The following is a 144,179-nucleotide window of genomic DNA, read 5'->3' as shown; positions in this document are numbered from 1 at the left end:
AATCATAATGTAAGGATTCCCCAGGTGGAATATTTTAAAATAAGCTTGAGAGGTATTCACATATAATATTTGTACAGTGTCATTACACATAATACTTGAATGGAGATCTCTCTCATTTTTTCCTGAAATCCAGAGGCCCCCTTTTCTGTCCTTGGCTTGATGTTGCCTCAAAGGGCCCATCTCTAGACCTGATTGTGTATGAATTTGAATTTATATTTATATTTGTATTTTAAATCTCTTTATAGGCTCTCCTGTTTATGGAAACATGCTTGATGAGTGGATTATAAGTTGATTCAGTCATGTCTGACTCTTCAGGTCCCCTTTTTGGGGGTCATTCTTGCTGTTTCCTTCAGCTCATTTTATAGATGAGGAATTTGAGGTAAACAGTTAAGTGATTTGCCCCAGTTCACCCAGCTAGTGTCTGAGGCAGGATTTGAACTTATGAAAATAAGTCTTCTTGATTCCAAGTGCTCTATCCATGTACCATCCAGTTGCCCTGCTTGAGGGGGTTTCAATGTGCCTTCATTGAGTTTGTGTCTTTAAGAGTGGAATCACTCCCTACTCTCAAAGTTCAATCTGGGCAGAGGGGAGTCACAAGTTTTCAATGACCCCCAAAGGGATGTGATCTGGGGAGAGCTATGTTCACTCCTAGTTTGAGCTCTGCCTGTTTCTGATCCAGGTTTGGGTTTGTTTCCTTGTATATAGTTGAGTTTGATAAATTGCTACTGGATTCAGCCAGATGAGACATTCTGCAGATTTGGAGTGACTGAATTTTTGGCCTGGGACTTCTGCCCTGGTTATTCCAGGATAGGCTTACATTTTGAGCCATAGTCTAGAACCAAGTTCTTGTTATGCTTTCTGAGATCAGAGCCATACTGCTGCAGTTCCAGAACTTGGTTCTTGCTCAGTACACAGCTAGGGCCCATGCTCTTGGCCATTCCTCTTCATCCTGGAGAATTGGAAGGTAGACAATAGAGCTTTCAGATGTTACCCATTCTAGCAACTAGAGCTACTTCTAGGATCCTCTGGGGTCACTTTCTGCTGTCTTGGTCCTCTTTCTGTTCTTGAGCACTGGGATACTCCCCATTGCTGTGGGTTCCTGTCTAGACTGCAACCCCAGGGTCTGTAGACTCTCTACTTGTCTCCCCAGGCTGCCCTGGGCTGGAAGAACAATTCATTATGACTGTTTCTTGGCTTTTCTCTTCAAAATTTGGGTTGGTGCATTTTCTAGGTCATTGGCAAGAGTTGTACTGGGAGACTAAAATACTTCTTCTTGCTCTGCAGTCTTTACTCTGTTTAATAGAGGAAATGGTCTACCTCTTTAAGAGATGTGGGAACTTTGAGACAATTCTTTATCAGGCAAGTGAAGGAAAATGAACACTTCCTTCTGGTTACTGCTTACTAAGTCTTGGGAATGGGGAGTGGGGGGAGGCTTCTGAATGCCACTGAGGAAAGTGAAGAGGATCTAGTGCCTAGAGATTGGGTATCCTGATGGATTCTGCCTGCCTTTCTCCCCATGAGTGTCTAGTTATTCCAGCTTCAAGCTCTTCTAGAAGACCAGCCAAAATCCCAGAAATCCAAGTTCAAACATGTGATCAACTTATGTACTCTGAAATAAGGATCTTTTGAATCTCCTATCTCTATACAGTGATTACAACATAGTACTTCATTATCAATTTCATAAATGTCAGCATAAATATTTCTATATATAAAAAGAAGAAAAATATTGTGTATAAAACCATGACTTTATCAAGTAGCTTTTTAAAAAATACATATTAAAAATTTAAAAATATAATACTGTCCTGCTTATACATGTTCCCCATCAGGCAATAAATATTTTTTAAGCATTATGCTAAATGTTGAGGAAATAAAGCACAATAAAAGACAGTTCTTACTCTCAAGGAGCTCATAGTTTAAAGGGAGATACAACATGTTAAAAAACTATGTACAAACATGATCTAGACAGGGAAATTGGGGATGATCAACAGAGGGAAGGAACTAGAATTAAGGGGAATCAGGAAAACTTTCCTATAGAAGGCAGGGGTTTAATTGGGGATTTAAAGGAAATCAAGGAAATCAGAAGGCAGAGAAAAGAGAGTATCTAGAGTTAGAAGATGGATTATTTTGTGTCAACAATGAGGCCAGTTAGTATCACTGGATCAAAAAGAACATGGGAGTGAGTAAGGTGTAAGAAGATTGGAAAAGTAAGGAAGTGGGGGGATAAGTTATTAAGGACTTTGAATTTTAGACAGAGGATATTATAGTTGATCCTAGGGGAAATAGGGTACTATATATTTTATTTTAAAATTATATTTATTTGTTTATTTAAAGAACAGAGATTTTTTCATTCTTTTTTTTTTTAGTTCTAAATTTTCTCCCTCCCCTATTCCTTCCTTAATCCAATGGGAAGACAATTAAAAACCTATCACAAATATGTGTAATCATACAAAATAAATATCTTCATTAGCCATGTTTAAAAAAAGAAAGATATGCTTTAATTTGTCTGGAGTTCATCAGTTCTCTTTCTAGAGGTAGATAGCATAATTTATCATAAATTCTTTGGAATTATCATGGATCATTTTGATAATCAGAATTATTGCATTGATTATCTTTATTGTTATTATTGTGTAGATTATTCTCCTGGATCTGCTCTTTTCATTAGTTCATACAATTCTTCCCAGGTTTTTCTGAAGCCATCCCCTTCATCATTTCTTTTAGAACAATAGTATTCAATCTCATTAATATACATAACTTGTTTAGTCATTTCCAGATTAATAGGCATTCCTTCACTTTCTGATTCTTTGCTACCACAAAAAGGGTTGCTATAAATATTTTTGTGCAGAAGATCTTTCTCCATTTTCTTTCATCTCTTTGGGATATAGACCTAGTAGTACTTTAGCTGTATTAAAGGATAAGCAGAGTTTTGTAGCTTTTTGGGCACTGGCTATCCAGAATGGTTATAGCTCCGCCAACAGTGCACTAATGTATCTATCTTCCCTCCAGATAAATTCCCTCCAGAATATATCATTTTCCTTTTCTGTCATCTTTTGTTTTGTTCAGTTGTTCAGTCATGTCTAACTTTTTGTGACCCTACTGATCACACTAGAAGGCAAACCAGTCTTTCACTATTTCCCATTGTCTGTCCAAGTTCATGTTTATTGCTTTCATGACATTATCCATCCATCTTATCCTCTGCCATCCCCTTTTCCTTTTGCTTTCAATCTTTCTCAACTTCATGATCTTCTACAAGAAGTCCTGCCTTCTCATTATGTGGATAAAGTATTTAAGCTTCAGTATTTGTTTGGTTCTTGTCCTTCATTATCAAAGAAGACTAAAATAACATCACTATGTTTGAGACAAATTACAGTGTGTCCAACTGTGGATGATCAGGCCAAAACAAACTCAGAATGCTCTACCATAGGTCAGGCACAAATAGTCCATGGGAACACCTGCGGTGGGTACTCTGAACCTACAAATGTCATGTTTCCTTTGAGCTGCTTCAATTCTGCCTTCCTCACAGAATGTAGCACCTTCACTGATAAGGACACACCATGCTGGGCAATCCTGTGCCAGCGTCTCCTATGCTGTACAATCAATTCCAAAGTTCTTTAATGAGACCTTCAGGGTGTCTCAGTATCGTTTCTTCTGACCTTCTTGCGAGCACTTGCCCTGTGTGAGTTCTCCATAAACTGGTCTTCTTGGCAAACTTATGACTGGCATTCTAACAACATGTCCAGCCCATCATAGTTGCACCCTCTGTAGTAATATTGGAATGCTGGGTAGTTTAGCTCAAGAAAGGACCTCATTGTCTAGTATCTTCTGCCAGGTGATCTTCAGAATCTTCCTAAGAAGTGATTCAGTTTCCTGACATAGGATGGTAGATTGTCCAGGTTTCACAAGCATATAGCAATGAGGTCAGCACAATGGCTCTGGAGACCTTCAGTTTGGTAGTCAGTCTAATAATACCTCTTTTCTCTCATGCTTTTTTTTTTTTGGAGCTTCCCAAATACCAAGCTAGCTTTGGCAATGCATGTGCCGACCCCATTGTCAATGTGTACCTCCTTGGAAAGGACAATGCCAAGCTATGTGAACTTGTTCACAGGACTCAAAACTTCTCCAGCTGCTGTAACTGATGGTTCTGCATATGAATGGTGTGGTTGGTGCTGGCTGATGGAGCACCTGTGTTTTCTTGATGTGGTTAGACTAAAATAGCACAAACAGCAGAGAACTGATCCATACTTTGTTGCATCTCAGTTTTAGAGGCTGCATTGAGTGCACAATCATCTGCAAATAAGATCATGCACCAAACTCCCTCCACTTTGGTCTTGGCATGTAGCCTTTTCAAATTGAAGAATTTGCCATCAGTGCAGTAGCTGACTTTGATTCTGTGTTCATTCTCAGTGAAGGCATTTGATGACATGGCTGAAAACATCAAGCTAAAAAGTATGGGAGCCAGGACAGATCCTTGTTTTACTCCATTGATGACTGGAAAATCTCATGAGCATCATCCACTATCCAGAACCCGGGAAAGCATGCAGTCATGAAAGTGGTGTTCAATACTGATGATCTTCTCTGGGCAGTCAAATTTTGACATAACTTTCCAAAAATCCTCACAACTGATGGTATCAAAGACCTTGGTCAGATCTACAATTGTATACAGAGCTCTGTTCTATTCCTGGTATTTTTCCTGGAGTTGTTGGGCAGCAAACACCATATCTACTGTTCATCTACCTTTTCTGAAGCTACACTGGCTCTCAGGGAGGTGACCATTTTCCAGGTGAAGGATCAACCTATTGAGAAGGACTCTGGCAAAAATCTTACCAGCAATGACTAAAAGAGAAATACCCCTGTGATTGTCATAGGACTTATAGAGATGGACAATTAATATCTTTAAGTATTGACAGATTTTTTGATCTCCTTGCTGTCCAAGGGACTCTCAAAAGTCTTCTCTAACACCATAATTCAAAAGTATCAATTCTGAGCTTGGTTTTCCTTATAGTCCAACTCTCACAGTCATATATTGCTACTGGAAAAACCAAAGATTTGACTATATGAACCTTTGTCAGAAGAGATGTCTCTGATTTTTTAGTATGCTATCTAGAAATGCTTTCACTTTCCTTCCAAGGAGCAATTATCTTTTAATTTCATGGTTGCAGCTGTTCCCTGAAGTGATGTCTGAGCCCAAGAAGATAAAATCTGACACTGTTTCCATTTCTTCTCCCTCTATTTTCCTGGAAGAGATGGGACTAGTTGCCAAGATCTTAGTTGGTTTTTTTTTTTGATGTTAAGCTTCTAGTCAGCTTTTACACTCTTCTTTTTCACCCTCATCAAGAGGCTTCTTAATTCTTTACTTTTTGATGACAGATATGTCATCAAAGTGGTGTTATCTGTGTATCAAATGTTGTTAATATTTCTCCTAGAGACCTTAATTCCAACTTTTGATCGGTCTAGTCTGGGATTTTACATGACATACTCTACATACAAGTTATTATTGTTTGTCCTTTGTTCTGAAAAAAAAAACACCTATGCCATCAGGGAGGTGTTGCCATGACATATAAATGAATCGGATGTAAGTGAGGAAGGACTGTGCAAAGTCACCAGCCTCACTTTAACTTCTGGAGTTATCTAGGCACAGTGGCCACATATACATCAAGATAATTAGAGATGATCCTTGATGTAGTGGGAGACCAAAAAGTTAAATAAATAAGGTGATACTATATGGCCTTGCCCTACTCCTTTTCCAATCAGTTGTTCCACATTTGATCCTAACTATTGCATCTTGGATCACATAAGATTCCTCAGGAGACAAATAAGATGATCTGGTACTTCTATTTTCTTGAGGATTTGCCACATTTTGTTGTGATCCATTCACATTAAAGTGGAGTCATTGAAGCAGAAGTAGATGCTTTCTAGACCTCTCTTGCTTCCTCCATTATTCAGTGAATGTTTGAATTTGGTCTCCAGCTTCTCCCTCTCTTCAAAAACTAGCCTGCTCTTCTGGTAATTCCTGGTTCACATATTGCTGAAGCCTAGTTTGCAGAATCATTTTTTTTAATTTACATTTTTATTTATTTATGCATTACTAAAATAGTCTTGTTGTAAGAGTAAACATAATCCCCCCTCCCCCCCAGAAAAATTTAAAAACCTCATGAGAAATAAAGTGAAAGAAAGAGGAAAAAAATGTGCTTCCGTCTGTGTTCCAATACCATCAGCTTTGTTTCTGGGGAGGATCACATTCTTTATCACTAGTCTATCAGAGAAGTTGCTTCCAGATTTTTTTCCACAGTTGCTGTTGCTGATAGTAATTCCCTCCAACTTTTCCTCACCACTACCATTTATTATATTTTCTCTCTCCTTTCACTCTGTTCCTCTTCAAAAGTGTGCTATGGGGCAGCCGAGTGGCACAGTGGACAGAGCACCAGTCCTGGGGCCAAGAGGCCCCAAGCTCACATCCCACCCCAGAAACCCAGGAACCACCCAGCTCCTTGGTCCTGGACATGCCATCCAATCCTACCACCTTGCAAAAAAAGTAAAAAAAAGAAAATGTGTTGTATCTGACTATTCTCTTTCATGATCTTCTGTCTCCTCTATCACCTGCATTCCCCCCCCCACCCCCGTCCCCTTTCTCCCATTCCCTTTCTCTCCTTTTTCCTCTAGATTTCTATACCCTATTAAGAATGTGTTGTTTCCTCTCTGAGCTATTACCCATGAGAATGAAGGCTCTCTCCTTCCCCCTCACCTTCCCCCCTTCCATACCATTGCAAAAGCTATTTCTTGACTCTTTTACATATATCTTAGTCTATTCTACCTCTCCTTTCTCTTTCTCCCAAACATTTCCTTTTCACCCATTGACTCCATTTTAAAAATATATCTTCAAATTCAGCTCCCTCCTGTGCCTTCTCTATAAAAGTTCCTTTTAACTGCTCTAATAAATGAGAAGATTCATATGAGTATTATCAGTATCATCTTCCCAAGCAGGACTATACATATTTCATCATCATTAAATCCCTCATAATTTACCCTTCTCGTCCACTTTCTCTATGCTTCACCTGGGTCCTGCCTGTACTTGAAGATCAAATTTTCTATTCATCTCTGGCCGTTTCAACAAGAACATTTGAAATTCCCCTGTTTCACTGAAAGTCCATCTTTTCCCCCTGGAGGAGGATGTTCAGTTTTGCTGGTAGTTGATTCTCAGTTGCATTACAAGTTCTTTAGCCTTCTGGATATTATATTCCAAACCCGATGAGCTCTTAATATGGATGCTGCTGTCTCCTGTATAATCCTGACTGTAGCTCCATGATATTTGAATTGTTTCCTTCTGGCTGCTTATAATATAGTAGTTTGCAGAATCTTAGGCAGAACCTTGCTAGTGTGTTACATGAGCTCAATTGTTCAGTAATTTGAACAATATGGCATTGTCCTTCTTTAGGATTGGAATGAAAACTGATCTTTTCTAATCCAGTGGCTATTGTTGAATTTTCCCCTTTGCTTGCTTATTGAATGCAGTACTTTTTAACAGCCTCATTTTTTTAGGATTTTAAATAGCTCAGCTGTAATTCCATCACCTCTAGTAATCTTATTGTTAGTAATTTGTTTTAAAGACCCACTTGACTTCATATGTTAGGATATAGGACTCAAAGTCAGTAATCATCATTGTGATTATTGGTGATGTTAAGATCTTTCTTGTATAGTTCTGTATATTCTTCCTACCTCTTCTTAATCTCTTTTACTTCTGTTAAATGCTTACCACTTTTGTCTTTTATCATGTCCATTTAGGATGAAAATTTCCCTTAGTAGCACTAATTTTTTTATTTTTTTTAGGTTTTTGCAAGGCAAATGGGGTTAAGTGGCTTGCCCAAGGCCACACAGCTGGGTAATTATTAAGTGTCTGAAGTCGGATTTGAACTCAGGTACTCCTGATTCCAAGGCCGGTGCTCTATCCACTGCGCACAGTAGCACTAATTTGCTTGAAGAAACCTCTTGTCTTTCCCATTCTATTGTTTTCTCCTATTTCTTGCATTGCTCATTAAGAAAATCTTCTCTCTTTGCTAATCTGCATTCAATTGGGTATATCTTTCCCTTTTGCTTTCTTTTTCCCCTCAGTTATTTGTAAAGCCTCATCAGACTGTCTTATTCTTCTTTGTCTTTGAAATATTTTTTGATGCTGCTTCCTATATATCTGTCATCTAAGGCAACTCAACAGTTGGGAGGTTGTATCTCCAAGTTGTTTTTAATTTTCATTTGTTTGATTATTAGTGATTTTTTTTTTAGCATTTTTGCTCATATAGGTCCTTTCCCTCTCTTCTTGTGTTTCTCTGAGTACCTCTGGGCACAAAAAGTTTAGTCACTTTTGGAGCACGGTTCTAAATTGTTTTTCCAAAATAACTGGACTAGTTCATTCTTCTACTAGCAATGCATCACTGTGCCTCTTTTCCTGCAGCCCATCCAACTACTGTTATTTTCCATTGACAGTCTTTGCCAATTGGATGGGATAAGGTAGAATTTCAGAGTTGTTTTAATTTGGAGTCACCTTATTATTTGAAATATTTTTTCATATGGTTGGTGATAGCTTGTATAACAGGGGACTGACCAGTAACGGTTTAGTCTTAAAACATACATAGAGATCTTTGCAGAACCTTCTGGCACTTTAGGGACCCTGCTTCCAGAAATTTGGGATGTCATGGAATGAAGGTACCTAACTCTCCATTTCAGAACATGTAACACTCTGTAACTGTTTCCTATTCCTTTACTATGTGGTAAAGAAAACGCCTTTTGGTTGACTGCTGAGGCTGAATTGAGTATGCTTATAAAAGACACTGATTGGTCATACTGGTTCTCTTTTTCCTAATAGCAATCTAAGACCCTCTGTGGGGAGGAGAGAGGAGAGAAAGGTTTTAGACTCTTTCCATCTGAGCTTCTATGTGGTCTATGAAAGCATAGCTGTTTTTCTGTCTCTGGTATAGGTGGTGCCATGGAGAGAGCACTGTGGTCTTAGAATCAGGAGCGTCAGAGTTTGAATCCAGCCTCAGACACTTAGCTCCTATTAGCTGTATGACACTGGTCTAGTCACATAACTTTGCCTCACATCTAGGGCCATCTCCAATTGTCCTGATTCATATCTGGCCACTGGACCCAGATAGCTATGGAGGAGACAGTGAGGCTGGTGATTTAGTACAGCATCCACTCACTCAAATCTAATTCACTTGCTTGTCATAGCATCATCTCCCTGATGTGGTCTTCTTTGAGAATGAAGGAAAAAATTATTAATTCCTTCCTGGTCTCAGGAAAAGGAAAATTGTCGAAAATTGCAATATTGTGAGTTTGTGGTTATGATCATTAATGTTGTTAATTTTTTCATATATCATATTCCTTTGTCCCTTATCCTATCTCTTCCACCCTATCTCCTTTCAAAGAAGAACAAAGAAACAGAATCTGATCAACACTAGTGATCTTGTTGAAATGTATTGTTTCTACTTCTCTTCCTTTCCTTTCCTTTCTTTTTTTTTTTTTTTGATTTTTGCAAGGCTGTGGGGTTAAGTGACTTTCCCAAGGTCACACAGCTAGTATCAAGTGTCTTCCTTTTTTTTTTATTTTTGCAAGGTAATGGGATTAAGTGACTTGCCCGAAGTCATACAACTAAGCAATTATTAAGTGTCTGAGACCAGATTTGACCATTTAGCTGCCCTTTCCTTTCCTTTCTTAACAAAGACTGATTTCTTTCTTATACTTTCCCTTCTTTTAATCCTTCCTATATGATTTACCTTCTAAGGCTAAAGTTTGTCTATGACTATTCTCATCCTGTCTCTACCTTCTTAAACTCCTTTACTTGTCCCTGACTGTTTCATTGTTGACTTTAATATGGCTGTAAACCAATCTCTTTTTGTGTTCATATATATGTTAAATGCTCCTTTTATCTAAAAAGAGGACCAGATAGAGCATAAAAAAAAATGAAGATATATAAAGTAAACTCTTCAATCTGATCCAGGACTGATGACTAAATGCCTAAAGGTGCTAGGGGGAAAGTCAATGCAGGAAAACCCACTCAAGAGCTGCTACAAATAAATCTGACCTATGGGTACTCTAAACAATGACAAGGGGTGTGGGGGTGTGGGAAGGATGTTAGAAGTCATCACAAGCTCTTATGTTCTTTTAAGTATACTTATTCTAATAGCAGTTAACCAGCACAATTTCAGTCTTATCCTGTCAGAACTGAAGTAGGAGACAGAGTCATTATTTGTACATAGAGATAGGATCTGGTTATACATTCTTCAGAACACTGAGAATCACAGGAAAAGATAGGGCAATCTGGTGCCTGGTATGCTAGAGGCATTTGCAGGAAGCTTGAGACCACCATCAGTGCAATGTCCATCTGAGATTCCTGGGGACTAATAATGAGTCACGCTATCCATCTCCTAATGGAGAGATAATGGACTTCCTGCAAAGTGAGACATACAGTTGAAAATTTTTTAATTTAATATTTTATTTTTCCCTAACTACATGTGAAAACAATTTTCAATGTTCATTTTTAAAATTGAGTTCCAAATTCTCTCTCTCCCTTCCCCCCTCATTGAGAAGGCAAACCAATTTAATATAGGTTATACATGTATAATCATGCAAAATATGGTTCCACATAAGTCATGTTGTAAAAGAAAGCATAGACCAAAATAAATACCAAATTAAAAAAAGTATTCTTTGATCTGCATTCAGATTCCAACACTCTGGGAATGGAGAACATTTTTCATAATAAGTCCTTCAGAGTTGTCTTGAATCATTGTATGCTTAGAATAACTGAGTCATTTATGGTTGATCATTTTACAGTATTATGGTTATCATGTACAATGTTTTCCTAGTTCTACTCATTTCATTGTATCAGTTCATGTAAGTCTCTCCAGGGTTTTTTTGAGAGTATCTAGCTCATCCTTTCTTATATCACAATAGTATTCCACCATAATCGTATATTAAAAATTGTTCAGACATTTCCCCAATTGACATCCCCTAAATTTCCAATTCTTTGCCACAAGAAAAGAACTGTTATAAATATTTGGGCATGATTCCAAATTATTCTTTATGATGCTTGAATCAGCTCACAACCCACCAGTGATGCATTAGTGAAACATAACAGCTTTGGTCATGGTGTATGTGGATGAATTTGTTTTGCTTGACATATATTTACCACAGTTTTTCTTTTTCAACGAGGGGAGAAAATAAAAATGCTTGTTAATTGAAAAAATTAACAAGAAGAGGCAAAAAAATAGCTTGAAGAAATGAAACATGAGATAAAATATGAAATTAAAATTGAAATAGCAGCTCTGGAGGAAAAGTTGGAGGGAGAACAAATACTTTAGAAGGTAGAAGATGGAAGGTAAAAAAGTCTCACCTTTAAGCTGACCCCTTGTAAAATGTAACGAAGTAAACAGAATTCAACGATTTCATAAGACAACAAGAAATATCACAACTGTGTCTAAAAATTAAAAAAAAAATAGAAAAAAAACATAATCAGTTTCCTTGAAAATATGCAATAACAACTACAAAGTTGGATTAGATATTGCAAAATAAAACCATTCAGATCTATTAGAACCTAAGGGGAAAATGAAAATAGAAAGAATATCCCAATCATAACCTAAAAGAAATTCCAAACTAAAAACACTCAAGACTGTTAGAGCTGGGGCAGTGGCATAGTGGATACAACACCAGCCCTGGAGTCAAGGGGTACCTGAGTTCAAATCTGGCCTCAGACACTTAAGAATTGCCTAGCCGTGTGACCTTGGGCAAGTCACTTAACCCCATTGCCTTGCCAAAAAAAAATAAAGTTCCTTAAATGCAGATGCACCTATGTGATCCCCCTAGTTAATCAAATCCAATAAATACTAGTATAAAATAAAAGTTCTTCTGTTCACTTTTAAAGTTCTAAACAGCTTGGTCCCAAACTATTATTTCATTCTACTATATTCCTCCTGAGGTCTTTGATTCAGCCAAACTGGCCTCATCCAGGACACACTATCTCCCATCCTTATGCCTATGTGATCATCCCACATGTCTCTTACTCTTACTCATAAAATCCCTTTCCTCCTTTAAGTGAAGCTCAGATACCATCTTTTTCAAAAAATTTATTTTCCCAATTACATGCAGCAGTGGTCTTCAATATTCATCCATTTGCAAGTTTGAGTTCCACATTTTTCTACCTCCTTCCCTTCCCTCCCCCTCCCCCAGGAGGCAAACAATCTGATAAAAGCTGTACATGAAGATACATAGTCTTCTTGAAACCTTTCTCTATCAGCTTGACTGCTAGTGCCCTCCCTCCTATAACACCTTGTATTTAACTTCTTTGTGTGGGTTGTATATATGTATATGTGGAAGTATTTATTAACTTTTTTTATTTATGCTTTATCTATATATGTATGTACCCAAGAGAGCAAAAAGAGAATATTTACATCAGTTTGTAAACTGATCTGATCTTGAATTTACAACTAGATAGGAAATGTCTATCATAAGTAGATAAAGTTAATAAAGTTGAGCCAGAATTTTTTTTAAGACCTTAAGCAGTTGGAATTCTCAGCTAAACTCCAAAAAGCTTCCACTAAATACCTGATCTGCCATCTCAGGCAAAATGGTGGCTGTGTTAAAATCATATTATGTTCTTGTCTCCCTGACCACTCCTTCCCCCACTTCAGTCCCCTGCACTTCTGGTCAGTATAGTAATTATCTAAATAGTATAAAGCCCCCCCCCTTAAATGTAAGTTTGTACAAATAAACAAAAATCAAAGGAGCAAAATTTATAAATGTATCATATATTAACCAAAAATCACATCCTGGTAATACGTACAAAATCAGGGAAAGACATTTAGACTCTGTTATTGAGGTCTCTTGGTCCTATGATATGTAAATCTCATATAAGTTCTAGACATCAACAGTAATACCAATGAACTCCAAAAGGTGCTTATAATTTTCAGATAATGTGGACATGTTAAACTTAATTTTACTGACAACTTAAGGTGGTCAAGTTGAGTTGGTCTATTTCTCAAAAAATTATAAAAATAAGACCCCAAACTCATTCCTAGCATTCTTCCATCTCTATTGGGTTCAAGCTGGCTAGAGTTCTCAACACTAATCTGTGGTTAGGTATGATATTCTCTGCCTCTCTCTCTCTCTCTCTCTCTTTCTATCCTCTTACTGCTTGACTTCCTTCTGTTCCCATCCCCTGTTCCCATGCTGTCAGCTTCTGTACAACTTTCTCTACTTGTCTCTGTTCTGCTATTTGCCCCCCCCCCCCACCCTCTGTGCCTGATTAAAATGTGATTGTCATCCCATTTCCCACTGTCAGTTGTGGTCTTTCATAATGAATACCTAAAGAACCAAGCGTGCCTGCCCCCATTTCATAATTTCATAAATTAATTAATTCAGTAGCTATACTAAGATTCTCATAACAAAGTGAAACATTATGTACATTAGAACATAAGCTCATTGTAAGGATTGTTTCATTCTCTGTACTTTTTTCTCTAGCACCATGGAACAGTTTCTAGCAAATAGTAAGCACGTGGTAAATAGCTGCTGATTGTTTTATTGATATGCTGTTGAGTTAGTGTGGTGTGGTGACAAGAGAGCTGGCCACAAAATTGGAAAGACATGGTTCAGATTCTACTGTTGACACCTTCTAGATGTATGACCATAAGCAAGATACTTGTTCTAAGAGTTAGTTTCCCCATATGTTGGATAATCATATCATATCTGTAGTGCCTACATCCCAGTATGACTTTTAGATTTTCATGAGCTATTGTATTTGTTTATTCTTTATTCTTTATTTTTTTACTATTTTGAATTTGGCAAATGTCAAAAAATATGAACAATGCCTAATATATAAAAAAGAAGAAAAAAGAGAACTAAAGCTGTGTGTTATCCTCTGAATCTCTTTCTATTGGCCAGAATAACTCAACTCTGACACTAGAGGGCTTTGAAATCTTTCTCTGGAGGTTCCTCATGAAGTTCACCATAGGATGTGACATCAGTTATGAATGTGTCACTGACTCTTTGCAAGGCTCAATAATGGGTAGAAAGTTCAACTTGACTTGCTCCTTATTGGGTGTGTCATTTCAACTGGACAGGTCAGTCCACTTTTGGGCCAGGCCAAGCATTCAGCCAACAAGTATTATCAAGTGCTCAGGGTGTTCAAGGTACGGGCTAAGTGTAAGAAAGAAAACTAGACCTTGACCTCAAGGAGCTCACAATCTCAGTCATTTGGCTATTGAGCTGGTTCTTCAATGAGCTTGGCTGCCACTGGGCTTGACTGGACAGGTCACTTGGTCACTGGGCAAGGTAGCTCCTGCTGGAATGGTCTAGGTAGGTTGTTCTGCCTCTGGGCAGCTGATGCCAGACAGAAATGAGCAGGTCACTTGGGGACTAAACTGTACTTAGGTGGGCTTCTTCTTAAGGCACGAGATCTTTGCTGGACGGATTGATCTAGGCTGACTCTCAAATTGGCAGCTTCAGCTTGAGTCTTCCACTGCCTATGTGATGGATATTGCTGTGCTCTTTTCAGCTGAAGTGTTACGTTTTCTGCTAAAATACTTTTGTACCTTTTTTAGCCAGGGCAGTGACAACTGGCCTAGAATTGGGGTTGAGAATTGCCTCGTTTTTAAACTCAAATTCTCTTCTGTTCTCCTTTGTTGATGAATGAGTGAAGGAAAAATAAATCAAATGGACTAGTTAATTAGATCTTTGCCACTTCTACCTATCTAATCACCTTTCTGTCCTTCTGATATGTAGATACTGTCAGTCCAAAGCCTCAGAATAGTATTGGAGCAGGCCTTAACATACATATATACCTCAAAGCATAGAGGGATAGAGAGCTCACCTTGGATTTAGGCAGATCTGGATTTAAATCAAGCCTATGTTAATGGTCAGGACTATACACATTAAAGAGCAGCTGGGTAGTGAAGAGGATAGAATTCCAGGTTTGGAGTCTGGAAGATCTTAATACAAATCCAGTCTCAGATGCTTAGGAGCTGAGTTAACTCTGTTTGCTTCAGTTTCCTTATATGTAAAATGAGCTGGAGAAGGAGATAGCAAGAAAATCCCAATATGGGACCACAAAGAGTCAGACACAACTACAAGATCTGAACAATATTAACACAATATACAATAAAAGGGAGGAAACAAGTCTGAGGGAGTGGCCAGGTTATTAAGAGGAAAATTCCTAGACTTCTGTGTGTTTAGAATTTCACAAGGAAGTCCCTAGCTTATAGAGCAGAAAACCTGTGGGAATTGGGAGATGCTTTTAAAGTAGTCTCCATTCCTCTTAGACTGCTACAAATGGTTCTCTATTCCATCCTTTTCACTGGGGATGTGCTATTTGGTAGTTCCCCAAGACCTACAAAACCAGGTCACCCAGGAAGACTGATACATCTCCAAACCCGAGGATTCTCCCACACCAAATGGACTGTACCAGCCATCAGCCACTGTTGAGAGCATTCTCTTCATAGGGACCAGAACTGGCTCAGGGTTAACTGACCCTGGACCCAGAAGGAACACCAGCAACAAGAATCTTTCCTTTGTAGTCAACAATGTATCTTTAGGAAGTAAATACAACTATTTTTGTATGCTCTCAAAGTAGAACTGCCTCAGTGCTTTGCACCATCCCAAAATCTGGACTGAAGGCAGCTTCTTGAGTTGCAAAAACACACCTCATGATCATTTTTTTATTGATATGATATTTTATTTTATTTTTTGAATTACATGTTATAAAAGTTTTTCAACATTCATCTACTTACATATTTAAAAGTTACACAATTTTCTTCCTTTCCTTCCCCCTCAGCATATAATAGTGGATGTTGTATATGTATATTTATGTATAACATATTTACATATTAGTCATTTTGTGAATGAGAAATTAAGATTAAGAGAAAAGGAAGAAAATCATGGGATAAGAAGGAAAAATATAAGAGAAAATTTTAAAAAAGTGAACTTAGTATCCATTAAGATTTTGTGGGCCTTCTTTTCCATCCAGATGTGGATGGCATTGTCCATAACAGTCTCCCAGAGTTGTTCCAGCTCTCTGCTGAAAGGAGCTGCATCCATCCTAGTTGATCAACTTACAATGTTGTTCTTGATGTGTACAATGTTCTCTTGGGTCTACTCCCTTCTATCAGTTCATGTAATTCTTTCCATGCTTTTCTAGAGTTCGACCATTCATATATAGAATAACAGTACTCCAAAACATTCATATACCATATACCATAATTTGTTCAGCCATTCCCAAATTGATGGGCATCTCCTCAATTTCCAATTATTTGTCACTACAAAAAAAAAAGCTGCTACAAGTATTTTGGAACATGTGGGACTTTTACCAATTTTTATGATTTCTTCTGGATATAGACCTAGTATTGGTATTTCTAGGTCAAAGAGTATAATCAGTTTTATTGCTCTTTGGACATAGTTCCATATTACTCTCCAGAAAGGATGGATTAATTCACAACTCTACCAACAGTGCATGAATGTCCTGATCCTCCCACAACCTCTCTAACATTAATTGTTTTTTGTCATCTTAGTCAATCTGGTAGGTGTGAGATGATACTTTATAGTTGTTTTAATTTGCATTTCTTTAATCAGTAATGATTTGGAGTATATTTTCATATGATTATATATAGGTCTAATTTCTTTGTTTGAAAACTGCCTGTTCATATTCTTTGACCATTTATCAGTTGGGGATTGACTTGTAACCTTATAAATTTAATTCAATTCTCTATATATTTTAGAAATGAAACCTTTATCAGAACTCCTAGCTGTGAAAATTATTTCCTATACACTACATGATCTTTAACACATATTGACTATATGACTATGCACAAGTCTCTTAACCTCTCTGCCCCAGGCAGCTCCCTGACCCTGCAAATTGCAAGGAAAGTTATGATTAATCTGGTTCGGTAAGTCAATAAACATTCCTTAAGCAGCCAGGTACTGAAAGAAGTCCTGGGGATACCAAAAAAAAAAAAAGGCAAAAAACAGTCCTTGCCTTCAAGAAACTCACAATCAAATGGGGAAGAAAATATACAAATAACTAAGTACAAATAGGGTAAATTGAAGATAAACTATAGATGGAAGATATGAAAGGCTTCATATATATATATATATATATATATATATGTATATATATATATATATATATATATGCCAGGGAAGTTATTAGACAGAGATGAGGAGGAGGAGAATTCCAGGCACTGGAACACACTCAGTTGAGAGATGGAGTGTCTTATGAGAGAACAGCAAGGAAATCAGTGTCACTGGCCTGTAATTTGGAGGAATTTGGAGGAAAGAGAATGTAAGCAATAAGAAGACTGAAAAGGTAGAATGGGAGTCAGATAATTAACAGCTTTAAAAACCCAACAGAATATTATATTTGATCCATTAAGTTGGATAATATGGAGCCACTGGAATTGATGGAATTGGGGTGGGGTGGTCAGATATGGTCATACTACTACTATAGACAGATTACATAAAGCAGAGTGGAGGATGGACTGGAGTGGAGAGATACTTGAGGCAGGGAAACCAATCAGGTTCCTGCAGTAATCTAGGCATGAGGTAATGAGGGCATTTACTAAAGTTCAACAGTTGTAAAAGGGAGTGATATATGAGAAAAAGTGAAGAGTCAAGGATGACATGCAGGTTATGTGACTGAGCGCCTAGGGAAGTTAGGAAGAGGGATTGATATAAGATTCCATTTTAGACATATTGAGTTTAAGACGTCTATGGAATATCTAGATGGAGATGTTCAAGAGGAAATAAGAAATGTATGACTGGAGGTCAGGAGAAATATTGGAAATGAACAAGTAGATATGAAGGTAATTTTCACAGAAATGATTTCACATTGGCATTGATGAGAACTGAAATAGTAGGGAGAAGAAAAGAGGTTCAAAGACAGAACCCATTAAGATGCCCACAGTTAGAGGACATGACTTGGATAGAGACCCAGCTGATCTTCAGGAGACAGGGAAGAATCAGTTAGACAATTAGGAGCAGAACTGGAAGAGAGAAGTATCAGGAAAACTTAGAGAAAAGAAGACATTAAGAATATCAAGAAGAAGGTGATTGACAATGTCAAAGACAGAGAAGTCAAGAAGGATAAGGACTGATAAGAATAAAGTCACTGAATTTGTAAATTAAGAGATCAGTAATAATTTGGAAAGAGCAGTTACAGTTGAGTGATGAGGTGGAAATCAGATTGTAGAGGGTTTAAATGTGAATGAGGAGAGAGAAGGTAGAAGGAACTTGTGTAGAAAGTCAAAAAAGGGAGGAGAGACAACAGCTAATGAAAATGGATCATTGATGGAAGAAGTTCCTCTGGAAATTCTCTACAACAATATAATATAGCTCTAGTTAATTAAAAACATTACATATAGGTATATGTACACATACACATTCATCTACACATGCTTCTCTTATAACCTATTTCACTTGAATGTATTACTACTATAACAAGGGGTGTCTAGGTGGCATAGTGGACAGAGCACGGGCTCTGGAGTCAGGAGTATCTGAGTTTAAATCCGGCCTCAGACACTAATTACCTAGCTGTGTGGCCTTGGGCAAGCCACTTAACCCCATTGCCTTGCAAAAAAAATTTTTTTAAAAAGACTATAACAATCAATTCAAAACCATTTTAAATACTTCAATATATAATAAGAAGAAAGATCACATTTAGATCTATCAACTCTAACTCCTAACATCTTTTCTCTGGAAATAGAGCCCTACCATTCAACTTTCTTAGCATGTCAGTCAAAATAGCTCAAGAATCCTTTTTACTCTATCTTTTCCAAAGAATAAGATTTAAACTCAATTTCTCAGGAAAGATTTCTCAGACTTTTCTCTTTGAACTTAGTTTCTTTCTAGCCATGACAATGAACAGTTTCAATAAAATAACAAAATAACTGCTTCTTTCCTAAGATTCCCTCTTAAAGATGGAGTCATGGTATTTGTCATCTCTATGGGAATGACTATTGGAACATATATATGCATATGCATATACATGTATATATAGATAGATTATACTACACAGTGGTCTATATATTACTTGGGGCAAGGGAAGGGGAAACCCTCTTCTAAGGGCTTTCTACAAATATTATCTCATTTAATCTCCACAATAACCCTTCAAGATCTTATTCCCATTTTACAGTTCAGGGACTTGCCCAAGGATATACAGTGAGAAAGTGCCTGAGGCTGGATTTGAACTAAGATCTTTCTGAGTGCAGACACAGAGCTTGACATACTCCAGCTGCCTCAGCTAGCAATAATTTTGATATGATTTCTTTTGGGGTTCAATGCATCTATATTTCTACTGAAAGTAGGCTGACTTAATATTTCACCTTGACTAGATAAGACTGGATTGAACTGATTTCTTCACATTTAGTTAGATCTCTGTCAGTTGTATGCTGATATAACGTAGCTACATATTTTACTGCTCTCCTTTATTGCTTTTAATTCTGTGGTTTTTAAAGAATGGATATGATTTCTAGTAAATACAGAAAAGTAGTAGCGCACAGAGATATTTCAGTGGCTAATGTTATGAATATATCAATATTTCTTTTTTTAAATTAAATTTATTTATTTATTTTGAATTTTACAATTTTTCCCCTAATCTCACTTTCCCCCCCCGAAGGCAATCTGTTAGTCTTTACATTTTTTCCATGCTATACATTGACCAAATTGAATATGTTGAGAGAGGAATTATATCCTTTTTTTTTTGTTGTTGAGGAATTATATCCTTAATGAAAAAAATAAAGTATAGGAGATAGCAAAATTATAATAAGATAACATTTTTTTAAAATTAAAAGTAATAGTTTTTGGTCTTTCTTCAAGCTCCAAAATTCTTTCTCTGGATACAGATAGTATTCTTCATCACAGATACCCCAGAATTGTGCCTGATTGTTGCACTGATGGAATGAGCAAGTCCATTAAGGTTAATCATCACCTCCTTGTTGCTGTTAGGGTATACAATGTTCTTCTGGTTCTGCTCATCTCACTCAGCATCATTTCATGCAGATCCTTCCAGGCTTCTCTGAATTCCCATCCCTCCTGGTTTCTAATAGAACAATAGTGTTCCATCACATACACATGCCACAGTTTATTAAGCCATTACCCAATTGATGGACATTCACTCATTTTCCAATTCTTTGCCACCACAAACAGGGTTGCTGGGGATATTTTTGTACAAGTGTACATAAGATATTTCAAGGATGATTTAAGACCACAGTGAATACAAATTAGTTACACCAAAGCTCAAAGGAAGTTTTTTTTAGGTTTGTTTTTTTTTGCAAGACAAACGGGGTTAAGTGGCTTGCCCAAGGCCACACAGCTAGGTAATTATTAAGTGTCTGAGGTTGGATTTGAACCCAGGTACTCCTGACTCCAGGGCCAGTAATTTATCCACTACGTCACCTAGCTGCTCCAGGAAGTTTTTTTGAAAATGAAAACATCAAGAACAAACTGTTACTTTAAAATAGCTTAATAAGACCTTAGAAAATAAGCAAAGGCTTGAGAAGGTCCTGACACCTTAATGTAGTTTTCTTAAAGATGGAAGAACATTGAGAAGATAAGTTTTTTAATTAGCTGCTAGACATTGCTAAGAAGAAAAGTGTTTTGTGTGGGCAAGACAAGAACTAAGACAAGAGTCTTGATTGGAAAATGGCAATTTTTCCTTCTGAAACTCACTTTTTAATTTAAATCTACATCAAAATTATTTTCAGAAGAAATCAAAGTGAATCTCTAAGTTCTAGGAATCTTTGATGGATTGTGAGACATCTGCTCCCAAAGGGTTTATTTCCAGTGGGTATGAAATTCCTGTCCTCATTGAAGGAATGAAGAAATCTGATAAATATATTTATTCAATGAGAAGCAAAATTGTCCCAGAATTATGTAAATTCCATCTTCTAATAGAGATGAAATACTGCAACTAAACCTTGCACAATGCCACATGTCATGACAAGTTAAGAATTTTATTCAAGAGAGAGAGAGAGATAAATAAATATTCTTCAGTGGCTTGAGAACTCTCTTGATTGAAGCCCTGTAGAAAAACTATGCAGTATAATAAAGGCTAGAATTAGAAAAAATGAACTGCTTATCAAAACAAGTGATATTTGGTTTAATGATGAAAAACCAAAGGATATGTTTCAGGATCTTCTGAGCTCAATGCTGAATCATTTAAAAAAAGTGATTGCCACCCCTAGTACATTGTTGGTAGAATTGTGAAATGGTACAAATATTTTGGAAAGCAATTTGGAATTATATAAAGTGACTAAACTGTCCACACATTGTGAACCAGAGACTCCATTATATTCTAAGGAAGTCGTCGATAACAGGAAAGTCCTTATATATTCCAAAATTTTTGTGACAATTAACAATTGTAAACAAAGTATGTGGGCCATCAACTGAGGAATTACTAAATACATTGAGATATAATAAAGTAATAGAATATTTACTATACTTTAAAAAATGATGGATGTGATGAACATAGAGGTCTATATACTTTCTCATATTGTTGAAATTGTGCACAGTCACATTCAACTCTATAACCCTTTATGGAATTTTCTTGGCAAGACTACTAGAGTGATTTGCCATTTCCTTCTTCAACAGATTAAGACAGACAGAAGTTTTATATATACATATCCAGGGTCATATACCTAGTGAGTGTCTGAGATCAGATTTGTACTTCTAAACTCCAAGCTTAGCATTCTATTTACTGAACCACCTAGCTGCCTCATCTTCAACAATATTACAGTACAATTTATTAGTAAGCATTTATTTAATCAATGCTTTTTCATTCATTCATTCACTCATTCATTCAGGATGAGTCAGGAGATGGCTCTGAAAAGCAAGACTATGTGAGTGAATTCTATTGGTTCACATGTATTGGGTGTGTGAGTGTTTTCATCTTGGAAATGAAACAGACACTACAAATCATAGATTGCTTTTTTTTTTAATTGCCTAGACTTAAGAAATTGCTTGAGAAAATGTTAATTATGCAACTTAAACTTAACATTATATTCTATGTACATTTTCCACCCAGGTAATCAGTTGTTTAAACATTTACCAGCATACTCTTGCTCCCCACGACACTATGTGTTTTTGTGTGAATATCTCCTAGGATTATGGGATTATTACTTTTGAGTTAATTTTATCTTTTGGATGACTACTAAAAGTAGATGCCCCAGGATTATTTTAAGTACATGGCCTCATAAAACACTTTGAATAAATAATAATAATAATAATAAATAAAATAAAATAAAAATAAATAAAAAATAAAATAAAAATACTTTGATTCTCTGTTAGTGGGGGACCCAACATATGAATTCAAATTGGGGGAAAATATCCTAGAGAGGACAGTACATATGAATGTGTATGCTGAGTGGTACAATTTACAAAATGCTAGAATTGGAATAAGGATGATCTAAGTTCAAATCCTCCTATGTTATATTGTGTGAACAGAAACAAGTCAACTTTTCTCAGCCTCATTTTCTTATGGAGATAATAATAGAAGCTATTTCTCAGAGTTGCTGAATTTATATTAAGTACTTTTCAACATGAAAGCACTATATGTGCTTTGGATCTCTGAATGGGGTTGGACCTCTGGGTGTGGATGAGATGGGAGAGGAACTCTATTCATGTGTTATTTGAGTTGTTGGGATGTGTCAACACACATATTTGTTTTGGGGTTTCTTCAGATCTCTTCTATCTGTAATTGGTCACATTTTACCAGGCTGGGAATTCCCCTGGTCATTTGTCTGTTTGCTTCCATTCTTTTTCAAAATTGTGTAAGTCTGGGGGAAGTTGGAGGAAGGAGAAGGAGACATTATTTTATAAAAATGAGTATTAAAGGAGAATATAAAATTCATGTTAAATTTTGTTAAAGCATAACTTCTTGTTGTTCTTTCTCTACTCAAATGATGTTGGGTGATGGAGGGTGAGGTAGGGACAAGGCCTAGTTAGGATGAGCCAATATACTTGGTCAAAGTACTCTTTTCCTGACAACTTTTTTTAGAAGATCCAGGATTCCTTGTGCCTCCCACTTACTTAATCATTCTAGGGGCAAGGACTATACTCTCCTAGGATTAAGTTATGCTTTAGGTTTTATTTGTTCTGCTCAGGTCTTGGACCCTTATATGTTAATTAGGTTAATTGATTTAATGATGTATAGAGTAATTATATGACTTTACATCATGGAGAATTGTGGGCTTAGGCAAGGAGCCCCCATACATACTCTAGGGTCCTCTTTGGCATGGGGGGACTTACAGGAGCTAATATTAAGGTGGGTGGGTAGCTCTTTGGATTTAATAAACTTTCCAAGCTTCCTATTATTCTTGATTTGGGTGTGTGTGTCCCCATAACTGGGGATGTGTGTGTGTGTGTGTGTGTGTGTGTGTGTGTGTGTGTATGTGTGTGTATGTGTGTAAAATCTTTGTTGATATTTGTAAGGGGTTTTCCCTGGCCATGCCCATATTGTTTAACACAGAGGGATCCTGCATCTTGTGATTTCCTATCACATTAGTGGAGGGTAGCCTCATTTGCTGAGTTGTGTAACCCACACAGGCTACATCTTTAAAACTGGACAGTCTGAGACAGTTTCTCTCTTTCCTGAGACCCACAGCACAGATATCATGAAAGAGTAGTGGCATACTATCTCCTGCCTTCCTCCTTTAGACCTCATGCCAGTGGTGTTTGTCTTATTTTGTTCAGAGTTTGAGCTATGGTAACCTTGGAGCCAGAATTGTCAGCTTACAGCCAGCCAGCCTGGTAGGAAAGCCCAGAGAATTCAGAGTGCCTGGGAATCCCTGGGACTTGGGCCAAAGTGGGGGTTTGGATTTAGGACTGTGATCTATTTGAACTAAGTTAAAGTATAAACTTAATATCCTTCTCTACCAGAGGCAGCTAGTTGGTGGTGTAGTCAATAGAGTGTTAAACTTGTAGTCTGAGAGACTTGAGTTCAAATTTGATCTTAAACATTACTGGCTGTGCCAAGTCATTTAATCTCCATTTGATTCAGTTTCCTAACTGAAAATGGGGATAATAACCATACCCTTCATCAGTCAGAGTAGGTCAGGGTAATCCAGGGTTACATTTATATTTAGCAAAATGAGTGCTTATTATCTTCATGGTTATAGTTTTTTGCTTCATTGATTCAAGTCCTCAAGTTGTAGAACTTGTCTGTCTTGGGGATCAGGATTTGGTGAAAATGAAGATGGGTTTGCTAGGAGGAAAGATAATGGGTTTGCTAGGAAAGAAAAAATTGAAGCATTCCTACTGTAAATTTAATTTGTATTATTCAGTGGAGAAAGAATTATGAACTATGTAGAATGAGTTAGGAATGGGTTCTGGGTCTGAAGGGGGGGGAGAGAGAGAGAGAGAGAGAGAGAGAGAGAATGTGAGTGTAAAAATTCTCTAGGATTCACTGCTTTTGGACCAACTACTATTGTAAATCTGGTCACTGAATTAAACAAAAGCAAAATTAAATGAGACCAAGCAGAAACAGACCAGGGAAGGGTTAGTTGATGGATTTTTGGTCAATTCAGTTAAAAGAAGGCTTGTTTTACAAATATTATGGAATTTGATCCTCATAACAGCCCTGGAAAATATGGTGATATTATTACTCTAATTTTACAAAAGGAAGAAACTGGGACAGACAGATAAGTGACAGCAAGTAAATGTCTGAAGACTACATTTGAATTCAGGTCTTTGGAACTCAAGGCCCAGTTTTTCTCTCCACTGCACCATCTAGTGGCCTGTGTGAGGAGCTCCATTCCCATTCTTGTTTGTTTTTTGTTCTTAAAGAGGACCATGGCATCAGGTAGATGAGGCTATGACAAGCAAGTGATTGGATTTAAATTAGGGAAGACTGGGCAAAGTCACCAGCCTCTTTTTCTCTTCCAGAGTCATCTGGTCCAGTAGTCAGATAAGGATCAGGGTAACTGAAGATGTCCCTGGATGCAGTGGGAGACCTTGGCTTTTTAAAGCTAAGGTCTTTAACAGATTTCTGAATAGGTCTCAGTTTGAGTGAGGCAATACCCATTCAGTGACTAGGTAAGACTAGGTAAGAAAGAAATTAAGCAAAGAGTGACCTCTTTTACCTAGTCCAAGGAAAAAAAAATCTGAGAAGGGGAGACCCACTGGATCTTTGGCCAAAATAGAAGCACAGCTTTTTTCTTCCTTCCTTTTTTTCCCCCTCTTTCTTATTTCTTCTTTTTCTTATATTTCTTTCCCTTCCTTCTATTCACTTAGGGTATCACATCCTTACTTGTGGATACTCTTCCCAAAAGGTTGTAAATTTTGATCTTGAAACCTTGCAAGATATCTTGGGTTAGATTTCTTTCTTAAGGACCATTACTTAAAACCAAATCACTCTGGTTCTCATTGATTGGTCAACAAGAGGTCCCAGTCAAAGCCCAATTTGTTTGGGCACTGATTAGCTCAGAATGAATGCAAATAGCATATAGCAATTGTTTCCATTCCCATTAGGGAGTGACCAACAGTGGGTATCAGAATCAGATCCTAATTTTAACCTGGTTGTTCCAAGAAATTAGAGCTATTAGAAATGAAATTTAAGCTGCTGGGGTTTGGAGTGAAGAAGATTTTCTCCAATGCTGGCTCTTTGGCATCCCCAAATATTAAGACTGAAGATAGATCCAATTATCACCTCAAGGATGCTCTGGTGAAGATGATGGTGGTGAATAGGAAGAGATTAGGAGGTAATCTGGGAAGGAAATAATATACTTGTAGAAGGAGGAGGCTAGATAAAGTCTTGGCAGGTTCATTTATGGGCAGTTGGTGATTTTTTTAAACCGAGGCTGAATAAATTGCGGGAATTGATGTAGAATTCCCTGTTGCAAAATCATTTTTTAAAAAAAAAATGCTAATTAGTTGGAATAGACAATTTAACTATCTATTCTGATAAATTCAAGGGGGAATCAGAAAAACTTAGTCTTCTAAAAAGGGGTTCCCTACCTGTCCTGTTACTACCTGGAAATAGGCTAAGGAGGGCTCTTGTTATCTGAGTTAGATTTAAATAATTAAATAATGCTGATCAGCTGGATATTCTCCAGTCCCTTAATGAACAACCTGTTTTAAAGCTTCAGAATTGGAAATCAGGGGCGGCTAGGTGGTACAGTGGATAGAGCACCAGCCCTGGAGTCAGGAGGACCTGAGTTCAAATTCGACACTTAATAATTACCTAGCTGTGTGGCCTTGGGCAAGCCATTGCCTTGCAAAAAAAAAGAATTGGAAATCAAAGGGATGTCTCTCGAATGGGGTATGGCTAAATAAGCTGGGTATATGATCATAATGGAATATTACTGTACTGTAAAAAATGGCAAGCAGGATGATTTCAGAAAAATCCAAAGAGGCTTACATGAACTGATGCATAGTGAAGTGAGCAGAACCAGTAGACTGCTATATACAATAATAGCAATAGTGTTCAATGAAGAACTAATGCATAATTTAGCTTTTCTCAGCATATAATGATCCAAGACAACCCCAAAGGACTAATGATAAAGTATACTAGCCACCTCCAGAGAAAGAATTGATATTGATTGAATATCGTCTGAAGCATGTTATTTTTTTACTTTCATTTTTTCCTTTTATTCAAGTCTTCTTGTATTGACTAATATGGAATTTTTTTACATAATTGCACATTATAACCTGCATCTGATTGCTTACTGTCTCAGGGAAGGGGTGAGGAGGGAGGATGGGGTAGAATTTGGAACTCAAAATTTTAAATAAAAATATTAATGATTTTTTTGGAAAAAATCTGCTTTGTTCTTGTAACCTTTAGGACTGCTGGACCTTTCCTGTTTACCCTGCAGCTGAAGCCTCCTTCCCACATGTATTGTGGACTCCTGAAGATCAAGGACTGTCTTTTATATTTGTATTCCCAGTTCTTGGCAAATGGGAGGAATAAGCACTAAATAATGCCTACCATGCTCCAGTTACTGTGCTTAGCACTTTTAAAAAAAAAACCTCTTTTTTTTTTCTTTTAGGTTTTTGCAAGGCAATGGGGTTAAGTGGTTTGCCCAAGGCCACACGTATCTGAGGCTGGATTTGAACTCAGGTACTCCTGACTCCAGGGCTGGTGCTCTATCTACTGTGCCACCTAGCCACCCCCTATTATCTTCATCTGTAAGATGAGGAAACAGACACAGAGATTAAGTAATTTGCCCAGGATCACACAACTAGTATCTGAGGCTGGATTTGAACTCAGGTCTTCCTAATTTCAAGTCCAGAAATATACTTGTATTTACACAGTACCTTCATCAGTCCCCTGTGCCTTTGGAGTTCCTCTGATTGAAGAGAACTTTACCCCTTTTCAGTCCACATCCATTAGATTGAAAACTCATTGAGACTTTGGTGCTCTATCTGCAATGTCACCAAGCTGCCTATTGCATAGCTTCATTAATGCTTTCTTGTTCATTCATTGAATCTGATGCTTACTGTATAGTAAATTCATAATAAAAATATTTTTTGGTTTGACACAACAAGATACAGAGACAGAGAAACAAAATGTAAATTAATATACTGTAGGACAACACTGTGTAATATCAGTGCTGAGGGGGAATTAAGTAATAATTAAGATAATAAAGTATAATATCTAACATACAATATAATAATATAATGATTAATTAAAATTAATTAAGAAGAGAGATATAGAAGCTAAGTCTGGGAAAACTATAAGGAGGGGAATTTTCCACAACAGATAATGTTAACATGTTGGTGGAAAAGGATAAGAAATGAAAAGGTAGGTTAGTATGCCCCTTCTTTCCCATGCAGAATAGGAAGAATCTGGATGTCTGAGCTGAGTGCATTTTCTTCCGTAGTCTAAAAATACTTTGAAAAGGGAAGACGAACACTCAAGAAAAGAGACAACGTGGCTATGGAAACAGCTGAGAAATATGAGACCAGAATTTCAGAAACTGGGATAACTCCAGTGACCCAGCTTTGGAAATTCCACACAATGACTGAGTCCTTGGAAGTAACAGCTTCTGATAAGGACCTGGAACACTTCCTAGCAGTCCTAGGGCAGGGTTGTGGGGGTGGTGGGAGAGGGACTGGCAAAAGCAGAGGGCAGGGATCCAAGACAAAGATTTGGAAGTCTGGGTGGGAAGGAGAGTGGGCAGCTTAGTCACTGAGTACATTGCTTTGGGCCTGGAGAGAGTGGGAGGTCCCAAGGAACTGAGATCTCTGATTTTCTCTTTTCACCCCCCCATGTCCCCCCCCCCCCCCATTTGACACAGAGGAATGACTGGATGACCCTGGAACAGGACATCTTATTCCCTGCCCCTTCATTTCTACTGCAGAAGTCTATATATGACTGGTGGTGTGCCGGATATACATTTCCCTAGGATAGATAGGAAAGAAGTTGCAACAATTGCCTGCCTCCCCCATACCTCCCTACTTCATATTAATCTGAAACCTTCAAGTTGGCCAGGATTTCTCTGGGAAGGTTATTCCAGGTTTAAGGACTAGTAGATGAGTAAAAATGGGAGACAGGAATTCCATATGGGAGCCTATGGTTGTAGAGTTCTTTCCCCCCATCTTTTAGAGGCTGTTGGAAGGGTGGGATTAGAATGGTCTGGGGAAGCCTAGACCAGGAAAAGGCTGAGTTTCTCCAGTAATTAAATACCCAGTGGTTTCCATGGCAACAGAACCTTCCAAATTCTGACCAGAGTCAATAGGGAGAGGAAACATCCATCCAAAAGAAGAGAAGTCTCATTGGGTCCGAACCCAGGAACCCTATAACAATGTGGAGAAGTAGGAATATAGGTTACTGAAAGAAGGCTCAACTTTCTCCCTCCCTAGTTTGGGCGAGAGTGGCCTCTTAAGACCTGAGGCATTCTAGGCTGGGGCAATTTTTATCTGAAAGCATAGGGGCCTAGACAACCAATCAAAGTAAACAACCCAGCTCTGCCCTGCCCCCCACACCCTGCACCCATCAACACAAACACCTTTGTTTTCAGAAGAGAAAACTGAGTTGATACGACTGGAGGAGAAACAGCTAGAGATAAAGTCCAGGGAGAGACAAGGTCTGAGTAATGGGAAAGGGAGGGTGGGGTGAATTTCAAAAAGACTGATAAACAGAAGCACATTTACATACACTGGCAACCACCTGGTTGCAGGATCACAGGGTCTCTATTCTTGCTAGGCTGGTAGAGAACCCTTAAGGCACAGTTTTTCTGCCCAGTCTCCTTATTTATTTATCATTCATTCATTTGTTTACCTATTTAATTGTTTCCAGTTTCCTTTTTTCTATAGTTCACCATGACTTTTTTTTTTTTTGCAAGGCAAATGGGGTTAAGTGGCTTGCCCAAAGCCACGCAGTTAGGTAATTATTAAGTGTATGAGACCGCATTTGAACCCAGGTACTCCTGACTCCAGGGCCAGTGCTTTATCCACTGCGCCACCTAGCCGCCCCTACTATGACTTCTTGATAACTTTCAGAAAAAACAGAAATTAGACTTCCTTTTATCTAATGAGAATTGCCTATAAATCAGGAGCCCCCCTTTGTGCTCAGTAGAAGCTCTTAAGAATCTTGCTACTATCTAGAGGATCACTGACCTTGGCCTAATCTTATTTTCTGGGTTTTCAGCAAGTTTAGCAAGAATTCATTCCAAGGCCGGTTTTTTAAGATTGGGGAATGCCTTTAGATAAGGAGACAGAAAATGAACCTTCTTCTATATGGAGGAAAGGAAAGCCCCTCCTTGGGTTCATGATCCCGTCCTGCTAAAAAACAAAACCAAACCAAGTCCCAAAAGCCTTCTGAATTAAGTCCTCTATATTTTAACACATCATTCATTCTGTATTCTCTCAATACTTAACAAACTTAAAATAAGTTGAGTTCCTAAAAGTATATTTATATAGCAATTACCCTGAGTTTCAACATATTGTGAGGCTCTGTACTTCTAAAATTATATCCCATGAGTGCATTTTCCTTTTTTAAAAATCAAATTTTCCCTGATTTTTTGTATTTATATTGCCTAAGTTGTCAGTCAATACGCATGTATTAAACTCCTACTGCTACAGTGCTAAACTTTGTTTGCATTCCCCTTGTATCCCTCTTCTTCCCTCTCCCTCCCAAAGTCTTCCCTTAAAACAAAGAATTACACTTACCTTTACTAGCCAACAGACCCAGTGAACTCAAGGCAAAGGCATTGGTTGAGATGGTATCGTGAGGATGAGAGTACCAAGGCACTCCCACCATTACCTCCATATACCTGGAGGTGTGTCACCAATACATACAGTAAGAACAGGGGGCAAGGGGCCATGAACACCCCCACTGTACTAAAGAAGCACTCATTTGGGGAACCAATGAATTAGGCCAAGGTCATTCAAGCTTTTGGCACTGCCAGGGCTAGATGTCATTTCCCTTCTTGTGATGTCTTCAAACTGCTCTCCCTGGGCACAGGGTTTCACTGGGCAGGACCCTGAGCTGGACCCCCTTGGGCTGGTTAGTCTTACCAAGGGTTGGACCCTTTAGCTGTCTCCTGTTTTTTATGATGGGCAAAACCTTTGCTACTGGGCAAGATGGTGTGACATATTGGTGGGGAGAAAAACAGAAATTTTTCCCCTACTCATTTCTTGCTGAGAAGTAAAGAACTATTTTCCTCTTAAATATTGCATCCTTTTTTTATTAAGTATCTTTTCTGCTGCAAGGGGTCATACTCCTCATAATTATCTCCTGCCAGAACAGCCTCTTTAAATCTCAGGATTTTTAGTCTTAGGATTTTTTTTTACAGTTAACTCCACCCCCCACCCCCCCACCTCTGGCAGAGAACTTTTGTCTTTGTATCCCTTAGTATTAGTGTGAAAATAGTTGACATCTCTCTCCCATACCCCTCCAAAGAATTCTGGGACAACACTTGGAGAATCATTGCTTTAGAGAATGTCTTAAGGGAAACCAAGGAGCATGGGGTAACAAATTGTAAGTCCTTCACATTACTGAGTTAAAGGCCTCAATGTCTCTTTGTCCTTTACCATCTCCTTATTTTCTGTGATTTCGTCAGCTGCATTGGGGAAAAAATCAATTGATCAAGGATATCTTGATAAACTAACTTTAATTAGATATAATCTGTTTTTTTTGATATTAAAAATATAAATGAAGAGTTAGGTTCCCAGGTCAGGTCACAAATTTCCTTTTTTGTTATTGTTGTTCAGTCAAGTTCAACTCTTTGTGACCCCATTTGTGGTTTTTCTAGACAAAGATACCGAGTGGTTTGCCATTTTCTTCATCTGCACATTTTACAGATGAGGAAACTGAGGTAGACAGGGTTAAGTGATTTGTCCAGGGTCACCCAGCTAGTAAGTGAACTCTGAGTTCAAATCTGTTCTCAGATACCTACTAGCTATGTCAAGAAGACCCCAGGCCCTGAGCTCTGACCGATGTTCCACCCATCTGTCCTAAGCAATAAGATAGCTAATTGGCTAGAGTCTTATTGTTGTTGTTCGTCCAAGTATAAACTAATGATATTTAAGTGAGGCAGAGCTATACAAAGGCATCAGCCTCACTTCTCTAGTCATTATACATTAAGAAAACTGGCGATGGTCTAAGATGCAGTGGGAGACTTTGACTTTTTTAAGCTAAAGTCTTTCCCAGATCTCAATTTACACTCATTCTGTAGTTAAAGGCTAGGTAAGAAATAACCAAGAAATCAGGAAAATTGTGAATCAAATATTTTCTTTGATTCACAATTGCTATACTTTCTAGGCAAGATTTTTGACCTCTCAATGTTCCACTCACTTGAGACTTAGAAGGTATTTTATTACATGCATTGTTGGACTCAGATTGGTTGCATGACTTTCTCCTTCCTCTTTTTCCTTTTTACAATTTGATGACAACAGATGTTCACTGGACAGGAAAGGAAAGGAAGAAAGGAATATACTCTAAACTAAAAGTAATAAAAATATTTTACAACAATTTTCTCAAAAAGGATGTTAAGTTTTAAGACAGTTATTTGTCTCTATTTGTAGAGTTTTCTTTCTTGGATCCCTTTATACCAGTGAAATCTTAAGTCAGGTTCCAAAAAAAATTCCATATTGTAGAGTTATAGCCTCAATAGTACTATTTTAGCTGGACCAACAATACTATTACATTGTTCAATTACATTGTGAGTTAAATGGGCTTTTAAAGAATCTTTTATAAGCTACCATTTATAATAAATATTTTACATAAATTAAAATATGAGAACCCCGAGGGAAAGAGCCTGAACTAGAAAAAAAATTCTGGATTTGGAATCAGAGAATTGGGTTTGAATTCCAGCTTTGCCACTTGTGTGTAACTATTTCTCTTTAATAATAATCCAGAATATGGACCTCAGGAAGACCAGGGTTCAAGTCCTGTTTCAGATACTGACTAGTTGTGTGCCCTTGGTCAAATCACTTAACTTTTCTTCCACCTTTCAATTTATCATCCTATTTGGGTGATTGTATTTGGAGTTGCTATTAATTTGTACAGTTATTCACCAGTTATTCATTGTGACTGTTTCTCTTGAGACTGAGACAGAAGATGGATGTCTGTCCAAACAGTGAGATATTTAGAAAAAAAAAGATTCTGAAATTTTGGTGATATGCATATCATACCTTAAACTATTTTTTTAAACTCAGAGACTTAGCACAGAAATGAGTCAATAAGCAGTGTGGAGGGGGCAGAGCAAATTTTTATTCATGCATAAGCTTTGGCACTGCCACAACTGATTGACTATTATTTTCTCATGTTTGAGAACTTTTGGCACCACTCAGATACTACTATCCCAAACAGCTACACAAATATTTATTAAATGCCTACAAGTGCAGAGAGAACATGTGTGGGGTGTTGAGTTTGGGGAAAACAATACAAATCCAATATGTATTGCAAAAATGATCTGGGGGAAACATAGGAGAATTGCAAGCCAAGTACTTTGTAAGGTCTGGAGAGGATGGAATTTGGGAGAAGCTGGGTTATCTTGAGTTTCCTTAGGAAGTCTTCATGGATGAGATGGCATTTGAACTAGACCCTAGATGATAGGATAGGATTTGTGGAGGCAAAGGTGGGAAGGGGTCTAGACATCTGGGAATGGGAATGATGAGGAAAGGTATAGAAGGCAGAAAAGCATGGGTTGTGTATGGGGGACAGAAAGCAGTTCAATTTGTTCAAAAACTACTTTGAAACAGTCATTTGTGAAAGCAACTCACTGTTAAATCATTGTGAGACAAATAATGTATATTTTGATTTATGTTTAAAAAAAAACTTTTCCCAGACTGAAAGTCCTTAAAAAAGCTCACTTAACCCACAATTTGATTAAACTATATAGTACTGTTAGGTCAGTTAAAATAGTACTATTGAGGCAGTGGATCGGGTGTTGACTTAGAGTCAGGAAGAAATGAATTCAAATTTGACCCCAGACTGTATAAACCTGAACAAATAACTCTCCCAGCCTCAATTCCTCAACTATAAAATGAGAGTAAAAATAGTTCCTACCTCCCAGTGTTGTGAGAATCAAATGAGATAATATTTATAAAGTTCAGTATCTGGAATATTTCAGATACTCAGTAAATCTTTTCTTCCATCTTTGTTATCCTGGGCAAGTCACTTAACTTCTGATCCTCTCAACTTCCTTAACTGTAAAATGGGAATAATTGTAACAACGATTTCACAGGACTGTGAAAATCAAATGAGATAATATTTGTCAAGAACTTTAGTGCAGTGATTGATACATTGGGTATAATAAATGCTTGTTTCCTTTCTTCACATTACAAAAAAGGAGATGTGGCAACTATCTCCAAAGATAAATGCTAGAACAGTGTGGATAAGAAAGAATATGATAATAATATCTGAAACTTAAGTCTAGAATGAACTAAGACTTTAAATAAAATGCTAAAGATTACAAATAACACATCTTAGTAGCTCATCTCTCTCTTTTTAGGGAGTGAGCATAGCATAATGGATGGAGAGTTTGTTTAAGAAATGGAAAGCCTGGGTTCAAGTCCTGCTTTTAACTTCATGTCTATATTATCCAAGACAACTCAGTGAATTTCTCAATGTCCTAGGAAAGTTCTATAAAATGACCAACCGGGATGTCAGAGGACTGTGCTCCCCATCTTCTGATAGAGATGCAATGATTAAGACAGAATAATTGCTATATTTTCCTTCAAGCTGTTTCTGGGATTGATCGGCCGGTTCCAGTTCAGTACAAATGCAGGTCTCTGGCCACTCCTGGTCTGAGCCACATCTAATTAGAATATCACCAAACTCATCTCAACCCAAGCCCTCCAGCAGCTAGGATTGCAACTCAAACCAAAGGTGACCTAGAAACATAGACTTCTCTTTGAGTCACCCAACTCCTCAGGGATACAAATAATCCAGGAAGGTCTAATGGGAATATAGCTGCCCAATTTTCCCCTTGAACTGTTCAGATAAGAATAATGAAACTGAATTCGGAGGATCTGTGTTCCAGTCTTAATTCTGCTCCTCCCCTCTGGGCAGATCATTTAACATCTCTGCCCTTCACTTTTCTTATCTATATAATGTGCATTTTGGACCACATGTCCTTCCAACTTTAAATCTTTGTACCTCATGATATGCAATTTTTTTAGTGGTCAGTTGGATAAAGTGAGAACAAAAAACAAGTATACAAAAACACATGCATAAACACACATACCGACATACATGTACACAATATACATTTCTACACCCATATACATATGCACACAGACACACATATACAGATAAATAACACACATACATATACAATATGACTAGACACATACATATATATACAAATTTACAGATACACACATAGACACATACACATGCATATATATCTCCATAAATATACACAGGTACACAGATATATCTTATCTATACACACACACACACACACATATACAGCTAGTGCCATTTTCTTAGACTATTACAATAACTTTTGAATTTGTCTGCCTACCTGAACTCTTCCTGTCTATTAATCTATTCTCCACTCAACTGCCAAAGTGATTTTCCTAAATCACAGATCTGATCATGTCACCCCCTGCTCAAAAAGCCCAAGGGAACACTTTATTAACTTTAGAATAAAATATAAAGCACTATATTTGCTATTTAAAGCCCTTCCTAGCCTGGCCCCCCTCTTACCTTTTTAGTTTCTTTACTCCCTCTCTTAACACCCTCCTCCACATATTCACTGATTCTGCCAACTGACTTTTTTACCTACTGTTTCTCCATCTCCTGACTTTGTACTGATTATCCTTGATGCTTAAAATGTTTTCATCCTCCTCAGTTTTCCACTTTACTTTATCTGGCTTTCTTCAAGACTCAGATCTTTTGGAAGAGTCCTTTCTCCTTTCCCTGTCCCCCCCTCAACCTTCTTTTCTGAGATTATCTCTCATTCATTCTGTTCTGTTCTCTCTTTTTTTTTTTTTTAGGTTTTTACAAGGCAATGGGGGTTAAGTGGCTTGCCCAAGGCCACACAGTCATTCATTCTGTATATAGTTTGTATATACCTAGTTATTTTCATATTTTTCATCTTCTTTAGAATGTGAGCTCCTTGAAGAGAAGAAATATTTTTGCCTTTCTTTGCAATCCCAGCTTTTAGTATAATACCTATGTTGATTGACTGACAGTGAGAATCATACTCCTCTCCTGGAGTATTTCATCTGTAAATTTTTTATCTTATACATGGACACATTACATTAGGTTATATTCAGTATAATATATATTATCTAATAATTATATCTAATATTTATACAAATTTAATCCAATTACCCAAAACATTATTCAATTTAATTACATAAAAGTAAAAGATAATAAAAATTTAGAAAAAAATTTTTCAGTCCCTAGCTTTCTGGTTAGTCAACCACTGTATCTGACCTTTAATTATACTTATCATTACAATGTTCTCAATGAGCCTTGAGGGGTACTGTTTGCAGCTCATAAATAAATTATCACCCATATCAGTCCCTGTCAAAGTCCAATCTCCTTGCCCTGAAACTGCCCCTTTTGCAAACTGGAAGGTCTGCCCCACTAACAGACTTTCCCAACAACTAGAAGAACAGGTTAATGGAAAATTAGAACTAATAAGAAAACTAACACATCTTCCCGACAATCAGGAGACTGGGCTAATGAAAGATTAGAGCTAATAAGAAAGTAGTCGGCTTGGGGTTGAGGAGGGAGAAGAAGGGAACAATCAATCATAGCTCCAGGAGCCAGGGTTAATGGGAGTCATTGTGGTGAGGTGAAGTTGGTAATCCTACTAGCTAAGAAATAAGAGAATTTGGACAATCTGGGAGCTGTAGCTACTGTATAGCCAAATTGCCCAGAAACTCTATTTCTTTCTTTCCTGAGGACCTTATAACCCTGGGTCTACAAAATTAGGGGAAGTAGTAAGAAGCAGAGAACTCCAGTGATGTTCAGACTGAAGCTATATTATATTCCTTTTCTCTCAGAAATCACTTTTTTTCCCTACTCCCTCTTCCTATTGAGCATCACTAACCCAACTAGCACTGGAGCTTCTGAATTCTGAGCCATTTTTTACTATCGCCTACACTTGAAATGCAATGTAACAGGCCTTTCAGCATCACCATGGAAACAGGTGCCTCTGTATCCATCTCAGACCCAAACTGTAAGTGCCAAGGAAGAGAACCTGAACTTCTGGTTGAGGCTTGGGAGAGGAAGAAAGGTTCAAAGAAATTACAGCATCTTAATAGATGGGTTTAGTTACAAAGGAGATAAGGTACTCACATGTTATCCAGTGTCCAGGAGAGATGGGGAGAAGTCGTCCAGGGTCCCATTTCCATATTCCTTTTATAATGGAATATGGGGGCAGTCCAAACAGATCAAATACTTCAGAAAATGGTTTAGTCCATCTCCCCCACAAGCTAATTTAGTCCATCTAATTCGGTCATTCAGTCAAGAAGCTCTTGGTAAGCTCCACTATGTGAGGTACTGTACCAAGTGCTTGGGAATATAAGAAAAAAATGGTCCCTGCTCCCAAGTAGTTTAATTTACCATTACTAAAAACTTACTGAGTGGTTTCTATGCAAAAACAGAAATTCAAGTACTGAGAACACCCCTGCCTTAAAAGAATCTATATTCTAGTCGTAAAGGCAACAAATACACACATACAAAAGAGTAATGATAAATGATACTGGCTAAAATGGTACTGTGCAGGTAAATGGTACTGTGCAGGAATCCAGAGGAAGGGGAAATTCCTATAGGCTGGTGTAATCAAAGACGGTAATATGACGGGCATTGAGCTGACCCTAGAAAGGAGGACTGGGTTAAAGAAGCAGTAAGGGCATTCCAAGGAAGGGAAATAATGAGGAAAAAGTGTATCCATGGCAGGTTCAGAGGATCTATAGTTTTCCTAAAGAGATATAGTCCAGGATAAATCTAGAGAGTTAAATTGAGGCCTGATAGGGTGGCCAAGACATTTAAACTTTATTTTGTAGTCAAGGGAGAGGAACCAAACTGAAAGGGGAGAAGGAGAGAAAGGGAGAAGGGAAGCAGATAATATGCACAAAAATCAGTAGCATTTTAGGGACCTGAATTTATCAGTATATTTTTTTTGGAGGGGAGTATCAGGGATCCCAATAAGAAGGATAATTTAATATGTCAAATAGTCCAGGCAAATGGAATGAGGGCTCAGACTATGACTGGAAAAGAAGGGAGAGATTTGAGAGAGGTTAGGTAAGAAAAATTGATGAAACTTGATGTTTGATTTGTTAACCAAAAAAAAAAAAAAAGGGAAGGGAAGAGAGGATAGAGGGAAGATGTGCCATGTCCTCTTAGATGGGGGAAGAAAAGGAGTACACCAACACAGAGCCTGGGAAGGGTTAGGTAGAAGGAGCCTCCAAAGAAAGAGAATGAGTACCGAGAAAAACCCTATTGTGGAGTCAGCGGACCTTATCTTAGTATCAATTATAGTTGCAGGTGCAAGTTTATGCAGAAGTAGCAAATAAGCTCAACAAAGAAAGGTAATATCAAATAAGATTAAAGGTCAGGAGGCCTGGATGAGTATATAGGTATATACCTTTGTCTCCTAAAGACAATTATTTTAGTTGAGTGGCATTACTGTAGAATCCTAGTATGTATTTCTGGCATGTTCCTGGTACACAATTATTACCTTGCTTTTTGCCAGTAAGGAATTGTCCCTTTAGGGCAGTTGACTTTTTCATAGTTGAACATTTGATGCCATTTCATAGTTGAACAGTAGAAGTAGAAAAGAACTTTTATTTATTTTTTAATAAAAACTGTTGTAATCTATGCAAAATTTCTTAGTTTTTAGATGGGCTATGAGTAGAAAAATAAGTTGTGGCATAAATGTAGAGGCTTAAATCACCTTTTAAATGATGTAAGATAATCTCTTTGGAATGTTGCTAGTTTGATGATTGAGAGGAGACAAAGAAAGTAACTACTAAAATGATAAAATGTGAGTATTAAAAAACACAGTTGCAAGTTATGAGGCAAAGATTACTTAATTGAACTCTGAATATTACAGAATGACTAGATCTTGTAACTGTTTTAAGATTTAAAAGAATAAACACACAAAACATCATAATACAACTATTTCAAAATTATGGGCTAATAAACAAGAACTATTGATTTCATAGGGAAGATTTTATGAGTTTTAAACTCATAAGAAAAAGTTGAATTATGGAATGCCAGGAGGTTCTGATTTAAAATCATCAAAAGTGAAAAGGTACAGAAATTTGGCTGGAGTAGAGAACAGGGGACTAAAGAATCAGCAGGGGGTTGTAAAAAGTCAACTTTTTTGAACTTTCTGAAGAAGCAGCTGCAAAAGTCAACTGAGAGAAGACTTCAGCTGTAAGGTTTTTGATTTATTGAAGAGAATGGAGATTACTGGTCTAGAACAGGTGTGTCCAACCCATAGCCCTCAGTCTGCATAAGACACTCAAAGCCTTTTCTTGTGGCAGTTACATTTTATTACTATACTCATTGCCCTGGATTTTTGTTGGGCATTGTGGTCCAGAAGAACTAAAAAAGACTGGACACCATGTGTGTCAAGGGTCACCTATAATATTTAATATTTATTTATGACTATAATGTAACCTATATTACTGATGAGTTTAATAATAAAATGTAATAATGTAATAAAGTATAATAGAAATAATGAGTATAATAATAAAATATTTACTTTATAAATAAAATAAGAACATATTTTTAGAAAGATTTTATTTATTTTTGAGTTTTACAATTTTTCCCCCAGTCTTACTTCCCTCCCCCCACCCCAACAGAAGGCATTCTGTTAGTCTTTACATTGTTTCCATGGTATACATAGATCTCAGTTGAATGTGATGAGAGAGAAATCATATACTTCAGGAAGAAAAATAAAGTATAAGAGACAGCAAAATTACATAATAAGATAATGGTATTTTTTTTCCCCCCTAAATCAAAGGTCTTTGGTCTTTGTTCAACCCCACAATTCTTTCTCTGGATACAGATGGTATTCTCCATTGCAGATAGCCCAAAATTGTCCCTGGTTGTTGCATTGATGGAATGAACAAGTCCATCAAGGTTGATCATCACCCCAATCTTGCTGTTAGGGTGTACAATGTTTTTCTGGTTCTGCTCATCTTGCTCAGCATCAAGAACATGTCATTTTTAAATGTGAATACTGAACCTGCTTTTTCAATATAAGAGCATCTATACTTGTTTTTGGGGGTTTTTTTTAAACTTTTTTTTTTGCAAGGCAAATGGGGTTAAGTGGCTTGCCCAAGGCCATACAGCTAGGTAATTATCAAGTGTCTGAGACCGGATTTGAACCCAGGTACTCCTGAGTCCAGGGCCGGTGCTTGATCCACTGCATCACCTAGCTGCCCTTATACTTGGTTTGACAGAGGTGTCCCAGTGTGAAGAATATTTTCAAGATGTTCATCTGAAATTTTTGCATATTTTTTCACTGTTTATATTGCTTTGTTCAGACAGTGTTTCAAAGGGGCGGCTAGGTGGCACTGGCCCTGCAGTCAGGAGTAACTGGGTTCACATCTCAGATACTTGATAATTACCTAGCTGTGTGGCCTTGGGCAAGCCACTTAACCCCACTTGCCTTGCAAAAACCTAAAAAAAAACAAAACAAAACAGACAGTGTTTCAAAGTGAATAAAATTATTGCTCTTAATCTGGGATTGCCACAATTTCAGTTTAATTTCCAATTCAGTCCCTGTTTGAACCATATCATTTGGAGATGCTTGTTCAATTCATTTAAATGAGTGATATCCACTAAAAAGGCTAAATCAACCAACCAATGCTCATTTTCAAATTGAGGTGCAGGTTTTCCTTTTAAGCTTCAGTGGTCTGTGAAACCACACGTTAGTCATGTGAAAAAGTCAAACTGTGTTAGTTAAGGGTTAAACTGGTCAGTGACATTGCAGTGTTAGCCCATATGCTTATCCATTTCTTCATTTTCTAGTTATGGGACCAGGACCACATGAATGGACTTTGAGGGCCAGGTAGATTCTCAGGCTGAGTGTTGGACACACCTTAGTATTACCTAGAATTTGAGCAAGAGATTTTACACTCTCTCCTCCCTCCCCCCAGTACCTGTTGCCCTCTTTGGTTTGGAATGGAAAGCAAAAAGAAGAAAAGCCGACTGGGGATGGGGTAGATGTTATTCGTTTTTACTAAGACTTTTCTGAATAGGAAGACATTCTTAGATCTAATTGGATGATGAAAAACTGTTTTAGAAGAAACTACTATCTAAATTAAGAGTAAAATATTTTCCTAGTGCCTTTTAAAGGGTGATTGCAAATGAAAATTTGCTCATAAATGTTTTAATTTGAGATTATCAGAGTAGTGGAGTTTCCCAGTTGAAGAAGCAGTGAAGATCAGATGTAAGGGAGTAGTTAGCAGAGAAGCAAATTGTATAGATGTTCCTAAAAGGGATGAATGATGTCTAAGCCTGCAATCGGGAGTTGTGAGTTACCCATTGCACATGGATATTCCTTACTTGTGGGTTATACTACTTTAAGCTTCTTTAAGTAGATGTCCACTCCCCTCCACAGATAATGAATGCATTGGTGGTGGTGAGGTTTGCCCCAGGTTTATGTGTGGATTGTAATATTACAATAAAATATATTTATTAATCCTATGTTTGCTTTAATATATAAGAACCTTTGATGCTATGATTATTTCTTTTGTTTTATTGATGAGTAAATAATTACATTTATTTAATATATAAAAGTATCATCCTTATGACTGGGTTTGTGTAAACGAAGGTTTCTTCTCAATTAACTCTGTGAACAGTCCAGTGGTAAAAGCTCTGGACTAGAATCTAACATTGGCCTTGGTAGAACTTTGAGTTTCACACAAATTTCCAGAAATAGGGAACAGCATTGACTGAGTTTTTTTTATGAAAAGAACTCAGCTCCTTCATGTATAACCCATTAAATAATCCCTATTTTAAAAAATAGCTGCTAAGAAATGAAGAAGAAGGTTTCAGAAAGACCTGGGAAGACTTGTATGAACTGATGCAAAGAGAAATGAACAGAACCAGAAGAGCAATGTACCCAGTAACAGCAATATTGTAAAGATAATCATTTGTGAAAGACAGTAATCAACACAATGACCCCAAAATGCTAATGGAGAGCTAATAAACTCAGAAGGCACTTTGTTTCTTTTTTCTAATTAATTTATTATTTAATTAGTAAATGTAAATATAATTTTCAACATTCATTTTTGTAACAGTTTCTCCCCCACCCTAGGGTGTCAAGTAATCTGATATAGGTTACACATGTACAATCATGTTATACATATTTCCATATTAGTCATGCTGTGATAGAAAAATCAAAACAAAAGGGAAAAGCCACCTGAAGGATAAAACAAAAAAATGTTTAAAATGAAAAATAGTATGCTTGGATTTGCATTCAGATTCCATAGTTCTGTCTCTAGATGGGGATGGCATTTTCTGTAACATGTCTTTCAGATTTGTCCTTAATCACTGTATTGCTGAGAAGAGTTAAATTGATCATAGCTGATCATTGCACTGTTAAAATGCACAATGTTCTGGTTCTGCTCACTTCACTAAACATCAGTTCATGTAAGTCCAAATGTTTCCCGAAATCAATCGTTCATTATTTCTTTTTTTTCCTTTTATTTAATATTTATTTATTTTCATTTTGTACAATGTTTTTATACATTAATAAAATATTCTTGTGTAAGAGTAAACAAAATACTCCCTCCCCCCAAAAAATATAGACTCACTTGAGCGATAAAGTAAAGGGGAGAGAAAAAATTAAAATTAAAATAAAAAAATAATAGTAATAATTGTAGGTATGGCCAGGTGGCGCAGTGGACAGAGCACCAGCCCTGGAGCCAGGAGCACCCAAGCCCATATCTGGCCCTGTACACCCAACAATCACCCAGCTGTGTGACATGCAAGCCACCCCAACCCCACTGCCCTGCATAAACCAAAAAAAAGAAAAAAAAGACCTAAAATAAAATAAAATAGTAATGATGGTAGGGGCCTGGGTGGCAGACAGAGCACTGGCCCTTGAGCCAGGAGCACCTGGGTCTGAATCTGGCCTCAGACACCCCAGGATCACCCTGCTATTCAGCCCCAGGCAGGCCACCCATTTGCCCTGCACCCCCCCCCCAATAACAACAACAACAACAACAACAATAATAATAATAAAAATATGCTTCAGTTTGTGTTCCAACCCCACCAACTCTGTTGTGGGTGGATCACATTCTTTATGATAAGTCCATCACAAAAGTTACTTCCATATTTTTCCACCATTGCCATTGCTGATTGCAACTCCCTCCTTTTGTATTTCTCCACTACCATGTAGTATATTTTCTCTCTCCTTTCACTCTGACTCTGCTATAGGGTAGCTCAGTGGTGCAGCAGGTAGATCCCTGGCCCTGGGGCTAAGAGACCCTGAGTCCCCATACCACTCCTTAGGCCTAGAATCCACCTGGCCGTATGGTCCCGGACAGACCATCCAATCCCAGCCCCTTGCAAGAAGTAAAAAAGAAAGTGCATTGTATCTGACCACTCTCCCCCCATGGTCCATCCTCTCCTCCTTCATTCACATCCCCACCCCTTCCTCCTGTCCCTCCCTTCTTATTCCAGATGCCTATGCCCCATTGAGTATATATGTTGTTTCCTCTCCTAGCCACCTCTGATGAAAGCGAAGATTCCCTCATTTCCCCCCTTGCCTTCCCCCCTTCCATATCATTGCAAAAGCTCATTGTAATAAAGAAAAATCTTATTATATGAAATATTTTGGCCTATTCCCCCTCTCCATTTTCTTTCTCCCACTACATTTCCCTTTTTTCTATTGACTCCATTTTTACACCATATTTTATCTTCAAATTTAGCTTTCTCCTGTGCTTCAACTATAAAAGCTCCTTCTACCTGCTCTGTTAACTGAGAAGGTTCATATGAGTATTATCAGTATCATTTTTCTATTCAGGAATACATGCAGTTCATCATCATTAAGTCCCTCATATTTTTCCCTTCTCCTCCAATCTCTATGCTTCACCTGAGTCCTATATTTGAGTATCAAACCTTCTGTTCAGCTCTGGCCATTCCAGCAGCAACATTTGAAATTCCCCTGGTTCATTGAAAGTCCATCTTTTTCCCCTGGAAGAGGACATTCAGTTTTGCTGGGTAGTTGATTCTCGGTTGCATTATAAGCTCCTTTGCCTTCTGGTATATTATATTCCAAGCCCTACGAGCTTTTAATGTAGTTGCTGCTAAGTCCTGTGAGATGCTGATTGCAGCTCCACGATATTTGAATTGTGTCCTTCTGGCTGCTTGTAATATTTTCCCTTTGACCTGAGAGTTCTGGAACTTGGCTATAATATTCCTGGGGGTTGGTTTTTTGGGATCTCTTTCTCGGTGGGGGGATCGGTGGATTCTCTCCATTTCTATTTTGCCCTCTGCTTCTAGGATATCAGGGCAATTTACCTGTAGTAATTCTTTGAAAATGATGTCAAGGCTCTTTTCCTGATCATGACTTTCAGCTATTCCAATAATTTTTAAATTATCTTTCCTAAATCTGTTTTTCATATCAGTTGTTTTTTCAATGAGATGTTTCACATTTTCTACTAATGTTTCATTCTTTTGGTTTTGAAGTATTGAGTTCTGATTTCTCATGAATTCAGCAATCTTCCTGAGTTCTATTCTTTGCCTGAAGGATTTGTTTTCTTCAGAGAGCTTTCTTATCTCTTTTTCCATCTCCCAATTCTGCTTTTTAAAGCATTCTTCTCCTCAATAACTTTTTGAACTGTTTTATCCATTTGACCTAAGCTGGTTTTTAGCATGCTATTTTCTTCAGCATTTTTTTGGATTTCCTTGACAAAGCTATTGACTTCATTTTCATGTTTTTCCTGCATCTCTCTCCTTTCTTTTCCCAGTTTTTCTTCTAACTCCTTCATTTGATTTTCAAAGTCTTTTTTAAGCTCTGTCATAGCCTGAGCCCAATTTCTGTTTTTCTTGGAGTCTTTAGATGCAGGAGCTTGTGCTTCCTCATCTTCAGACTGAGTGTTTTGATCCTTCTTGGGCTCACAGGCAAACTGTTTCTCAATGGTGTTCCTCTTGTTTCTCTTCTTGCTCATTTTCACAGCCTTAGCCTGTTTTTGGGGTGCTTCCTGAGCTTTTGGGACACTCCCACAAGGGTCTCAGTGTGTGAGGCTCTGTCCTCCCTCCTGGTCTGTGAATGACCATATGTATCCCCCTCTGCCATGGGGCTGAGGTGGGGGAGGGACCTGCTGTTCTATGGTGGGGCCTAGACTGCGATCAGGATCTGAATGTGTTCAGATCCCCAGAGTCGTTTGCCAGGGGCAGAGCTCTGCAGTCTCTCACTTCACTCCCCTCCCTAGTTTCAATGGGCTTATGCCCTGGGGGCTCCTGCTTACAGGATCCACCTCCTTCTGTTTCCTGGATCTGGACTGCCTTGGCCATGCTGCTTGTTGTGTGCCCTGAGGGCTGGGCTTGATGTGCTCCCTCTGGCAGAGGTTCCCCCCTGCTGTTCCCCCAATTTGTGCTTGGTGCTCCCCGCATAGGTCAGGAAACTCCCCTGCTGCTGAGAGCCTCAGCTCCCAGCACCCTGGGGCTGCCTCTGAGAGGCTGAAGTTCTTTCGCTCTGGTGGGCCACCCCTCTGGCGGGCCGCCCCTCCAACCCTGGGGAGCAGAGCCTTTTTGTTCCTTTCCAGGTTACCTTGAGTAGGAGAACTGCCTCACTGGGTCCCTCTGTGGATTCTGTCTCTCAAAAATTTAGTTAGAGTCCTTAGTTTATAAGTTTTATGAGAGAGAGCCTAAGACAGGATCCTCTCTTGTCACCATATTGGCTCCCCCCCCCACTTCATTATTTCTTACAGAATAATAAAATTCCATTAAATTTATAAACCACAATTTGTAGTCAATCTGATAGGTGTGAAATAATGCCTCAGAGTTGTTTTAATTTGCATTTTGCTAATTAATAATGACTTAGAACTTCTTTTCATGACTATAAGCTAGCTTTAAAATCTTCATCTGAAAATTGCCTGTTTATATTCTTTGACCATTTGTCAATTGAGGAATGACTTGTATTCTTAAATTTTGACTCAGTTCTTTATAAATTTTAGAAATGAGGCCTTTATCAGACATACTGACTATAAAAATTGTTTCCCAGATTTTTGCTTTCCTTCTAAACTTGGTTGTATTGGTTTGGTTTGTTCGGAAACTTTTCAATGTAATGTAATCAAAATTATCCATTTTGTATTTCAGAATGCACTTTGAAGCATTGTTTCCTTTTTTCCTGAAACATGGCTGATGCAGAAATGTGTTTTACTTGAGCCTGTATTTGTAATGGCTTTTGTATTTCTTGCCTTCTCAAGGGATGGGGAAGGAAAATAATTTAAAATTGAAAATAAAATAAAATTGAATTTAAAAAGTTTAGCTGCTGAAGTAAGGAGGCCCAGAGAAAATATTAGAATGGGAAATAAAAGATCACCAGTGATCTCTATCTCTGCTTCTGCTCTTGGATTCTATTATAATATGGAACCAACATGGGGTAAAAAAGAATGAGAGAAAGAGAATTTGGCAGCAGGTTGAAGAATCCTGATTGCTACTTAGGAACCTGAGCAATATCCATGGCTATTACTGGGGTTCATTTATACATTTATACATTTACCCATACTGGGTCACATTAAATTACTATATTTGGGCAAGCCACCAGATGGTGCTCCAAGCCCTGAGCTACCAGTTTAAGTATATTCATATTTGGATTTGGTGAAAGCAAGTGGATTGATCAAGGAAAACCTTAACCAAATGAGTCTTCCCCATTCTACTTAATGATGTTATAGAATATGGAACTTTGTCAGAAAAGCATACAGGGGTAGGAGCATCCTCCAGGTGATTGTTGGGGGGACATTTTGTTGGGAAGGCAGAAAAACTTCAGATTTGAGGGTGGGGAGAGGGGTGCACTCAAGGAGTGCAAGGAGCCAACTCAAACTAATTGCTAAATTCAGTAGGAGTGTCTATATCTTGGAAATTGGTGGAAGTTACAAATCGGAACTTTATTGCTTTGTTGATTGTCTAGACTTGAGAAAGTGATGGAGAAAATGTCAATATGCAGATTAAAAGGTAAGACTGTAAAAAAAATGTAAAACATTTACTGATAGGGGTATTTTGTCTGTGTGTGAGGGGGTGGAAATCAAAGGACAGAATCTTGTGAAATAACTTCTGTCCATGTAATTCTATGACAGCTGTGGAAATAGCTCAGAGCTTTCTTTGGGCTCTTCCCTTTGGAACTCTTTGCTAGTACTTTTTTTCCCCCTTAGACTCTCTAGGGATATGGGGAGAAGCATTCTTCTCCCCTTCCCTCCCAAGTGACAATAATGGTTTATAGAACAAACACATAGGACTGGAAACAGATACTTACCAGGGTCAAACCTGTTCCTTAGCTGCCAAATTTTCTGTTTCACTCTCTGAAAAAAGTCAACAACTAATATTTCTGAGAAATTTTTGTTCTTGGCTTGAGAGTTTGATTGGTCTTGAGTTGACCACACTAAATGAGAGATTTCCAAAGATGTGTGCTTCTCTGGAAAGAAAAGCTCCACATTCTGGGGTTAAGAAAGCCATATCCAGGGTCGGCCAGAGATCTGGACTTTGTGAAATGTCCGGCAAATTTATCTTTTCTTCTAGGGGGGCATATAATGAAGTGCTATTGGAGAGGTTTCTTGTATCTATATTGTTTAATGCAAACCTGTAAGTCTTTTGTCCCTTAAGCACCATTTGTGATTGAGGACATAAACATTGCATAACAAATACCTTTTAAAAAAGATAATATAGTAGGTACACATTTTGAGAAGACCTAGATACAAGCCACACTTAAACTTAGTTTTAGAGATTTTCCTGGAGGTTTAAAAAAAGTACAAAAGCACATACAATTTTATTAATTAATTTCTTTTTAAAAGGTTTTTTGATATTTTTGTTGCTAAAAAACTAAATTTCTCTCAGTATTGCCTTCCTTCTTCTTCCAGAGTCAACCCATATAGCAAAGAATATTTTTTGAAACATTAATGCATTATTGGTGGAATTGTGAACTGGTTCTGTAGAGCAATGTGTAACCATGCCCAAAAGGTTATAAAACATTGCATGCCCTTTGACCACTAGTCAATGCCACTACTAGGTATATATCCCAAAACAGATGAGAAACAAAAAGGAAAAGGAACTACATCTATAAGGAAATTTGTGACAGCTCTTTTCTGATGTCAAGGAATTAGAAATTGAGGCTATGCCCATTATTTGAGGAATGGTTGAATAAATTGGAGTATTCAGAATGATGATCTGATATTTATAAGAAAGAGCAGGACGTTCTCAGGAAAAAAACTGGAAAGACTTAAATTAGCTGATACAAAGTGAAATGTACTGTTTACAAAGGACCAGAAATTTTGTAGAAAGATCAGCTATGAATGGCTTAGGTTTTTTCAGCAATACGATGACCAAAAGCTCTGAAGGACTTATGATTCTATCTACCCATAGAAAAAGAGTTGGTCATTTTTAGAATATAGATTGAAGCATACTTTTTAAACTCTATTTTTCTTGAGGTTTATTTTTTTTGGAGGGGGTCTATGTTTTCTTTCATAAAATGTCTATTATGGAAATGTTTTGCTTGACTACATGTATTGTATGCCTGCATGTCTATAACATATCATATCATATCACACATAACATAAAATTGTTTGCTTTCTCAATGGAAGAGTTGGGGAGAGGAAGAAGGCAAATCAATTTTTAACTTTTATAAATTAAAAATTTTAATTTAAAAATAAAAATTGTTTTTACATGTAACTGGGAAAAATAAAATATTAAATAAAAATATTTTTTAAAAATAAGGAATATTTTTTTAAAGAAAGAGTAAAAGGAGAAAAAATTAGCAAAATCAACTAATACATCAAAAAAATATGAGAGGTCAGGAGATGACACAGGTGACCTCTCAGATCTCTTCTTTAAGGTCTCAGTTGTCCTTTCCAATTCTCCAACATACAGTTGATGGTGAGATGGATAAAACACCAGATCTGGAGTCAGGAAGACCTGAGATACTTATTAGCTATGTGACCTTGGGCAAGTCACTTCTGCTTCAGTTTTCTCAATTGTAAATAGGGTTAATAATATCATCTACCTCCCTAGGATGTGAGAATCAAAGGAGAGAATATTTGCAAAAAGCATTTAGTTCAGTATGTGATAAATAACAGGATAAATGCTTATTCTATCCCTTTTTTTTGAACAAAATTTTATTGATCTTTTTTTTACCTTGTCAAATTTTCCTTTCCCAATATCCATCCTGTCTCCCAGAAAACCATCTTATGTAACAAATTATATTGAAAAAAAAGAAGAGAAAATTCAGCAAAATTGACCAAAACATTGAATAAGTCTGAAAATACTCAATGTTGTACACCTATGCATCTCCCACCTCCTCAAAAGGGGTGGGCCAAGAATGTCTTCTCAAATCCTTTCTTTAGGGCTATGCTTGCTCTTTTTATTTTTGAAGTATTCACTTTCAATTGTTTTTTGTTTTTTCTATTTAAATTGTGTGTATTATTTTCTTGGTTCTAATTTATTTATGTTTTATTAATTTATGTAATTCTTTTTCTTTTTAGGTTTTTGCAAGGCAAATGGGGTTAAGTGGCTTGCCCAAGGCCACACAGCTAGGTAATTATTAAATGTCTGAGACCGGATTTGAACCCAGGTACTCCTGACTCCAGGGCAGGTGCTTTATCCACTGCACAACCTAGCCGCCCCTAATTTATATAATTCTTTCCATGCTTCTTTATATTCAAGATTTTTGTTGTTTCACAATAGTATTCCATCATAACCATGTACCATAACATGTTCAGCCATTTCCCAATCAATGGACATCTATTCTTTGTCTTCAGTTCTTTGCTGTTAGAAAAGTGCTGTTATAAATATTTTGTTATATAGGGAAACTTCCTTCTTATCAATGACAAACTTGGAGTAAATGCTTAGTGGTAGAATCTCTGTGACAAAGGTTATGGAGATTTTAGTCACTTTATTTACTTAATTTCAGTTTCCCAAAACAGTTATACTGATTAACAGCCTAATCAATGCACTATTGTGCTTATCTTTCCACAACTCCTCCAAAATTGACTATTCCCTCCTTTTATCCTTTTATTTTTGTCAATTTGCTGAGTGTGAGGTAAAGCCTCAGAAATGTTGTGATTGCATTTTTTAATTATTGTTAATTTGGAGCTAATTTGGAGTTAATTCTTTCACGTGGCTGATAATAGTTTGCCATCTTTTGAGAACTGTTTGTGAACCTATGCCCAAAGGACTATAAAAGTATTCATAGTCTTTCACCCAGCAACCACTACTAGGTCTGTATCCCAATGAGACTGAAAAAAAAGAAAAGGACCTACCTGTACAAAAATAATTTTAGTAGATCTTTGTGGAGGCAAAGAATTGGAAAATGAGGGGGTACCCCTCAATTCAGGAATGACTGAACAAGTTGTGGTATATGATTGTAATGCAATACTATTGTGCTATATAAGAAATGATGAGCAGGATGCTTTCAGAAAAACCTGAGAAAATTTACATGAACTAATGCAAAGTGAAGTGACCAGAACCAGAACATTGGACACAACAACAGCAATATTGTACGATGGTCAATTGTAAATGGCTTAGTTATTCTTAGCAATTTCAAGGTCTTATGATGAAAAATACTATCTACTTCCAGAGGAAAGACCTGAAGGAATCTGAATGCAGATCAAAGTATACTATTTTTTACTTTCTTTCTTTTTTGTGGGTTTTTTGGTTTCTGTTTTCTTTCACAACATGACTAATATGAAAATATGTTTTGCATGACTGCATATGTATAAGCTATAATAAATTGCTTCCCATTTCAGAGACAGGAAAGAAGAGGGCAAGGAGAGAATTTGGAACTCAAAATTAAAAAAAAAAACCCAAATGTTAAACATTGATTTTACATGTAGTTGGAAAAAATTAAATATTAAGGACTTAAGAAAAGAGAAGTTCATATCCTTTGACTTAACTTTTGGAAAAATTTCCCTGGAATAACTCCAGAATGGAGAATGAGACAGCGAGAGACACTAAGCAGGTCTTTGTGATTCCATAGCAGAGGCCTTTCCTTTGATGAAATCCCTTGGATGCAAAGTATACATAGACAAGATTTGGTTGCTGTCTATGTGTTCCTAGTTTTTTTCTTTTTAGGGCTTCTCTAGGTTTCTAGCTGGTATGTAATTAATTCAATCACAATTTATAATTAACTTGGCTAATATTTACTCCTATCTCACAGAATCTTGATGTCATTTCCAAATTAAATGCAACCCCAGGAGGACTACCCATTCAAAAAGAGATTAAAGCACATTCATGAAAACAGACTTGAAAAAGAATATGCTACTAAAATTTACCTCACCTTGAAAAAAGCCACAGTGACTTGACTTAACTACTGGACTTTCAAATTCCCCACCCACTCAGTCTTTTGTGACCATTTTTCACAGATACATCTATTGAATTTGTCAAAGTAAATAAACTGAATCATTTCATGTTGCATTATAGGGGATTATGTCTATTAGAAATTTAATAATAATTTATTAATTTAAGCATGTATGATGGGGAATCATTGATTGACTTGAATTTCCCCCTCCCAAGAATCTCAATTAATAAGGAAATTCTGAAGGCTTATATAATCTCTCTATGTGACTCCTAAAGAATTTTATTTATTTATTTATTTTTTTGTTTTCATAAGGTAAATGGGGTTAGTGGCTTGCCCAAGGCCACACAGCTAGGCAATTATGAAGTGTCTGAGACCGGATTTGAACCCAGGTAATCCTAACTCCAGGGCCGGTGCTTTATCCACTATGCCACCTAGCTGCCCCTACTTCTAAAGAATTTTAAGTAGTTCTCTATAACAACATGTTTTATGTTAAAGTTGCAAGTCAAGAATAGAGTGTTTATCTAACAGAAAGGATAAGCAAATCAAAGATACATTTGTTATGTTAGATCGTGACAAATCAGTAACATATACCTTCAAGGCCTCCAGGATGAGATAATGGTTTGGTAAGTCACAGGAATCCAAACAATGAAAAAATTATTTGCATTGGAGGACTTTGTATCTGTAATATTATCATAATTTAGTATAATATAATAATATAGTGTATTCTATTAAATGCAATTAATCTTGAGTCTGTTGCTAGTGGCTTAAGTTTGTGGATTAGTTATTTAAACTTTGTAATGTGGAGACTGGTCCAATGAGGTCCTAGTTTGAGTGCACAGGAAAGGTACTTTCTGATGAGTTATGAACATACTCAATATTCCCTTCTTGGTTCCAATACAAAATGTAAACACTTGATAAGCCTGCTTCTGGTGCTAAGTGACTATGGTCTAGTGACTAGAGTCTTCTGATTAGCTGAGGGCTAGAACTGACGGGAAATGCAAAAAGTCCAAGATTGAATAGACACTTTCTTTCTTTTCTAGTGGTTTATGAATAAAGAAGATTGCTGTGGGAGGGTCAGTAGTTAGTGAATTGTATTTCCCACCTGGCCACATGGGTCGTTAAACATATGACATCTTTGTTTATCATGTTTCTTTTTTTCCTGGTCTCTGGGGAATGAATGGAAATACTCAAGTAATAGTTGACTCTAGGAGATTCATTAAAATCATCTGAGTTCCCACCATCAACAAGAATTTAGGATCTATTGGTAGCAGTACTGGTTGACAAGTAACCAAATCCACTGAGGGGCCAGTGCTGCAGTAGAGTGACCTGCTTGACCTAACCTAGTTGCTGATTGACCTGTCAGCAAAGTAGTGCATATCAGTACAGCTAATCAAGGGCGCATCATCCTCTTGTCCATCAACAATGTTATTTCCTGAAGTGAACTTTGTGATATTTCTTCAAAGAGGAAAAAAAGGACTCCTAAATCCAGAAATTGCTCTTTGACTTCAAGTATTTTCTATGTTTGTATGGTGCAACCTCTTCATGGATCTTATATGTTTGTGAGTATGTGATAGAGCATGCAGATGTACTTGTATCTGTGTCCTGAGATACATTTGGCTCAGAACAGAGGGATGTATGCTTTGGGATGAAGAAATAATTCATTTATTGGTCTTTTTATTCCAGTGATGGAAATACCATTGAAAGTATTGGCCATTGAGCTAACAAGAATGACCCTCTCAATATACTCTAAACTCATTGGAAAAAAAAGGTGATTACCCAAAGAACAAAGAGGAATACAGGAGGGAGAGTAGAGCCAGGGACAGTCACAAGCAAAACAAACTTTGAAAGGTACTTATATTCTCCAAATATGCAACAGGAGTTAGTAACACTTTTCTTTATACAAATTTGACACATTTGCAGCCATTTGGGACCATCAAAGTAATAAAATCTTTTTCTTATCAAGTCTAGTGTTTTGTATCTGTAATATTGCTAAAATATAGTATAATATAACATAAGTTGTATATTCTCTTAAATATAGGCAATTACTCTTGAGTCTGTTGCTAGTGGCTTAAGTTAGTGGACTACATAGCTACAGGACAGTATCTCTAGGAGCAAATGTGCTTTCTAGTTCCACTAATGGTATCCTCTACAATTTAATGTTACATTCCATTGCACATCTCCAACTTCTGCCATTGTCATTTCCTTTGATTTTCAACTTGCATCACTTCTCTTAGTTTTTTCACTGCCAATCATTTATAGATAATGAAAGCAAGGAAGATATTTAATAAATATGGCATTTCTGACTAGTGGAAGTTTAAAGTTCATAGCTATTGCTTTGCATATCACAAATAACTCATACCTTCTTCAGATATCTCTGTGGCATTTTGGATAAGGTATCCACATCCAAGGCCTATAGTGTATGCTGAAGGCTTATTTGGCCAGTGCTATTATGCTTCTCCAACAAGTAGCATCTAGTTAGTTGTCAGTACATACTTGCAGCTTTGTGCTATAAACATAGTCTTTGAACTTCTTAGTGATAGCTCAAGTTTACAGACAGGAAAATGGGTCTCACTGTTAAACAGACCTTGCTGATTAATACTGGTTGATCTCTGATGACAATCACTTCTTGGTATAGGACAGCTTCCAAATCTTCCAGATCATCATCATCATCATCATCATCATCATCATCATCATCATCATCATCATCATCCTAGAGAACAAAAGATTTTCTAGGGTCTTTCTAAACCAACCCAGGTGTGTAATATTGAAATATCATTAGTGATTCCATTTCCCCTTTATTCATCATTTTATGAACTGCTAAGTGGTACAAAAGATTAAGAAGTTGGTTCTGGAGTCAGGAGGATTCAGGAAGATACATCTTCCTGAGTTTACATCCAGCCTCAGACCTTTACTAGCTATGTGACCCTGGGCAAGTCGCTTAATCCTGCTTATCTCAGTTTCCTGATCTGTAAAATGAACTGGAGAAGGAAATGGCAAACTACTCCAGTAGTTTTCCAGCCAAGAAAACCCCAAATGGAGTGACAAAGAGTCAGAAACAACTTTAATGACTGAACAATAAAAACAATTTTGTAAAGTTAATCTCAAAGTCATCTCAGTTTGGTTAAGTCACAAGATTACTTCCAACAAGAGTCACCCAACAAAGAATGTCACAAAATGACCTTCTCTTCTCAGCATTTCCTGATTGTCTCTTATCCCTTCCAGTCAACCCTCACCCTCATTTCATTGTTTTTCATATCTCTTCCTCCAATAAGATACCAGGTGTCTTAATCCTTTCATTCTGTTTTTCATTCCTCCAAACTAAATATTATCTGAGTAATTCTGAGTTCTTGGCTACTGAGAATCCTGAAGCTAATATGTTATTCAACTGCATGCAGTGTTAAATAGCTTTGTCTGGATGATACTTGGTTTCATTATTTACTTGTAATAGGTGCATGGATAAAGGAGTTGATTAAGTCTTTGATGGCTTTTTCATATTTTTCCATCTCTCTATTTCCAAAAGGCTTTGTAAATTTTGATAGTTTTGTCTTTTTGGTTCTGAGTTCCTTCAATCAAATTACTACATGAGAATAATAATTGTATATAAATCCCAGAGTTGTGAAGATAAAATAAGATAATGTTTATAAAATGGCTTACATAGTAAAAGAATTATTATTATCATTACTACAAAAGAGTTCATTAGCTATCCTGGCAATAGCAGCATCATTTTTTAAATTCATTTTTATTTTTCTTTTCATTTCCAAATTCATTTCTTCTTTCTACCATTCTCCTACCCACTAAGAAGTCAAGAAACTACAATATCCATTATAAAGTCATGCAAGACATATTCCACATTAATCATGTTATAAAACATATTTTCCTATTAGTCATGTTCTTCCCCCCACCAAAAAAAAGAGAGAGAAAAAATGTAATTCAATCTGCAGTAAATTTATCAATTCTCCATCTGGAGGTGAATAGCATTTTTGTGCACTATGAGTCCTTTGTAATTATGGTGGAACTGAGAAATTGAGAAAATCACACAGACTGTATTTTGTAATTGACTTTATTATATAGCTCCCTTACATTTTATATTACTGCCTAGATCATAATTTTTTTTAACATTTTGTTTTCCAGTTATATACAATAGTAATATGTACACATCATTTTTTGCAAGGCTCTGAATTCTACAATTTTTCCCCCATCCTCCCTTCCCTCCCCGCGAAGGCTGTCTGACAATCTCTACATTGTTTCCATGCCATACATTGATGTAAATTGAATGTTATAAGAGTAAACATAAGAATAAACATAACCCCCCCCCCCAAGCAGATGAGAAACCCCAAGAATAGAGAGAGAGAAAAGAAAAAAAAATACTTTAGTCTGTGTTCAGATTTCAATGGCTCTGACTCCGGGGTGAGTTGCTTTCCCTATAAGTCCACCAGAGAAGTTGCTTCAATATTTTTCCTTCAGTTGCTATTACTAGCTGTACCTCCACTCTATTTCTCCCCACTCTCATTTATTCTATTCTCTCTCTCCTTTCATCCTGGCCCTGTCCAAAAGTGTGTTGCATTTGAATACCCTCTCCCACAATCTTTCTTCTCTTCTATCACCTATTCCCCTCTTCCCTCTCCCTGTTCCCCCTTATCCCATCCCTTTCCTCTCATTTTTCTCTAGATTTCTATTAGGTATGTATGTTATTTCCTCTCTGAGCCATTTCTGCTGAGAATAAAGGCTCACTCATTCCCCCTTGCCTCGCCCCCTCCCCTCCATTGAAAAAGCTTTTTTTTTGACTCATGTGAAATATCTTAGCTTCTTCTTCATGTCCTTTTCCTTCCTTCCAGTACTTTCTCCCATCACCTATTGATTCCATCCCTTTACCACATCATGCCATTACATTCTGCTCCTTACTATGTCCTGTGTATATATGCTCCTTCTAACAGCACTTATAAATGACAAACTTCATATGAGTTATCAATATCTTCTTCCTGTGCAGGCATACAAACAGTTCAACATCACGAAGTTCCTCATAGTTAGTTCCTCTCTTCCACTCCCTCTATGGTTCACCAGAGTGCTGTACTTGGAGATCAAACTTTCTGTTCAGCTCTGGTTGTCTCATTAGGAAAGTTTGAAAGTCCCCTGTTTCATTGAAAATCCATCTTTTCCCCTGAAAGAGGATGTTCAGTTTTGCTGGGTAGTTGATTCTTGGTTGTAAACCAAGATCTTTTGCCTTCTGGAATATCATATTCCAATCCCTATGAGCCCTTCATGTAGATGCTGCCAGATCCTGTGTAATCCTGATTATGGAGCCTCAGTAGTTGAATTGCCTGTTTCTGGCAGCTTTTAGAATTTTCTCTTTGACTTGGGAATTTTGGAATTTGGCTATAATATTCCTGGAAGTTTTTCTTTGGGGATCCCTTTCAGGGGGTGACTGGTGAATTCTCTCGATTTCTATTTTACCCTCAGCTTCTAGGATCTCAGTGCAATTTTGCTGTATTATTTGTTGAAAAATGAAGTCTAGGCTCTTCTCCTCCTGGTTGTGGCTTTCAGATAGTCCAATAATTTTTTAATTATTTCTTCTGGATTTGTTTTTGAGGTTGATTATTTTTCCAATGAGATATTTCACATTTTCTTCAAATTTTTGGCTTTTTTTGGAACAGTTTTACATCTTCCTGATTTCTTGCAAAGTCATCAGCTTCATTTAGTTCTATTTTGCATTTGAAGGAGTTATTTTCTTCAGAGAGCTTTTTTATCTCCTTTTCCAGCTGGCCAATTCTGCTTTTTAAGGCACTCTTCTCCCCATTTGCCTTTTGTTTTGCTTTTTCCATTAGGCCTAAAATGGTTTTTCACATATTATCTTCTTCAGTATGTTTTGTATATCCTTCACTAAGCTGCTGATTTGGTTTTCATGATTTTTCTGAAGTGCTCTCATTTCACCTCCACCTCCCTTAATTGTTTTTCAAAGTCTTTTTTGAGCTCATCCATAGATTGAGCCCATTTTCTATTTCTCTTGGAAGTTTTGGATAAGGAAGGTTTGATTTTGTCATCATCTGAGTATGTGTTTTGATCTTTCACGGGACTAAAGTAATTCTCTATGGTCAGATTCTTCTTTTTTTTCTGTTGTTTACTCATTTCCTCAGCCCAAGGCTAATTTACAGCACTTCCAAGGCTTGGGGTTGGTTTTTTTTTTGGAACACCCCAATGGGACCTTTATTCCTCCAAGGTCTTATGCTCTCTAGCCCGTGCTTTGATATGTAGATGGCCATAGCAATAACCTATGCCCTGGGGTATAAGGCAGGATCCAGCTATCTTAGTATGGTGGCCCAAACTGCAATATATGAGTGTAGACAAACAGCAGGGTTCTACCCCAGGGAGAGCAGAGAAATCTCTGCAGACTTCCCTTACTGTCTCTGGGAGTGCAGGCTGCTTTCTCCCAATTCTCGCTGCAGGTTCTGTGGCCCCTTCAAACTGTTGTGGGTGATCTCTGGGTTGTGTAGTGGCTTTTTTTCCCCAACCCCTTGTCCTGGTGAAGCACACCTTTCCTGCAGAACTTGTAAGTTAGCCTGGACTGGGAAAATGTATCACTCAGTCTTTCTGTGGGTTCTGCCCCTCCAAATTTTGGCTAGAGCCATCCTTTGTGTTTTGAGGGTTTGGGGGATCAGAGTTGTCAGGGAATGTTGCCTTCACACCACCATCTTGGTTCTGTCCCCTCAATTTTTTGTTTTTAAAGTTCAGAAGTTCATATATTCAGTTCACTCTTCCTCTCTAAGTTAAGTTTAAAAGTTCAGTTTTCTAATGATTTTAATTTTAAAAAAATCTGTTATACACTTAACTTGTCCTTGTATAATTAGAGGAAATTTACTATGTACCATGATCTCTTCTTATAGGTGGACTAAAATAATCAAAATTTCCTAGTGTCAAAATAGAAGGAAAGGTAGGTGCTAGCCCTGTATTCCTGAGTTAGAGTCAATCATAGGTATTCCCCACCTATGATGCTTCTGATTTACTTTATTTTTTTGGATATTCCTCCTTTTGTCCTTAAAAACGTTCTGTCATTCCTCTTTCGAGCTCTTAACTTGTTGAAGAAATTGAGACACTGTTTATGAGCAAATTTGCACTTTGCTAATAAATTGATTGTGTTCAGAACCTGTGCCTTTAGTTTCTAATGCCATAGAACATTGTATTAATGAGTTATTAAATCTTTTGTAATTGTCTTTACAACATTGCCATCACCATGTAAATTGTTCTCCTGGTTCTGCTCACTTCTCTGTGCATCAGTTCATATAGTTCCTCCTAGGTTTTCTTTATTTTTGTTTATTTATTTATTTATATTATTACAATAATCTTGTGAGAATAATCATAACCCCCCCCCCAAAAAAAAAGATGAGGAACTTCAAGAATAGTGAGAGAGAAAAAAGTGTGCTTCAGTTTGTGTTCAGATTCCAATGGCTCTGTCAATGGGATGAGTTGCCTTCCCCATCATAGCCACCAGAGAAATTGCTTCACTATTTTTCCCATAGTTGTTATCACTAGCTGTATTTCCCTCCATTCTATTCCTCCCCACTCTCATCTACTCCATTTTCTCTCTCCTTTCATCCTGTCCCTGTTCAGAAGTGTATTGTATCTTAGTACCCTCTCCCATGATCTTTCCTCTCTTCTATCACCTATTACCCTCTTCCCTACCCCTGTTTCCCCTTATCCCATCCTTTTCTCTTGTTTTTCCCTAGGGTAAGATTTCTATTAAATATGCATGTTATTTCCTCTCTGAGCCATTTCTGCTGCGAATAAAGGCTCACTCCTACCCTCTTGTCTCCCCCCTTTCCACTCCATTGTAAAAGCTTTTTTTTGACTCTTATGTGAAATATCTTAGCCTCTTCTTCCTCTCCTTTCTCTTCCGCCAAGTACTTTCCTTTATCACCCATTGACTCCATCTTATTACTATATTATACCATTATATTCAGCTCCTTTCTGTGTCTTGTCTACATAAGCTCCTTCTAACTGCCCTTATAAATGAGAAAGTTCATAGGAGTTATCATTCTTCCCATTCAGGAATGCAAGCAGTCTAACATCATTAAGTTTCTCATAATTAGTCCTTCTAGTCCACCCCTTCTATGGTTCAGCCAGAATCCTGTACTTGGAGATCAATCTTTCTCTTCAGCTCTGGTTCTTTCAATAGGAAAGTCTGAAAGTCCCCTATTTCACTGAAAGTTCATCTTGTTCTCTGAAAGAGGATGTTCAGTTTTGTTGGGTAGTTGATTCTCAGTTGTAAACCAAGATCTTTTGCCTTCCAAAATATCATATTCTAAGCTCTACGAGCCCTTAATGTAGATGCTGATAGATCCTGTGTAATCCTGACTATAGAGCCTTGGTAGCTGATTGCTTGTTCCTGGAAGTTTTTAGTATTTTCTCTTTGACTTGGGAGTTTTGGAATTTGGCTATAATAGTCCTGGGAGTTTTTCTTTTGGGATCTCTTTCAGGAGGTGATTGGGGAATTCCCTCAATTTCTATTTTACCCTCTGTGTCTAGGATTTCAGGTGGCCCTGGATAGCATCTAGGATTTCAGGTAGCTCTTTTCCTGATTGTGGTTTCAGGTAGCCCAACAATTTTTAAATTATCTCTTCTGGATCTGTTTTTGAAGTCAGTTGTCTTTCCAATGAGATATTTTCTTCTAATTTTGGGGTCTTTTGGTATAGTTATATTTCTTCCTGATTTCTCACAAAGTCATCAGCTTCCTTTAGTTCCATTCTACATTTGAAGGAGTTATTTTCTTCAGAGAGCTTTTTTATTTCCTTTTCCAGTGGGCCAATTCTGCTTTTTAAGGCATTCTTCTCCTCATTTGCCTTTTGTGTTGCTTTTCACATTTGGCCTAAACTTGTTTTTAATGTTATTGTCTTCAATTTTTTTCTGTATTTTTTTAACCAAGTTGCTTACTTGGTTTTCATGATTTTTCTGCAGTGCTCTTATTTCTCCTCCCAATTTTTCCTCTACCCCCCCTTAATTGCTTTTCTTTTCTTTTCTTTTTATGTTTATGCAAGGCAAGGGAGTTAAGTGGCTTGCCTAGAGCCACACAGCTAGGTAATTATTAAGTGTTTGAGGCTGGATTTGAACTCAGGTACTCCTGACTCCAGGGCAGATGCGCCACCTAGCCACCCAACTTAATTGCTTTTCAAAGTCTTTTTTTTGAACTCATCTATAACTTGAGCCCATTTTCTACTTCTCTTGGAGGTTTTGAATACAGAAGTTTCAATTTTGTCATCTGAGTATGTATTTTGATCCTCCATGGGACCAAGATAATTTTCTGTCATCATGTATTGTGATTTTAATGAGTTCAAATTCGTTCCTGTTAATGATGCTCTCATGCAGTTGAAAATGAAAGTATATTAATAATGCAAGGAATAGATTGCTTACAATAATATTCAATACAGCAAATAATATATATATATATATGTGAAAGGATTATTAATACTATAACAAAAGTAGAAGAGAAAGATAGAGAAAACATCACCAATTTGGGGTGGGGAGTCCCAAATGGGAAAGAAAACATCACCAATTCAGGGGAGAGTCCAGAATGGGAAAGCCCCAGGCAGAAGAAGAAGATGATAAAGAAAACATCACCTATTCGGGGGGAGCACCAACTCAAATCATCTTTGCTGGGGGATCCCGATGCAGCAGCATTCTTTGAGTCCCAAATGGGAAAGAGCCTCCGAGAGAAAAATCTTCTCCATGGGTGGGATTCCAATGAATGCTTGGAGTTTCAGGATATTTATTAGGGGAGAAAAATGAAAGCTTGTTGCCAAATTCAATTGGAAAGGATCCCAGAGTTTTTAATCATGAATGTAGGACATCAGTAAGTGTTATGACTTTAGGAAAACGTCATATGGGGCCACAAGACACAACATAATTAAGATCAGCAGTGTGAGAATAGCCAGTTCTTTTCAGTACTGTTTATGTTCCAAGGAATGGCTCGTTCCTGGGACTCTAAGAATGTGGCCAAATCACATAGGACATGTTCCGAGGGGTGATTTCATGAGCAGGGCACATTCTCATACAGGCTCGAGGTAACTTATTCATATAAGAATCTCATTTTCTTATTAATTTGGCCTTAAGTTCACAAGAAATGTATGAGGACGGGACTATGGGAGTAAACTGATTATAAATTTGTTTCATTTAATTTAAGAGTTACTTCATCCATTTGGTCAGGGGAAAAGTAAAAACAAATCATCACCCCCAACAGTGCTTCATCCACTTGGTCAGGAGAAAAGTAAAAATCATCAGTGTAGGAAAGAGATGTTAGTAAGACATCCAGAAAAAGGGAGTTTCTGTGAGACAGAGGCTAAATCAGTACTATTATTAGAGGTTAAACAAATGTATTGGGAAGATACTTCATATAACATTGAAAAGTTAGAAAGAGGATATACAGTTAAGTCACATAAGTTAGAGGAGTGTGAGAGAAGGCAGGACTCCATCTGCTGGGTCATCATCCCACACATAATACCATTGTTAGTAAAAGTACAATCCTGTAAAGTATGAGTTACATTGTCTTGATCTACATAGTTGCTATTTACATGTGGTAAAACAAAATAATCATGTAACACAAAAGGAATCACATGAAATTGACACACAATTTTCCATATATGAACTTGATAATATACTACAGTCCCACTACACCAAAGGGAAGTACATCGAGCTCTTTCAGGTTTGTTTTGCTTCCAATATTTCATCATATTTGGGAGCAGCATGTCACCTTTGAGCATTCTCTTTTTGTATTAAAGTACGTTTTGTAAAGAACATTTGGTCCATTTAAACAGGGTACTTATCTGGGTAGCCATCTGTATATTAGCTAGAATGCTATCATTAAAAACTTGTAAGAATTGGCCTTGGTATTTCAAAGTATGTTGGTGTGGCAGGATCGCTGTGGGCAACAAATTAGCATTAATTGTTAAAGCTTGAGATACATCCTGCCCAATACTGGGCAGTCTGCTGGCCAAGGTCTAAAGATCTATAGAATTTACTATACCCAAACCTGTTCCAGCTCTACCAAGTAGAGTGTCATACCAACCTCTTTTAAATCTATTACAGGGCAATAAAGGTGGGAAAGACACATTATAATGAAATACAATTTTATGTTGAGCGATAGATACATTTACTCAAGATTTAGGAACTCGTACTACTGGAGGAGGATGCTGATTAGGTGGAGTCTCCGGTAACAATGATATATATTGTATTCATGTAGTTCGGTTAACTATAGTGGAAGCATTAGAGCAGACTAAATATTGGTATCTATTTTCAGTAGTAACATTTATATTATAAGTAGAGTTGTCTATATTCCACTGTGTACAATTCTTAATTAATTCTTGTTCCATTGTTGATGGACAGCTTTCAATTAATCTGTTACAGCATGAGGCCAGGGATGCAAAGGGAAGAGGACTAATACAACATGAAATGTGAGCTAACGAAGAGATAGTAAAACTTAAGTTCACAGAAGAAGGCCCTGTCAGGATATAGGATGAAAGAGTCTGATAAAATGTAGCATTAGTGATAGTGCAATTAACAATGTTAAAAAAGTTGAATGCAGGGCAGGTGTAATTTCCCTGTTGTGTAGGGTCAATAGACGACCACCAATTCAATTGGATCTTGTCCCCGGAGAATCTCAACCGGGCTCCTGGAGTCCAAGTCCATACTGCAGCATAAAACCAGAAGCCTATAACACACTTAATTCCAAATGAACATTTGGGTGAGTGGAACATGATGCCAAGTGTCATCTCCTGAATAACAAACAATAGCTGTATTATTATTCTCTTGGGCTATTAATTCAGCTGGCCTAGGAGCATCTATAGGGTGTCTTTTTATCCATTGTCCAATGAGGTATGGTAATACAACCATCTGACATATCTTCTCCCTGGTCAAACAGGAGTAGGTTTCAGACACATGGGAATTATGCAAACAACTTTAATTTCTCCTCTATAATCATTATCTATTACTCCTCCCAGTACATGTACCTGTGCCTTATTGGCCAAGCTGGATCTAGAGAATTGCTGACCATAATATCCAGTAGGTAGTTTGACCCCAATACCAGTATTACATAATAATTGGCCTTGAGGTTTTATTTCCACATCTTGTACTACATAAAAATCATAGCCTGCGGACCCAAGTGAGGCCCTCCAAGGTTCCCTGGCATTATCATGAAATTTCCACCATTGTATGGTAGGAGTGTTAGATGCTTTCCTTATTTGTATTTTAGGAGTCATCATTCTGGACAATGGAGTACCTTCCCCATCAGCCAATGTTCTATTATTCAATTGCTTCAATTTTCCTTCTGTTTGTTTAAGGTTATTGTCTCCTAATTTCCTCAACTTTTCTTTCAATAGGCCATTCATTCTTTCAATAAGTCCAGCTGCCTGTGGATAATAAGGAATGTGATATATCCATTTGATATTATTTTATCCACAGTAAATATCAATTTCTTTTCCTTTAAAATGAGTCCTGTTGTCACTCTGGATTTGCATAGGCGTGCCATAATATAAGGAAATAATATCAGTAGTCTTACAAGTATTCTTTTGAGTTGCTTGTCTATATGGGCAAGCAATTAATATTCCTGAATAAGTGTCTACATAAGTACAAGCATATTGGAACCCTTCATTTAGGGGTAATGGGCCTATAGAATCAATCTGCCAAATTTGGGCAGGCAAAGTACCTCCTTCCTATTTCCCCAACAATAGTGTTGGGAAATTGATCTTTCTTTAAATAATTGGCATTGGGCAACTTGTCTTAACAATAAAAGGGGAATTGATATGCCCTGTGCAAGGGCCCACCTGTGAGAGACTTGGGGTCCTAGATGTCCCGCAGTTGCGTGGTTGCAATCTTTGCTAACTCATCTACATATGCATTGTACTCACGTTCCAGAGTGTTGATACTGGCATGGGCATCTACATGAAAGACTGAGACATTAGTACATTGGACCCAAATACATTTATCTTTCCACATTTCATAAACCCAAACTTGTTTCCCATAAAAATCCCAATTTTTTGCATGTCACATGGTCATCTAAGTGGTTAGGCCATTTGCCACTACCCAGGTGTCTGCAAAAAATATGACATTGTCTCCCCTTCTCCTGTTTCAATACTTGACATACAGCCATCAGTTTTGTCCACTGACTGCTTTCCTATTCTTTTTAAAATATTATTTGTTACAGCCTTCCAATACCTAATTTGTCCTTAATATCTAGCAGAGCCATCTGGTAAAGCAAGTGTTTTTCTTTTATTCAGGACTCAAGGCATCGTATCCTTGATTCCATTTGACTGGTGAAACTGCCTTCTGAGGGGGAGTGGTCAGTGGAGACTGCACTGAGGTTAATTCAGATACTTTCTCAGGCAGGGGAGAGATGCCAGATTCTCCTGGTTTACTTCTGTTCTGTATGTACCATTTCCATTTAATTATACTGGACTTCTGTGCATGTCCTATCTAATGAGAGATCAGAGTCTCCATTTATCCAGCTTATAATAGTTATTTCGGGCCTTAACAGAACTTTATGATTTAAAGGGAGCTGTTCAGGTTCTACTAATGTCCAATATGCAGCTAGCAATTGTTCAAAAGGAGTATAGTTCTCTCCCACAGGTAGCAGTCTAATATTAATTTTTTTTTTAAATTGCCCCAATCACTTTTAAAAACATATCTCCGGGGCAGCTAGGTGGCATAGTGGATAGAGCACTGGCCTTGGAGTAAGGAGTACTTGGGTTCAAATCCTGTCTCAGACAATTAATAATTACCTAGCTGTGTGGCCTTGGGCAAGCCACTTAACCCCATTTGCCTTGCAAAAACCTAAAAAAAACCCCATATCTCAATTTAGTACAAATCTGGGTTGCCCAATCCCAGAAGAAATTCCATAACTTATTAGTTGATTCATAGTTCTCTATGTTCTTTCCTACTTTACATTGATTTTACATCAATTCTTAAAACTTCCAAAACCAATATCTTATTTATACAAAGTCAAACTTTCTCATACCTTCATTCTACATGCTTTAGCTTCCATAAATTAAAAAAGATCCCAACCTTTTCTATGCCTCTTCATTTTTCTTTGCACCCCTTTCATTATTCTCTTCACAAGTCCTTAAATCCAGTATTCAGACTGCACAACTTGCATTTTCTCTTAACATACTATTTAAGCATATTTCAGACTTTATTCACCCCTGTAAGTCAATCAATTCTTTCTCCATTTGAACTTTCTCTTCCTCTTTCTTATCAAAAGCTAGACATACCTTCCAATACAGGGTTAAAAGAGCCCATCCCGTTCTGCAAATACCATTCATCTCCTTTCCCTTTGCTATGGAAATTTTACTTAAGCACTCAGTAAGTTGGGGAGGCTTTCCATCCCTAACATGGCTTCCCCAATCTTCACCTGAGCCTGTGTTTTGAACCCAAATTTTTGCTAAAGATGAAAAATGTGGGGGGGGGGTCCTCCCATCCTGGTACTTCAACAGTGACAGGGGTCTCTGTACTTTTCTTAAATAGAGGCATTTACACAAGGAATCCTGTTCGTGATGCCAATTAATGTATTGTGATTTTTAATGAGGTTCAGATTCATTCCTGTAAATGACGCTCTCTTGCAGTTGAAAATGAAAGTATTTTAATAATGCAAGGAATAGATTGCTGACAATAATATTCAATACAGCAAATAATATATATATATGATATGAGAAAGGATTATTAATACTATAACAAAAGTAGAAGAGAAAGATAGAGAAAACATCACCAATTCAAGGGGGGGGGGGAGTCCTGAATGGAAAAGAAAACATCACCAATTGGGGGAGAGCACTGAATGGGAAAGCCCCAGGCAGAAGAAGAAGATGATAAAGAAAACATCACCAATTCCGGGAGCAGCATCTCCAATCATCTTTGCTGGGGGATCCCAATTCAGCAGCAGTCTTTGAGTCCAGAATGGGAAAGAGCCCCAGGCAGAAAAATCTCCATGGGTGGGATTCCAATGAATGCTTGGAGTTCCAGGATATTTATTAGGGGAGAACAAAGAAGGCTTGTTGCCAAATTCAATTGGAAAGGATCCCAGAGTTTTTATCATGAGTGTAGGACATCAGAAAGTGTTATGACATTAGGAAAACGTCACATGGGACCACAAGACACAGCATAATTAAAGTCAGCACTGTGAGAATAGCCAGTTCTTTTCAGTACTGTTTATATTTCAAGGAATAGCTAGATCCTGGGACTCTAAGAATGCAGCCAAATCACATAGGACATGTTCCAGGGGGTGATTTCATGAGGAGGGCACATTCTCATACAGGCTCGAGGGAACTTATTCATTTAAGAATCTCATTTTCTTATTCAGGTCAGATTATTCTTTTTCTGTTGTTTGTTCATTTCCTCAAACTATGACTGATTTACTGCATTTCCAAAGCTCTGATTGAGAGGCTCTGACTGCTCTCTTGCCTGTGTTTAGGTCCTCCCCTCTGCCCTGTAGCTGTGAGGATGGAACCTTCTAGGCTGGGGTATTGTGGGGGCACAGACTGAATCCTGTATCTGAGTGTGGGCAAATAGCTGAGTCCTGCCCAGGGAAAGCAGAGAGACCTCTTTAGTCTCCCCCAAGTCTCTTATTATCTATTGACTGAGAGCTCTGGATGTAGGATGAGAGTGCTGCCAACTCTCACTGCAGGTTCTCACTGCAGGGTGGTTCTGAGGCTGGAGTTCCACTCTGGTGTGGCAGTTCTCCCACCACCCCTTCCAACTGTCCCTGGTGATCCCTGGGTCAAGAGGTCTGGAAACCACCCCCTCTTCCACGGACCCAGGCACCTGGCCAGGCTGTGTTTGGCTGTGTTTGGCTGTGGCTGTGGCTGTGGCTGCACTGTGGTTGCAGCTGTGGCTGTGCTGTGGATTTTTCCAACCCTGTTCCCGGTAGAACAGACCTTTCCTGTGGAACTTCTAAGTTGTCTTGGACTGGGAAATTGTATCACTCAGGCTTTCTTTGGGTTCCGCCCCCTCTAGATTTTGGATAGAGTCATAATTTGATGGCTTTTGGAATTTTGGGGGGAACAAGTTTCCAGGAATTCCTGCCTTCACACTACCATCTTGGCTCCCCTAGGTTTTATTAAAACCATGCCCTTCATCATTTCTAATAGAACAATAATATTCCAGCACAATCAATTACCACAGTTTGTTCAACTGATGGATATCTCTCAATTTCCAATCCTTTGCCACCACAAAAAAGGAAATGCTACAAATATTTTAGAATATGTAAGCTCTTTTCCTTTTTCTTTTATCTCTTTGGTATAAAGTAGTGATATTGCTTTGATATAACTTAGTTAAGGGTACAGACAGTTTCATAGCTTTTTCGGGCATAATTCCAAATTGCTCTCCTGTGTGGTTGAACTAGTTCATGACTCTACCAACAGTGCATTACTGTATCTATTTTCCATCCTCTCTAGCATTAATCTTTTTTTCTCTCTCTGTCACCTTGATGCAGTTTGGAAGGCCCAAGAGACTGATTCATTGGACCAACATGGAAGGGACCCTACTGGGTTATCCTTACCACCCCAATATTGGTCAAACTTGAATGATTCCAACAGAGAAAGAATTTCATAAAGACTCATGACTCAGGGTGGTAAGGGACAGGTAAGTTTTATTTCCCAGGTGCATGTGGGCTTTCTCATAATATATAAGTAGCTAGTGGGGGAAAAGCTAGGATTTATATATGAGTATAGGGGATGACCTATATGCTAGGAAAGGTATACAGTTGATACAGGCATAGTGAAGAGGATTATGTCAGAATATTCAGGGGTAACAAACATTCATTTTGGGAAACAAAGTGCTAACAGTTTATTGGCATGTTGGGCTTCAGCCTCTATTTCCCTGTCTTTGTGGGATGTTCCTGGTGGTGGCTGAGAGACAGAGTACACAGGTAACTTTATCAATTTGAGGTGTGGTATAAGGAAGGACTTTTCTCAGGACTGTTTCTCACAGAGAGGAGCAAGGAATATTACAAAAACTTTTTTTTTCCACAGAATAACAAAGCACAGAATTTAATTATTTGCTTTCTGGAAGCGTGTCCATGTCAACATCTCCTCCCCCCCACCCCCAGCAGTCTGGGGCCCAAATCCATTTGGGGTCATGGGCCTTATCTTAAGGAATCACTTCCTACTTTGAGGGGGCATAGAACCATCTCTGCCTGTAGGACCCTCTCAACAGGGAGTTGTGATGCACAAGTAGGCAAGCTGAGGCAGCCAGCGTCCATGGATACTCGATGTCTAGGAAGGTCTCCAGCTCTGGCCACTAGATGGAGATGTATAGCCTACAGCCTGGAAGGAGCCAAACTCAACAGGAAGATCCAACAAATATGGGCCAAATACTAACTAGAGAAAAAAAAAAAACCAATGAGCGCTAGTGGGGCAGAATCGGGGTCAGAAGAAAAAGAGCCAGAATGGGGTTTTAGCAAAGATGGCATCAGGGCATCAGTGGGGAACTACCATGGGGGTGCCAGTGACAAAGTTGGTCTTGGTCTTGGATACCATCACATCCGACCAACTTCCTCAGTCTGATTAGAGAGTTATCTTTTCACTACAGGAAAGCAAGTGAATCTGCCAAAACTCAAAGAGGAAACATTAGAAGCTGGGCTCCCATTCAAGAAAGGGAGAGAAGGATGGTCATCTTTTTTGACCCAAGGTGTCCACAAGAGGCACAGGTGTCTTCTTAAACAACAGCTTCAGGTCATCCAGCTAGAACCTGGAGCTCTCCAGAGAAGGTTCAACTTTTATTCTAGAGACATGATTCCAACTGGGAAGGCCTTCAAGTTTGACCAAGGTTGGGTTGGAAAGGATAACCCACTAGGGTTCCTAACATTTTGTGTCCAATTGATCAGTCCCTTGGGTCTTCCATGATTTTAAATATACCATATCCCCAGGACTTGCAGAGGATTTACCTCTGAACAGTGACTGAAGGCTTTGTGAGATGTTGACATGGAAATGTTAAGCAGAAAGCAGATAGTTAAATTCTATAACCTTTCTGTAGTAGACCTACATCAACTATGAACTATGCTGGTTTTGTAATTCTAAGGAAAAAAATGTTTTTGTACTATTCCTTGTTAATCTCTCTGAGAAAAGTCCTTCCTTATACCAGGCGTTGAATTTATAATAGCCATCTGTGTTCCCTTGTCTCTCAGCCACTGCTGGGAGGATCCCACAAAGACAGGGGAACAGAGTCAGGAGCCAAATATGCTGATAAATTGTAAGCTCTTTGTCTCCCAAAATGAGCTTTGTTACTCCTGAATACCCTGACATAATCCTCTTCATTATGCCCATGTCAACCCCCTACACCTTTCTCAACACATAGGCCATCCCCTACACCGCTTTATAAATCCTAGCTTCCTCCCTGCTAGCCACTTATCCTTTAGGGAGAAAACTTGCATACAACAACCTTGTACCTGTGAAATAAAACTTATCTGTTCTTTATCACTCTGAGTCGTGAGCTATTGTGAAATTCTTTCACTATTCAAACTCTGGTTCATCAAAGGTGGCCCAAACTGCTAATCTGGTGGGTATGAGGTGATATCACATAGTTGTTTTAATTTGTATTTCTCTAATTATTAGTAATTTAGAGAATTTTTATATAAAGACTATAGATGCTTTGATTTCTTTCTCTGAAAACTGTTTATATCCTTTGACTTTTTATCAATTAGAGAATTGTTCTTATTCTTATAAATTTGACTGAGTACCTCATGTATTTTGAGAAATGAGATCTTTATCAGAGAAACTGCTGACAAAAGTTTCCCAGTTGTTTATTTTTTCTTTTTCTTTTTTTTTTAAAAGGTTTTTACAAGGCAATGGGGTTAAGTGGCTTGCCCAAGGCCACACAGCTAGGCAATTATTAAGTGTCTGAGGTCACATTTGAACTCAGGTCCTCTTGCCTCCAGGGCCAGTGCTCTATTCACTGCACCACCTTGCCACATCTGTTTATTTTTTCTAATTTTAAAGCAGAATAATTCTTTTTTAAATTTTTTTTAATTAAAGATATTATTTGAGTTTTACAGTTTTCCCCCAATCTTACTTCCTTTCCCCCACCCACCCATGGAAAGCAATTTGTCAGTCTTTACTTTGTTTCCATGTTGTACATTGATCTAAATTGAGTGTGATGAGACTGAAATCATATCCTTAAGGAAGAGACAAAAAGTCTAAGAGATAACAAGATCAGACAACAAGATATCTGTTTTTTTTTCTCTCAATTAAAGGGAGTAGTCCTTGAATTTTGTTCAAACTCTACAGCTCTTTATCTGGATGCAGATGGCACAGCCCAAAATTGTTCCTGATTGTTGCACTAATAGAATGAGCAAGGCCTTCAAGGTTGAACATCACCCCCATGTTGCTGTTAGGGTATACAGTGCTTTTCTGGTTCTGCTCATCTGACTCAGCATCAGTTCATTCAAATAACCTCCAGGCTGCCCTGAATTCCCATCCATCCTGGTTTCTAAAAGAACAATAGTGTTCCATGACATACATATGACACAGTTTGCAAAGCCAATCCCCAGTTGAAGGACATTTACTTGATTTCCAATTATTTGCCACCACAAACAAGGCTGCTATATTTTTGTACAAGTGATGTTTTTACCCTTTTTCATCATCTCTTCAGGGTATAGACCCAGTAGTGGTATTGCTGGGTCAAAGGGTGTGCTTATTTTTTGGTGCCCTTTGGGCATAGTTCCAAATTTCTCTACAGAAAGGTTGGATGAGTTCACAGCTCCACCAACAGTGTAATAGTGTCCCAGATTTCCCACATCCCTTCCAACAATGATCATTATCCTTTCTGGTCATATTGGCCAGTCTGAGAGGTGTGAGGTGGTACCTCAGAGAAGCTTTAATTTCTATTTCTCTAATAATTAATGATTTAGAGCATTTTTTCATATGGCTATGGATTGTTTTGATCTCATTTGTAAATTGCATTCCCCATTTGTCAATTGGGGAATGGCTTTTTGTTACAAAACATGTTATAAAAACATGACTCAGTTCTCTGTATATTTTAGAAATGAGTCCTTTGTCAGAATCAATAGTTGTAAAGATTGTTTCCCAATTCACTACATTTCTTTTGATCTTGGTTCCAGTGGTTTTATCTGTGCAAAAGCCTTTTAATTTAATGTAATCGAAATCATCTAGTTTGTTTTTGGTGATGTTCTCCAACTCTTCCTTAGTCATAAACTGCTCCCCTTTCCATAGATCTGACAGGTAAACTAGTCCTTGATCTTCTAATTTTCTTATAGTATTGTTTTTTTTTATTTCTAAATCCTGTAACCAATTTGATCTTGTCTTGGTAAACGGTAAAGCAGAATAATTTTTAACAAATTTGTAAAAATAACCATAAAAATCCTGGAAAAGTTCTTAAGTTTCTAAGACTTTATGAACTTGGCCACTTTTGAAATACATCTACTTTCTCTGGTTTGGATTCACATCTTGTTGAGATAAATATGACCCATTTGTTTGACAGAAGCTCTAGAAAATTTGACAATTGTAAATTGATAGGTTCAGACCAGATCTTCCAACTGATCCAACACTTTCATCAGTCTCTCCTCATGTTCTTCCAATGTCTTCCAAAGACAGTAATGTCATAAACACCAATCCATTCAAGTAATTCATTTCCAATAATTTTATTATCCATTAGAAAATGGTAATCCCTGTCACGGGACCTTGGGGCAAGCATTCAAACTTATAAAATTCAGGGGTATAGATGAAAGTAATTCTCTCAGACATAGAACTCTGGTAGTATTCATTAAGCAAGTCTAAGACTGAAAACCACTGACTGTCATACTGTGCCATTGTCTTCTAGGATAATCTGCATCTTCAATCCATGACAACTGTGGTCCATTGTAATTTTTTGTTTCCAATCTGGTACCCTATATAAATTAGCAGCTTTTCATTTTTCTTTGTTAACATCATTGTGGCTGAAGCACAAGAACTTCAGGATTGTGTGATGATGCCAATATACAGCAATTCTTTGAGATAGGTTCTGAGGTCTTCCATCAATGATAAAGTAGTTTTCCTAATCCTCTACATGTTTGGGAATTGGTTACCTGGACCCTGCAGATTTCACTTGGAGCATATCCCATATCCTATATCCTGCTCATGCAATGAAAATGAGCCTATCCTTTTGCTTCAGCCTTAATCCATCCTTCCACTTTTCTGAGGAGTCACCAGAGTAAAAATGTCTCATGTACTTCAGAGACTGAAAAGCTAGTTCTCCTATAATGTATACTAGCACTTCTTTGTTTGTTTGTTTGTTTGTTTTTGCAAGGCAATGCAGTTAAGTGGCTTGCTCAAGGCCACACAGCTAGGTAATTATTAAGTGTCTGAGGTCGGATTTGAACTCAGGTACTCCTGACTCCAGGGCCGGTGCTCTATCCACTGCACCTCAGCATACACAGTCAAAGTGTTTGATTGAGTCCTACCCAGTTTCTTGCTTTTAAGTATCCTGTTAGAATTTTGAAAAGCCTGGAGTTGTTTCCAAAAGGTGCAAAAATTTCAGTGTTTGGAGAGCTTGGCTATACTAAAGACACAGTTTCCATTTACCTGTTGACATCAATAACTCCCTTAGGGAATCTCCAACTCATCCTGAGGTATTCCAGGTGTAAGCAATCTTTATCACTCAAGTCCAAATCCTGCCATAGGCTTCAAAGTATTTGTTAAATCCTGTCATAGGCTTTAAAGTATTTATCACAGATATCTCTCATAAGAAAAAAAGATTATAAAATGAGAGTAACTTGAAATTCACTACCCAGGACAGCATTGCAGCCTATATTTTCAATCATTACCATCATTTCAGTGCAGGGTTCTTAAGTCTGGGTGGAATACAATCATAATGAATTGACAGTAATGACTAACCAGAATGACCTTCTCTAGTCTGTCTCTACTTCTTGAATATGGAAAATAAAAGACGCAAATTTTTGTATAATATGTCACATTTTTTTTCTTCCATTAATTCAACATTCTCACCTCCCCCACTTCCTTTCCTATTTTGTCTTTTTCCATTAGATTGTAAGGGCAGACTGCCTTTTTTTGTATTTATATCTCTAGCACTTAACTCAGTGACTGGAACACAGGTATTTAATAAGTATGTATTGTATTGTATAGTACTATACTGTATTGTAACATGTGTAGAACTTTGAGATCAACAATAATAAAAAATGGTGGTTTTGTTCCTCATGTAACTTCCCTATGGAGGGAATCTTCATCCTCTTCTTTCCCTTAGTTCTATTTGCTATTTGTTCTCTCTCTCACCAGCTTTATGTCTTTGCCTCAGTTCTACACATTTAGGATAAATTTTGCCTCTGAGAGCCATGGTGATACTGAGTCCTTCATAGGAGATTGACCGATGTTCCTAAGTAGCTTTCCTACCTAGTTATTATTTGCAATAGCTGGCACATGACTAAATGTTTGAGGACTAAGTACAAAGACATCATTATTGTCCCATATTACTTGCTTTCTCAGGATCTGCTGGCACCCATACCTTAATCTCTGGGGGGTGTTGCCCCCCTTCAGTAGGAACTCAGCAGGAATTTCACCTTTGAATCTGCACAATATTTGTGATGGAATTAATGTATTCTTCTGTTGATTCATCCTCCTCAAAAATTTCAGATTATGTCTGTATGCATTCATATCAGCTGACTTCTGGCTGTGTACTAATGAGGTTAGTCATCCCAGTAAAGCTGACCTTGGATTCTTTTAATCTCATCACCTTTTCTGACTTGGAAGAATTCCAGGGTCTCAGTTGTCTGTCTAACCCAAACCCAAGTGTTCCAGTGCAATTCTTCTGAGGGAGATGGTTCCTATCCAGAGAAAATGGCAAAATTGGGTTTATACTATCTGCTCATGTTTGGTTTGGTTCAATTCTACTTACATTGGTTCAATGGTACTTCCAGACTTAATTGAGACATTCATTTTCCCTATAAAATGAACTTCTTTAATTGGAAGAACTCTTACTTTTTATGCAACCTTTCATCTTCAGAGAATGCACAACTATAAAATTCCCAGAATTTTATTATCAGGTCCTCCATGTTCAAAATTCTCAGGAAATATTAAAAAACCTTCCTGAGTTGTCATATCTGCCTTAATATTCATACAGTCTTCCAAGGCTTGCACATTTCTGCATAGTATTCTTAAATTTTCCTTATTTTTAAAGTCTGTTTCCATCCCTAGCATTAGATTTCTTTGTTTTTAGTTGAAAACATGTGACAGTATAACTCAACTGACTGAGTTCTCATATTTCTGAAATATGTGCCAATATCAATACCCAAATATTAATTAAAGCAATAAATATGAAGCAAATAATAGCAAATAGGATTAATATATTGGGGGTTTTTTTTTTTAGATTTTTTTAAGGCAAATGGGGTTAAGTGGCTTGCCCAAGGCCACACAGCTAGGTAATTATTAAGTGTCTGAAGCTGGATTTGAACTCAGGTACTCCTGACTCCAGGACCAGTGCTCTATCCTCTGTGCCACCTTGCCACTCAGGATTAAAATATTGTATTTATCAAAAGTTCAAAATAACATTCTTGAACTCAAATCAGGACAATAGCAGTAGTAACTTTTTCATCATCAACATATGGCAAATAATTATGCACATAGCAGACAGACAAAACTTGTTCACAAAAATTGTACATCAATAACATTCAGCAGGGGCAGCTAGGTGGTACAGTAGGGGCAGCTAGGTGGCAGAGTGGATAGAGCAATTGGCCCTGGAATTAGGAGGAACCTGAGCTCAAATCTAAACTCAAACACTTACTAATTACCTAGCTTTGTGACCTTGGGCGAGTCACTGAACCCCATTGCCTTACAAACTCCCCCCCAAAAAAATTACATTCAGCAATAGATCAGTCATAAAACAATAGTTTTATGCTAGCAATAGGTAGGGTATGTTATCAAACACCTCTGGATCAACTTCTTATATCAAATATTTTTTTTTAGGTTTTTGCAAGGCAAATGGGGTTAAATGGCTTGGCCAAGACCACACAGCTAGGTAATTATTAAGTGTCTGAGACGAGATTTGAACCCAGGTACTCCTGACTCCAGCGCTGGTGCTTTATCCACTGCCCCACCCAGCCGCCCCACTCTTATATCAAATATTAAAGAAATATTAAAATAATGTTTTCCTGAAACAATTACAGCAGTCAGCAAATCAAATTATATCTCTGAATTACTGAAATACTCTACTAGGCTATCAAAATTAGAAAGAGTTGAAAAAAAATTGAGGGTCAAATGTCTTCACCAAGAAAAAATAATTGCTAAGCTGTGGGACTGGGGGAGGGGATTTCTTCAAAATCACCCTTTACCCCATGCTCAGAAGAGCAAGACTAAAATTTTAAATGTTGGACAGGGGAAAAAAGGTTAAAAGTCAACTGCTTAGAACAAAGGACCATTTTAGATTGAATGCCTGGGGCTATTTGGATTGAAATTTCTACTGGGGCTTTCAAAATTAGTCAATGTAAAGTCTGAAATAAAGCCCAGTGTTACTTCAGAAATTCACATCCACAAAATTCCAAGGCTGTATGCATAGATACATTTACCAAACACAATACACAGATAATTAGCCAGAGAAGCAACTAGAGATAAATGAAAGAATGAAGGGAAAATGAAAGAAAATAAAGGAAAAAAGGGAAGTCCCAAGGACCAGCTCCCAGAGATCTGCCTGTGGAGGAGAATTATAGTTATATAAATGAGATCTAGAATCTAGAATATCCTGTTCCAAATCTCAAAGGAAATTGTGATTTCCACTGTTAAGCAGAACAAGTTGGGGGTTTGTGTCTCTATTCTCCTATCTCCAAGACTAATATTTGTATCTGTTCTACATCATATTTTTTTGTAGTCCTTTGAAAGTTCTTTTGGGATTCAGTATTCACTTTTTCTAGTTCCTCTGGGTAGGAAGTACTCCTGTCCCAGACTGCAAAAATAATAGTAGACTTTTTGGGGACAGCTTATATGTCTCCCACCAAATGCTTGATCCACAAAAGATAATCATGAATAATGAACAAACATAGTTATTCAAACATGCAGGAAAACAGAAATTGGGGAAATTCTATATATAAGGATAGAGGTAAGATAAAATCTCAGCTCAGTCAAGGAAAGAAAGATTTCACCAGAGATGTTTCCTCTTAATCTCTGAAGGTACAGGCACAGTGACATGTGGAATGGTGACTTTCCTACATACATGCAGCTCCAGGGAATCCCATTAAGCCATTCAAAATTCATACCTTTCCCAGACAGATTCTAGTCTCTTGCTTTCTCTCCTTCTCTCCTTCACTCTCTAGAGTCTCTCTGCCAATCGGTTTATCTCCCGCACATTTAGGAGACTACTCAAACCTGACTGGGGTTTGACTACGGTTTCATAAAAATCAATCTTTATCAGCCTCAGTTCTATGAGTTATGGATGAAACAGTAATTTAGAGATACATCTAGTGTCAAATTCTGAAAAAAGCCAGAGCCATGAGTTAAGGAATAAAGCATCTTTAATTGAGATGACAGGGTAGCAAATCTGCCACCCTACCCACCTAGAGTGGTGGAGTACTGAAAAAGACAATCTTATGAGGCTATGCATTTACAGAAAGAATGTGACTGGAAGATAGATAGAAGTAGAGAAGAGACAGGGGTGTGGACTTTTACACTGATGGGAGACCCTGAAGCCACAGGAATTTACCCCATCATGTCCCTCGATTTCCAGTGCCTGCATTTAAGAGACTGCTGAGAAGATGAGATCATTCCTTTTCAGCTGAGCTGAGATGTCATCTCACTCCTGTATCAGAGAACCCCTAAAACACATGTGGTCCAAATAAACTAAATTGTATGTCAATTACTATTTTTCCACTTCCTTTGGTATCCCTGATAATCTTTCAGTGTTATAAGTATTTTGTGATAGAGAAGCCAAGAATTGAAGATTAAGCTGTTAGCTTTCAAGTATAGGGTAGGACTATTCCCGTTCCTCTCCGCCCCCCCCCCCCCCCCCCCCCCCCCCCGGCCCCAATCCCTTGGAGTACCCAGGGAAAGTACATTATATTCTGAACAAAAGAAAATTGTAACCCCCTGAACTATAAATATTTTATGAGTAGTAAATATAATTCTAGCTCAACATCTCTCTTGAAGATAGGAGACTGAAGGAATAAAAACCTAGTCATGGTCATCCTCCTAGCCTCCAAAAATGGGGCATTCCTGTAACAGAAAACTATTTATATAATGATAGAAAATGTTAATACCAAATGTAAAATGGACAGCCACTCCTTTAAATGATCCTTGCAGTGTCAGAATTTCAGTAATATTCTTACATTCCTACTCTTAAGATATTTATTCTTAATTAAGTTGAGCTTGAACCACAGTCTACGGTCCCCCCACCTTGTGGAGAGCCCAGCTCAAACTGGATCTCAGCTTTTTGTGTCCTTGCCCTCTCCATTGGGATTTTTGTCATGAAGGGAAAAATAACCAGAATAAAGTGACTTTCCTTGCCCAAATTGCCAAAGGCCCCTGCGGTTTCATGACCAGGTCTGGCTACTTCATATTAGCTCTTCTCCATTTTCTCCTAGAGATATAAGAAGCTTTTTCCATGGGTCTTTGGGGTACAATAAATGTACATTTAGTACTGTAACTTCATTTTTTTCCCTCTACTTGTCTCTTTCTGGAATTCTTTCTTGATCAAACCAATGTAGTTTATAAATGTTTCATTAGTATTCTTTTTTCTTTCCTCCCCCTCCTTTTCTTTCTTTAGATCTCTGTTATTACCTCTCTAAAAAACCTGTAAAATTTTTTCTCCTCAAAATACAATTAAACTCCCTTCCTTGAGTATGGTCAAGCAAAACAGATATACACATTGGCTTTGTCAGAAAATGTGTGTCTCATTTTGAACATCAAGGCTGCCAAATGGTCAGGAATATGATTCATCATGATCTTCTGGAGCAGTGGCTGTTAATTGCATTGATTAGAATTCTTAAGTATTTCACAGTTGTTTTCCTTTATAATTGAAGCTATTGTGTAAATTATTTTCCTTGTTCTAAGGCCTCTCAGGTATCTCTAAATTCCACTCTTTCATAATTTTATAATGTGAAATGTTATTTCACTACATTGAAATTCCATAATTTGTCCAGCCATTCCCCAATTGATGAACACCCCCTTAATTTTCAGTTCTTTGCTACAACAAAAAAAGTACTACTACAAATACTTTTGTACATATGATACTTTTCCTCTTTCTTTGGCTTTTTAGGGTATAAGCATAGTAACATTACTGAATCAAAGGGAATGAAAAATTTAGTGACCTCTGGGAAACAGTTCCAAATTGTTTTCCAAAATGGTTGAATCATTTCACACCTCTCATAGCAGTGAATAGTGTACTTGTCCTTCCATAGTTCCTCCAAAAATTTCATTTTTCTTTGGCATCTTTGCAAATCTTTTGGATGAGGTTGAACTTCAGGGATGTTTTTATTGGCATTTCTCTTATTTTAAAATGAATTTATTTATATATGTGTTCCTGACTACCCTTAGATAGTCATCTCATATAACAAAGAATATTTTTTTAAAAATATTTTCCAAAAATAAAGAGGAAGAGAAAAAACAATCAGTGAAATTGATCGATACATTAAAAACGTCTGAATTTGTATACACACATATACTTATATATGTAAACAAATACACACACACATACATCTAAACATAAATGTATATTAAATGTTCTATACCTGTGGTCTTCCCACCTCTGCAAAGTATTGGTGGTAAGTGTCTTCTGTTTTGGAGTCATATTCTTTGTAATTTTGTAGCATTCACTTTCAATTGTTTTATGATTCTTTCCATTTATATTGTTGTACTGTATATATTGTTTTCTTGACAATGTTTATGTTCACTTTCACAGGTTCATATACATCTTTCTACACTTCTCTGTACTGAGGATAGTTATTATTTTTTTAAATTATAGTAACATTCCATTAAATCAATATGTAATAATTTGTTTATTTACTTTCCAATCAATGTTTCTAGTGCTTTGCACAAAGTGCTACTCTGAATATTTTTGTAATCATGGATCATTTCCCTCTTTCTTTATTCTTTTTGTAAGTTAAGCTTATAATGACAGCACTGAGTCAAAGAATATGAACAATTTAGTGACTTTTAGGGGATAGTTTTAAATTATTTTCCAGAATGGTTGAATGAATTTACACCTCTTCCAATAGAATGCATTAGAGTGCCTATCCTCCAATCCCCACAACAATGATCATCTTCCTTCTTTGGTCTCTTTATCTTATGGGTGTGAGTTGGAACTCAGAATTATTTTGATTTACATTTTTGTTAATGATTTGTAGCATTTAAAATATGATAACTTGCTTTTCTTCTTTTAAGAACTTCATGTTTATGGGAAATAGCTCTTGTTCTTATGTGTATTCTGTTCTCTATATTTCAGATATAGTCTTTCACTAGCCAAATTTGCTGCAAATATTTTGTCCCAATTCACTGTTTCCCTTCTAATTCTAAATGCATTGATTTTTTTTAGTTTAGTTTTTTTTTTTTTTTGCAAGGCAATGGGGTTAAGTGATTTGGCCAAGATCACACAGCTAGGTAATTATTAAGTGCATGAGGTTGAATTTGAACTCAGGTCCTCCTGACTCCAGGGCTGGTACTCTATCCACTGTGCTACCTGGCTTCCCCCTAAATGCATTGATTTAAAAAAAATTATCTAACTGAAATTGCCCATTTCACATGTGAGGAAATCATTTGTTTGGACAAAGAATAAGATAAGGGCCTAATTCAAGTTTGATGTTGGGAAGAAATGAGCAGAATTCACTAGTTAACAAAAGGAGGTTTACTTAATTATAGCATAGAAAAAATATTCAACGAAGATATTTCAATACTCAATTTGGGTAGATATTATCTCTTTTGTCAACATGTGGAAACAAAACCTAGTCAGTAGGGCAAGGTGTGGTTACTAGAGAGGGCTTGGGACATACCCTAAGTCTGAAGCTACTGGGGAATTTTATTGATGGAGGAACAAATTGATTTTGAATCAAGAAAGTCTAAGGTACAGCTTTGTTGTCTTTCAGGGAAAATCTAACCTAAGAAAGGAGGAATCCTGGTAGAGTGATCTTAGTACAACATAAAACTGGGCAAAGTAATTTCCAATAATTTTCTTTATTTTTCATTTCTTATGAGTTCTTCTGTTTTAATGATACAATTTAGTTTTCACCTCTTTTTTTAAAAAAATGGTTTAGCTAATGTATTATCTATTTTTTCTTTCTTCACAAAAAGCAGTTTCTAATATTAGTTACCAAATCAATGGTTATTTTCTGACTTTGTTCTTTGATATATACATAACCTACACACACAAAACATATAAATGCATTCATGATGAAAAGATAAAAGCTGAGTAGAAATTTTGGAATACAAATACAGAAGTGAAATGAAATGAAAGCTAGCAAGTAATTAAATTTGAGTAAATGAAAAGATCTAAAATAATGATGAAATGATTACATTCTAATGAGGGAAGAAGAGATTAATGTCCCTTTAGAATTACCCCTGTCTTTAAGGATCACAGAGGGAGTTGTTCAGTGATCTCAGGTTCTCCCTGACCCCATACATTTGGGGTATTTTTTTTGGTCAAGATGCTGGAATGTTTTGCCATTTCCTTTTCCAACTCATTTTACAAATGAGAAAATTGAGGCAAACAAGGTTAACTGACTTGCCAGAATCACACAGCTAGTAAAAATGTCTAAGGTCAAATTTGAACTCAGGAAGGTGAGTCTTCCATACAGAGAGAGTTAAGAAACATAAAAACCCATGGACTGGATGTGGTTTTGTTATATTTTACTGGTTATGAGAAGGGGGGGAAAGGAACTTCCTGAGGTAAACTCTCCTAGCCCAGTTCTCACCCTATTATGTTAAATAGTAAATCTGTTTCCCTTCTATTTTTCTCACTAATGTATTCCCCAAAATGCATTTAAAAAACGGGAACTGAATAGTTCATGAAAAGGCAAGGAGGCAGAATATCACCTTATTTTACCTTAGTCTTACCTGTGTATGTCCAACAATTTTTTTTGGGGGGTGGGAATCTCTGTACCTGTTAGAGATCACTGAAAAGGCCTCACAATATTGACTTTGGAGTTAAAGATAAATGTTAACAAGTAGTCAAATCTGAAAATATCAAATCTGTGAAAAATGAAGATTGACTCTGTAATGTCTTACTGTGTGTATAGATATGTGTATTTTTGTGTGTGTATTTTCTTCTAAGATCTAACCTAGCATTACAAACAGCCTAGTGGATATTTCAAAATATATATTATAGGTATAGGAAACTCAAATATTCAAACATGGACTCATTATTCACCCCAAATCTACTCCAATTTCAGTCAAGGGCACCATAATTTTTCCAGTTATTCAAGTGTGAAACCTTGGAGCTAACCTGACTCCTCATTTCTCTCACTTTATATATCTAGCAATTTGGCAAAGCTTGTCATTTCTATTTCCATGTCATCTCTCACATCCTTTCCTTTTGGCTTACTCACATAGCCCCCATCATAATTCAGCTTTTATCACCTGTCTCCTGGAGAATTGCAATATAACCTTCTAATGGGTCTCCTCATCCCTAGTTTTCCCTCCTTCAATATAGTTGCTAAAGAGATTTTTCTAAAATTTGGATCTTACTAATAGGGTTGGTGGAGTTGTGAACTGATCCAACCATTCTGGAGAACAATTTGGTATTATACCCAAAATGCAATCAAACTGTGCATACCCTTTAATTCAGCAATACTAATGCTAGGTCTGTATCCCAAAGAGAGCATAATAAAGCAAACAAGACCTATATGTACAAAAATATTTATAGCTGTTTTTTTTTTTGTAGTGGCAAAGAATTGGAATTTGAGGGGATGCCCTTTAACTGGGGAATGGCTGAACAAATTATGGTATATGAATTGTTCTGTAAGAAATCATGAGTCGGGGGGGGGTGGCTAGGTGGGGCAGTGGATAGAACACTGGCCCCAGAGTCAGGAGTACCTGACTTCAAATCTGACCTCAGACATTTAATAATTACTTAGCTGTGTGGCCTTGGACAACTGGCTTAACCTCATTGCCTTGCAAAATACCTTAAAAAATAAAAAAATAAAATTAAAGAAATCGCGAGTGGGTGAATGTCAGAAAAACATGGAAAGATTAGCAAGTACTGAAGCCAAATGAAGTGAGAAGAAGGAGAACACTGCACACATTATCAGCAACATTGTGTGATGATCAGCTATGATGAACTTAAATCCTCTCAATACTTCAGTTATTAGGGACAATTCTAAAAAACTTGTCATGAAAAAGGTTTTTCCATATTCAGAGGAAAAATCTATGGAATCTGAATGCAGACTAAAGCATACCATTTTCACTTTTTAAAACTTGTTTTATGTCTTTTTTTTTCTCATAATTTTTCCTCCTTTAGTTCTGACTAATATGGAAATATGTTAAACAGGATTGTACATATATAACCTACATCAGATCACTTGCTGTCATGGGAAGGGAGGAGGGAAGGGAAGATGGTAGGAAAATGTGGAATTCAAAAGCTCACAAAAAATGAATGTTGAAAACCATCTACATGTAATTGAAAAATAAAATAAAATTCAAAAAATAAATAAGGTATAGGTCTGTGACTCCCTTGCTCAAAAAACTTCATTGTTTACCCATTGTCCCTAGGCTCAAAACCCTTCTCAAATTGGGTCCCAACCTATTTTTTTTTTTTTAGGTTTTTGCAAGGCAAATGGGGTTAAGTGGCTTGCCCAAGGCCACACAGCTAGGTAATTATTAAGTGTCTGAGACTGGATTTGAACCCAAGTACTCCTGACTCCAGGGTCGGTGCTTTATCCACTGTGCACCCTAGCCACCCCCAACCTATTTTTTAAAAACCTTTTTATACATCACTTCCCATCTTGCACTCTAAAATCCAAACTAGTCTTCTTGTTACTTCTGTGGAAGATCTATTTTTTTTGTTTTATCATCTTTTTTTTTTTTTTTTTTGGTTTTTGCAAGACAATGGGGTTAAGTAACTTACCTAAGGTAGCACAGTTGGGCAATTATTAAATGTCTGAGACCTGATTTCAGCTTAGGTCCTCTTGCCTCCAGGATCAGTGTTCTATCCACTGGCACCACCCAACTGCCCCCTTCTTGTTATTTCTGAATCTAACATTCCATCTTCTGCCAATACTTCCCCCCCCATCCCTTATTTTCTTTAAAATTTTCTTTAAGAAACTTCTTCAAGGTTTGTTGTAATCATAGCTGCTAATGCCCGCTGCGTTATTACCACATGTAACAGGGTCAAAGGATATCTTTGGAGGTCACTCCTCAGTCTGCTACTTGACTTATTCCCATGCTTAACCTTATTAATCTAAATTCTAGAGAAATACAGAGTATGTTTAAATACTTAAATATATTTATTCAGTAAGTAGAAAAAACCCCTCCTTTCCCCAATAGGAATTTTATTTTCCTACATGGCAAAATCTCTTAATCTCCTTTACATAAATATTAAAATTGCAGAATATATAATATATTAACAAGTGAAATAAATAATAAATAATTGCTTGCAATATTTTGTCCATGAGAAAGATCAGTGTAGAAGATTTCTCTTCACTTCCACAAACACAATTTCACCATTCAGTTCACTTTGGGTAATGATTAAAGTTTCCTCAAAAATTCTCCTCATATTTCTCCTTGAGATAAGTGTATGTAGTCTTTTTTCTTCCTTTCGTCAGTCCTTATAAGAAAGTCTTTCCAGAATATATGGTGTCTGCCAATTTCTCAGTTTTCACAGAATTACCTTTATAAACATAGCAGTTAAGGAAATTCTCACAAAAAAGAAGTTTGAAACTCAATGTCCTGTTCTGGATAGGGATACTTAGAATCAGAAAGACCCAGGTAAGGAATTCAGCAGTGATATGTACTAGTTGAGTTATCCTGGGCAACAGAATCTTTACTTGCTTCAGGTTCCTCATTTGTAAAATGAAATGATTTGGGTCAATAAAAGCCCCCTCTCCCCAAGCAAGTGCATGGGGAGAACTTCTCATAACAAGATATTGTCAGCTGTAACACCAATTGCTCTTCTCACAATATTCCATTTGGCTTTTAAAGATTACAGGAACAGGCTCTCTAGCTTCTGTGAAAGAGTTAGTGAAACAGCTGATACATATAGGCTTATTTGGAGAGATGCTCTGCACCTCCCAATAAGATATAAGCTCTGCGAGGTCTAGGATGGTTTCATTTTTGTCTTTGTATACCCAGAGCCTAACAGAGTGCCTGGCTCATAGGAAGCGCTTTAGAAATGCTGATTATTGATCAACTCTTGCTTTCCCAGGGAGCTGTCTTTGTAGCTCCTAGATTGATAGGATGGTATTTAAGGTCCTGCTGTCCATCACACAGTCTACAATCCAACCAGACTGTCTTCTAGCTGCTGGGTTACAATTTTAGTGGGGAGGCGGCTTTGTGCGGTGGGGAAGGGGCTAGGAGAAAATGTGAAGGGAAGGGACTCAGGAAGGAGGTTGCTGATCTGAAGGAAAATCTTTGAATACCAAAGGGCAGAGAGGAGAGGGCAACCAGACAGTGGGAGAATGGGAAGTGTCCTCTGCTCCCCAAGGATGGTTAGTTCTCGCCCCGCCCCTTCCTCCCCCGAGGTGCCATCTTGGCGCGTCTGATCGTTGCTAGGAGACGGAGACGCTGCCTGGAATCTCATCCTCGGTGGGGTTGGGGTGGCCGGGATCCTCCCCTAAACCCAGTATCCTCTGCCCCCACCCCTCGCCCCATACTGGAGTTCCAGCTGCTCCTACTTGGAGCTGTTGCTCATCGCATCCTTCTTCTAGTCCTCCGGGGCACCTGGCCCAGCCGCAAAGGCCGCCATGCCGAGAAAGGGCAAAAAGGGCCCGACCGAAGAGGAGAGGTTGCTAATGCTGCAGCATAAGATGATGACAGAGGAGGAGCACCTCAAGAAGAAGGAGAGTCTCCTGGTTCAGTTCTTGAAGGTAGGAGGGTCCTCCAGTAAAGCCTGCGACCCTGACCCCCCTCCTCCCGGGGACCGCGGGGATTGGGGACGGGGGAGGGTGCCAACCTGCTTCGGAGCACCTGCTGCCCCATCACCTGTGGCTGGGTTACTGCTCCGAGGCGCTGGGATACAAGGGGAAGAAGCCGGACTCCGCTCTGCGATGGAGCGAGCAAGTCACTTATCTTGGAGGCTCCAGCTGGAGGATGGCAGTTAAACTGGGTAGCTAGATGAACTCTTGGGAGAGAAGGGAGGGTTAAGTATGGGAAAGACTTACTATTTGGTAATGCAGATCCCAGCCCCACTACCAAAAGAGGTGTCTGCGCTCCCAGAAGTCCCTAAATTCAGTTACTGAAAAGCCAAGGATCCAGATTGTCTGTCACTGGATATGGACTTTTAACAGTGTCTGCTTAGTTGATTTTCCAGCTGTGTTCGAAGACCCCTTTTGAGGTTTTCTTAGCAAAGATACTGGGGTGGTTCATTATTTCTATCTCCTGCTAATTTTACAAATGAAAAAGCTAAGGCAGGGGGCGGTTAGGTGGCACAGGGGATAAAGCTCCGGCCCTGGAATCAGGAGTACCGGGGTTCGAATCCGATCTCAGACACTTAATAATTACCTAGCTGTGTGGCCTTGGGCAAGCCACTTAACCCCATTTGCCTTCAAGAAATCTAAAAAAAAAAAACCCCAAGAAAAAACCCCAAAAACGGAGGCAGGCAAAATTCTGAGACCAGATTCGAACTCAGAAAGATGAATGTGCAGTGCTTCATGCCCTAACTGCCCTTAATGATATTCTCCCAAAAAGATTATAATTCATTGCTTCTCCAAAAACAGAGGCATTGAGTTTCTAAAGAAAGCTATAAGGGTACTTGGAGATCAACCAGGTCAACATCTTTATTTCATATGTAACTCATGACCTAGCCACCTCAGCCTTCACACCCAGAGCCCACTGACCCTAAAACAAAAATATCTCTTTGGCTCTTTGCCATCACCCATAGTTTACTCTTAGAAAATCTCCAAATATACCCATGTTTAGATTTCCATTCCTGTAACAGGGGTCCCAAGGGCTCAAAGACACATGAATAGTCAATATAAAACAGTCACAGAACCTTGCAAAAAGAAGCAAAGGACTCTCGGTAACTAAATAAGGAAAAGCACAAAGCACTCCATCCAGACAGCTCCCTTTGGGAGTAACCAGTCTCAGGGTTATCATTAGTGTAGCAGAATCCCTTGTCTTTTTTTTTTAAAGGAAGATTTTATTTATTTTGAATTTTACAATTTCCCTCCTAATCTAGCTTCCCTCCCCCACCCCCCACAGAAGGCAGTCTGTTAGTCTTTACATTGTTTCCATGGTATACATTGATCTAAATTGAACGTGATGAGACAGAAATCATATCCTTAAGGAAGAAACATAAAGTACAAGAGATATCAAAATTACATAATAGCATAATTTTTTTTAAATTAAGTCTTTGGTCTTTGTTCAGACTCCACCATTCTTTCTCTGAAAATCCCTTGTCTTTTACTCTAGACATTAGGATTAAGAAAAATTAAGATATTTGTGAAGCACTTAGCAGTGTCTAATAAATGACTGATTTTTTCCCTCTCTCCCTCCCTCCCTCCCCCCTATATCTAAGATACTGTAGTTACCTAGAACTCTAGAAATAGCCCTAGTCCCCTATTACCTCACCAAAAGAAAAGTGCAAAAATAATCCTAGTCACTGGAAATCAATTAGTAAATAATCAGGGTTCTCTCAGCAAAGCATCACTGGACATGACCACACTTTCCATGGGATGATGCCCAACAGATACTTATGCCCAGATAATCCAATTGATTGGGGACCTCTCCCCAGTCAGCCCAGCTTAGAGTTAGATCTCATTTTTCACCTGGATACACTACTCTGGGAAAATCTCTGAATTCTTCATAGTGCCACCCTGTCACAGGTAACCCCTTCCCTCTAACCCCCTTTTAAGTTTCCTTGTGTTTTGCCTTTCCATCATTAAATTTTAAGCTTCTTGGAGGTATGGACTTTCTTCTTCTTCTTTTTTAATATCTGGGTCCCCAGCTCTTAGTATAGAGCTCAGAACACATTAAGTTTCTTTTGTCCCTTTTTGAAATTTTATTTAATTTTTTTCCAGTTACATGCAAAGGCAGTTTTTTTTTTTTAACATTCATCCATTTGAGAGTTTTTTGATATTGGACTAAGAAAACAGATCTATGCAATGTGTTGCTCAAATGGCACAGGTTCAAGCTCCCCCTTTGTTCTCTGGCTTAAACTGTTATCAGGCAGATCCCACCCCACAGATAGATTTCCCGGATGTACAAGAACCCCTGAGCCCAGAGCAAGTAGATTTAAGCCCACACACCAAGTCAGACTTCTGTGTTTTTTGCCTGTGACACAAGAGGATGATGCTCTTTTTGTTTCTTCCTCACAGGACAAACTAGCCAAGGAGGAACACAATAGTGCCTTGAATCTTAATAAAATCAACACACAGTGGAGAACCATCCTGAGGGAAGTCAAATCCAAAGAGCTTCGGAAAGATATCGAGATCCTTAGTCAGACCTTTGAAAGGGTAGTGGATTGCAAAGATAGTGTGATCAAAGTAAGCTCTGTTTCTCAAGAAGTATTTAAAATATAAGTGTGTTGGAGTTTCCTTTCTTTGTCTTTTATTTTATTGTTTTATCTCTCAGGCTGGAAGTGCATCAGCCAATCATGGACCTAATTCCAATACTGGCTGGGGTGGAAAATTTTGAGGTGGAAGGTAGGGATGGGCCAGATTGTAAAAGGCTTTCAAATCCAAATAGAAGCATTTTATATTTGATAAAAACATAAACTGTATATTATATTGTAGACATATAAAATATATTGTAAAATATAAATATAATATATATATTTCTGTTGGTAATAGAGCCATTGGAATTTATTGAGTAGGGATAGGGTTGGGGTAATATGGGTAGACTTATGATTTAATAAAATCACTTTGGCAAGTAAGTGAAGGATAGACTGGATTGGGAAAAGATGATGCAAGGAGATCAAACAGATGGTTGTTACAGTAATCCATGTTGAAGAGGTAATAAGAACCCTTGGGGAAGGGTGGTGGACAAAAGAAATAAATTGAAGATGTGATGTAGTTAAAAATATAAGAACTGGCAACAGATTGAATATTTGGGGTGAGTATGAGTAAGAAGTTAGGTATGATACAAAGGTTGGGCCATAGTTCCTTTGGCAGTAATAGAAAAGTTGGGAAGAGGGAGAGGGTTTGTAGGAAAGATAAGAAGTTACATTTTGGACATGTTTAGTTTGAGATATTTATTGAACTTCCTATCTGAGATGTTCAAAAGCCAATTGTTGATATGGGAATTAGAACTCAGGAAAGAAATGAGAACTAGATCTTGGAGTATTCTTCATAAGCAAGATAGTTGAACCTATGAGGGCCTATGAAATCATCAAGACAAACAGTATAGAGGAAAAAAAGAATAGGGACCAGGACAGAGCCTCAGTTAATCGGAATGACCTGGATGAAGAACCAGTAAAAGAGGCTAAGAAGGAGCTGTCAGATATGTATGAGGAGAACTACGAGACAAGAGTGTCATGAAACCTAGAGATGAGACAGTAGCTAGAAGGAAAGGGTGATCAGTAACGTTAATAGTTTCAGAGAGATCATGAAGGATGAGTATTTAGGAAGGGCCTAAATTAAGAGATTAAGAGATCGTGGGTAACTTTGGACAGAACAGTTTCTTTTCAATAATGATATCAGGAGCCAGATTGAAGATTTTGAAAATAAATGAATGTAGGGGAAGTGAATGCTTCCTAATGTAGATAGCTTTCTTAAGGTGTTTGGCTGAGAAGGGGAAGAGAGAGATAGGACTATAGCTCATGTTTGTAACCAGTATGAAAGGAACCAGTAGACTGGGGAAAGCAGAAAGTAAGAGAGAGTAGGGAAGATTGGTGGTGGGGTGGAAGGGGAAAGATCTGCTGGAGAAGATGGGTGTTTTCAGGATTAGAGGTGGATGTATCAGGTTTTACCTTGGCAAGGAGAAAGGCTCTCTCTTCATATGAGATTGTGGTAAATTAGGAGATAATAGGGGAAGATGTTAAATGATAAGTAGAGAAGAGGGACCTTTTAGCAAATGACCTTAGTTGTTTGTTGTTTTTTTGTATGTTTTTGGTGAATTGTGAAGACTTCAACAAGATAGGGAAGAGGATGCCAGGAGAAATTTGAGGATCAGTGGAAAGGTTTGGAATAGCCATTGTAGTGAATGAGATAGCAATTAATTAAAGAGGTATAAAATGATTTTCTTGCCAAAAAGCCTTAAGTGGGCTAAGGGTACACTTGAGATTATTAAACATGCATTTGTATTGGATGCAATCAGTAAGGTTTTGTGATTTTTCTTCAGTCATCCAGAACACATAAATAGGACCAAATAAAGGAGATTATGGAAGTAATCCTTGGCTGAGATTTGGCAAATTGTCAATGATTGGACAAGTGAAAAAGGAATATGAGTGTGCAGAACTGAACTGATATATTGAGGGGTAAAGGTTCAAAGGAAAAAATGCATAGCCTTTATTAGCTTCTTATATGGCAGACATTAAACTCTAATATTTATCACAAGATAAGTGATTTAGAAAAATTCAAAATGACTCAAACCTTCCAAATTAAATAAACCAAGACAACCAAACTTAATCCAAAAATTCAGCCTGATGACACCAGGTTCTGAGCAATGAGAGTTTTCATAAAAGAAATATTAGACTACCGCCTGCCCCTAGGTTCTATTCATGTCCCTCTTTTAGGGCATGTGCTTTCTCCTCTAGGCATTTCTTTTTCAAGCCAACATCACAGTAATATTTCATATCTTAGACTAATGAGTGAGTTAATTATACATCACAGCCTCTGAGATCCCTTCCAATTCTCATTTTAGAGATGTCTGAATGATCCTGTTATAGTCAATCATCCTAAGGATAAGGTAGTCTTTGTGAGTAAGGTCTTTAATTGCTAAGCAAAGTTGCCAGACATTTTTACACTCATGGATTAGAATCCTCTTTGGAGGCTTTCAGAGAATTCCCATTCACATGAAATCTTCCAGGTAAAGGAATTTCTTGATGTTCATATCACAAATGGTCAGTAGACTTTTTTAAAATTTTCTTTGGATGGTATAGGAATGGGTAAGAAAAGTTGTAAGTCAATCAACAAGAATCTATTACGTACCTACTATTTTCCAGGCAGGCATTGTACCATGTGCTTTGTATATAAAAAAATGAAATAATTCCTGCATGCAGTGAGACAGGCGTAATTATGAGTATATGCAGAATAAATACAGCTAATAAATATTAGTAAATTGGAAGTAGTTGAATATAATAAAATTTGGGAGGGAGAGCCCTATGGGGGGGTGGATCAGAAAAGGCATCATATAGGAAAATGATATCTTAAATGAAGCTATCTGACTTTCTTTATCCCAACTGAGATTGCTCTTTCCAAATTTACCAGTGATCTCTTAATTGCCAAATCTGATGGTCTTTTCTCAGTTTTAATTTTTCTTGACCTTCCTATTACATTAACATTGTTGACCACTCTCTCCTCCTTAGGGCTTTTCTAGACCCTGCTTTCTTATAGTTTGCCTTCTACCTGTCTAGCTACTCCCACTTTCCTTTGCTAGCTTATCATTCACATCTTATTCCCTATCTATGAGTGTTTTTCAATGTTCTATCTTAAGTCATCTTCTTTTAACTCTCTTTGATTTTCTCAGTAACCTTACCAATTTCTGTGGATTTGACTATCAGATCTATTTGGGCAATAGATGAAGAGAACCTGAACTAAAGTCACAGCTATATTAGTAGGGGGAAAAGGATAAATACAAGAGATATGGTCGAAATAGAAATGACAATATTTAGCAATTGGCTGGATGTTAGAGGTGAAGGAGAGGAAGAAGTTGGAGTTCACAGTAAGATTATAAAGCTGAGAGGCAGGAAAAGGAGAGTGAAGAGCTGAGAATGACAGGTTTATTGTCAGCCTAAGAAGAAATAAGCTTGGAGGAGGGGTAAGTATGTGGGAAAACACACAATTATGTGTTGAACATTTTGAGTTTGAGTCATCTCTTGCACCTACAGTTTGAAATATCCAATAGGTAATGGTGACATGGGACTGAAACCCATAGGAGAGATATATATCACATATTGACATTTCTTTATCATTCAAATATTTATCTATGTATGTGCGCATATGATTCTCTCTGTCTACCTCCTCCTTTTCTCTGCCTCTCTTCCTTTCCCTTCCCTCTTGTACTGGAGAAGAGATCCCAGAATCGTAACTGGTTATTTCTTTCCCAGTCTTTAGCCAAAGACCTGACAGAAGCGGAAGACCAGCACACATATGCCCTCCAAGGTCACTTGCACAATGTGGATGAGCTTCTAGCACTCCAGAGAAGCCGCCTGACCTACCTGGAGGAGTGCTATAATGAAGAGCTAGAGGCCCTCACCAAGGAATTTGAGACTGAAAGGTAGAAGCCCCTGGAGGGGGCTGGGTGGGTGGGTGGGGAGGGGGAGGTTGGGGGCTGGAGGGGAACAGGTAGAGAAAGAGAGTCAGAGAGGAGAGACAGACAGTGGGAGAGACAAAGAGAGACAGGGAGAGAGAGAGAGAGAGAGAGAGAGAGAGAGAGAGAGAGAGAGAGAGAGAGAGAGAGAGAGAATGAGAAGCAGAGGCTGAGGCCAAGACTGGCTTGTGAGCAGTTAGTGGGGGCCCTCAGCACAATTAAAAGAAATTTCTGGGCCATACCAAATCTGGAGGCTCCTCTGAACTAATCAAAAATGGTGCTGGCACTACTGGTTTCTTTTCATTTCTGAGGGGTGAACCTAAAGCAGAGCCCATAAATGCCATAGTACAAGTTAGAATGTCCCAAGTACAGAGCAAAAGTTTCACTGAGAATCAAGAGAGATTCAAGGAAAAAGAATGTTATAGATGGGGGGTTAGGAAGATTTCAAGGAAGAGAAAAGAGGGAGGAAGGAAGGAAAGAAATAAGCCTTTATTAAGTGCCTACTGTTTACCAGGCAACTTCCCTAAGGGCTTGTTGAATATTATTTCATTTGAACCTTAGGGCAATCCTGGAAGGCAGGTGCAATTACATCCCCTGGGTGGTGCAACTAAATATGTGTCTGAAACTGTAACTGAACTTGGCTATTTTAGACACTAGACCCAGCTCTAGTGCTTCAGAAACCAGTGGAGGAGAAGAAGGAATAGTTAGAGCTGCAGAACTAAAAGAGAACTAGCAGAGGGCAGGGCCACCAAAATCAAAGTTTCCAAAGTTACTTAGCTTGTGGATCCCTTACTTTTCATAAAACAATTTGCATGAATGATTTTCTTAGCTCATATTTTATTCAAATAATATTAAGAACTTATACAAGTTTTTGACAAATATCTCAAACATACAACAAACATAATGGAAAATAATTTCTTTATTGATAATCTGACTTACATTCTCAGATTTTTAACGTGAAAATAACCAGAATAAGATTATTAATGTCACAAGAAGACTTGTTTTTTAAAGCAAATTATTTCAAAACAAGACAAAATAAAACTGAAAACACATTGGCTCTAAAGAATGATTCAGAGCACATTCCAGCTGAGTGTGAACACTGGGGGGGTGTAGTACCATTGATAATTAGGTAGATTTCCCTGATACATTGGTCAGTTTTGATACACTAGCTTTTGCTCTTTGGGCTCTCTGGAAGATACATCAAATACTAGTTCTAATGTTGTTTTCCTAAGTATGCTAATTATTCTTGGTTTACTGGATAAGACCAAAATGTATCATATTTTTCTGTGGGGACCTCCCCCCACCTTGCAATTTATGCCTTAGAGATTTGCTTAAGAGTACTTTGAGGCTGTCACTTGCCCAAGACAACTTAGGCTAGACTTGAACCCCAGTCATCCAGGTTTCAATGTCTGCTTCCTATTCAAATAACTGGAGGAGAGAATGAGGCTGATAAATTTCTATAGTCCTGCCTCAATCCAGTGTACTTGCTTGCAAGTCAAGATACACTTCTGATGTCATTGGTCCTCTTCGAGAATAAAGGATGAGCAACAACCATCTATCCATTAGGCCATGCTGCCATGCCCATTCAGCTATGGTAATATTAAAAGAAAACACTAAAAGGCAGGTGAATTCTGATCAATGGTAAAGACTGATTTCAATCCTAGAAAAAGCATGTGATGAAACACACCTTCCTGCACTTAAATGAGATGAGAATATACAAGAAATGGTCTTTTTTACCCCCACCCCCCAAAATTAACAAGCATCCACTGTGGGGGAGGGGGATAACAAACAAACAAATCCTGACATGAATATCAAATCAAGCAAACAAATCCCCACATTGGCCATGTCCAAAAATGCACATCTCACTCTGCATATCTACCTCTCTGTCCAAAGTGGGTAGCATTTTATGTAATCTGTTCTCTGTAATTTCAATTGTTCATTTACGATATTGCATCAACTCAAAGTGATACTCACTTCCTCTTTCCTTATTTGAATATACTTCTATTTACAAATTCTAACAATAAGCTCTCTTCTTCCTAGTGTTTCCTTCCCCACTCTCTTTCCTTGACTTTTGTAAGATCAGTTCTATGTAAGAAAAAGCTCTCAGGCCATCCATCTCTGACTCCCTTTATGATCCTTACTGATATTACAAGGGATAGTTATACTATCTCCGTTGCCCCACTGGAAAGCAAATAATTCGTTCTTATGAAATCATTTCTAATTTCTAGTACTTACCTTTTAATATTTCTTGTATGTATTTAAAGAATGATTTTTTTTTGTTGTTTTTTTGTAAGGCAGTGGGGTTAAGTAACTTGCCCAAGTCCACACAGCTAGGTAATTATTGAGTGTCTGAGGCCCCATTTGAACTCAGGTCCTCCTGACTCCAGGGCCGGTGCTCTATCCACTGTGCCACCTAGCTGTTCCCCATATATATATATTTAAAGTTTCATTAGGAACTTGGTACTTAGAAGTGCTCTATTTCATTAAAGATCAGTTTTCCTCACTAAATCACACTCAGTTTTGGTGAGTATATTGTTCTTGGTTGTAAGTCTATGTCTTTTACATTTCGGAATATCTTATTCTTCAAATCTACATTTCTAGATCTAACTTCCAGATTCCTATCTCCAGCTGCCTATTGGACATCTTCAACTGAAGATCCTGTAGTCATTTTACATGCAATATGTCCACAACTAGTTTCTTTATCATTATTCTTTCTTCCCCATTCCCCTTACCCTTAAACCTTCTTCTCTTCCTAAGATCCCTGTTAATAATCAAGGACACCACTATCTTCCCAGTCACATAGGCTGACAATAAACCTGTCATTCTCAGCTCTTCACTCTCCTTTTCCTGCTTTTACTCCATCCTATCTGCTTCCAAGTTCTATCAATTTTAACTTAATTACAATTCTTATATATGTCCCCTTCTTTCTGCCTGCACGCCCTTATTACTTTACATGAATATAATTGCAGTAGCTTGACAATTGGTTTCTTCATTGCAGTCCCTCCTCTACTTAGCTATTAAACCAATCTTCCCAAAATGCATGTTTAATCATGTCAACCCCCCACTGAATAAATTCCAATAACTCCCTGTCATCTCATGAAACAAATATAAAATCCCCTGACCTGCAATCAAAACCTCTACCCCCTTTTCAGTCTTCTTATAGCTTCCTTGATATTCCTGACTCTAGACAGTTTCACTATATTGGAATTCCCATTCCTGGAATTCTCTCCCTCTTTATCTCCACCTGTTGGCATTCCTGCTTTTTTTCAAATCCCAGCTTAAAATCCTATTTTCTACAAGAAATTTTTCCCAGTCCTAAACACGAGTGCCTTCCTTCTGTGACAGCTCCATTTTTACTGTCTCTATTGGAGTTATCTGTTGTATTCCACAGGAGACTTGAGAGCTACCTGAGAAGTCTTTTGTCATATTTTCTATCTTCAGTACTTATTAGCATAGTACCCTTGTATAGAATAGGTATGAAATGCTTATTGACTAACTGCTTGTTAACTAGTTGGTAGCTGCTAAATCTTACATGACCCTGACTACGGTTCCTTAGTACTTAAGTTCTTTTATGGCTACTTGTAGTACTTATTCTTTGACCTAGAAGGTCTGGATTTTGGCTAAGATGTCCTGGGAGTTTTCATTTTGGGGTTTCTTTCTGGAAGTGATTGGCAGATTCATTCTATTTATATTTTACTTTTCATGATTTTTTAAAAAATATGATAATTAGACTTTTTTGGCCACAGTTTTTAGGTATTTCAGTGATTTGAAAATTATCTTTCATTGATCTGTTTTCCAAGTCAGTTGTTTTTGATATGAGATACTTACATTTTTTCTATTTATTTCAATCTTTTTCTTTTTAAAATATTTCTTATTGTTTCATGGAGTCATTCTTGTCCATATGAATATTCAGGGAGTCTGTTGCTTGGGTAAAGTTTTGTATTTCTTGTGCTAAGATATTAATATTCTGAGAACTGATGAGCTCTGAGTGCACATTTTACAACTTTATTTCTTTTTCTATATTTTCTTTTACAACATGGCTAATGTTAAACTGTTTCGCATGACTTCACATATATTGTCTTGTTAATGTTTTGTTTTGTTTCTTCAACTAGATGTGGATAGCATTGCCCATAATAGGTCTCAGCTCTGGGAGATCCCTTGCTCTGGATTTTAAATCCATAATTCCGGCTTCTTCTTAGAGGCCCCATGCTGCTGACCAGGGCTGGAGGCTGAGCGTGAGGGTAGCTTTGGGTGTTCGAATGTTGTTGGCCTAAGTCAGGGATTTCTGGGGGCTGAGTCTGAGTTCTTGGACTCCCTCTAAAATAGAATCCAAGATTAACTCTGGGCCTCCTCATACTCTGGCCTAGTTCTTGACTCTGAATCTGTCCATTCCTCTTCCAGTGGTTTGCCTCTAGGTCTGTTTTTAGATCTTGAGTGAAAAGATAATCACTGTAGTTTCTTTTTTAATTTTTTTTCTGATCACTACTTAGTGTGATATTCTTTGATCACTCTTAGAGAAGTGAGGGCAGATGAGCCAGACTGCTTCCACTGTCTTGGCTGGTCTTTGTCAAAACTTTTTGGACCGGCAAATGTCATCTCTGTCAATTGGTTTGGCTGGCCTCTTTTTCCTTTTTCATAAAGAAGGATTCAAAGAGGGGGACAAAGTTAAATGATATTTACGAAAAAAATGTGGCACAGTACAATTAAATACATTTGGGTGCCATAATTTGTTTAGTTGTCCCCAGGCTGTAGTAATTTACTGTTTTCTTTTCAGATCTTTACGACGACCACTTTTTATAAAGATTTTTTAAAGGGACCACAAAAGGGCTACAAACCCTCTGTCCCAAAATAACTATTGTTCTTGATTTCCTAATTTCCCTGTAGTCCTTAAAACCTCTGCCATCCTTGACTCCCTTCACAAAATCCACATTTAATAGGTCACGAAAACTTGTGAATTCTTCCTTTGCCTTTTCACAAACAATCCTAGCTCTAGTTCATGTCTCTTAATCCCACACCAAACTATTGACATAGCCCTCTTGGTCTTCCTGTCTCTAGCCTCTTCTCTTTCTAATGTATTTCCCCCAAACAAGTCCTAGCATGAAACTCATATTAGAAGCCTTTCCTCCAAAATAAACCCCATAAGATTGTCAGCCAGATGGATGGACACATTTAGTATGTAACATGTAACACATGGTGGTCATATTGAATTAGAAAATAATGATAATAATAATTAAATATAAATAAATATTATTGACATTAATACTTGAAATAAGTGACAACATGGATTATAATTATTTGTATCTCATGTCTTTGGATGAGAGATAAATGCCTATGTAAACAGGTGAACTCAAAACTTATTGCCGAATGACCAATTGGAGTACAGACACAATGCACAAATAATGTGTGTACCTGATAACTTGGAATCATCACAAAAGGCAAGAAAGATAAGACTGAATGTGTTTCAGGCATTTATATTCTTGAGGTCGAAAAGTCCCAATGGACACAAGCAGTCATAAGGAAGTGGGTCGATTGAATACTACATTTATTTTGTATGGTGGCCAAAGAATTCTGCTAGTCTGGGATTCACAAAGAAATGAACTTCCTGGCAGAGAGAACAGATCACATAATAATTCCCATAGGAAGAACTACCTATCTCCAGACAATAAATCCTAATGTTTCTGTTGGAGCAAAAATTAATAAAGAATCCTATCTTATTTTCAAGGAAATATGTTAAGTCATCCTGCTTGTGGTCACTAGGCTAATCTTGCAAAGGCTAACACTTGGATTGTATTACTTTTCTCTATAAAGACTTACAACATTCTTCTGAGCAAATGTCTATTAGGGTCATTTGCAATCTGGTCCTATTTATATTTCCAATCTTACCTCCCAGAAATGCCTTACAAACCTTATGTTCTAGTCAGTCTTGATTATTTAACACTCGGTTCTGAAAAAATTATTACTCCTGCCTCTGCACTACAGAACTGGATCTATGCCCCTTTTGAATACCTACTCATACTGTAAATGTTTCCTATTAGACTGTTAACTCTTTGAGGTCAGAGACCATCTTGAGTATCTTTCTATGCCCTTATAGCATCTAGTTTGAATGAATAACCTGGTGTATTAAATGGGAGGTGGATTAAATGAACCCTTTTGTGTGGCCTAACTTTCTGTCTAGAGCCACCAGGAAACTCTTGTCATAAGTCTCCCTTTTGGAACTCCCTACATCAATTGATTCTTTGTTTTCTCTGTAAATCCCACAGGAAGATGATCAATGACCAACACGAGAAAGAGATGCGCTACCTCCAGGATGTTTTTCTGATCATGGAGCAGAACTTCACAGACACTGAATATGAAGCTAAGCTGGAGTTCCAAAGCATGTGGGATGACCTCAAAAATAAGGTAGAATGAGCAGGCAAGTGGGAAGGAATTAGGAGAGTGGCCTATCTAAGATAATTGGAGATGGAAGAAATCCCTTTCTTTTGTTCCAAATTTTTAATAAATCCTTCAAGTATCCATAGTTATTATCATTTTTGCTGCTGCTCCTATCTATAATCTTGCTTCCAGGCACTGGCATCTAATGAAAATTAGATGAAAGGGCAAACTCAGAGTCTTTGTTTTTACATCAGGGTGACAAATGGGAGGAGTCAGCCACAAGTATTTGTTTAGTGCCTACTATCTGCTAGGTGCTGTGTTAAGTATGGTGGATACAAAGAAAGACCAACCTTCCTCTCCCTCCCTTCCCTCCTCACCCCTCCCCTGCATGCCAGGTGCTCTGACATTTTGTTGACAACTATGTACCACCAGGCTCCACAGAGGACAAAATTAAGGTAATCACAGAGGAAAGATTCTAGGATTAAGGGAGATCAGGAAAGGCTTCTTTCAGAAAGTAGGATTTTAATTGGGACTTGATGAAAATGGAGATGAGGATAACAAAGGAAAGAGGGAAATCACATAAGTAGAATTTTAGAGTCAGAAGGGATAGTTGATTGGAAATCATTTTCTCAAGACTCTTTTACATGTGAGGAAACTAAAGATTAAGTTATTTATCCAAGGTCACATAGTTGATGATAGGCAGATGTAGAACCCTGATCTCCTTGACTTCCTTGAACATATTTTCTTTTATAGCACTGCCACCTATGCTAATAAAGGAAAGCAGAAGCAGGACAGTAGAGTTGCTAGATCAAATGTTAGATTTGGAACAGGAAAGATCCAAGTTTCAATCCTGCCTGTGACACTAACTTTGTGGCTTAAACTCCTAGACCTCCATTTTCTTATCTGGAAAATTTGACGACTTATGATGAGGGCAACATTCCAGTATTAAAATGTATTATAAATGTGGAGTCTTAGGGAAGAGAGAGGGCATGGACAGTTTTTATCAAGTGCTGTTTATTCTGGCTCATTTCCTAGAACCTGGAGGAGAAGCACTTTCTACGCACGCAGCTAGAAAGTAAGGTGGAAGATCTGTGGAGAAGGTTCCAGGAGGCAGTCAAGAACTACACGGATGCCACAGAAGACCGCAAGCTTGCCTTTGAGTCATTGAAGATGAAAGATGAAAAGAACTCCAAAGAGATAGAGATCCAGATGAAAAAACTGCAAAAAATACAGGTGGGTCCTATGAGCCAGAAATTCTCAGTCTGAATGTATGTATAACATCTTTTGTTCCTATTTTATAAGTTAGAAGGGACCCTAGTGGCCATTCAATCCAAGCCATAAACAAAGGACTCTCTACTATCACATAAACAACAAAGGGCTGCCTAGTCTATGCTTGGAGACCTCCAAGATGGGGATCCTACCACCTCCCAAGGCTGCCTGTTCTACTTGGGGTTAGTTCTAGTTAGGAAAGTTTTCCTGATATCAAGCATTTATTGACCTCTTTGCAACTGTCATCCAAAAATAAACATAGATACCATATACACTTTGGGTCTTTTCTCCAGGTTGAACATGCTCAGTTCACCACTAGGCATGGTGAGGCTCAAAACTCTCACCGTCTTAGTTATCCTCACCTGGGCATTGTCCAGCTCATTAAAGTCATTATTGTTTTCTTAATTTCTATTTATTAATTTTTAAACCAAGGTGCCCAGAACTGAACTCATTACTCTAGATAAGGTCTTGACAGAGTATAGTGGGATTAGGACCTCTTTTTCTGGAAGTTGTGCCCCTCCTAATACAGCCCAAGATTGCTTTAGCTTTTTCTGTCATGTAGTCGACTCCTATTAAGCTTGTACTCAGATCTTTTTTTTACATAACTGCTAGATTGTTTCATCTTACAGTTATGGGATTGATGTTTTTGTACTCAATTACAAAAGTTTCTATAATATCCTTATTTATTTATATTTGCCCCTAAATTAAGTTGTGATTTACCTTAATAGATTCAGTCTAGGGGTTCTTCACTTTGTGTCATAGGTCTCCTTGGCAGTCTGGTGAAGCCCATGAACCCCTCCTCCAAAAAATATTTATTTCGTACATTTATGATGAAAGAAAAATGCTAAATTTCAGTGATTAGTGAAAATAAACTTGTTATTTTCCCCATTTAAGTTTACAGATACCCTAAAATCTATCTCCACCTTGGAGATCCATGGATTACAGTTGAAGGACTCCTGCTCGGACCTGTCAAATTTTTTTTATGAATCAAGTTCCCGTTTTGACGAGTATATCATACAATGCTTTTATTTAAATCATTGACAAAAATATTTAAAAAAGTACCAGGCCAAGTATAGATCCCTGGGATACTCTACTGGAGACCACATTGAAATGCTCTTTAGAGTCTGGCCCTCCAACTAGTTCTGAGGCCATCTGATTGTGTAATTTTTCAGTACACATCTCTATCTTCTGAATAATAGCAGAAAGGTTCTTTATATGGCTTGCCCTTCATTGAGGCTATGCTTGCTTTTTAGAAACTTTTTTCTCTTTAAATAATGTTTTCTAGAATTTTGAGTCAAATTCACTGGCTTATAGTTCACAGACTTGGGATGTTTGCCTTTGGCACCCTGTGGTTCTCTCCTTTTCTGTGATTTTTTCATCAATCCCAACTGTTTGGTCTTTTGGAACTGAGGTTACAGTCATCTGAGCCAGTAACTTAAAATCACTAAGATCACTAAGTATTCTCTTAATGTTTTCTGATGTAGCTTGATTATCAGTTCAAAATTAGTCTTTCTTGACCTATCAATCCCAGCACAAAGGTTCCAGTCTCCTTCAAAGAGAAAACAGACAAAATAATAATTGGGCAGCTCTGCTTTGTCTCATAGCAATTATTATTGTTCCATCTACCCCAAGTGATGGTCCTGTCCCTTCTTCATTCTTTTTCATAATTTTAAAAGCCCTTTTTTGTTGTCCTTGCATTCCCTTTATAGCCACAGCGTATCCTAGGCTTTAGAATTTCTGACACTATATTTTAGTATCATGACATATTCTTATATTCAACAATTGTTACCTGGCCTTTCTTCCTTTTTTTTTGTGATTTTAATGAGGTTCGGATTCGTCCTGCAAATCACGCTCTAACTCAGGTAAAAAATAAAGTATTTTAAATATACAATGGAATTTATAGATTGCTTACAGTAGCATCCAGTACAGCAGATAATACATAAAAGACAAAGGATTATTAATACTATAATCAAGATAGAAGAGAAAGATAAAGAACCATCACCAAATCAGGGAGTAGCAACTCTCCGGGTGTCAGGTCGGGGAACCCCAGTTTTCATCGACCCTCGAGGTCCGAATGGGAGACCACATACCCCAGGCAGGACTTCTCCTCCATGGGTGAGATTCCAATGAGGAGAAGGGGATTACAACTTTTATACCTTTGAGGACAAAGAAGGCTCAGAGCCATCTAAGTTGAATGGGATCCAATTCCCTTTTGGCTTCAGGTATAGATTGAATCCATATGTTATTTTTTAAGGAAATGCCAGTATGGGGCTGGAAGGTTTATTTTTATTAAATATCAGCATTGGGAGAATAGCCAGTTCCTCCCAATCCTGTTTTGTCTTTCCCAGGGATGGCTAGTTCCTGGGATGTCAGAAATACAGCCAAATCATATAAGGCATACTCCAAATGGTGAGTTCATATACTGGTCATTGCCTCAATTACGGCCTTCATACATATTGAAGAGGCCTTACGTTAATAATTTGGTAATTATTAATTAGGAATTAGTAATTATTAATTCACTTGGCCTTAAGGCCTCAAGAAATGTATGAAGACGGGACTCCAGGAGTAAATTGATTATAAATTTTTTTTATTCTGGTATACATATAACAATTACAAATGCATAATAATAATAAGAAAACCAATAATAGTATTATAGGAATAGCTAAGCTGTTAAAATATTTGGTAGCAGTTGGCGATTTAAACAAGAAATCATACCAATGATGATTAGTATTAGAAGTTACTAAATGAGAGGCCTCGATTACACGTCCTGCAACTATATAAGTCTGTATTCGATGTTCATTCAAAGCACGCTGGTTGGACTCTAATAGTTTCTTCAAGACATGTGATTGATCAAGAATAGCAATTAAGGGTTGTAAAGATAAAGAAGTATAAGGAAGAGGTAACAATTTTGGTACCCAAGTCAAACTCTTAACAACATCTGTATCAGGGGAAAAGTAAAAATCATCACCTGCCAATGTAAGAAAGAAACATTAGTAAGACATCGAGAAAAGGGAGGTTTCTGTGAGACAGAGGCTAAATCAGTACTATTATTAAAGGTTAAACAAATGTATTGGGAAGATACTTCATATAACATTGAAAAGTTAGAAAGAGGATATACAGTTAAGTCACATAGGTTAGAGGAGTGTGAGAGAAGGCAGGGCTCCATCTGCCGGGTCATCATCCCACACACAATACCTTGGTTAGTAAAAGTACAGTCCTGTAAATTATGAGTTACATTGTCTTGATCTACATAGTTGCTATATACATGTGGCAAAACAAAATGATCATGTAGCACAAAAGGAATCACATGGAATTGACACATAATTTTCCACATATGAACTTGATAATATACTACAGTCCTACAACACCACATTCAGGTTTGTTTTGCTTCCAATATTTCATCATATTTGGGAGCAGCACATCCCAAATATGGGTATCTCCTTCTTGTAACAACCTCTGAGCATTCTCCTTTTGTATTAAAGTGTACATATTTTGCAAAGAACTTTTGGTCCATTTAAACAGGGCACTTATCTGGGTATCCATCTGTATATTAGCTAGAATGCTATCATTAAAAACTTGTAAGAATTGGCCTTGGTATTTTAATGTATGTTGGTGTGGCAGGATCATCGTGGGCAACCAATTAGCATTAACTGTTAAAACTTGAGATACATCCTGCCCAGCACTGCGCAGTCTGCTGGCCAAGGTCTCAAGATCTATAGAATTTACTATACCCAAACCTGTTCCAGCTCCACCAAGTAGAGTTATCTATATCCCACTGTGTACAATTCTTAATTAGTTCTTGTTCCATTGTTGATGGACAACTTTCAATTAATCTGTTACACCCTGAGGCCGGGGATGCAAAGGGAAGATGAGTAATACAACATGAAATGTCAACTAACAGATAGTAAAACTTAGGTTCACAGAAGAAGGCCCTTTCAGGATATAGGAGGAAGGAGTCTGATAAAATGTAGCATTAGTGATAGTCCAATTAGCAATGTTACAAAAGTTGAGTGCAGGGCAGGTGTAATTTCCCTGTTGTGAAGAAACAATAGACAACCACCACTTCAATGCGATCTTGTTCCCGGAGAATCTCAACCGGGCTCCTGAAGTCCAAGTCTGTACTGCAGCATAAAACCAGAAGCCTATAAAACACTTAATTCCAAATGAAAATTTGCGTTAGTGGAACATGATGCCAAGTGTCATCTCTTGAAAAACAATAGCTGTATTATTATTCCCTTGGGCTATTAATTCAGCTGGCCTAAGAGCATCTATAGGGTGTCCTTTTTATCCATACTTTGGCTCCTGGGATTATCTTCTCAGGTACCCATTGCATTTCATCTGAGCTCATCTAGTAGTCTTATCAGGGGAATAAACCATTCGTTCTTTCTATTAGTCCAGCTGCTTGTGGATAATATGGGATATGATAGATCCATTCAATATTATTTTATTCACAATAAGCACCAATTTCTTTTCCTTTAAAATGAGTTCCATTGTCCCTTTGTATTTGTATAGGGGTACCATAATATAATGAAATAATATCTAAAGTCCTACAAGTATTCTTTTGGGTTGCCCGCCTATATGGGCAAGCAATTAGTATTCCTGAATAAGTGTCTACACAAGTACAAGCATATTGGCATCCTTGATTTAGAGGTAATGGGCCTATATAATCAATCTGCCAAATTTGGGCAGGCAAAGTGCCTCTAGCCAATTCTCCAGTTGCAGTTCAAGGTATGGATCACTGGCTGAAGAGCTGGCATTTGGGGCACCCCGAGTTATCCGTTTAAAAATATCTAAGGGAATATTAATTCCTCTAGCCAATGCCCACCTGTAAGATGCAAGAGTGCCAAGATGGCCTGCAGTGATATGAATCCATTTTCCTAGCGTCAAATCATCCCTATTTTCCAGGGGCATCTTTTGCAGGGATTTCCCTTCTACTTTTGAGAGTTCATCAGTTTGAGCATTATACTCACGTTCCACTGAATTAGCCTTCACATGGGCATCTACATGAAACACAGACACATTAGTATACTGGACCCAAATACATTTATCTTTCCACATTTTCATTAGCCCAAACTTGTTTCCCATAAAAATCCAATTTTTTTTGCATGTCACATGATCATCTAAGTGGTTAGGCCATTTGCCACTACCCAGGTTTCTGTAAAAAATATGTGATATTGTCTCCCCTTCTCTTGTTTCAATACTTGACATACAACCATCAGTTTTGTCCACTGACTGCTTTCCTGTTCTTTCTAAAATATAATTTGTTACAGCCTTCCAATACCTAATTTGTCCTAAATATCTAGCAGAGCCATCCAATAAACCAAGTGTTTTTCTTTTATTCAGGACTCAAGGCATCATATCCTTGATTCCATTTGACTGGTGAAACTGCCTTCTGAGGGGGAGTGGTCAGTGGGGACTGCACTGAGGTTAATTCAGATACTTTCTCTGGCAGGGGAGAGATGCCAGATTCTCCTGGTTTAGTTCTGTTCTGTATGTACCATTTCCATTTAATTATACTAGACTTCTGTGCATGTCCTATCTTATGAGAGATCAGTCTCCATTTATCCAGCTCATAATAGTTATTTGGGGCCTTAACAGAACTTCATGATTTAAAGGGAGCTGTTCAGTTTCTACTAATGTCCAATATGCAGCTAGCAATTGTTCAAAAGGAGTATAGTTCTCTCCCACAGGTAGCAGTCAAATATTAAATTTTTTTTTAAATTGCCCCAATCACTTTTAAGAACACATCTCAATTTAGTACAAATCTGGGTTGCCCAATCCCAGAAGAAATTCCATAACTTATTAGTTGATTCATAGTTCTCTATGTTCTTTCCTACTTCACATTAATTTAAAATCAATTTTCAAAACTTCCAAAACCAATATCTTATTTATACAAAGTCAAACTTGCTCATACCTTAATTCTACATGCTTTAGCTTCCATAAATTAAAAAGAACCTAACCTTCTCTATGCCTCCTTATTTTTCTTTGTACCCCCTTCCACTATTCTCTTCACAGGTGCTTAAATCCAGTATTCAGACAACACAACTTGCATTTTCTCTTAACATACTATTTAACCATATTTCAGACTTTATTCACCCCTCTTTTCTTCTTCTTTTATTCTAACACATACTGTTCATGACCAGATCCAATGATTTATTTAAAACCTTACTTTTGCAGCTAAATAGGCATAGTTCTATCTACAAGTTCTTGGGCAAGATTTTTCTATGTTCCCAATTCCATTGTATACTTAAAATTTTACAGATTGTAATGGTCTTTGTACTTTTGCAAGAATAATTTCTCATCAGGTAAATTGAGAGTCATCCTCCTTAAAATGTACTAATATATACTCTGGGAGAAAGGGAACAATCATCACTGAGTATTCCTTTTTTGGGTAATTGACCTACTTTCATCATTATTTTAACTTGTTTTACCTAAATTTCTTTTTCCTCCCAAGCCTGTAATTTTAACAGACATTCCATTTCTAAATATACTAGAATTCCCATCCATCAAAGACATCTCACCACAATTTCAAAACAAAACAAAACAAAACAAAGAAGCAAACAAACTTTAGTAACAGTTGTATATCCATTTTTCTAATTTATAATTAATTAATCTTATGAGAGACCGATAGTTCCTCTGTCTGATCTCCCTTATTGGGGTTTGATCCCTATCTAGTATTCTCCTTTAAAATGTTCTAATGAAGGATACAAAGGGGCAGGTGGGGCTGAAGGAGCAACATTCAGAGCAGATACTTTATTTCCCACTTTGCTTTTATATAATTGTAACATGTCTGAAGGGGTGATCCCATCAATTTCCTCTTTCTTAACTCCTGCCTTTAAAAGTGCAGTAAACATTTCCTTCCTAGACATCCTATTATTGAGCCCTGTCCTAGGTTTTGCCCACTCTTTAGATGTCTGGTCTCCTATATCCCTAAATTTTCCCAAGTCTCCTAATTGAGACAGCTTATCAATCACTTGTCCAAGGGATTTCCCAGTTGAGGCTACCAACAGAGTTAAAATAAGATGTTTATAAGCAGGAGGAGCAGTTTTCACTATGGGGGTTCTATGTATGGCAATAACAGGGGTGTCTGTATAAGAATCTTCTTCCCCCACCAAAACAGCTGTTTTCATAACTTCCTCCTTCAATCTCTGTATTCCATCCTTCAATGTATACCAAGGACGGGATGGATTTGGCCACATGGAAGTATCAGGGTATTGAGTACTTAGTCCAGAGGTCACTAATGCCAGCATATTAGTATCAGCTCCCTGCTGTCCTACAGCAGTTTGGCTATGATCTCTTATTGCCTGCTGAACAAAAGGATTAGAAGTCAAACTTAAAAACTTAAGGCAATCTTTGGAATCCAACCAAAATCCTCCTGCCCCTCCATCACTCAGTCTCACAAGCCAAGAGATAGCAGATTCGCCTGGCCTCTGCAAAAACCTACTTAACAAATGTTATTTCTTGTTGTGAATAATCTTCAGTGATCTCAGTAAATTTGGGGGGGTTATTTCCCTCTTTCTCATTTCTTCTAACAATGGGTCTTACTTCTTCTCCTACATCAGGTCTATCTTCCTCAATTATTTCCTCCCATCTTTCCTCATCTTCATCCCAAATATCACCATCCCAGTTATCAGGATCCCAGTCCATATTAGCAGAAGCGATTACAGCATGGACCTTCTTTTTATTAACCTGTCCTCTCCTATTCTTATATTTATATTGAGCCACTTGCACCGCTGCTTTTTCTGCAACATTCTGATAATTCCTGGCCTGATCTCCCAGAACCAAGTTCTGACACTGTAACATAGACATTCGCACTTGCAGGTCAGCTGCTTCTTTCTCCAGCTGTACTTTTTCTTCTTCTTTTCTATCTAGCTCTTGGCATACTTTACTATATACTGTTAATAAAGCCCAGCCTCTCCTACATATACCTGTCATCTCTTTCCCTTTTTCCACAGGAATATTTGACAAACATTCTGTTAATTGGGGTGACTTGCCATTTCTTACTCGGCTACCCCAATCCTCACCAGATCCCGTATTTTGTGCCCAAACCTTTCCTAAAGAAGAGAATGGGGCATCCTCCCACCCTGGTACTTCGACAGGGACAGGAGTTTCTGTACTTTACTAAAAGAGAGGCATTTGCACAACGAATCCTGTTCATGACGCCAATTTATGTTTTGTGATTTTAATGAGGTTCGGATTCGTTCCTGCAAATGACACTCTCACTCAATTAAAAATGAAAGTATTTTAATTATACAATACAAGGAATAGATTGCTTACAGTAGCATCCAGTACAGCAGATAATACATAAAAGACAAAGGATTATTAATACTATAATCAAGATAGAAGAGAAAGATAAAGAAAACATCACCAATTTGGGGAGCACCAACTCTTGGGGTGTCAGGTCAGGGAACCCCAGTTTTCATTGATCCTCGAGGTCCGAATGGGAGACCACATACCCCAGGCAGGACATCTCCTCCATGGGTGAGATTCCAATGTGAAGAAGGGGCTTACAACTTTTATACCTTTGAGGACAAAGAAGGCTCAGAGCCATCTAAGTTGAATGGGATCCAATTCCCTTTTGGCTTCAGGTATAGATTGAATCAATATGTTATTTTTTAAGGAAGTGCCAGTTTGGGGCTGGAAGGTTTATTTTTATTAAATATCAACATTGGGAGAATAGCCAGTTCCTCCCAATCCTGTTTTGTCTTTCCCAGGGATGACTAGTTCCTGGGATGACAGAAATACAGCCAAATCACATAAGGCATACTCCAAATAGTGAGTTCATATACCGGTCATTGCCTCAATTACGGCCTTCATACATATTGAAAAGGCCTTACATTAATAATTTGGTAATTATTAATTAGAAATTAGTAATTATCAATTCACTTCTTCTGGCCATTTATTTTTTTCAATCAATTTGCATTCCTAGTGTGTCTGTATTTGACTCTTCATATAAATTCTACATTTCCTGTTCATTGAAATTTGTGTCTTCAGAATTTCATTTCTGAGCCTTTCCCATGCCTGGTGACTTCAGGTTGACTTACCCCGAAGGACTCTGGTTCAGGGGAATCCACATATCTTTCCTCTGAACCTATTAGGATACATTTCAGATTGTACCCAGTATTCCTTTCCTTTATCACAACCTCTAAGATGAAACAGTCACTTCCCTTTGAGATTCCTATCATTTCTACCTCAACAACTAGCTTCTCTCTGTTACTGAGAATCAGATTCAAAAATAGTTTCCCACCTTGGTGGTTTCTCCACCTTGTGAAGGATAAAATTATTACTGAGGCAACTCAAGAAGTTATGAGATACTTTGCTTTTGATGGCAGAGGTCAGAGTCACTAAAGTTAGTTCCCTATTATGATTGTAGCATAACCTATGCCAGGTTTGTGGTCTGTTTCCCAAACTTGTCACTCTATCTTCTGTCGAAGTGGACTGCAGTATACTACAATGATAAAATCACTTCCATTTCTCCTTCCTTTGGCCATCATACTTCCCTCTCTGGACCATGTCATCCCAAAGATACCGTTTTGAAATACAATGCTATCCCATTATGCTTTTTAACCTATCCTGTTTCTTTTGGATAAGCTATGCCAGTCATGGTTTTGAGGCAGTAAAGGTGGTTCAGGGGATAAAAGCACTCAATCTGGATTTAGGAAGACCTGAGTTCAAATTTGGGCAAGTCACTAAACCTCTGCTTTAATTTACTGGAGAAGGAAATGAGAAACCATTCCAGTATCTTTCCTAAGAAAACCTCAGGGCAAGTAGAGTCTATGGGGTGGTAAGAGTCAGACACAACCAAATGACTAAACAAGAATAGTCATGAGTTTCATCAAACACCCACTATTGGTTCTCATTTCAGTCACCAGACCTGCGACTGAGTACCTTCCCTAAGAGCTGGATGTTGGGATCTGTTTCTCCTCTAGCCAGTTTTTCTTGAGCCACAAAAGGAGGGATGAAATTATGTTTCTAACTCTGAGACTCTGATCCATTCTTTATTAACTAGGATTCCATCACTGTACTCCGGGGCAGAATCTCAACACACGTCCATGAGATTGAGGAAAAAAACCAAAAGATCCGTGAAGACAAAGACCTAGTCCTCAAGCAGCTTCAGAAGCTCAAACAGCAAATGAATCTAGCCCGCGGAGAGGCTCGGCGCAACCTAGCCAAACTGACTCGGGAGAGTAACATCACCCTCAAATGCCTGAAAAAAACTGTTGATAAGGTAGGGGGACATTGGGACTGTCTAAACTCACTCTTCCCTCTACTTCCAGGTTAGCCTTTCTCATTCTTTCCTTGTGCTTGTGATTGTCAGAAAGGTTTCCTTAGTTTCCCCTTCCTTCCATTCTGCAGGGGGAGCGCATCCTCAAGCTAGCTGAAATTTGTAGGAAGTTTGAGACAGAGGAAGAGAAAGTCCTGCCCTTTGATTCCTCAATGTTGACACCAGAGGAACTGCAGGAAGTGGAGCAAAATGCGTATGAGCCACCTTCGACAGAGTTTGCTAAGGTGAGTTATCCGGAGAGGGGGGGCCAGGAGGGAGAAGAAAGGGCAAGGGGATTCTGTTCAAAGGTCCCAGCACTCACTTTGTCTCCCTTATCCCCTGAATTCCCAGATGATGGAAAACTACACAGGCTTGGACAATTTCTGGAAAAAGTATAACAAGGTAAAGCTGGAAGAATTAAGCCTACAGAAAAGACGAGCCCAACTGCTGGAAACCAATGAGAAGCTGAGGCATGTACTCAAACAGTACCTGGATGGTATCTCTGTGAATGATGAAGTGCTGCGCCAGCTCAACCCACTCTTTATCGTTAACCAACGCAGCAATATCCCCTTGCCTAAAACTGGCATTCCACAAAAGCAATTTACATCATTGAAGCCACCCAAATAGTATCTCACACACTGTGACAACCCTCATCAATGATGTCCTCAGGGAACCAGCCTCTTCCTAACCCCCAAATACTTCCCCTCAGTCACCAGAAACTTGATATTAAAGATTTCCACAAAGTTCTTGAGTATGTCATAGCTTTGGGTTTCTTGTGAAGAACTCTTGTCAGAGTCACACTAAAATGCTATCATTTTAAAGCAGGGTCAGGGAACATCCAGCCCACCAGTTGCCAAGGCAAACATAGGTGAGACTCAAAATTCAACAAATCTAGGAGCTTTTTAGGGGTGAATTAATCGTTTGACCAAATACTCATTTGAAATTATATATATTTTCAATTTGACCTTGGCAGAAAAAAGGTTTCCCCACCCCTGCTTTAAAGGAAAGAGAGGACTGTAACCCTAATAGACTGAATGATGCTAGGTGATCACTAAGAAGTCCACTTAACCATGGCCTTATAGTAGAACCCTGACCTCAGTCCTCAATTTGGCCCTCAAGCATTAGGTAGCCAGTAGGTAGCTTCTACCCTTTGAATCTAGGTTTTTAATGGGGGAAATCCAAGATTTGAGTTTGGGATGGAAGATGGAAAAATATGAATAGTTTATAGGGGAAGAAGTTCCCACATTCACCAGCTACTACACAAGATCTAACTCTGAATGACTCTTATTCAACTCTCATCCCACTTACAAAAGCATCCCAGAAGGAACAGGGGACTAAAAGGGAGGAGGTTTTATTTTATTTTATTTTTTTGGCTTTTGTTTTTTCTTCTCCTCTCTGAGCTTCTTCTTAGAGATCTTGGGGCTGCTGGCTTTGCTGTACAGGTAGAAGCCAATGAGACCCAGGAGGGCTGCTACCAGGCACATTCCAAGAAGAGGAAAGAGAGTTTTCACCAGCTTTTGCCAGTAGTTGGCTGGTACCAAGGTGATCAATTCCACCTCAAACTGCAGCACTGCATCCCCTAGGGAAGCAGACAGGATTTTAATGTCAGTCACTAGACATTATTATTGAATCAGAACCTGAAATGAAGAATGAAGCACTGAGACACCAAACAAGTGAGATAAGGAAAACATTAAAACTTGGGTTCATCATTCCTAAATCTAGAGCTGAAGGAATGACAGAAATAATATGGCAAAGGGGCCTATTCTGAACCACCTCTAAGGCTCAGGGCTAGGAATTCTCTCAGCCCTTGCAAATTTATTTGCAAATCTAAAAATGAAATTTTGTGTTGGGATCATCTTTATTCCTCCAAGAATAGCCAAATGGGTGGAATCTTTTCAACAACCCAAAGAAAGAAACTAGAGATAGAAGTGATTAGAATCCCAACCACTGAGAGTGCCCAATATGAATGCTAGAATACAGTAAATTTCAGTAGAAGAGTAAATGGCTTAAGAAGGATGAGGAAGGAGAACAGAAAAGAAGTCAAGTGAGAAGGGAAGAGAGAAGTGAGTGGATTTAGGTGGAGGGGAAACAGAACAGATAGGAGCGACTGTGGATAAAGGAGTTTCACCACAGACCTATAACTCCTTTGCTTGGAAAGAGAGTAAGAACAGTGGCCTCAGGGCACTCTAAGATACTGTAGCTAGCAGAGCAGATATTATGGTCAGAAGCTGCATAAAATGATAGATGCTATTCATTGGCAACTATTTGCTAAGAATTTTTAAAACAGTGGCAGTTGCTCCTCATGTTTTTAAGCCTGCTTGTTTGTGATCATTTTTTTTTAACAACCCTTTTCCAGAAGTTATTCGAGAGAGAAGTCACAGGTGGGAAAAGTAAAACAGTGAAAGGTCTGAGTCATAAGAAGAAAACATCCGGCATGCAGTCCTTGTGGTGCCAAAACTGTCCCCAACAAGTGATATATTTTTGTCTTGAACAGATAAGTTAACAAAGAAGAGAAAGAGAAAATTGGAGACCTTAAGCATTATTCCTCCCAAGCCCTTTCAAAATGTAACCTAACCCAGCACTCAAGAACACAGAATTTGGAGGAATCCTGGTGGGTTTACCTGGGATAGATGGGGGGAATCCACATTTTCCATAAGCCAAATGAGGGGGAATGATTGCTTTTCGCTTCTCTCTAAGGGAGGGAACACAAGTCAAAACCAGTGGGCAGGAAGGTCTGAAATCCTGTACCATTATCAAAGTCATTCTGATGAATTATGCTCTGTATACACAGATGCACATCCAAAGTTTCCCACCCAGGTACCAAAGAGTGAATAATCCCTTTTTTCTTTATTCCTTTGCAAGGCAAATGGGGTTAAGTGGCTTGCCCAAGGCCACACAGCTAGGTAATTATTAAGTGTCTGAGACTGGATTTAAACCCAGGTACTCCTGACTCCAGGGCTGGTGCTTTATGCACTGTGCCACCTAGCCGCCCCCAACCTAATTTTTTAAATCCTTTTTATACATCACTTCCCTTCTTGCACTCTACAATCCAAACTGGTTTCATGTTATTTCTGTGAAAGTTTTATTTTTTTTTGTTTTATCATCTTTTTTTTGTTTTTTGCAAGGCAATGGGGTTAAGTGACTTACCCAAGGTCACACAACTAGGCAATTATTAAATGTCTGAGACCAGATTTGAGCTTAGGTCCTCTTGCCTCCAGGATCAGTGTTCTCTCCACTGGCACCACCCAACTTACCCCTTCTTGTTATTTCTGAATCTAACATTCCATCTTCTGCCAATACCTTCCCCCCATCCTTCATCATCCCCCCCATCCCTTATTTTCTTTAAAATTTTCTTTAAGAACCTTCTTCAAGGTTTGTTGTAATCATAGCTGCTAATGCCTCCTGAGTTATTACCACATGTAACAGGGTCAAAGGATATCTTTGCAGGTCACTCCTCAGTCTGCTACTTGACTTATTCCCATGCTTAACCTTATTAATCTAAATTCTAGAGATATACAGGAGTATGTTTAAATATTTAAATATATTTATTTAGTAAATTGAAAAAACCCCTCCTTTCCCCAATAGGAATTTTATTTTCCTACATAGCAAAATCCCTTAATCTCCTTTTACATAAATATTAAAATTGCTGAATATATAATTTATTAATAAGTGAAATAATAAATTGCTTGTAATATTTTGTCCATGAGAAAGATCAGTGTAGAAGATTTCTCTTCACTTCCACAAACACAATTTCACCATTCAGTTCACTTTGGGTAATGATTAAAGTTTCCTCAAAAATTCTCCTCATATTTCTCCTTGAGATAAGTGTATGTAGTCTTTTTTCTTCCTTTCGTCAGTCCTTATAAGAAAGTCTTTCCAGAATATACGGTGTCTGCCAATTTCTCACAGTTTTCACAGAATTACCTTTATAAACATAGCAGTTAAGGAAATTCTCACAAAAAAGAAGTTTGAAACTCAATGTCCTGTTCTGGATAGGGACACTTAGAATCAGAAAGACCCAGGTAAGGAATTCAGCAGTGATATGTACTAGTTGAGTTATCCTGGGCAACAGAATCTTTACTTGCTTCAGGTTCTTCATTTGTAAAATGAAATGATTTGGGTCAATAAAAGCCCCCTCTCCCCAAGCAAGTGCATGGGGAGAACTTCTCATAACAAGATATTGTCAGCTGTAACACCAATTGCTCTTCTCACAATATTCCATTTGGCTTTTAAAGATTACAGGAGCAGGCTCTCTAGCCTCTGTGAAAGAGTTAGTGAAACAGCTGATACATATAGGCTTATTTGGAGAGATGCTCTGCACCTCCCAATAAGATATAAGCTCTGCGAGGTCTAGGATGGTTTCATTTTTGTCTTTGTATACCCAGAGCCTAACAGAGTGCATGGCTCATAGGAAGCGCTTTAGAAATGCTGATTATTGATCAACTCTTGCTTTCCCAGGGAGCTGTCTTTGTAGCTCCTAGATTGATAGGATGGTATTTAAGGTCCTGCTGTCCATCACACAGTCTACAATCCAACCAGACTGTCTTCTAGCTGCTGGGTTACAATTTTAGTGGGGAGGCGGCTTTGTGCGGTGGGGAAGGGGCTAGGAGAAAATGTGAAGGGAAGGGACTCAGGAAGGAGGTTGCTGATCTGAAGGAAAATCTTTGAATACCAAAGGGCAGAGAGGAGAGGGCAACCAGACAGTGGGAGAATGGGACGTGTCCTCTGCTCCCCAAGGATGGTTAGTTCTCGCCCCGCCCCTTCCTCCCCCGAGGTGCCTTCTTGGCGCGTCTGATCGTTGCTAGGAGACGGAAACGCTGCCTGGAATCTCATCCTCGGTGGGGTTGGGGTGGCCGGGATCTTCCCCTAAACCCAGTATCCTCTGCCCCCACCCCTCGCCCCATACTGGAGTTCCAGCTGCTCCTACTTGGAGCTGTTGCTCATCGCATCCTTCTTCTAGTCCTCCGGGGCACCTGGCCCAGCCGCAAAGGCCGCCATGCCGAGAAAGGGCAAAAAGGGCCCGACCGAAGAGGAGAGGTTGCTAATGCTGCAGCATAAGATGATGACAGAGGAGGAGCACCTCAAGAAGAAGGAGAGTCTCCTGGTTCAGTTCTTGAAGGTAGGAGGGTCCTCCAGTAAAGCCTGCGACCCTGCCCCCCCTCCTCCCGGGGACCGCGGGGATTGGGGACGGGGGAGGGTGCCAACCTGCTTCGGAGCACCTGCTGCCCCATCACCTGTGGCTGGGTTACTGCTCCGAGGCGCTGGGATACAAGGGGAAGAAGCCGGACTCCGCTCTGCGATGGAGCGAGCAAGTCACTTATCTTGGAGGCTCCAGCTGGAGGATGGCAGTTAAACTGGGTAGCTAGATGAACTCTTGGGAGAGAAGGGAGGGTTAAGTATGGGAAAGACTTACTATTTGGTAATGCAGATCCCAGCCCCACTACCAAAAGAGGTGTCTGCGCTCCCAGAAGTCCCTAAATTCAGTTACTGAAAAGCCAAGGAATCCAGATTGTCTGTCACTGGATATGGACTTTTAACAGTGTCTGCTTAGTTGATTTTCCAGCTGTGTTCGAAGACCCCTTTTGAGGTTTTCTTAGCAAAGATACTGGGGTGGTTCATTATTTCTATCTCCTGCTAATTTTACAAATGAAAAAGCTAAGGCAGGGGGCGGTTAGGTGGCACAGGGGATAAAGCTCCAGCCCTGGAATCAGGAGTACCGGGGTTCGAATCCGATCTCAGACACTTAATAATTACCTAGCTGTGTGGCCTTGGGCAAGCCACTTAACCCCATTTGCCTTGAAGAAATCTAAAAAAAAAAAAAAAACCCAAGAAAAAACCCCAAAAACGGAGGCAGGCAAAATTCTGAGACCAGATTCGAATTCAGAAAGATGAATGTGCAGTTCTTCATGCCCTAACTGCCCTTAATGATATTCTCCCAAAAAGATTATAATTCATTGCTTCTCCAAAAACAGAGGCATTGAGTTTCTAACGAAAGCTATAAGGGTACTTGGAGATCAACCAGGTCAACATCTTTATTTCATATGTAACTCATGACCTAGCCACCTCAGCCTTCACACCCAGAGCCCACTGACCCTAAAACAAAAATATCTCTTTGGCTCTTTGCCATCACCCATAGTTTACTCTTAGAAAATCTCCAAATATACCCATGTTTAGATTTCCATTCCTGTAACAGGGGTCCCAAGGGCTCAAAGACACATGAATAGTCAATATAAAACAGTCACAGAACCTTGCAAAAAGAAGCAAAGGACTCTCGGTAACTAAATAACGAAAAGCACAAAGCACTCCATCCAGATAGCTCCCTTGGGGAGTAACCAGCCTCAGGGTTATCATTAGTGTAGCAGAATCCCTTGTCTTTTTTTTTTAAAGAAAGATTTTATTTATTTTGAATTTTACAATTTCCCTCCTAATCTAGCTTCCCTCCCTCACCCCCCACAGAAGGCAGTCTGTTAGTCTTTACATTGTTTCCATGGTATACATTGATCTAAATTGAATGTGATGAGACAGAAATCATATCCTTAAGGAAGAAACATAAAGTACAAGAGATAGAGAAAATTACATAATAGGATAATTTTTTTTAAATTAAGTCTTTGGTCTTTGTTCAGACTCCACCATTCTTTCTCTGAAAATCCCTTGTCTTTTACTCTAGACATTAGGATTAAGAAAAATTAAGATATTTGTGAAGCACTTAGCAGTGTCTAATAAATGACTGATTTTTTTCCCTCTCTCCCTTCCTCCCCCCTATATCTAAGATACTGTAGTTACCTAGAACTCTAGAAATAGCCCTAGTCCCCTATTACCTCACCAAAAGAAAAGTGCAAAAATAATCCTAGTCACTGGAAATCAATTAGTAAATAATCAGGGTTCTCTCAGCAAAGCATCACTGGACATGACCACACTTTCCATGGGATGATGCCCAACAGATACTTATGCCCAGATAATCCAATTGATTGGGGACCTCTCCCCAGTCAGCCCAGCTTAGAGTTAGATCTCATTTTTCACCTGGATACACTACTCTGGGAAAATCTCTGAATTCTTCATAGTGCCACCCTGTCACAGGTAACCCCTTCCCTCTAACCCCCTTTTAAGTTTCCTTGTGTTTTGCCTTTCCATCATTAAATTTTAAGCTTCTTGGAGGTATGGACTTTCTTCTTCTTCTTTTTTAATATCTGGGTCCCCAGCTCTTAGTATAGAGCTCAGAACACATTAAGTTTCTTTTGTCCCTTTTTGAAATTTTATTTAATTTTTTTCCAGTTACATGCAAAGGTAGTTTTTTTTTTTTAACATTCATCCATTTGAGAGTTTGTTGATATTGGATTAAGAAAACAGATCTATGGAATGTTTTGCTCAAATGCCACAGGTTCAGGCTCCACCTTTGTTCTCTGGCTTAAACTGTTATCAGGCAGATCCCACCCCACAGATATATTTCCCAGATGTACAAGAACCCCTGAGCCTAGAGCAAGTAGATTTAAGCCCACACACCAAGTCAGAGTTCTGTGTTTTTTGCCTGTGACACCACAAGATGATGCTCTTTTTGTTTTCCCCTCACAGGACAAACTAGCCAAGGAGGAACACAATAGTGCCTTGAATCTTAATAAAATCAACACACAGTGGAGAACCATCCTGAGGGAAGTCAAATCCAAAGAGCTTCGGAAAGATATTGAGATCCTTAGACTTTTGAAAGGGTAGTGGATTGCAAAGATAGTGTGATCAAAGTAAGCTCTGTTTCTGAAGAAGTATTTAAAATATAAGTGTGTTGGAGTTTCCTTTCTTTGTCTTTTATTTTATTGTTTTATCTCTCAGGCTGGAAATGCATCAGCCAATCATGGACCTAATTCCAGTACTGATTGGGGTGGAAAGTTTTGAGATGGAAGGTAGGGATGGGCCAGATTGTAAAAGGCTTTAAAATCCAATTAAAAGCATTTTATATTTAATAAAAATATAAACTATATATTATATTGTAGACATATAAAATATATTTTAAATTTTAATATAAAATATATATTTCTGTTGGTAATAGAGCCATTGGAATTTATTGAGTAGGGATAGGGTTGGGGTAATATGGGTAGACTTATGATTTAAGAAAATCACTCTGGCAAGTAAGTGGAGGATAGATTGGATTGGGAAAAGATGATGCAAGGAGATCAAACAGATGGTTGTTACAGTAATCCATGTTGAAGAGGTAATAAGAACCCTTGGGGAAGGGTGGTGGACAAAAGAAATAAATTGAAGATGTGATGTAGTTAAAAATATAAGAACTGGCAACAGATTGAATATTTGGGGTGAGTATGAGTAAGAAGTTAGGTATGATACAGAGGTTGGGCCATAGTTCCTTTGATAGTAATAGAAAAGTTGGGAGGAGGGAGAGGGTTTGTAGGGAAAGATAAGAAGTTACATTTTGGACATGTTTAGTTTGAGATATTTATTGAACTTCCTATCTGAGATGTTCAAAAGCCAATTGTTGATATGGTACTTAGAACTCAGGAAAGAAATGAGAACTAGATCTTGGAGTATTCTTCATAAGCAAGATAGTTGAACCTATGAGGGCCTATGAAATCATCAAGACAAACAGTATAGAGGAAAAAAAGAATAGGGACCAGGACAGAGCCTCAGTTAATCGGAATGACCTGGATGAAGAACCAGTAAAAGAGGCTAAGAAGGAGCTGTCAGATATGTATGAGGAGAACTACGAGACAAGAGTGTCATGAAACCTAGAGATGAGACAGTAGCTAGAAGGAAAGTGTGATCAGTAATGTTAATAGTTTCAGAGAGATCATGAAGGATGAGTATTTAGGAAGGGCCTAAATTAAGAGATTAAGAGATCATGGGTAACTTTGGACAGAACAGTTTCTTTTGAATGATGATATCAGAAGCCAGATTGAAGATTTTGAAAATAAATGAAAGTAGGGGAAGTGAATGCTTCCTAACGTAGACAGCTTTCTTAAGGTGTTTGGCTGAGAAGGGGAAGAGAGAGAACTATAGCTCATGTTTGTAACCAGTTTGAAATGAACCAGTAGACTGGGGAAAACTGAAAGTAAGAGAGAGCAAGGAAGATTGGTGGTGGGGTGGAAGGGGAAAGATCTGCTGGAGAAGATGGGTGTTTTCAGGATTAGAGGTGGATGTATCAGGTTTTATCTTCGCAAGGAGAAAGGCTCTCTCTTCATATGAGATTGTGGTAAATTAGGAGATAATAGGGGAAGATGTTAAATGATAAGTAGAGAAGAGGGACCTTTTAGCAAATGACCTTAGTTGTTTGTTGTTTTTTTGTATATTTTTGGTAAATTATGAAGACTTCAACAAGATAGGGAAGAGGATGCTAGGAGAAATTTGAGGATCAGTGGAAAGGTTTGGAATAGCCATTGTAGTGAATGAAATAGCAATTAATTAAAGAGGTATAAAATGATTTTCTTGCCAAAAATCCTTAAGTGGGCTAAGGGTACACTTGAGATTATTAAACATGCATTTGTATTGGATGCAATCAGTAAGGTTTTGTGATTTTTCTTCAGTCATCCAGAACACATAAATAGGAGCAAATAAAGGGGATTATGGAAGTAATCCTTGGCTGAGATTTGGCAAATTATCAGTAATTGGACAAGTGAAAAAGGGATATGAGTGTGCAGAACTGAACTGATACACTGAGGGGTAAAGGTTCAAAAGAAAAAATGTATAGCCTTTATTAGCTTCTTATATGGCAGACATTAAACTCTAATATTTATCATAAGATAAGTGATTTAGAAAAATTCAAAATGACTCAAACCTTCCAAATTAAATAAACCAAGGCAACCAAACTTAATCCAAAAATTCACCCTGATGACACCAGGTTCTGAGCAATGAGAGTTTTCATAAAAGAAATATGAGACTACCGCCTGCCCCTAGGTTCTATTCATGTCTCTCTTTTAGGGCATGTGCTTTCTCCTCTAGGCATTTCTTTTTCAAGCCAACATCACAGTGATATTTCACATCTTAGACTAATGAGTGAGTTACTTATACAGCATGGCTTCTGTGATCCCTTCCAATTCTCATTTTAGAGATGTATGAATGATCCTATGATAGTTAATGATCCTACAGATAAGGTAGTCTTTGTGAGTAAGGTCTTGAATTGCTAAGCAAAGTTGCTAGACATTTTTACACTCATGGAATAGAATCCTCTTTGGAGGCTTTCAGAGGATTCCCATTCACATGAAATCTACCAGGTAAAGGAATGTCTTGATGTTCATATCACAAATGATCAGAAGACTTTTTTAGATTTTCTTTGGATGGCACAAAAATGGGTAAGAAAAGTTTTAAGCCAATCAACAAGAATCTATTAAGTACCTACTATTTTCCAGGCAGGCATTGTGCCAAGTGCTTTGTATATTAAAAAAAAATGAAATAATTCCTGAATGCAGTGAGTCAGGTGCAATCATGAGTATATGCAGAATAAATACAGCTAATAAATATTAGTAAATTGGAAGCAGTTGAATATAATGAAATTTGGGAGGGTGAGCACTATGGGGGGGTAGATCAGAAAAGGCATCATATAGGAAAATGATATCTTGAATGAAGCTATCTGACTTTCTTTATCACACCTGAGATTGCTCTTTCCAAATTTACCAGGGATCTCTTAATTGCCAAATCTGATGGTCTTTTCTTGACCTTCCTACTCCATTAACATTGTTGACCACTCTCTCCTCCTGAGGGGTTTTCTAGATGCTACTCTCTTATAGTTTGCCTTCTACCTGTCTAGCTACTCCGAGTTTCCTTTGCTAGCTTATCATTCACATCATATTCCCTATCTATGAGTGTTTTTCTGTGTTCTATCTTAAGTCATCTTCTTTTAACTCTCTTTGATTTTCTCAGTAACCTCATTTCAATTTCTGTGCATTTGACTATCAGATCTATGCTTTTAATGTGTAAAGTTATATATCTACTCTCTTCTCTAAGTTTCAGTTCCAAATCGCTATTTGGGCACTTCAAACTGGACTTCCTAGAGACATCTTGAACTCTGGCATTATTATGGATTCCCGTCTCACCCTATACATTTGGTCAGTCCACAGATCTTACTATTTGATCTTTTTTGACATCTCTTCACTCCCACAGCTATCACCCCAATTCAATTCTTCATCATCCATCCCTTTTGCTTAGATTATTTTATCAGTTGCTTAATAGTTCTCCCTGATTTACTGCTGCTCAAGTATATATACATATATCTATATATATATTCATATACACATATTTACACACTATATTTGGTTATATATATATAGTATAATAAAGAACATAGCAGTTGCAAGGATTGAGAAAAGTTTCATGCAAAAAATGATGCTTGAGTTCACCTTATAGGAAAAGGAAGACTATAAGATGGAGGTAAGGAGAGAATGCATTTCAAGCATGGTGAATGAGCACAAAGGCATAAGATATTTATGAGGAACCAGAGACAAGATAAGGCTAGATTGTACAACGTGGGAGGGATTGATATTCAGTAAGGCCGAGAAGATATTTGGGGGCCATATTGGTAAGAGATTTTAAAACTAAACAGAACAGTTTATATTTTATCCTAGAGACAATAGGAAACTATTGGAATTGGTTCACTAAAGGAGTTATGCAGTCAGACATAAGCTTAAGGAAAATCACTTCGGCAGCTAAGTGTAGGATAAACTGGAATAGAAAGAGATATGAGGCAGGGAGACATTTTAACAGATTATAGTAATAATTTGGGCAATAGATGAAGAGAACCTGAACTAAAATCACAGCTATATAAGTAGGGGGAAAAGGATAAATACAAGAGATATGGTCGAAATAGAAATGACAAGATTTAGTAATTGGCTGGATGGAGGTCACAGTAAGATTATAAAGCTGAGAGGCTAGAACAGGATGATTTCTGTGACAGAAATAAGCTTGGAAGAGGGGTAAGTATGTGGGAAAACTCACAATTATGTTTTGAACATTTTGAGTTTGAGTCATCTCTTGCACATACAGTTTGAAATATCCAATAGGAAATGGTGACATGGGACTGAAACCCAGAGGAGAGATATATATCACATATTGACATTTCTTTATCATTCAAATATTTATGTATGTATGTGTGCATATGATTCTCTCTGTCTACCTCCTCCTTTTCTCTGCCTCTCTTCCTTTCCCTTCCCTCTTGTACTGGAGAAGAGATCCCAGAATCATAACTGGTTATTTCTTTCCCAGTCTTTAGCCAAAGACCTGACAGAAGCGGAAGACCAGCACACATATGCCCTCCAAGGTCACTTGCACAATGTGGATGAGCTTCTAGCACTCCAGAGAAGCCGCCTGACCTACCTGGAGGAGTGCTATAATGAAGAGCTAGAGGCCCTCACCAAGGAATTTGAGACTGAAAGGTAGAAGCCCCTGGAGGGGGCTGGCTGGGTGGGTGGGGAGGGGGAGGTTGGGGGCTGGAGGGGAACAGGTAGAGAAAGAGAGTCAGAGAGGAGAGACAGACAGACAGTGGGAGAGACAAAGAGAGACAGGGAGAGAGAGAGAGAGAGAGAGAGAGAGAGAGAGAGAGAGAGAGAGAGAGAGAGAGAGAGAGAGAGAGAGAATGAGAAGCAGAGGCTGAGGCCAAGACTGGCTTGTGAGCAGTTAGTGGGGGCCCTCAGCACAATTAAAAGAAATTTCTGGGCCATACCAAATCTGGAGGCTCCTCTGAACTAATCAAAAATGGTGCTGGCACTACTGGTTTCTTTTCATTTCTGAGGGGGTGAATCTAAAGCAGAGCCCATAAATGCCATAGTACAAGTTAGAATGTCCCAAGTACAGAGCAAAAGTTTCACTGAGAATCAAGAGAGATTCAAGGAAAAAGAATGTTATAGATGGGGGGTTAGGAAGATTTCAAGGAAGAGAAAAGAGGGAGGAAGGAAGGAAAGAAATAAGCCTTTATTAAGTGCCTACTGTTTACCAGGCAACTTCCCTAAGGGCTTGTCGAATATTATTTCATTTGAACCTTAGGGCAATCCTGGAAGGCAGGTGCAATTACATCCCCTGGGTGGTGCAACTAAATATGTGTCTGAAACTGTAACTGAACTTGGCTATTTTAGACACTAGACCCAGCTCTAGTGCTTCAGAAACCAGTGGAGGAGAAGAAGGAATAGTTAGAGCTGCAGAACTAAAAGAGAACTAGCAGAGGGCAGGGCCACCAAAATCAAAGTTTCCAAAGTTACTAGCTTGTGGATCCCTTACTTTTCATAAAACAATTTGCATGAATGATTTTCTTAGCTCATATTTTATTCAAATAATATTAAGAACTTATACAAGTTTTTGACAAATATCTCAAACATACAACAAACATAATGGAAAATAATTTCTTTATTGATAATCTGACTTACATTCTCAGATTTTTAACGTGAAAATAACCAGAATAAGATTATTAATGTCACAAGAAGACTTGTTTTTTAAAGCAAATTATTTCAAAACAAGACAAAATAAAACTGAAAACACATTGGCTCTAAAGAATGATTCAGAGCACATTCCAGCTGAGTGTGAACACTGGGGGGGTGTAGTACCATTGATAATTAGGTAGATTTCCCCGATACATTGGTCAGTTTTGATACACTAGCTTTTGCTCTTTGGGCTCTCTGGAAGATACATCAAATACTAGTTCTAATGTTCTTTTCCTAAGTATGCTAATTATTCTTGGTTTACTGGATAAGACCAAAATGTATCATATTTTTCTGTGGGGACCTCCCCCCACCTTGCAATTTATGCCTTAGAGATTTGCTTAAGAGTACTTTGAGGCTGTCACTTGCCCAAGACAACTTAGGCTAGACTTGAACCCCAGTCATCCAGGTTTCAATGTCTGCTTCCTATTCAAATAACTGGAGGAAAGAATGAGGCTGATAAATTTCTATAGTCCTGCCTCAATCCAGTGTACTTGCTTGCAAGTCAAGATACACTTCTGATGTCATTGGTCCTCTTCGAGAATAAAGGATGCGCAACAACCATCTATCCATTAGGCCATGCTGCCATGTCCATTCAGCTATGGTAATAAAAGAAAACACTAAAAGGCAGGTGAATTCTCATCAATGGTAAGGACTGATTTCAATCCTAGAAAAAAGCATGTGATGAAACACACCTTCCTGCACTTAAATGAGATGAGAATATACAGGAAAATGCCTTTTCTCCCCCCACCCCCCACAATCAACAAGCATCCACTGCGGGGGAGGGGGATAACAAACAAACAAATCCTGACATGAATATCAAATCAAGCAAACAAATCCCCACATTGGCCATGTCCAAAAATGCACATCTCACTCTGCATATCTACCTCTCTGTCCAAAGTGGGTAGCATTTTATGTAATCTGTTCTCTGTAATTTCAATTGTTCATTTACGATATTGCATCAACTCAAAGTGATACTCACTTCCTCTTTCCTTATTTGAACATACTCCTATTTACAAATTCTAACAATAAGCTCTCTTCTTCCTAGTGTTTCCTTCCCCACTCTCTTTCCTTTACTCTTGTAAGATCAGTTCTATATAAGAAAAAACTCTCAGGCCATCCATCTCTGACTCCCTTTATGATCCTTACTGATATTACAAGGGATAGTTATACTATCTCCCCTGCCCCACTGGAAAGCAAACAATTCATTCTCATGAAATCTTTTCTAATTTCTAGTACTTACCTTTTAATATTTCTTGTATGTATTTCAAGAATGATTTTTTTGTTGTTTTTTTATAAGGCAATGGGGTTAAGTAACTTGCCCAAGTCCACACACCTAGGTAATTATTAAGTGTCTGAGGCTGCATTTGAACTCAGGTCCTCCTGACTCCAGGGCCAGTGCTCTATCCACTGTGCCACCTAGCTGTTCCCCATATATATATATATATTTCAAGTTTCATTAGGAACATAGTATTTAGAAGTGCTCTATTTCATTAAAGATCAGTTTTCCTCACTAAATCACACTCAGTTTTGGTGAGTATATTGTTCTTGGTTGTTAAGTCTATGTCTTTTACATTTTGGAATATCTTATTCTTCAAATCTACATTTCTAGGTCTAACTTCCAGATTCCTATCTCCAGCTGCCTATTGGACATCTTGAACTCAAGATCCTGTAGTCATTTTACATGCAATATGTCCAAAACTAATATCTTTATCATTATTCTTTCTTCCCCATTCCCCTAACCCTTAAACCTCCTTCTCTTCCTGAGATCCCTGTTAATATCAAGGACACCACTATCTTCCCAGTCACATAGGCTGACAATAAACCTGTCATTCTCAACTCTTCACTCTCCTTTTCCTGTTTTCACTCCATCCTATCTGCTTTCAACTTCTATCAATTTTAACTTAATTGCAATTCTCATATATGTCCCCTTCTTTCTCCCTACAGGCCCTTATTACTTTACATGAATATAATTGCAATAGCTTGACAGTTGGTTTCTTCATTCCAGTCCCTCCTCTACTTAGCTATCAAATCAATCTTCCCAAAATGCATGTTTAATCATGTCAACCCCCCACTGAATAAATTCCAATAACTCCCTGTCATCTCATGAAACAAATACAAAATCCCCTGACCTGCATTCAAAACCTCTTCCCCCTTTTCAGTCTTCTTATACCTTCCTTGATATTCCTGACTCTAGACAGTTTCACTAAATTGGAATTCCCATTCCTGGAAATCTCTCTCTCTTTATCTCCACCTGTTGGCATTCCTGCTTTTTTTCAAATCCCAGCTAAAATCCTATTTTCTACAAGAAGTCTTTCCCGGTCCTAAACACTAGTGCCTTCCTTCTGTGACAGCTCCATTTTTACTGTCTATATTAGAGTTGTTTATCTGTTGTCTTCCACAGGAGACTTGAGAGCTACCTGAGAAGTCTTTTGTCATATTTTCTATCTTCAGTACTTATTAGCATAGTACCCTTGTATAGAATAGGTATGAAATGCTTATTGACTAACTGCTTGTTAACTAGTTGGTAGCTGCTAAATCTTACATGACCCTGACTACGGTTCCTTAGTACTTAAGTTCTTCCTTTATGGCTGCTTGTAGTACTTTTTCTTTGACCTAGAAGGTCTGGATTTTGGCTAAGATGTCCTGGGAGTTTTCATTTTGGGGTTTCCTTCTGGAAGTGATTGGCAGATTCATTCTATTTTCATTTTACCTTTCATGATTTTTAAAAAAATATGATAACTAGGCGTTTTTGGCCACAGTTTTTAGGTACTTCAGTGATTTGAAAATTATCTTTCATTGATCTGTTTTCCAAGTCAGTTGTTTTTGATATGAGATACTTACATTTTTTCTATTTATTTCAATCTTTTTCTTTTTAAATATTTCTTATTGTTTCATGGAGTCATTCTTGTCCATATGAATATTCAGGGAGTCTGTTGCTTGGGTAAAGTTTTGTATTTCTTGTGCTAAGATATTAATATTCTGAGAACTGATGAGCTCTGAGTGCAAATTTTAAAACTTTATTTCTTTTTCTATATTTTCTTTTACAAAATGGCTAATGTTAAACTGTTTCGCATGACTTCACTTATATTGTCTTGTTAATGTTTTGTTTTGTTTCTTCAACTAGATGTGGATAGCATTGCCCATAATAGGTCTCAGCTCTGGGAGATCCCTTGCTCTGGATTTCAAATCCATAATTCCGGCTTATTCTTGGAGGCCCCATGCTGCTGACCAGGGCTGGAGGCTGTGTGTGAGGTTAGCTTTGGGTGTTCGAATGTTGTTGGCCTAACTCAGTGATTTCTGGGTGCTGAGTCTGAGTTCTTGGACTCCCTCTAAAATAGAGTCCAAGATTAACTCTGGGCCTCCTCACACTCTGGCCTAGTTCTTGACTCTGAATCTGTCCATTCCTCTTCCAGTGGTTTGCCTCTAGGTCTGTTTTTAGATCTTGAGTGAAAAGATGATCACTGTAGTTTCTTTTTTAATTTTTTTTTCTGATCACTACTTAGTGTGATATTCTTTGATCACTCTTAGAGAAGTGAGGGGAGATGAGCAAGACTGCTTCCACTGTCTTGGCTGGTCTTTGTCAAAACTTTTTGGACCGGCAAATGTCAACTCTGTCGATTGGTTTGGCTGGCCTCTTTTTCCTTTTTCACAAAGAAGCATTCAAAGAGGGGGACAAAGTTAGACGATATTTAGGAAAAAGATGTGGCACAGTACAATTAAATATATTTGGGTGCCGTAATTTGTTTAGTTGTCCCCAGGCTGTAGTAATTTACTTTTTTCTTTTCAGATCTTTACTACGACCACTTTTTATAAAGATTTTTTAAAGGGATGACAAAAGGGCCATAAACCCTCTGTCCCAAAATAACTATTGTTCTTGATTTCCTAATTTCCCTGTAGGCCTTAAAACCTCTGCCATCCTTGACTCCCTCCACAAAATCCACATTTAATAAGTCACCAAAACTTGTGAATTCTTCCTTTGCCTTTTCACAAACAATCCCAGCAGTAGTTCATGCCTCTTAATCCCACACCAAACTATTGACATAGCCCTCTTGGTCTGCCTGTCACTAGCCTCTTCTCTTTCTAATGTATTTCCCCCAAACAAGTCCTAGCATGAAACTCATATTAGAAGCCTTTCCCCCAAAAATAAACCCCATAAGATTGTCAGCCAGATGGATGGACACATTTAGTATGCAACATGTAACACATGATGGTCATATTGAATTATAAAATAATGATAATCATGATAATTAAATAAATAAATATTATTGACATTAATACTTGAAATAAGTGACAACATGAAGTATAATTATTTGTATCTCATGTCTTTGAATGAGAGATAAATGCCTATGCAAACAGATGAATTCAAAACTTATTGCCAAATGACCAATTGGAGTACAGACACAATGCACAAATGTGTGTACGTGATAACTTGGAATCATCACTAAAGGCAAGAAAATTAAGACTGACTGTGTTTCAGGCATTTATGTTCTTTAGTCAAAAAGGCCCAATGGACATAAGCAGTTGTAAGGAAGTGGGTCAATTTAATACTACATTTATTTTATATGGTGGCCAAAGAAGTCTGCTAGTCTGGGATTCACAAAGAAATGAACTTCCAGGCAGAGAGAACAGATCACATAATAATTCCCGTAGGAAGAACTACCCATCTCCAGACAATAAGTCCTAATGTTTCTTTTGGAGCAAAAATTAATAAAGAATCCAATCTTATTTTTCAAGGAAATATGTTAAGTCATCCTGCTTGTGGTCACTAGGCTAATCTTGCAAAGGCTAACACTTGGATTGTATTACTTTTCTCTATAAAGACTTACAACATTCTTCTGAGCAAATGTCTATTAAGCCAGTTATTCAAGATCATTTACAACCTGGTCCCATTTATATTACCAATCTTATCTCCCAGAAATGCCTTACAAAACCTTATGTTCTAGTCAGTCTTGATTATTTAACACTCGGTTCTGAAAAAATTATTACTCTTGCCTCTGCACTACAGAACTGGATCTATGCCCCTTTTGAACACCTACTCATACTTCCTATTAGACTGTTAACTCTTTGAGGTCAGAGACCATCTTGAGTATCTTTCTATTCCCTTATAGCATCTAGTTTGAATGAATAACCTGGTGTATTAAATGGGAGGTGGATTAAATGAACCCTTTTGTGTGGCCTAAATTTCTGTCTAGAGCTACCAGGAAACTCTTGTCATAAGTCTCCCTTTTGGAACTCCCTACATCAATTGATTCTTTGTTTTCTCTGTAAATCCCACAGGAAGATGATCAATGACCAACACGAGAAAGAGATGCGCTACCTCCAGGATGTTTTTCTGATCATGGAGCAGAACTTCACAGACACTGAATATGAAGCTAAGCTGGAGTTCCAAAGCATGTGGGATGACCTCAAAAATAAGGTAGAATGAGCAGGCAAGTGGGAAGGAATTAGGAGAGTGGCCTATCTAAGATAATTGGAGATGGAAGAAATCCCTTTCTTTTGTTCCAAATTTTTAATAAATCCTTCAAGTATCCATAGTTATTATCATTTTTGCTGCTGCTCCTATCTATAATCTTGCTTCCAGGCACTGGCATCTAATGAAAATTAGATGAAAGGGCAAACTCAGAGTCTTTGTTTTTACATCAGGGTGACAAATGGGAGGAGTCAGCCACAAGTATTTGTTTAGTGCCTACTATCTGCTAGGTGCTGTGTTAAGTATGGTGGATACAAAGAAAGACCAACCTTCCTCTCCCTCCCTTCCCTCCTCACCCCTCCCCTGCATGCAAGGTGTTCTGACATTATGTTGACAACTAAGTACCACCAGGCTCCATAGAGGTCAAAATTAAGGTAATGACAGAGGGAAGATTCTAGGATTAAGGGAGATCAGGAAAGGCTTCTTTCAGAAAGTAGGATTTTAATGGGGACTTGAAGAAAATGGAGATGAGGACAACAAAGGAAAGAAGGAAATTACATAAGTAGAATTTTAGAGTCAGAAGGGATAGTTGATTGGAAATCATTTTCTCAAGACGCTTTTACATATGAGGAAACTAAAGATTAAGTTATTTATCTAAGGTCACATAGTTGATGATAGGCAGATGTAGAACCCTGATCTCCTTGACTTCCTTGAACATATTTTCTTTTATAGCACTGCCACCTATGCTAATAAAGGAAAGGAGAAGCAGGGCAGCAGAGTTGCTAGATCAAATGTTAGATTTGGAACAGGAAAGATCCAAGTTTCAATCCTGCCTGTGACACTAACTTTGTGGCTTAAACTCCTAGACCTCCATCTTCTCATCTGGAAAATTTGACCACTTATGATGAGGGCAATATTCCAGTATTAAAGTGTATCATAAATGTGGAGTCTTAGGGAAGAGAGAGGGCCTGGACAGTTTGTATCAAGTGCTGTTTATTCTGGGTCATTTCCTAGAAACTGGAGGAGAAGCACTTTCTACGCACGAAGCTAGAAAATACGGTGGAAGATCTGTGGAGAAGGTTCCAGGAGGCAGTCAAGAACTACACGGACGCCACAGAAGACCGCAAGCTTGCCTTTGAGTCATTGAAGATGAAAGATGAAAAGAACTCCAAAGAGATAGAGATCCAGATGAAAAAACTGCAAAAAATACAGGTGGGTCCTATGAGCCAGAAATTCCCAGTCTGAATGTATGTATAACATCTTTTGTTCCTATTTTATAAGTTAGAAGGGACCCCAGTGGCCATTCAATCCAAGCCATATACAAAGGACTCTCTACTATCAAATAAACAACAAAGGGCTGCCTAGTCTATGCTTGGAGACCTCCAAGATGGGGATCCTACCACCTCCCAAGGCTGCCTGTTCTACTTGGGGTTAGTTCTAGTTAGGAAAGTTTTCCTGATATCAAGCATTTATTGACCTCTTTGCAAATGTCATCCAAAAATAAACATAGATACCATATACCCTTTGGGTCTTTTCTCCAGGTTAAACATGCCCAGTTCACCACTAGGCATGGTGAGGCTCAAAACTCTCACCATCTTAGTTATCCTCACCTGGGCATTGTCCAGCTTATTAAAGTCATTATTTTTTTCCTAATTTCTATTTATTAATTTTTAAACCAAGGTGCCCAGAACTGAACTCATTATTCTAGATAAGGTCTTGACAGAGTATAGTGGGATTAGGACCTTTTTCTGGAAGTTGTGCCCCTCCTAATACAGCCCAAGATTGCATTAGCTTTTTCTGTCATGTAGTCGACTCCTATTAAGCTTGTACTCAGATCTTTTTTTTTAAATAACTGCTAGATTGTTTCATCTTACAGTTATGGGATTGATGTTTTTGTACTCAATTGCAAAAGTTTCTATAATATCCCTATTTATTTATATTTACCCCTAAATTAAGTTGTAATTTAACTTAATAGATTCAGTCTAGGGGTTCTTCACTTTGTGTCATAGGTCTCCTTGGCAGTCTGGCGAAGCCCATGAACCCCTCCTCCAAAAAATATTTATTTCCTATATGTATAATGAAAGAAATGCTAATTTTCAGTTAGTGATTAGTGAAAATAAACTTGTTATTTTCCCCATCTAAGTTTACAGATACCTTAAAATCTATCTCCACCTTGGAGATCCATGGGTTACATTTGAAGGACTCTGGCTTGGGCTTGTCAAATTTTTTTTTGAATCAAATTCCGACTTTCATGAGTATATCATACAATGCTTTTATTTAAATCGTTGACAAAAATATTACAAAAAGTACCAGGCCAAGTATAGATCCCTGGGATACTCTACTGGAGACCTCCTGCCATATAAATATTGAAATGCTCTTTAGAGTCTGGCCATCCAAGTAGTTCTGAGGCCATCTGATTATGTAAATTTTCAGTCCACATCTCTATCTTTCCAATAATAGCAGAAAGATTCTTTATATGGCTTGCCCTTCATTGAGGCTATGCTTGTTTTTTAGAAACTTTTTTCTCTTTAAATAATGTTTTCTAGAATTTTGAGTCAAATTCACTGGCTTATAGTTCACAGACTTGGGATGTTTGCCTTTGGCACCCTGTGGTTCTCTCCTTTTCTGTGATTTTTTCATCAATCCCAACTGTTTGGTATTTTGGAACTGAGGGTATAGTCATCTGAGCCAGTAACTTAAAATCACTAAGATCACTAAGTATTCTCTTAATGTTTTCTGATGTAGCTTGATTATCAGTTCAAAATTAGTCTTTCTTGACCTATCAATCCCAGCACAAAGGTTCCAGTCTCCTTCAAAGAGAAAACAGACAAAATAATAATTGGGCAGCTCTGCTTTGTCTCATATCAATTATCATTGTTCCATCTACCCCAAGTGATGATCCTGCCCCTTCTTCATTCTTTTTCATGATTTTAAAAGCCTGTTTTTGTTGTCCTTGGGTCCCCTTTATAGCCACAGGATATCCTAGGGTTTAGAATTTCTGACACTATGTTTTAGTACCATGACATATTCTTATATTCAACAACTGTTACCTGGTCTTTCTTCCTTCTTCTGGCCATTTATTTTTTTTCAATAAATTTGCATTCCCAGTGTGTCTGTATTTGACTCTTCATATAAATTCTACATTTCCTGTTCATTGAAATTTGTGTCTTCAGAATTTCATTTCTGAGCCTTTCCCATGCCTGGTGACTTCAGGTTGACTTACCCCGAAGGACTCTGGTTCAGGGGAATCCACATATCTTTCCTCTGAACCCATTAGGATACATTTCAGATTGTACCCAGTATTCCTTTCCTTTATCACAACCTCTAAGAAGAAACAGTCACTTCCCTTTGAGATTCCTATCATTTCTACCTCAACAACTAGCTTCTCTCTGTTACTGAGAATCAGATTCAAAAATAGTTTCCCACCTTGGTGGTTTCTCCACCTTGTGAAGGATAAAATTATTACTGAGGCAACTCAAGAAGTTATGAGATACTTTGCTTTTGATGGCAGAGGTCAGAGTCACTAAAGTTAGTTCCCTATTATGATTGTAGCATAACCTATGCCAGGTTTGTGGTCTGTTTCCCAAACTTGTCACTCTATCTTCTGTCGAAGTGGACTGCAGTATACTACAATGATAAAATCACTTCCATTTCTCCTTCCTTTGGACATCATACTTCCCCCTCTGGACCATGTCATCCCAAAGATATTGTTTTGAAATACAATGCTATCCCATTACGCTTTTTAACCTATCCTGTTTCTTTTGGATAAGCTATGCCAGTCATGGTTTTGAGGCAGTTAAGGTGGTTCAGGGGATAAAAGCACTCAATCTGGATTTAGGAAGACCTGAGTTCAAATTTGAGAAAGTCACTAAACCTCTGTTTTGCTTTAATTTACTGGAGAAGGAAATGAGAAATCATTCCAGTATCTTTCCTAAGAAAACCTCATGGCAAGTAGAGTCTATGGGGTTGCAAAGAGTCAGACACAACCAAATGACTGAACAAGAACAGTCATGAGTTTCATCAAACATCACTATTGGTTCTCATTTCAGTCACCAGACCTGCGACTGAGTACCTTCCTTAAGAGCTGGATGTTGGGATCTGTTTCTCCTCCAGCCAGTTTTTCTTGAGCCACAAAAGGAGGGATGAAATTATGTTTCTAACTCTGAGACTCTGATCCATTCTTTATTAACTAGGATTCCATCACTGTACTCCGGGGCAGAATCTCAACACACGTCCATGAGATTGAGGAAAAAAACCAAAAGATCCATGAAGACAAAGACCTAGTCCTCAAGCAGCTTCAGAAGCTCAAACAACAAATGAATCTAGCCCGCGGAGAGGCTCGGCGCAACCTAGCCAAACTGACTCAGGAGAGTAACATCACCCTCAAATGCCTGAAAAAAACTGTTGATAAGGTAAGGGGACATTGGGAGTGTCTAAACTCACTCTTTCCTCTACTTCCAGGTTAGCCTTTCTCATTCTTTCCTTGTGCTTGTGATTGTCAGAAAGGCTTCCTTAGTTTCCCCTTCCTTCCATTCTGCAGGGGGAGCGCATCCTCAAGCTAGCTGAAATTTGTAGGAAGTTTGAGACAGAGGAAGAGAAAGTCCTGCCCTTTGATTCCTCAATGTTGACACCAGAGGAACTGCAGGAAGTGGAGCAAAATGCATATGAGCCACCTTTGACAGAATTTGCTAGGGTGAGTTATCAGGAGAGGGGGGGCCAGGAGGGAGAAGAAAGGGCAAGGGGATTCTGTTCAAAGGTCCCAGCACTCACTTTGTCTCCCTTATCCCCTGAATTCCCAGATGATGGAAAACTACACAGGCTTGGACAATTTCTGGAAAAAGTATAACAAGGTAAAGCTGGAAGAATTAAGCCTACAGAAAAGACGAGCCCAACTGCTGGAAACCAATGAGAAGCTGAGGTATGTACTCAAACAGTACCTGGATGGTATCTCTGTGAATGATGAAGTGCTGCGCCAGCTCAACCCACTCTTTATCGTTAACCAACGCAGCAATATCCCCTTGCCTAAAACTGGCATTCCACAAAAGCAATTTACATCATTGAAGCCACCCAAATAGTATCTCACACACTGTGACAACCCTCATCAATGATGTCCTCAGGGAACCAGCCTCTTCCTAACCCCCAAATACTTCCCCTCAGTCACCAGAAACTTGATATTAAAGATTTCCACAAAGTTCTTGAGTATGTCATAGCTTTGGGTTTCTTGTGAAGAACTCTTGTCAGAGTCACACTAAAATGCTATCATTTTAAAGCAGGGTCAGGGAACATCCAGTCCACCAGCTGCCAAGGCAAACACAGGTGAGACTCAAAATTCAACAAATCTAGGAGCTTTTTAGGGGTGAATTAATCGTTTGACCAAATACTCATTTGAAATTATATATATTTTCAATTTGACCTTGGCAGAAGAAAGGTTTCCCCACCCCTGCTTTAAAGGAAAGAGAGGACTGTAACTCTAATAGACTGAATGATGCTAGGTGATCACTAAGAAGTCCACTTAACCATGGCCTTATAGTAGAACCCTGACCTCAGTCCTCAATTTGGCCCTCAAGCATTAGGTAGCCAGTAGGTAGCTTCTACCCTTTGAATCTAGGTTTTTAATGGGGGAAAGCCAAGATTGAGTTTGGGATGGAAGATGGAAAAATATGAATAATTTATAGGGGAAGAAGTTCCCACATTCACCTTCTACTACCCAAGATCTAATTCTGAATGACTCTTATTTAACTCTCATCCCACTTACAAAAGCATCCCAGAAGGAACAGGTGACTAAAAGGGAGGAGGTTTTATTTTTTTTTTTGGCTTTTGTTTTTCTTCTCCTCTCTGAGCTTCTTCTTAGAGATCTTGGGGCTGCTGGCCTTGCTGTACAGGTAGTAGCCAATGAGACCTAGGAGGGCTGGTACCAGGCACATTCCAAGAAGAGGAAAGAGAGTTTTCACCAGCTTTTGCCAGTAGCTGGCTCGTACCAAGGCGATCAATTCCACCTCAAACTGCAGCACTGCATCCCCTAGGGAAGCAGACAGGATTTTAATGTCAGTCACTAGACAGTATTATTGAATCAGAACCTGAAATGAAGACTGAAGCACTGAGACACCAAACAAGTGAGGTGAGGAAAACTTTAAAACTTGGGTTCATCATTCCTAAATCTAGAGCTGAAGGAATGACAGAAATAATATGGCAAAGGGGCCTATTCTGAACCACCTCTAAGACTCAGGGCTAGGAATTTTCTCAGCACTCTCAAATTTATTTGCAAATCTAAAAATGAAATTTTGTGTTGGAATCATCTTTATTACTCCAAGAATAACCAAATGGGTGGCATCTTTTCAACAACCCAAAGAAAGAAACTAGAGATAGAAGTGATTAGAATCCCAACCACTGAGTGTGTGCAATATGAATGCTAGAATTACAGTGCATTTCAGTAGAAGAGTAAATGGCTTAAGAAAGATGAGGAGGGAGAACAGAAAAATGTCAAGTGAGAAGGGAAGAGAGAAACAAGTGAGTAGATTTAGGAGGAGGGGAAACAGAACAGATAGGAGTGACTGTGGATAAAGGAGTTTCACCACAGACCTATAACTCCTTTGCTTGGAAAGAGAGTAAGAACAGTGGCCTCAAGGTACTCTAAGATACTGTAGCTAGCAGAGCAGATATTATGGTCAGAAGCTGCATAAAATGATAGATGCTATTCATTGGCAACTATTTGCTAAGAATTTTTAAAACAGTGGCAGTTGCTCCTCATGTTTTTAAGCCTGCTTGGTTGTGATCATTTTTTTAACAACTCTTTCCCAGAAGTTATTTGAGAGAGAAATCACAGGTTGGAAAAGTAAAACAGTGAAAGGTCTGAGTTATAAGAAGAAAACATCCAGCATGCAGCCCTTGTGGTGCCAAAACTGGCCCCATCAAGTGATATTTTTTTGTCTTGAACAAATAAGTTAACAAGAGAAAGAGAAAATTGGAGACCTTAAGCATTATCCCCTTCCAAACCCTTTCAAAATGTAACCTAACCCAGCACTCAAGAACTCAGAATTTGGAGGAATCATGGTGGGTTTACCTGGGATAGATGGGGGGAATCCACGTTTTCCATAAGCCAAGTGAGGGGGAATTATTGCTCTTCGCTTCTCTCTAAGTTAGGGAACACAAGTCAAAACCAGTGGGCAGGAAGGTCTCAAATCTTGTACCATTACCAAAGTCATTCTGATGAATTATGCTCTTTATACACAGATGCACATCCAAAGTTTCCCACCCAGTCACCAAAGAGTGAATAATCCCTTTTTTGCTTTTTTTCTTTTGCAAGGCAAAAGGCGTTAAGTGGCTTGCCCAAGGCCACACAGCTAGGTAATTATTAAGTATCTGAGACTGGATTTGAACCCAGGTACTCCTGACTCCAGGGCTGGTGCTTTATCCCCTGTGCCACCTAGCCGCCCCTAAAGAGTGAATAATCAAAAGCCCCAACTGTCCAAAATTTCTCTAACAAAATAGCTGAGAAGAAGAAAAGAAAAATAGTGGATTGGTCCCCACAGGGTGTGTCAGTCCTGGCCCCTGGGCATCAATGGTTGTCCAAGGTCTCTTATCCTCACCTTCCTAGTTGATTTATTCCCTACCTCACCTGCTTAATGATTGAAATGGCTTTCTGCATTGAGTTTTCAGTAACAAGAAAAAGTTCCCAGGACCACCCCAACCTCACAATACTCACCCTACACACATGTCCAGCAGGCTCTGCTCCAGGCCTTAGCAATGGCAGGAAAACAACCAGGGAAAAGACACAACTGAATGGATAGGCAAGTGGGGTCAAAGATTCTCCCACTCCACTTCCCTCCAAGCATGAAATCCTTGGTTCCCCCATCACCCTTTCAATTCTATAACTTAGCATTTAGGAATGGGAAGAAGGGATGGCTACGAGTGAGGTTTGAATTATGGCCCCTTAGGTTTAGAATCACAAAGTGTTTTTGTTCTCCTTTTATCCTCACAACAAATCTGTTTAGAGAATTTCTGTCCGGGTCAGGTAGGTCCAAAAATCAGATCCCCAAAGCAGTTTATCGGGGTGGTTGGAGGCCACAAGGCATCTGTGGTTTGTTCCTTGCCTTCCCTGGCTCTGGAGGGCCGGTGCCAGATGCCAGCCTGGGGCATCTTACCAGTAGGGGAGCGGATACAACCTTTGGGCAAGACCCCGAGATCTAGGATACCTGGAATGACCTGCTTCTGGCCAAGCTCTATAACCAAGGGGTCCCTGGTCAGGGAGGTGTCGACTATTCGTCCATCTTCAAGGCTGCCCTGAGGGAGAAGCCAAGGTTAGCAGCAGTCCCCCGGGGCGGCCACCCCCCACCCGGCTTCTCTCCTTCCCCAGGTCACATCTGAGCCCACCGGCAGGCAGCCCGGGGCTCACTGCGCTGAGGCCACGTAGGCCAGGGGAGGAGACCCAGGCCAGGGCTGAATGGGGCCGGGGGTCCCGGGGGAGGGAGGGGGCGGGGCGGCTCCCCTCCCCCACCCCCTCGCCACGTGGCCCAGCCAAAGCTGACGTGTTTCTGCGGGGCCCCGCCCCCAAGGTCTGCCGCTCCTCACCGTGTAGTGGATGTGCAGCGTGTCCCCGAAGGCGGCGGGCTCGGCGCAGGCCTCGGGGGGCTCTACCTACGACAGAGCAGGGGGAAGGGGAGCTGGGGGGCGCCGCGAGGCCCGGCACCCCCCGGGGATCCGGGTCCCCAGCCCCACCGGGCGGCGAGCCCAGGGGGGGTCCGGGGGCCCGCTCTCACCAGGGTCTCCAGCCGGAGGGTCCGCACGGCACTGTCCGTCTCCTGCCCGGGCTCGGCGAGGCTGCCGGCGCCCCCCAGCAGCAGCAGCAGCAGCAGCGCCAGCGGCGGCGGCCGGAGCGGGAGCAGCCTGGGGCCCATGGCCGGACCTGGGGCGTCGCGCGGCCGGGGTGGCGGCGCGCAGGAGCCCAGAGCCCGGGGAGCCCCAGGCAGGCGGGACAGGATGAGGCGGGGCGGCCCGCGCCTGCGCCCCGCCCCGGCAGCCCCGCCCCCGGCACGCGCCCCGCCCCCGGCACGGCCCGCGCCTGCGCCCCACCCCGGCAGCCCCGCCCCCGGCACGGCCCGCGCCTGCGCCCCGCCTCCGAAGCCCCGCCCCGCCCCGGCCCGCGCCCCGCCCCCGGCACGGCCCGCGCCCCGCCCCCGGCACGACCCGCCCCCCCCCCCCCCCCCCCCCGGCACGACCCGCGCCTGCGCCCCGCCCCGGCAGCCCCGCCCCGGCAGCCCCGCCCCGGCAGCCCCGCCCCCGGCACGCGCCCCGCCCCCGGCACGCCCCGCCCCCGGCACGGCCCGCGCCTGCGCCCCACCCCGGCAGCCCCGCCCCCGGCACGGCCCGCGCCTGCGCCCCGCCTCGGAAGCCCCGCCCCGCCCCGGCCCGCGCCCCGCCCCCGGCACGACCCGCCCCCCCCCCCCCCGGCACGACCCGCGCCTGCGCCCCGCCCCGGCAGCCCCGCCCCCGGCAGCCCCCCCCCAGGCACGGCCCGCGCTTGCGCCCCGCCCAGGAAGCCCCGCCCCCGGCACGGCCCGCGCCTGCGCTCCGCCCCCGGCACGCCCCCGCAGCCCCGCCCCCGGCACGCCGCGCCCCTGAAGCCCCGCCCCGCCAACCCCTGCCATGGCGGGGCACGCGGCCCCGGGCAGCGCCAGCTCTTCCTCCAGGGCCTTCATCTTTTCCTCCTTCCCTCCATTCCCAGAGTCCCGGGATTTGAGGGCTGGAGGGGGCCTGCGGGGCGCGTGGGCCAACTAATAACCAGGAGGGATGCCTCGGACACTGAGCGGCCGCCCCGGCCCTCTCTGTAGCTTTGCCCCCGTCTGACCACTGCGCTCCTTCCCCGGGAGTCTCTCCCAGAGGACAGCCAATGGGAGGCCCTCCGTGGAGACTAGCCTCCCTCCCCAGGCCAACCTTCCGCTGCCCTCCGCACCCGCTGCCCTCTCCTGATGCCCAGAACTGAACACAAGCCCAATCCCGAGTGCTAGACCTTTTGTAATACAGCCAAGAATCACATTAGGGCTTTCGGCTTGTTTTTGGCCACCGCATCACACTGCTGACTCAGAGTTTGTAGTTCATCAAGCAATATTTTTTTCAAACTGTCATAAAACTATGCATTCTCCATCCTGTACTTTTTTTTTTAGGTTTTTGCAAGGCAAATGGGGTTAAGTGGCTTGCCCAAGGCCACACAGCTAGGTCATTATTAAGTGTCTGAGACTGGATTTGAACCCAGGTACTCCTGACTCCAGGACCCGTGCTCTGTCCACTGCGCTACCTTGCCGCCCCCATCCTGTACTTTTTTATAACTCAAATATAAGAGTTCACATTTTCCCCTATGGAATTAATCTTGATTCAGAACAAGGTGTCCAAAGTGGAGTGTTCCCATCTCCTGGGGAGTAAGCGATTATCTACTGGGATCCAGACAACCAATGGGAGGATGAGTCAGATCTGCTTTCTCTGGTGATTAGCCAGCCCTTTGACTTGACTTCAAATACTACTTCCCTTCACCCACTATCATTCAGCCTTCCCCAACTGAGCTTCCTTCCTCCCCTGGCAGCATGAAAGTGAAGGGGTGAGGTTCAAAAAGAAAGAGAGAGGGAGAGAGAAAAAAGGACAGATTGAACAGAGAGAGAGAGAGAGAGAGAGACAGAGAGAGAGAGAGAGAGAGAGAGAGAGACAGAGAAAGAGAGAGACAGAGACAGAGACAGAGACAGAGACAGAGACAGAGAGAGAAGTAAGGCAATGGAGGCAGCAAAGGCAGTTTAGCTACCTTTTCTTCGGGCTTGGTCAGCACATTAGAGCAGCTCAAGAGATGGTCTTTGTTATAAGGTTTCCATTTTGTTCATCATTCTCAATTTCAATTTTTGAAAGTTATGGCATCACAAAACTGGTAATTTTCTTTAAACATTTTCATTTTTCTTTTGATTTATGGATTTGGTTCAGTTTAAACATATATATATATATATATTAAATATTACCATGTCTAATGCATCACATGCTAGTCTTGGGAATATAGAGATGAGTAGACAAACTAATGAGCAATTGGAAAGGGAATCCCCCCAGAAAATTCCACTCTTCATTGCAATTAGGTTTTAATTTTGTAATAAAAAGAATGTATGCAGACTAAACTTCTTGTGGATAGGGACTGTCTCACTTTTATTTTAAAATGGTTTGTTGAACTAATTTAATTGAGTCAGAGAGAATTATTTTCTCCTTGAAAGACTTCATGAAGGAAGCAGGAAATCATAAATTTAAAACTGAGAGAGACTTTGGAAGAAATTTAGTATAAACCATTTTTTACAGATAAAGACACTAAGTGAGACCAAGAGAGGTCACAGAACCTTACTTGAACTAGATTCTGAAGGACAGTTATCATAGACCAAGCTTGGGCAGAAACTTCAACTTCCATCATTCTAGCCTGTCAGATTCTTAGCCCTTTTTTTTTTTCATTTAATTTTGGTTCATTACTGGGTTTCCCCTCCTTTTTCAAGTATTTTATTTTTGTTGGGGTTTTTTGCAAGGCAAATGGGGTTAAGTTGCTTGCCCAAGGCCACACAGCTAGATAATTATTAAGTGTCTGAGACTGGATTTGAACCCAGGTACTCCTCATTCCAGGACCGGTGCCCTATCCACTGTGCAACCTAGCCGCCCCCATCCTGTACATTTTTTTTAGGTTTTTTTTTTTTTGCAAGGCAATGGGATTAAGTGGCTTGCCCAAGGCCACATGGCTACATAATTATTAAGTGTCTGAGGCTGAATTTGAACCCAGGTACTCCTGACTCCAGGGCTGGTGCTTTATCCACTGCACCACCTAGCCGCCCCCCTTTTTCAAGTATTTTGACAAAAATTGTTCATTATTTTCCCCAGTTCAAGAAATTGCTTGAAAATGTTTTTTGTGAATTTGGGGGAAGAAGTATAGATAGGATATGAGGCTTTATTTTTTTTTAATTTTAAAATTTTTTTTTAGGTTTTTGCAAGCCAAATGGAGTTAAGTGGCTTGCCCAAGGCCATACAGCTAGGTAATGATTAAGTGTCCGAAGCTGGATTTGAACTCAGGTACTCCTGACTCCAGGGCAAGTGCTCTATCCACTGTGCCACCTAGCTGCCCCGAGGCTTTATTTTTTTGAGGTAGAATTTGGAATTGACTTGACAAATGTTGTTTTAACTTTCTAAAATGATATGTTCAAGACTTTTTCCAAAGATTGAACCTAGAGGTCTTTCTTTTCTGAAAAACAACAACCAATATTTGTGTGTGTCTGTTATGTATATGACCCTATGGTAGGTAATTATGGTATTTAGGTATGGAGATACAGAAAGGTTTATAAAACATGGTCACTTTTTAATGAATTCTTTCTCTTGACTGCCCTCCTCCCTTTGTCCCCATTAGAATGTGAAGTCCTTGAGAGTATGAATTATTTTCCTTTTTGTATCCCCAGCATTTAGCACAGTGCTTGACATAGTATATACTTTATAAATGTATTCATTCATTCATTCATTCATTCATTCATTCACTAATCATTCAAACAATCAGTCACAGCACTTAAGATATGGCCCCAACCAACTTTCTAGCCTTACTTCCTTTAACCTATTCTTTATTATAATTGCCTCTATCCACTTGCTGTTTTCTGAACTTTTGTCCTGCTCTTTCCTAATTTGTACTTTTTGCTTATGATGAATGTACCCCGTACCTGAAAAGGACATATACAATTATTAAAATCCTTTCCCTTCAAGAAGAGAAGTGAGTAGGACATCTATGTAAGAGAAACACAGAAAGAAGAGGGGTCTCAAGTCCTGGAGTTAAAATTCTTGATAGTTAAAATTTCTGCTCCTTCTTTTAGAAGAATCTCAACAGTTGATTACCCCAATTCATCTACCAGGATTTCAACATCTATCAGCAGGGGGCAGCAGGTGCCCATAGATGAAACCAAAATAGCTGCAACCTATTATATAATACTAAAAGTTTGGGAATGGATAGGTTTAGAAGTTGAAAGCCAATGATAGGGAATGGGTATATTCTGGTTGCTCAGGATCTGAATCTACTCATTTGGAGAGGGGTGCAATTCTTAGGATATTCTCCTTTCCACTCCCAGTTCTGGCAGAGTATCACCCACTCCTAGAGAGCATTCCTAGAAATAGGAATTCCATCTCCTGTGAAGGAAACTGTCCATCTCTGTAACTTCCTACTTCCTTTTCATGGGATTGTGGTATTTTCTCAGGTTGACTGAAGCAGTTTTCTAAAGTTAGAAGGGACTTTAGAGATCATTTCCAAGCCCTTCATTTTACAGATGAAAAATCTTGGATCTAGAGGGGTTGTCAAACATCACACATATGGCTCCAGTAAGGGTGGATTAGATGACCTCTGAGTTCACTTTCATCTTTAGAACTGATCGTCTTAGGCCTGAGATACTGCAAGTAGAGACAGATCCCTGTCCTGTAATTATTCCTGTCCTCTTCATCAAGAACTTAGGAAGGGGCTGAAATTTAGGGCTCTGGGAGCTCAGATTCTCTAAAACGAGCCCTCTATCTCTTAACTTAAAGGATCCTAGACTTCAGCTCTAATCTCAGAGTGGATAATTATCAATTTAAGAGATGCCAAGCACATATGGCTATCATTTGACTTTGCTTAACCAAAAATCTCTATGTCCAAAAATTAGTTCTCTAAATTGTGGGGTATGGGTGGAGTGGAGATTGATCATATTGGTCTATTCTGAGGAAAAGATCTCTATGCCTTCATACACCTCAAGTCCTCCTCAATCTGTCCTTTTTCCTTCCCCACTTTAATCAATCAACCAATCCATCAATCAACATGTATTTATTCAGCTCCCACTATTACCAGGAACTGAGCTATTGATGAGGATACAAGTACAAAGAATGAAACAATCCCTACTCAAAAGGTTACATTCTACTGGGGGAGACAAGTCCATATAAAAATATACACATGAAGAGAAAGTTAATAAATACAAATATATACAAAATAGGTAAATACATGGTAATTTGGAAGAAAATTATGACAATTAGGGGCATCAGGAAAATTCTTGCAGAAGATGGTGCTTGAACTGAACATGAAAGGAGGGGAGAGATTGCAATATTTGGGAATAAGGAGGCACCTTCCTGGCATACACAGGGAAGAACAAAATGGCTAATTTGGTTGGATCAGAGTCAGGGAGTAATGTCCAAAAAGGCTGGAAAGATAGTGGGGATTGTATTGTGTAGGGTTTACCAGCCAAGCAGAGGACTTTATATTGGAGAGGTAATAGGAAGTCACTGGAATTGGTTGAGTGAGATACCTGCATGGTTGGATCTGTGCTTATGGGAAATGGGTAGCAGTATATAGGATGGATGGACTTGATTGAAAAGGGAAAAAAACTCCAGGTAAGGAATCCCATTAGGTTGGCCCAGTCTTGGACTTTGACCTATTTTCCTTTTGTCTTCTAAACACATTTGAAGAGCCCAATCTAGATCTAAAGCCCTCCCTCCCTGCACTCCTGATACACCTGTACTTCAAGGTTTGGTTCTAGAGTGCAAGGATTAACAGGAAAGATTTCCCAATTCCTTTTCATACCTGAACCAACCAGTGGTTCAGTTGCTGAATCAATGTCCACTTTTCCTTTTTGCAGCTCTACATTTGCCTCTTTTATTTTCCAAATCCTGGTCTTCCCTCTCTTCCTATCTCAGGATATCTTTCCCAGGGTATGGAAGGAGTTCAGAGCCATTCAAAGACATCTTTGTGGGTTATTTCTTCAACATGATCTACCAGAGACTAGTGGAACATCAGGGTCCCTTCAGACTCCCATCCTCCTTGATCAGAGTGAGAAAAATGGACTCTGCTTGCACCTTCTCCCATCCACTTCCCAACTGTGATAGCACCTACCTCCCGAGGTCAATGTAAGGACAGGAGATATTTGTAAAGTGCTTAGCTTTGTATCTGGCACATGTAGGCACAATATAAATTCTAGATATTTTGTTGATATTGTTTTTCTATGTGACAGCTACTTCATTCAAGTGAAAAAGACTCCACCACCAGCAAGGGGCATGGAAAGAAACACACACTTAAAGCAATTGCTTCCTACTAGTACTCACAAGCCCCCCAACCTGTTTGGTCACCCTGAGTATCTGAAAGCCTGAACATCCTCAAGCCCGTTCTGAGCATGGGTGTCTGTAAAGTATTTGGCACAGCACCTGGCCATAGGTACTACACTCCATTACTCTGTCCTATTTATTACTGGAGTGTAACTTGTGGTTATGGCGGAGTGCAATATGGTAAGATTCACTCACTACTCCAGCCTGGAGTAGCCCACACTTGACATATGCCTCTCTGCCCTCATTCCTTAGGAAGAGGGGTGGGGCTTTGCTGGGAAGGCTCTACGGGAGGGAGATGGGGAGATGAAAGTCATCCTTTACCCTCTAGGCTGACATCAAGGCCCTTCCCCTTGTCAGGGCAAAGCTTTCATTACCACCTCAACTAACACAATGATTTCCTAATAAGTTTTCCAACCTAAAGTCAATCCCCACTCCAATTCATCTTTTATACCTCTGTCAGGCTAATCTTCCTTATGTGTAGATTTGGTTATTTCTCTGTTCAAAAATCCTCAATCGTCTCGTTGCCCACCAAGTTGCTTGGAATTGAAAGGCCAAATTTTACATTCTGGCATCACTAGATCCAATGCCAATCATACCATTTTTTTACTCCCTACTCTGCTTTCTATGCTTCCACCAGACTGGACCACTTTCTGCCTCAATAACATGCCTCATGCTCTCCCTGTATCCATCTCCCTCTTTGACTATTGGCATTACACACATCCTCCAAAGCCCAGTTAAAATGCTGCACTCCTCCAGGAAACCTTCCCAGGACCCTCAGGACCCATGAAATTCACACTGCATTTTGCTTTGCACCTGATCTCAAGGCACTTCTGGGCTCAAGATGTATAATCATTTGTTTTATCCAGAAAACTCCACTAGACTTTAGGTTCCATGAAGATGGCATCTATAGTTACTTAAACCTTATATCTATACTCCACAGAGTAATAAGTT

The 144,179-nt window shown here is 38.7% G+C and overlaps 3 protein-coding genes and 1 pseudogene across 4 annotated transcripts; 2 read left to right on the top strand and 2 right to left on the bottom strand.

The window, feature by feature from the left end:
• The first annotated feature begins 84,559 nt into the window (after window positions 1-84,559).
• On the top strand, window positions 84,560-110,065 carry DRC2 (dynein regulatory complex subunit 2). Its single transcript, XM_074226030.1, has 8 exons — window positions 84,560-84,873; window positions 87,322-87,489; window positions 91,212-91,381; window positions 97,675-97,813; window positions 98,822-99,019; window positions 109,065-109,283; window positions 109,412-109,564; window positions 109,671-110,065. The coding sequence occupies exons 1-8, from the start codon at window positions 84,751-84,753 to the stop codon at window positions 109,944-109,946; spliced, it is 1,446 nt and encodes a 481-aa protein (XP_074082131.1). The 5' UTR covers window positions 84,560-84,750; the 3' UTR covers window positions 109,947-110,065.
• LOC141514882 (peptidyl-prolyl cis-trans isomerase FKBP11-like) lies at window positions 98,219-121,703 on the bottom strand. 2 transcript variants are annotated; one of them, XM_074226033.1, is made up of 3 exons: window positions 114,525-121,703; window positions 111,941-112,011; window positions 98,219-110,898 (listed from the first exon to the last, which is right to left on the bottom strand). In XM_074226033.1, exons 1-3 carry the CDS (start codon window positions 114,548-114,550, stop codon window positions 110,681-110,683), a joined length of 315 nt encoding a protein of 104 aa, XP_074082134.1. In that variant the 5' UTR covers window positions 114,551-121,703; the 3' UTR covers window positions 98,219-110,680. The 2 variants fall into 2 exon arrangements, with proteins under 2 accessions (XP_074082134.1, XP_074082133.1); XM_074226032.1 differs by lacking the exon at window positions 114,525-121,703 and having other exon boundaries at window positions 111,941-112,618.
• LOC141514880 (dynein regulatory complex subunit 2-like) lies at window positions 114,135-133,326 on the top strand (annotated as a pseudogene).
• Window positions 133,327-133,910: 584 nt separating this feature from the next.
• Window positions 133,911-137,116, bottom strand: FKBP11 (FKBP prolyl isomerase 11). Its single transcript, XM_074226031.1, has 6 exons — window positions 136,889-137,116; window positions 136,701-136,766; window positions 136,325-136,412; window positions 135,835-135,868; window positions 135,193-135,263; window positions 133,911-134,151 (listed from the first exon to the last, which is right to left on the bottom strand). The coding sequence occupies exons 1-6, from the start codon at window positions 137,024-137,026 to the stop codon at window positions 133,931-133,933; spliced, it is 618 nt and encodes a 205-aa protein (XP_074082132.1). The 5' UTR covers window positions 137,027-137,116; the 3' UTR covers window positions 133,911-133,930.
• Between the last annotated feature and the right edge of the window lie 7,063 nt (window positions 137,117-144,179).

This window comes from Macrotis lagotis, chromosome 2 (genome assembly GCF_037893015.1).
Source record: "Macrotis lagotis isolate mMagLag1 chromosome 2, bilby.v1.9.chrom.fasta, whole genome shotgun sequence".
Lineage (NCBI taxonomy): Eukaryota > Metazoa > Chordata > Mammalia > Peramelemorphia > Peramelidae > Macrotis > Macrotis lagotis.
This window is presented reverse-complemented; position numbering and strand designations above follow the sequence as displayed.

Excerpts from the sequence above, each read along its gene's own strand:
- FKBP11 (XM_074226031.1), bottom strand. The coding sequence starts at position 137,026 with ATGGGCCCCAGGCTGCTCCCGCTCCGGCCGCCGCCGCTGGCGCTGCTG. Across the intron at positions 135,869-136,324 it reads CCAGAAGCAGGTCATTCCAG|GCCTGGAGCAGAGCCTGCTG; the intron begins GTATCCTAGATC and ends GCCATTGCTAAG. Across the intron at positions 134,152-135,192 it reads ATTCCCCCCATCTATCCCAG|GGGATGCAGTGCTGCAGTTT; the intron begins GTAAACCCACCA and ends CTGCTTCCCTAG.
- DRC2 (XM_074226030.1), top strand. The coding sequence starts at position 84,751 with ATGCCGAGAAAGGGCAAAAAGGGCCCGACCGAAGAGGAGAGGTTGCTA. Across the intron at positions 84,874-87,321 it reads TCCTGGTTCAGTTCTTGAAG|GACAAACTAGCCAAGGAGGA; the intron begins GTAGGAGGGTCC and ends TCTTCCTCACAG. Across the intron at positions 109,565-109,670 it reads CTTCGACAGAGTTTGCTAAG|ATGATGGAAAACTACACAGG; the intron begins GTGAGTTATCCG and ends CTGAATTCCCAG.
- LOC141514882 (XM_074226032.1), bottom strand. The coding sequence starts at position 112,082 with ATGACTTTGATAATGGTACAGGATTTCAGACCTTCCTGCCCACTGGTT. Across the intron at positions 110,899-111,940 it reads ATTCCCCCCATCTATCCCAG|GGGATGCAGTGCTGCAGTTT; the intron begins GTAAACCCACCA and ends CTGCTTCCCTAG.